This window comes from Amia ocellicauda, chromosome 6 (assembly GCF_036373705.1).
Source record: "Amia ocellicauda isolate fAmiCal2 chromosome 6, fAmiCal2.hap1, whole genome shotgun sequence".
Classification (NCBI taxonomy): domain Eukaryota; kingdom Metazoa; phylum Chordata; class Actinopteri; order Amiiformes; family Amiidae; genus Amia; species Amia ocellicauda.
In genome coordinates this window covers 30,032,837-30,177,015 of record NC_089855.1, presented here as the reverse complement: position 1 = coordinate 30,177,015, position 144,179 = coordinate 30,032,837, and the positions used below count along the sequence as shown (strand labels likewise).

The 144,179-nt window shown below is 39.4% G+C and overlaps 5 protein-coding genes across 10 annotated transcripts in view; 1 reads left to right on the top strand and 4 right to left on the bottom strand.

Moving 5' to 3' along the window:
* Nucleotides 1–36,532: 36,532 nt before the first annotated feature.
* Nucleotides 36,533–71,271, bottom strand: mao (monoamine oxidase). Its single transcript, XM_066706830.1, has 15 exons — nt 71,116–71,271; nt 56,730–56,824; nt 54,502–54,639; nt 45,496–45,600; nt 44,926–45,017; nt 44,602–44,743; nt 41,771–41,920; nt 40,804–40,963; nt 40,522–40,618; nt 40,212–40,265; nt 39,549–39,606; nt 39,076–39,173; nt 38,834–38,945; nt 38,677–38,739; nt 36,533–37,656 (listed from the first exon to the last, which is right to left on the bottom strand). Exons 1-15 carry the CDS (start codon nt 71,162–71,164, stop codon nt 37,501–37,503), a joined length of 1,569 nt encoding a protein of 522 aa, XP_066562927.1. The 5' UTR covers nt 71,165–71,271; the 3' UTR covers nt 36,533–37,500.
* Nucleotides 71,272–75,134: 3,863 nt separating this feature from the next.
* ndp (norrin cystine knot growth factor NDP) lies at nt 75,135–86,282 on the bottom strand. The gene is made up of 3 exons (XM_066706829.1): nt 86,084–86,282; nt 80,096–80,457; nt 75,135–77,309 (listed from the first exon to the last, which is right to left on the bottom strand). The coding sequence occupies exons 2-3, from the start codon at nt 80,285–80,287 to the stop codon at nt 77,085–77,087; spliced, it is 417 nt and encodes a 138-aa protein (XP_066562926.1). The 5' UTR covers nt 80,288–80,457; nt 86,084–86,282; the 3' UTR covers nt 75,135–77,084.
* Nucleotides 86,283–93,408: 7,126 nt separating this feature from the next.
* efhc2 (EF-hand domain (C-terminal) containing 2) lies at nt 93,409–113,509 on the bottom strand. Of its 2 annotated transcripts, none has more exons than XM_066706828.1 (15): nt 113,396–113,509; nt 112,281–112,469; nt 111,845–111,995; nt 110,649–110,872; nt 109,845–110,096; nt 109,493–109,600; nt 108,313–108,451; nt 106,735–106,900; nt 103,674–103,816; nt 103,023–103,219; nt 101,910–102,043; nt 97,843–98,040; nt 95,740–95,832; nt 95,152–95,254; nt 93,409–93,631 (listed from the first exon to the last, which is right to left on the bottom strand). In XM_066706828.1, the coding sequence occupies exons 1-15, from the start codon at nt 113,435–113,437 to the stop codon at nt 93,536–93,538; spliced, it is 2,235 nt and encodes a 744-aa protein (XP_066562925.1). In that variant the 5' UTR covers nt 113,438–113,509; the 3' UTR covers nt 93,409–93,535. The 2 variants fall into 2 exon arrangements, with proteins under 2 accessions (XP_066562925.1, XP_066562924.1); XM_066706827.1 differs by having other exon boundaries at nt 93,540–94,299.
* Nucleotides 113,510–114,963: 1,454 nt separating this feature from the next.
* Nucleotides 114,964–121,348, bottom strand: fundc1 (FUN14 domain containing 1). 2 transcript variants are annotated; one of them, XM_066706826.1, is made up of 5 exons: nt 121,279–121,348; nt 119,532–119,685; nt 118,888–118,963; nt 117,630–117,758; nt 114,964–115,578 (listed from the first exon to the last, which is right to left on the bottom strand). In XM_066706826.1, the coding sequence occupies exons 1-5, from the start codon at nt 121,295–121,297 to the stop codon at nt 115,501–115,503; spliced, it is 456 nt and encodes a 151-aa protein (XP_066562923.1). In that variant the 5' UTR covers nt 121,298–121,348; the 3' UTR covers nt 114,964–115,500. The 2 variants fall into 2 exon arrangements, with proteins under 2 accessions (XP_066562923.1, XP_066562922.1); XM_066706825.1 differs by lacking the exon at nt 121,279–121,348 and having other exon boundaries at nt 119,532–119,971.
* A 10,951-nt stretch (nt 121,349–132,299) lies between these two features.
* The window catches only part of kdm6a (lysine (K)-specific demethylase 6A), a 107,235-nt gene continuing 95,355 nt past the window's right edge, over nt 132,300–144,179 (top strand). For all 4 annotated transcript variants that reach the window (XM_066706823.1, XM_066706821.1, XM_066706822.1 and 1 more), the window contains exons 1-2: nt 132,300–132,800; nt 132,940–133,003. In XM_066706823.1, coding sequence (XP_066562920.1) covers nt 132,631–132,800; nt 132,940–133,003 — 234 coding nt within the window. In that variant the 5' untranslated portion in view covers nt 132,300–132,630. The remainder of the gene's footprint in view (nt 132,801–132,939; nt 133,004–144,179) is intronic.

Genomic DNA, 144,179 nt, shown 5'->3' with positions numbered 1-144,179 from the left:
AAAATATCACATCAGTGAAGGATTAATTTATAACACGGATACTATTACACTGAAAGGAGCAGCTTTGACATAGAGATGTGTGTGGAAAATTAGCGCCTAACATTTGGACTTCAGGGAGTCAACCATTACACCTGTCCAGCTCTCTCCTCCCAGGTGCTCCACCGACCGATGCACTGTTCAGTCAAACATTTTTCTTCCTTGCACAGCGAGTGGCTGAGTCTGGCATGCAAGCATTACAGATGACATTATTTATGGAGACTGGATGCAATTCGAGTTGGTTTTCCAGTCGACATAAATCACGTTGGTGCTCAAAGGGCAGCTCCTAGAGCAGAGGGGCTGGAAAAAGCAAGGAAGCTTTCGAATTGATCCCTTCAGCTGCTGGGCTTCTCAGGGTGATTTGACGGGATGATCTGCCACAGGTGGGGGAGATCAGAGGTTAAGTTTGTGTTTAAAAGAAATCAATTAATGCATGAATATATATATTTTTTTTTTCTCAGGCGTGTCATTTATCATTCATGTATACAGCAGATCAAGGACATATCACAGACACTGCAGACAGAAGGGCAGCACTGTAGACAACTGACATCCCAGATTGCTTTGCCTTTCCAAATTTCTCACTAATCAGCCGTCTACAGTCTTTGGGCTTACAAGATGGTTGCAACTCAATTGTCCAAGGAAACTAATAGATTTTGCTGACATTACATTTTTTTTCCCATCTCTTCTCTTGTGTTTTTATGACATAAGAATCGCCTCCATGCCATTTAATATTGCGCGTATGCAAACACAAGGGAACTCCAAGCTGAGACACCAAAATAAATCAATCATTGTGAGTTATGCTATTAATTAATAGTGTTCCAAACCCGTCTGATGCTCCTTCATCATATGCCCGCCTTCCCCGGCACTCCGTCCTTGTCAGCGTGGTAACATTTGCTTAATGAGCCGCAGTGTTTATAACTCTAAATACACAGGCAAATATAAAATTATCAGGAAGTGTAAGACTCCTTAATTAGGCTCTGTGGCCCTTTGCTATTTTTCTGTGTCATGAAGGGGCAGTCCGCTTGGACCTTTATTGCTTTGGTGAGCTGGGTAAAGCAGTGCATGGAACAAATGGGAAGAAAACATATCTGGATAGAGCGAGTCTATTATCCGTCAGCTGCATTGCTGTTCTGTAGACTAGTTGGGTGACAATTTGAGGACTACGTTATGCTTAACTTGCCATACAGAACTGGGCAGAGACAGGTCCACACTATTTTAAGACCTAATGACAATACCAAGGAGAAACACTGTGCTATACTTATAGTGTAATATACTGTAACATCAGCAGGCCAGCACTACATCTCACAGAAGCCCTGGAAGGCTGATTCATGCTATAGAAGCACCTGACAGCAGGACTCCCCATAAAAGCAGGATACAGGTCTATGTTGTGGAGATTAGGAGTGGGGTGAAGCAGCTGGAAGGTGGAGGAGAGAAATCAAACAAACAAATGAGAGAATTAACCTGGTAACGAACTTTTGGCTTATGGACTGTGACTATTCTTATGGATTTGCGATCCGCGGACCTGTTTGCTGTTATCTTAATTTTGTAGTTTTGCTTAGTAATTTAGAGAGAGATCTGTTTTCACATAGAGCTTTGTTTTGTCTTTCTTTTTTCTTTCACTCGAGAACTGTAATAATAAACCTGCACTCACTGTACTACTCCCCGATCCTGTTTCAATTTCCGGAGGCCCCATCTATTACAAGAGCCCGGGATCATGGCAACCCCACACAGTGTTACAGTAGTAAACATGCAAGACAGTTACTTGTTGCAATTTATGTTGCTGCATGCTAAGAGACATTAGAAACGTGCATACATGTTCCCTTAAGTTGCCTTTTGTGCTGTCCCAAACCCTCCGGAAATGTCCTAAAATCTGACAGACCTGATTGATTTGGATTCAGGCTGCCCATCTCTATACCAGATACAGATGTGACATTTCTAAAACAGTATACCACATATACAACATCCATTAAACACCTGTCTTTGTGTTACAACTAAACAAATTTAGTCCACATAGAGAATTAAACACTTCAGCAACAAATGTATAACAATGTTCCATTAATCAGAAATGTTAGTATGGGGCTTATTTACACTTTCTGCAGCCAAGCCTCATTCCAATGTACTGAGAGTTTTACAAACGATGAAGAAATTAAATTATATTTGACCTAAATTAAACATTACGTTAAATTACGAGTCCAGTCAGTGACTTAATTTACTCAGGTTTATAACTACACCTATAATTACTTGATAATGCTTTATTAGGTTGTAATTAAGCATCTAAAGACTGTTTATTTACTACTATTCATATAGCCTAATTATAAAGCGTCACTCACTGTTCTAGGACACTCAGTGTAGCTATGTATTGCCTTTACTGCAGAAATCTACATGCTGCTACAGGAGCTACCTGCAGAGCCTGAAATGTTTGGGCCCCTCTTCCTGAAAATAATGAATGAACCTACCAATACAGACAGAGGAATGTAAATGCTTGGTCCAGAGTGACATAGTGCCTTTGAGCAATAGGATGTTGTATACATTTGCACTGGGCAGCTGGCAAAAAGACAAATAGGTTTAAAAAAAAATCAATGTGGTGAATAAAGGTGGAATCCTATTATGTAATGGGAAGTGGCAATTAAACATGTCTAAATCCTCTTTAGAAACGCTTTAAACCAGTGTATTGATTTAATGTAGAACTCTCTTTCGGCTCAATAGGGGAAGGATTCCGATTGAAGGCCCGGAGAACAATGTGGGCACGCGCTCCTGTGGGGCCTGTGCTTGAAGCAGGATGTATTGCCTAATCATTATCCCTATTGACGCTCTTAGTGAAATGCGGGGCTTTGTCCTCTTTGAATGAATGCTGTCCCTGGATTGTGAGTTCTCCTTAAATAAGGCAGATGTGGACTAACAGCCATTCATCAGCTTCTGCTAGACTGAGAGGGAGTACACCATATTGTAAAAGTAAGGGCAACCCATCCATCAGCGATGACAGAGTGCCTGCATGTGACAGAGGGCCGAGTCACAAAACCCTTTGACCAGTCTTTCTTCACTTTAGAGGAACAAGACAAACCTTGTCTTGAATCAACTTTGACCAGAAACAGACAGAATAATGAAACTGCAGACATGTGCCTTAGCTTTTAATGGCAGTTGCAAAGTTAAATTCAAACCATCACAAACCCTAACTGATCCCGCTTGTTCCTGGGGGAATCCCACTCAAAGTTTGCATTGGAGGCAGTGATCACAAGCATTCCTTCTGAGTAGAGGCCTTTTGCTGGCATTTTTTTAAATAACAATAACAATATTACTCGTTTTTATCTATTCAAATCCTCTTGCCAGGAAAGAATTTTACAGCCCAGAAAAACTGCTTTCTTGAGACATCACAATGTCTTTTCCTTTCAGAGTTCAAAGAATCATAATGCAGATTTGCTGCCTAAACTATTCAATTTGCAAGGAAACGCTTCCAGTTTAACTGCAGTTTGGGAGTAACTATGTTACACTTACGGCTAACAATCTTCTTTTAAACAGTATTGATATTCTAAATATCAATAAAATTTTGCAAGGGCGAGTGTGGTAAAACATTAGCTCCCTCTCAGGTCACTAGCATCCAGCACACGTTTTTACCGGAGCTCTGCAATAATGCATTGGGCCTTTTGGCGAGAAGTCTTTCTTTCATTCCTTTGGCAATTGACTAACAATTTGAGTCATGCTTTAGTACTTTTTATATGACCAAATACTAAGTACAAAAAGGCCATTCTTTATTAATGAACCACAATATATGTATTTTGTTGTTGGATATGTAGATCCATAAAGGACCATAAACTTGGTATTCCGCAATAAATACAATGTATTTTCAATGTGCTGATAATTTGGCCTCGCCTTTATTGTGGGGGCAATCCATGCATCCTTTAGTCAATAATCTAACAATATCCAGCAATATAGTAGTAAGGATCTCTGAGACCATTCCTCTAGCTCTGACTTCTTTGTGTGGTAACGGTTTGAGTCCTTGTATTCTCTTAATCACCCCAGGATGGTAAAAAAATGTATAACCTTTTTAGACACTTAATTATTCTGTCCACATGTCACAAGCCACAAACCCCCCACATGAAAATTCTTAAAGCATTTATCTCCACACTCAGTTTGCCACACCTCTCAGGGTCAGAACTGTAAACACTAAAACCTCATGTTACAGGATCAAAAGTAAACACGCAGAGAAGTTTATTTTTCTGCATTGTGACGAATGCAGGTGACACGATAACACGTTTCAATGGGTTTATGTACCGGGGATCCTGTCTTATAAAGAATTGTGTTTAACAGAGACCCATATTAATAAAATGTTATCACAACACAATAGATATACTGTATATTGGCTAAGGTGGTGCAATTGGTGGCAGCAATTGAATTTATCTGGTTGTGAATAAAAGCTCTAATCAAGATATGCAGGTAAAAATAGGGGAGTCTTTTTGTTTGTTTATTCTTGGTATTTGTAATTCAGAGTTCAATGTAAATTGGATTATACATGACCATGACTTCAACCTGCAGCCGTAGGTGCAGAAAATAACAGTTTTAATTATGTGAGTGCTACTCCTCAATTTTAGCTATTTTTTCCCCCATAGGCTTTTGGCTATGTTAAATCTTATTAAATCGATAAACATGATAAAACTTCGAAGTTACATTTGCTGCCTGGGAGGTAGCAAATGTTTTGTGCAGTTGTTCCCTTGTCACTGGCAGTTTGCAACCCCACTAATCCTCAAAGTCATGTACAGTGGGGGAAAAAAGTATTTGATCCCCTGCTGATTTTGTACGTTTGCCCACTGACAAAGAAATGATCAGTCTATAATTTTAATGGTAGGTGTATTTTAACAGTGAGAGACAGAATAACAACAAACAAATCCAGAAAAATGCATTTCAAAAAAGTTATACATTGATTTGCATGTTAATGAGGGAAATAAGTATTTGACCCCTTCGACTTAGTACTTGGTGGCAAAACCCTTGTTGGCAATCACAGAGGTCAGACGTTTCTTGTAGTTGGCCACCAGGTTTGCACACATCTCAGGAGGGATTTTGTCCCACTCCTCTTTGCAGATCCTCTCCAAGTCATTAAGGTTTCGAGGCTGACGTTTGGCAACTCGAACCTTCAGCTCCCTCCACAGATTTTCTATGGGATTAAGGTCTGGAGACTGGCTAGGCCACTCCAGGACCTTAATGTGCTTCTTCTTGAGCCACTCCTGTGTTGCCTTGGCTGGCAAACTTCAGACGGGCCTGTACATGTGCTTTCTTGAGCAGGGGGACCTTGCGGGCGCTGCAGGATTTCAGTCCTTCACAGCGTAGTGTGTTACCAATTGTTTTCTTGGTGACTATGGTCCCAGCTGCCTTGAGATCATTAACAAGATCCTCCCATGTAGTTCTGGGCTGATTCCTCACCGTTCTCATGATCATTGAAACTCCATGAGGTGAGATCTTGCATGGAGCCCCAGACCGAGGAAGACTGGCAGTTATTTTGTGTTTCTTCCATTTGCGAACCAACTGTTGTCACCTTCTCACCAAGCTGCTTGGCGATGGTCTTGTAGCCCATTCCAGCCTTGTGTAGGTCTACAATCTTGTCCCTGACATCCTTGGACAGCTCTTTGGTCTTGGCCATGGTGGAGAGTTTGGAATCTGATTGATTGATTGCTTCTGTGGACAGGTGTCTTTTATACAGGTAACGAGCTGAGATTAGAAGCACTAATCTCAGCTCGTTACCTGTATAAAAGACACCTGGGAGCCAGAAATCTTGCTGATTGATAGGGGATCAAATACTTATTTCCCTCATTAACATGCAAATCAATTTATAACTTTTTTGAAATGCGTTTTTCTGGATTTTTTTGCTGTTATTCCGTCTCTTTTTTATAAAAATACACCTTACCTTAAAATTATAGACTGATCATTTCTTTGTCAGTGGGAAAACGTACAAAATCAGTGGGGATCAAATACTTTTTTCCCTCACTGTAGAGTATATTGTTTTGAACCTCTGTAGCCTTGTCTTGTATGATAAGCCAATTTATTATTCAGAGACATCGCTCCAAAATAAATATGTCACAAATTCAATGGTTTATAATCACTGTTAACTTTTTAACTTATACATTGGCTTGCTCTTATCTTACCCACCACTTGTGCATCTCTCAAATGTGGCGTTTTTGCTCTTCATGTCCTAGAAGTGTCACCTGCCTGAAAGCTGTAGCAAGAGTCACCAAGGCTTTGCTAAAGTACTTTTTTCCTCAGATCTATCAGTTACCTCATTTACTACTCAACTTCCGGTATTTCATCCAATGCATCGCCATCTGTAAAAGGCAACAGAGTGGAAACCATTTAACTCCACTACAGCTACTGGCTTTCCTCAATTTCACCTCAGAAACTGCATTTGGATTAAAACCTGTGAGAGGGCAGGTAGGCAGACAGGTATATTGTAAATGGGATAAAAGTGGGAGACCTAAGGAAATAAAGGGTGTTCCAGACTTCTCGTTATGTGTGATCACAAGCAGTAATTAAGTAAGGGGGGGCTGTCATCCAGTGGCTTTCTGACCTCCATTTGCGCCTTTGTGGCTGAACAGCCAACGGATACTCAATCTCCAAACATGCAGCTCATAAACCTTCCAATTGAATTTTCTGCTCCAGAGCCGAGACATTTAGCATGAAATTGCTAAAAGATTTGCAGATTGAAATTTAAGTCACACTGCAGCGTAGGCCTCGGCTTGGCTGGGAGGGACAGAGAGGGACCAGGAAGCAAAACACTAGGAGGAATGCTCCAATGCATTATAAATCAAATAGGCTTCTGACGAATTGGGAAACAAATCGACAGCGTCAGTTGTCATATTGGAGTCGGATCCGGAACCCCAGAGCACCTCGGCCTTTAGAAAACTGCCAAGGTGAGACAGGGAGAAGGAGAAATTTCACTGCTGTGTGTGTTCTGGGGAATTGCTCAGTTGAATTTATGTTCTTAATAGAGGACAGTATAACAGGACCTGCAACAATCAGGCCAGACACTTCCAGGCTGATGGCTCTGAGGAGCAGGTGCGCAACTGATTGTGTTCTTATCCTTTTTTAAATAGCTTTTCCCACTGCTGGCTGGTAAACTGAGAAAACAGAGTGGCTGAGCTATCAAAACCCAGACATGTTTTAAAACATATTAACACTGTGCTCATCTGAAATGATTGATGGATATTAGAACATATATACTCAGCAAAAAAGAAACGTCCTCTCACTTTCAATTGCTTTTATTTTACATGTGTAAATATTTGTATGAACATAAAAAGATTCAACTAAGGCATAAACTGAACAAGTTTCACAGACATGTGACTAACAGAAATGGAATAATGTGTCCTTGACAAAGGGGGGTCAAAATCAAAAGTAGCAGTCAGTATCTGGTGTGGCCACCAGCTGCGTTAAGTACTGCAGTGCATCTCCTCATGGACTGCTCCAGATTTGCCAGTTCTTGCTTGCTCTTCCACCAAGGCACTTGCAAGTTCCCAGACATTTCTGGGGGGAATGGTCCTAGCCCTCACCCTCCGATCACGTCCCAGACGTGCTCAGTGGGATTGAGATCCGGGCTCTTCGCTGGCCATGGCAGAACACTGTCATTCCTGTCTTGCAGGAAATCACGTCCAGCGAAGGTGGGTTTGTGCCCATAGGCGACGTTGTTGCCGGTGATGTCTGGTAAGGACCTGCCTTACAACAGGCCTACAAGCCCTCAGTCCAGCCTCTCTCAACCTATTGCGGACAGTCAGAGCACTGATGGAGGGATTGTGCGTTCCTGGTGTAACTCGGTGGTTGTTGCATCCTGTACCTGTCCCGCAGGTGTGAAATTTGGATGTACCGATCCTGGGCGGGTGTTGTCACACATGATCTGCCACTGCGAGGATGATCAGCTGTCCTGTCTCCCTGTAGCGCTGTCTTAGGCATCTCACAGTATGAATGTATTGCCCTGGCCACATCTGCAGTCCTCATGCCCCCTTGCTGCATGCCTAAGACACGTTCACGCAGATGAGCAGGGACCCTGGGCATCTTTCTTTTGGTGTTTTTCAGAGTCAGTAGAACTTTTTTATAACTGTGACCTTAATTGCCTACCATCTGTAAGCTGTTAGTGTCTTAACGCCCGTTCCACAGGTGCATGTTCATTAATTGGTTCATTGAACAAGCGTGGAAAACATTGTTTAAACCCTTTACAATAAAGATCTGTAAAGCTATTTGGATTTTGTCAAAATTATCTTTGAAATACAGTGTCCTGAAAAAGGGACGTTTCTTTTCTTGCTGAGTATATATTTACGTATTTAACAAATGCCTGATTCATTTTTAGAATAATTTATATTATACTAATGTATATAATTTATTTATTTAATTAGGCCTATATGTTACTCTGCATTAACAAAATTCTGTAACCCTTCTCCTCCTCTGTGTAGTAAGTATTTGGTGTATTGATACATGTATGGTCCTCCCCAAGCAAGAAGCCAATGCATCCTGTATAACTGTGACACAAGCTTATTTCTTGCCTCATTTCACTTTTCACTAACACATGTCATGAACTCCCAACACTTCATGCATCACTGTTTCTGGGACTGACACAGCAAGGAAACATTGACATGTTTTGCTGCATATAGCTAGCATTGATCAATCAATCAACCAATCAAATTAAATTAAAATCAAAGCACTTGCATATACCTTAAACATCTGTCCTGTATAACTGTCTTTAGCTGACATTTATACAGTCACTGACTCAGCTACAGATATTAGTAAGGAATTTGACAGTTTGTTAAATAAATAGAAAAAGCTCAGATTAGAAAAAAAAAAAATCTGTTGTGATATTTACTTCAAAATAATTAACAACAACAATGACACCTGCAGAACTATTTTGTGTTTTGCGGTGTCTTTCATTCTATCTGAATTGTTAGTAAAAAAAAAAGTAGTATTATTGTTTTATATTTTTGTGAGAATTGTATAGCTTAGGCTGAGTTTGTTCTGACATACTGAGATATCCATCAGTATTGCCCTATAGTTTTACAAAAGAACAGCTGCATGAATGTAATAAGGCATATTCCATCACATTAAAACTATATTGGCCAAACTGGGCGAGATACAATGGAGACACCATTCACACAACCTATTAACTTACATATCCATGCACACCGGATAGCTAGGTATTAACCAAGAGGGTCAGAGCACACAACGGTACAAACATTTGCAGATGAGCATCACAATTCAATATATACATATATATATTTTTTTTTTTTACACAATGTAATTTAATGTACAATTAAGTTGTTTATGCCATTGTAAAACCACAGTAAACTGTAGCAATGTAAAGTTCAAAGTAAGTTCATAGTAAAGGAGTATGGGAAAAAGTGATACACACCATGGACTAGTAAGGGAAATGTGGGGTATAATCATGGGGAAACTGCTAGCATTTTCATAAGGAACCAGAGCTGCAGGAGCCTGGTTTTGTATTAAATTGGTTTGAGTTTGAATAATTCTCTGGGAATCAACCAACAGAGATTGAAAGAAACTTGATTCACATCACACTCATTTATTCTCACCCACCTGTGAAGTTATATACTAGTGATTGCACTGGACAACAAACCACAAAACAAGGGGAGCCCATATAGAAAACATATGCAAGGCACACAAATCACAGTTGTTATGACAGGATTCTCAGAGGAAGAGTGAAAAGGCACATGAGGGAACGATATATAGGGCTATATAAATTGTTCAATGAAAGATCTAAAAACAAAATGAAATAACTCAGACATGAAAGATAAACAGTCTAAAGTAAATTGAATGCAAAAAAACTATTCCAAAACAATGTAAGTCTCTGAACAGAGGGGAAACCAATCTGTTCTCAAAATCCAGACACCAAAGCTAGACAACAGTGTATTAATCTCTGAATAACAAAGAATAAACAAACAAAAAAACTCCTGAGACAGTCAAAAGAAATGAGGCAAGAAAAATCTCAATTAAGAAAAACTGAAGAATCCAGAAAAAAGTGAATAAACCAGAGATATCACCTGATTAACTGAGCAGGTTGAGTTGTGTGGATAATGGTGGCTGCAAGGTAGAGCAAAGCAAAAAAAAAAAAAAAAAAGCAAAAATTTTAAATCACTCACAAACAAACTTTTTCCACACTTGAAGACATTTTTTACACAGTCCCTCCTGTGGCCCTCTTCCTGTTTAAAAGGGTCAGTCACTACCTAGTTTCTTAAGTTTCATAATGCTTACTGCCTGGGCAGCCTCTAAATCTGTTAAAAGTAGATACATTGATTTAGTGTTGTAGTTTTAAAAGTCTACTAACCATTCCTTTCACTTAATAATACTGTATTATCTGTTAGTTTGCATTATTGTCTTGTGGTGCTGAACTTTTCATTATAAGGAAATATAGAAATAGCTTTATGACTTTGCCTCTAGTCGTCTAGGTGCCATGCAGCGATCAACCCGTGCCAAACACTAATATAGAAATGGAGTGGTTAGCATTAATACTGATGTCTGTATGATATACTACTCAGTAGGCCTTCATCACAACTAATGTATGCAAGGTCAATATGGTCAATGGTTAATAGCATACATTTGAAAGAATATACATTTTCTTTAATACACCCAACACCCATCCTAGAATTTGTAAATTGAAACTGCCCATTAGATTGCCGTTCCATGCATTTTGCACTTTGCGTTTCACTCCTACTCAGCAGCTCTGCTTAGAAACCCTTGATGTGCACTGCTGGGGACTTCTTCTCCTCGACTGGATTCGGTAGCAGAATTCGTATGCCTGCTGTGAATCAATAACTCTTGTATTCAGCTCTTGTGCAGGATAAAGCATGGGGTGATGATCTCATATGGGACACTCACCAAAACACCTCAAGTCTTCTATTATTTAAAACATAAAGACAATTTTGGATGAGCTCAGGTTGCCTTTGCTCAACACTCTTCTCTTAAGACATTTAAAACACTATTTGAATTCACAGTTAAACAACAGGGAAGATCATTTCAGTCATCTTTCTAACACTTTAAAGCACATTAAGGGCTAATGCATATCAACGCGGACACTAACATTCCAACGACATGACTTTTTGAGACAATCCAGTTGCCGATAAGGAAAGACCCAAATGTTCCCAAAACAGCACGATATATGCAACGTGGTTTTTGCTTCTACTGTGACCTTAACCTGATTAAAAAATAAAACTGAAGAAGAAAAAGGTTTCAGATCATTCAAATACATTTACATTAAAATCCCCACTGCCTTAATCTTTCAATATCTTTTCTTTGCTTTTCTTTCCTTTTTCTCCAGTTGTTTAAATTAAATCTGTGGAGAAAAAGTAATGCAGGGCTTTGAAAAAATAATTTTGTCTTCCCTCGCTTTAATTAATTTAACAATGTGAGGAACAGGTGTTGGCCTTTTTTATTTTGTTCTGTCTCATGGCATGGTAGTCTAAGCCAGTCTGTTGATAAGGAGTCTCTTTGGTCTTTTTAAGCTGAATCAGGAATAATTTTTTTTCTACATACCTCTTTTTAATTAAACAAGTGTGATCTTTAACTGCGATTGTGTGGTACTTTTGGCTTTATGAATGCAAATCTGAACTTTGGAACAGATGATAAAGAATGATACACCTCAGGACATCTGATTTCTTGCCCTGGAACTTCTCTGTAGTTAACAGTCAGATCATGCAAACTAATTTGACACTAGCTTGACGCAGGATGTCATTTCTAATGCGCAGTACTGGTAATTATCAGCAAAATCAAGAATTTCTGATGTCTCATTTTCTTGTGTAGACATTCACAATCATGTTCTAGGCAAGTACATAAATAAGAGCAAGACTGATTATTAAACGAGAGTTTCATGGAGCTCAGACTATCTGTCAGGACCTCCAGGAGTCCCTAGACCCCAGACTAGGATGCACTGAGCTCCCATTATTTTGACAAGCTCAATTCACAGAATCCCAGTAAGCGCTGACTGCTGGAGGTTCTAGCAATATAATGTTCCTTCCAGGTAATAAGTGTTCATCAGCCAGTATCTGTTTACAAGCAATCAATTGACATTTTGACTTCTTTCAGAATCAAGATCACCATATGCTTTCCAGAGCTTTTCTTCCCTGAGCAATTAAAGTTAACATTCATTTTGTTTTTCCTTTTTTTATTTTATTACACAGTTGTAGCAAAGCAAGAAGAAGAACATTGACAGCATCATAAATAAATTGGTGTTATTGAGAGCTGGATCAATAAGCCGACAAGCCCAGCACTGCAGAGTGAATGGTGTTACAGTCCGACTACGACATTTCTTTCCTTTATTCAGATTGACACCACATGGTTTCAGACTGAAACTAACATACTAAAAAATAAATCATAAACTCATAAAACAGACATTATAATATATATATGGTAGGGACTGCAAAGGTGTTAAACTACGTGCATAGACAGAGGTCCTGTTTATGTACCGGGGCTGACAGTCAATGGCTGAGAGTTTCATTATGTGGCAAAGGTCATAATTAAGGTCTAAACTGAAGATTTCAGGACAAACTTTTCACTCTTAAGATGCGCAGTTTTACTAGCCACTTAGATTTTTTACAAGCCATTTTTCCCCCAATTCAAACATATAAAAGAAAACGCATTAGCATATTCTGAATTGTTTCAATACATGAGTTTTATTATTAATACATGTATGTTTTTAACAACGGAATCTACAAACTATGTGCTAGGTGTCTTTGTACTAGGCAAATTATTGATTGTGAAAGATTTATAATCGTGTTGATTGCGAGTGGCTGGTGTTAATTTCCCAACCTGTGGAGGAATAAGATGAAGAAGAGATTGCGATAATGAAGTCAGAGGACAGTATAGGCAGTGCAAGCGCGCAGCATTTGCACTTCGTGAAGGACATGAAGCCTGTTTCAACACTGATCTGTGCCATGGCAGATTAGCACAGTGAGATGCGGTGTTGCTTAATTAAATACTGAATATACTGGGGCAGTGGTGCTCAGTCCACTTTTTTCTTTGTACTGAATGCATGCTCTTCTCTGCATACTGTGTGAAAAAGTAAGTAAGCGCCTTACTTGGATTTTGTACTACAAAAGTAGTAATTTTACTGTTTTAAAAATAAAGAACATTTACCTTAGTTTAATAATCATTTGTACTGTGTGTATTTAAACATTGGTAAGTATTTTTGTTGTTGTTTGTGTGTGCTTATTTTTGTATGCGTGTGCTTTATGTCCTGTTTTGATCTGGACCCACCTCCCGGCCGATCAGCGATTATACAGTTTAATAAGGTATAAACTCTGATGGGTGTGGAGAAGGGATATATATTCATTATATGAATTATAGGCTATATGGATCAACTTCCTTTCCTAATATGAAGGAGACATTGGATTCAAACCCCATAGGCAACTTCGAAAAACAGTTAATAATAATAATAATAATAATAATAATAATAATAATAATAATAATAATATAAACTACTTAAGTTGCCTGTTCACTGTCCCTCCCCCCAAAATGTCACAGCTCCCTGTATTTTTCTAGATTTCAAATTTGCCCTTTCTGAGATCTCTTAATTTTCGTGTTTTTACACATAATCCAATTTACAGGGTTACTTTTGAGGTGAAGGAGGCCAGTACTGCAGATTTCATGAAGATTTAACTGCAATACAATGCCAGCTAAGCCCGGTCTCTTGCATTGCATTTTTCATTCCCATACAACGTTTCGACATGTGTATACTGTAAAAGAAGGAATTGTAAGCCTCCTTAATAGGTTTTGAGAATGTTTTTTTTTTTTTCCTTTTTTTTTCTGTGTACATCTGCAGAAACTGGTTGTGTTTCTCAATTTACATTTGGGAAGATAGAAGCTGAGAATTGTTTTGCCAAACCGATATGGTACACAGCCAAACTTTGCACAGTAATCAGCTTTTATGTCAATTTAATTCAGCTGGACGTCTTTTGAAGTGTGGGACACTGATGGGTTTTAAGAGACCTGAGTGAGCTAAGCAATTAAATTAGATGGGGGAAAAAAACTGAACTTTAGTTTCAAAGCTGTAAGGCCTAAAAACAGGCGGGGGGTTGTGGGGGGGGCTCACTGCTTATTGACTCTCTGTTGTCATGGTTACAGGGTAGTCTGCTGCAGGCCAATAGCAGGAGTGTTTGAGAAAGGAGCATCAACATGCAGCCGTGGAGATTTCAGCAGTAGGTTCAGAGGATTCAGACATTGACTTAATCGCTACAGAACACTAGCCGGTTCTTAATCTGTTTATCTTCAAAGGATAATGTTTTCATCAGATTTAAACTCTGCTACAATAGGAAGTCATATGCAGAGAGATAGAAATGAGTCTGGGGTCATATCCGCAGGTCATAGCTCTCTTTAGGGCATGATTTAGAATATAGCACCTGGGTCCTACTAATTAAGTAGAACCTTATGATAATCATAATTCCCACTTGACAACTCTGTAGCTCAAACACAATCAGCCCACCTTAACATCAGTTCAAAAAAAAAAAATGTACATGTTGCATTTTAAATACTTACTTTGTAATTCAATGTATTTACAATAATTATCTCTGCACTTATTCAGAATATCCCCTCGGGAGTTTAGCGTTCATACAACCAGCCAATCATAAAGTGCCACCTAAGTTTGAAAAACCTCTTTATCACAGAATTGACCATCATTAAGGTATCGATCCTTATTTGTATGGCAGTCAAATATTAGCCTTTGCATGCTGTGAGAAACTGTTTAACTATGAGATGCTTTGTCAGTTTGAAAGAGCAGACCTCCCATGAATGTGCCAGGCCACCAGGAGAACTTTAGCTTGATTCCAGTAAGGGACATACTTGAAGAAGAAAAAAAATGCAGCCTTTGCTTTCATTCTCCAATGAGTATTTGTTTGTATTTTTTCCCCTCCACTTAGCATTCACATACAGTGGGGGAAAAAAGTATTTGATCCCCTGCTGATTTTGTACGTTTGCCCACTGACAAAGAAATTATCAGTCTATAATTTTAATGGTAGGTGTATTTTAACAGTGAGAGACAGAATAACAACAACAAAATCCAGAAAAACGCATTTCAAAAAAGTTATAAATTGATTTGCATGCTAATGAGGGAAATAAGTATTTGACCCCTTCGACTTAGTACTTGGTGGCAAAACCCTTGTTGGCAATCACAGAGGTCAGACGTTTCTTGTAGTTGGCCACCAGGTTTGCACACATCTCAGGAGGGATTTTGTCCCACTCCTCTTTGCAGATCCTCTCCAAGTCATTAAGGTTTTCTAGCCACTCCTTTGTTGCCTTGGTTGTGTGTTTTGGGTCATTGTCATGCTGGAATACCATCCACGACCCATTTTCAATGCCCTGGCTGAGGGAAGGAGGTTCTCACCCAAGATTTGACGGTACATGGCCCCGTCCATCGTCCCTTTGATGCGGTGCAGTTGTCCTGTCCCCTTAGCAGAAAAACACCCCCAAAGCATAATGTTTCCACCTCCATGTTTGACGGTGGGGATGGTGTTCTTGGGGTCATTCCTCCTCCTCCAAACACGGCGAGATGAGTTGATGCCAAAGAGCTCAATTTTGGTCTCATCTGACCACAACACTTTCACCCAGTTCTCCTCTGAATCATTCAGATGTTCATTGGCAAACTTCAGACGGGCCTGTACATGTGCTTTCTTGAGCAGGGGGGCCTTGCGGGCGCTGCAGGATTTCAGTCCTTCACGGCGTAGTGTGTTACCAATTGTTTTCTTGGTGACTATGGTCCCAGCTGCCTTGAGATCATTAACAAGATCCTCCCGTGTAGTTCTGGGCTGATTCCTCACCGTTCTCATGATCATTGAAACTCCACGAGGTGAGATCTTGCATGGAGCCCCAGACCGAGGGAGACTGACAGTTATTTTGTGTTTCTTCCATTTGCGAATAATTGCACCAACTGTTGTCACCTTCTCACCAAGCTGCTTGGCGATGGTCTTGTAGCCCATTCCAGCCTTGTGTAGGTCTACAATCTTGTCCCTGACATCCTTGGACAGCTCTTTGGTCTTGGCCATGGTGGAGAGTTTGGAATCTGATTGATTGATTGCTTCTGTGGACAGGTGTCTTTTATACAGGTAACGAGCTGAGATTAGGAGCACTCCCTTTAAGAGAGTTCTCCTAATCTCAGCTCGTTACCTGTATAAAAGACACCTGGGAGCCAGAAATCTTGCTGATTGATAGGGGATCAAATACTTATTTCCCTCATTAACATGCAAATCAATTTATAACTTTTTTGAAATGCATTTTTCTGGATTTTTTTGCTGTTAATCTGTCTCTCAGTGTTAAAATACACCTACCATTAAAATTATAGACTGATCTTTTTTTTTCAGTGGGCAAACGTACAAAATCAACAGGGGATCAAATACTTTTTTCCCTCACTGTATGATAACCAGCTTCATTACTCAAACTGTTTGCCATTTAAAAAAATAAATCTTTAATTCTAGCAAGGATGAGCCGATCTGAAAACCTGGGCTGTGACACTTTCCTAGTTGATAAATCATTTGGGCAGTCCCAGCTGAGCAATGACGGGACTGCCGAGTAACCTGGCACATTAAGTCTAAAAGAAAAACAACACACAAGCATTCGTTTCTTGCAGGTTGTCTTGCTCAGGCACCCATCAGCCATGCAGTTAAACCTCCCAGCAAAAGCGATCCTTCACTAAACTGACAGACACATTTAGCCATTTTGATACATGTGCTGCTGGCTTCAACCTACAACTGGGAGCACAGTTTCCTCTCATGTATCCAAAGCATCCCAGCACTTTCATGTCTGAACATAAACATAGGCATGAACCCCTTTTTCCTTTCATTATCGTTCTCCAAACTGGTCATGAAATGGAATATGTACAAGACTAGACTACAGAAGATGAACTGCTGTTATTTTTGAAATGCAAATATTCAGCAGAGTAACAGGTCCCACTTAATTTGATGTTGCATGTGTACCTATAAATACTCTTAGATTAACACAAACACACACACACACGCACACGCACACACACACACACACACACATAGACAAGTTTGTTTGTTTTTCTCTTAAAAGGAAATATTTCCATTTGAAAGATCACTTAAAAAGATGACTGGTCCACTAAGCTAAGATGACAGGCACTCCTTTAGGAGAAGTCGAACTTAAGAGACAGTATGCTTTGCCTCTATAAAAAGGATTTCCTGAGACTCTCAAGGGGCTGTTTCGAATCTTGTTTTCCTGAGACATGTCTTTGCAACATAACGTCATGGGCAGTAGACTTAAAGCGAGGTATCCCCATGACGGCACATTAACGTGTGCGACACAGTGCTGGGATTAACAGGGAGAAATTGTGCTGCGATTCTGATGTTATGTAAGCAACCAAGAGCCGAGCTGGAGAGCAAAACAGATAAGAATTAGGTCCCAAAGATAAGCATTGTGAAGCCCTGCGGTTTTGTCTTTAGGTATAACAGCACAGGGAAATAAGAGGTTAGAAAGTCATAGTCTACAAGCACACATACTCCAGACTGCACCTCACTACATAAAACAATGTATTATTTATCGGTTTTCTGCACCGTACCCTTTACCATTTTTATTTCCATCAAATCCAGCTATGAGTGTAATGGGCTGAAGTCAAGCAACAAAAACATCAGTTTTATGCTGACTGATATTTCATTTGTCTGACGCCTTTGTTCAAGGCGGCTCACAATCAAAGGGGAATTACGAAATGCTTGGGAAGCAATTAAGCCATGTATTAATGGCAAGTACCCAGTCATGTCATTTTTAATTGATTTGATGTGCTTGCTTTGCATCACATGAACAGTTAAAGTCTACAGGAGATCTGCAACAACAGTAAAAGCACAGATATACCTCTTTAAAACATGGTTTCCCTTCCATTGCCAGATCAGAGGTATTCTGTGGTTGTGTTAAAGTAATCCAAACACTATCTGCTAGGATTCAATCAGAAAAATATATTTGATTTAACAGTTGTATTACCTTGTGGTCCCAAAGCAAACAGGCTATCTCATGTCCAAGCCCTAAAACAGACACATCCCTGTTATCCACCCCTTATCAGTCTTCATTCTTTAAACTCCCTCCTGATTAAACAAACTTTAATTCATTAAATTAATTAAATTGGCTTAAAAAATGAAAAGCCTAATTTCACCATCCAATTACTGTAAAACAAATGTCCCCAAAGGGACTTAAGCAGGGCACCAGAGCCATGCATCTCCAGTGCCCGACACGGGGGAGGACTACCTACTGTGGAAGCACCAGTCCAAATTCCACATCTTGAAGATCACATCACCTAATAGATTACAGCATGTTGACGAACATCAGAGAAAATTACATAGTAGAGAAGACGTTAATTCCCAGAAGGAGGGAACAAATATTGGAAATGACAGAAGATACACTGTGGCAAATGGTAACTGTTTATGGCCATTACATCCTATTACTCTGTCAGGATAAGACATATAGTAGCTCACAAAATAAAACAGATTATTATACCATCTCATTCAAAACCCTGCCAGAGAATTTGCTGCCCTTTTAGATACCCTGAAATAGAGGTACAGGCAGGAAGGAGAGTTCTGAGTGTTCTTGGGAGCCATTCCCAGGACAGTTATCGCATATGGGGATGTGAAGGTTGGCTTTCTGAAATAAATTGGGAAATGAGGCGGTAGGGGCAGCCATAAGACTCTGTCTCTCTTGGGGGGACAAAAGATAATAAGACGGATATTAGCAAAACACCAAGATGGCCTCCCTTGACGAACTCAGAAGCACTTGATTTTAAGCACGAATAATAGCTGTGTAATCCTCATTTTAAAGCCAGTCTTTGTGGTAAAAATATCTGCATTGCACAAAGCCATGTCACTGAAGCCCTCACACACGCAAACCACAGGAGTGCGGCCTTTACATGTTAGACATTTCAAGTTGGATATGCAACGGTAAATGGTGTGTGTCCTATTGTTCCAGCCGCATAAGTTGTCTTAATTTCAGAATACTGCCTGCCCAATCATTATGGTCATAGATTCGCTGGACACATGTGGACACATGGACACATGTCCTGGTCTATAACCAGAGGAGTCAAAAGAGAAGAAATAGAAGACAGTTTGTCAATGACATGGCAAAGAGACACCAAGGTTACAGGCAGGTAAAAAAACTGTACAATGTTGCTGGTCCAAGTTAATTTGCCCACAAACATTATCAAAACTCTAGATGTGTTGAACTAGTCCTGTATGGTTAATTGTATTATGCTGCATTGATACCAACATTTTCAGACCACTGCCTATAGATATTTCATATGTTTCAGATTCATTGTAAATTGTAAGTTTCTTTTCCTCAAACCACAATGAGATATCTTGGGAACACACATGCCTTCTTTATATAGACATAACTAATCTTATTTGACATTGTAAATTGTGGCATAAATATATTTAAAACAAATGGTAATCATGCTTTTTCAGGTTATTTCATTCTTAGCTTGCTTAGGTGTTGGGAAAAAAAGCCTAATCTGCAGTTCCCTGGATTCCTCCGGAGCCAATTCATGTTTTTTGTTAGTAATAAAAAGAACAAGGAGGGTTCAAATTCTCAATTCCAAGATACATGGGATCCTGGCATTGTTAATCCTCTGATGCATTTCAAACAATAGAATCCTGGGAGTGTTTAGCCTCTAATGTAATAGGAACAATGGGATCCTGGGATTGGTAATCCTCTGACACAATTCAAACATGGGATCTCACAATCGAAGTGAGAAGTCCACAGTCAGGTGGGATCTAAGTGGGATGACTACTGCAAAATGGGTCAGATGTATCCAGCATTCGTGATCACACAGATAACTATCACAACATAACAACGTACATCCTGCTGGGTTCTTGTGAAGTGTTGCACCTTCCCATAAACATTTGATATAGATACCAGATTAAATAGTAATAGTAATAATAGTAGTAGGAATAGTAGTAATAATGATAAGTATTATAATTTGCAGATATAACAGATCAATTATCATATAGATATGTTTTTCCTGTTGAATTGCATGACTTTGAAGTACAGTCACCTGTCTATTGTGGAAATTGGAAGAGCAAAAGAGATGAATATGAACTGCACATATGTCAAACTGACTCAAGATACCGCTAATTCAATTTGAGATATCATGAATGTACTTCCTGTTCTATTTGAGATATCTCAAATTGCATCAAATAGTACAGGAAGTGAATTCAAGATATCTTGAAATAGACAGGAAGTCCATACAAAACATACAGCATTTTTACAGGAAGGCAATTTGAGATATCTCGAATATGGATCTATGGTCCCTGGAACACTTTGGGACAGGGCACTTTTTATATTGCAGGTTAAACTCGTGAGTAAATTAAGCATCACACCTTTGCTGAGGTTAAGACAGTTTTCTTACCATGTGCAGCTAAAAGGTAATATTGATTGTTCATTGTTCCTAGTGACGCTCAATCCTGAGTGTACATCTGATAAAAGATGCTGATTAGAATGGCATAGCAATTTGTCAATAATTACAAATTATTATTAATTAAAATAAGATAAATGGGGACTTCAGCATTTAAAAAATGGCAAAGAGCACTATATAAACAATACAAAAAGAACATATATTAATACAAGTATGTTACAAAGGTTTCAATTGGTATTATTACTGCTGTACAAGGTAATTAAGCAACAATACAGATTTTTTAGCAATGCTGGAAGGCTTAATTTAAATATTAATGTAAATTGAACAAACATCAACAAAACATGGCATGTGTCTCAAATTGACAAAGTTAATTGTAACCTTTTTTATTATTAAGTCCAGTTTCAGATATAACTAAAGAATAAAATATTAGTAATATAGTCATTTGGTTTCAATCAATACAGAATTCGATGACCTTGTCTATTAAACGTTTCCACTTTTGTGAAATCGGGAAGACAACTCAACAATAACATGGCTATCTTGGACACTACTGATGAGCAGACTTGTTATGAATAATTATATACTTTTAAAATGTGCTTTTGCTTTAGCTTAAAATCAGTTTAATCATTTAGGATGATAGGTCTAAATAAAACATGACTCTCACTTCTAGTCTGTAGTTATAGGTATAAGGGTGTTCTTCCAGACGCCAGCAGAATGAATTGGGGCAACGTCCTGATTTGAACCTCACACTGTAGATGTACAGAAAACATGACTTGCAGACAGACCAGACAATGACATCAGCTACCTTATGCATCTCTCTGTAAGCACTGCGCAACACCTTTTTTTTTTTTTAAGTGAGCATTTGCGTAAAAATGATAATCAGCTCAGACAATAAAAAACATCCCAGGTTCTGTACTTGATCATGTGATTTGTTTTACATTTTATACTTGAAGAACAATTTTAAGGTTTTATTCAGGACAATCGTGAAATATAGATGCCACAAGTATTGTAGTCTTCTATTTTTAGTGGAATATATGTTGAATTTGCAGTAAATCCTGTGCACCAGAGTAAAACCACTGTGGTCTTTAAGTTTATTATATTATTTACATGACACTATGAGTTCCAGTGGAAAATTGCTATTTTTCATTTCCTGCAAGTTGGTTCCCCTAGCACTTGTATCCAGCTATCCTTCAGATGTGGGTATGACTATCTCCATACAGGCTCCACTCATTAAAAATACGAAAGGTCAAATGTACACGTATTTCCAAAAGATAGCAAAGTCTTGAATTTGGACCTTTACCAGACTTCTATTTAAAATAACAAAATACAAGCCTGCTACAGAGTGGTGAAAAATGAATACATGCTTAGCTAGGGAGAATAAAGGAGTTGTCCATCCTATTAAAGGAATAATGCAAAGAACATCAAGTGCAGTGAAGACTGGAAGGGACAAATAAAGCGGTGTGATTGTGGGTGACATTTATAGATCGTTGCCTACAAAAGACTGTTAAGACAAATGTGGTGGAGTCCTTTTTCCGCCAGATGTCATTACAATCACATTATTGAGGAGAGAACAAGATAAATTTGTGGTTTACAGAGTCATTTCTCCAGTGTGCTACTGTTTGAATTCGCCTCATTGTCCTTCCCATCTGAGCATTTGTTCTCTTCCTCATTGCTGGCAGTCCAAGTTGCCATTGATTGTTCATGCTGCGAGCAACCTTGCGGCTTTACCGATTATTTGCTTCCTTAATGGGGGTCTGAAGTTCTTGTTTTGTTTTTAACATGTACTGCCTGGCTTTCACAGTCCCCCTTGTGTTTGTCTCTCATCCCCCATTCTGCCGAGACACACATCAGCATTTACAAGACCCTCCCCTTTCTGTTCTTCATCTTTAACCTTAAAGTACAATTTAAAGGGATATTAGGCTCGTCTCTCACGTCTTTTCATGGTGCTGTGGGTTCATTTGAACTTGGAGTCAGTTTTGGCAGCGAGGCAGTGCCAGGAGTGACTGTAAGCTAATGGGACTTGACAAATAAATAGCAAAATCGTATGTTCTGAGGCAGTGGGGCAATTCAGATCAATACCAAACTGGACTACAATGGCATCCCTGTTTTTTTTTTCTAGTTTTTTCTTGTCAAGATGGCTCCAGGCTCTTGATGAAGAATGGGGAGAAATGATTATGAACAGTAACTCTTCTTCACCTTCTCCTCCCTCCTTGACCCCCCTCGCCCTCCCCCTCCTCCTCCCTCATCTCTCACTGCTGATGATTTCGCCTACTTCTACTCCTCCAAGATTGCAGACATCCTTCAATACTCCACCCTCATCCCCCTTCACACCGAAAACCTCCCACCAACCAAGCTTCCTTTTCTTCATTCTCACCTCTCTCAGATGCTGAAGTTTCTGCTCTCCTCCTACGTCACAAACCCACAACATGCGACCTGGACCCTCTCCCTTTTCGTCTCTTCCAAGCAACCGCTCCTGATCTTCTCCCCTTCATCTCCTCCCTCCTCAACTCCTCACTCCTCTCTGGCTGTTTCCCCTCTGCATTTAAACAAGCTGCTGTCATCCCACTGCTCAAGAAACCAACCCTTGATGCCACCTCTCCTCAGAACTACCGCCCTGTCTCCCTACTTCCCTTCCTCTCCAAGACTCTTGAGCGGGCGGTCCACCGTCAGCTCTCGGACTTTCTGTCCCAACACTCACTCCTTGATCCTCTGCAATCCAGCTTCCGCACAGCTCACTACACTGAAACGGCTCTCCTGACGGTCACTGACTCCCTCAGCCACACTCGGGCAGCCTCCCTCTCCTCGGTCCTCTTCCTCCTTGACCTCTCTGCAGCATTTGACACTGTCGATCACTCCATCCTCCTCTCCTGCCTCGCTGACCTTGGGATCTCTGGGACTGCTCTCACCTGGTTCCTCCTCCTACCTCAGCGACCGGTCCTACCAAGTGACATGGCGAGGTTCCTCATCCACCCCCCAACCTCTCCTCACAGGTGTTCCCCAAGGCTCCGTCCTGGGCCCGCTCCTGTTCTCTCTCTACACTCGCTCCCTGGGCCCCCTCATCGCTTCCCATGGCTTCTCCTACCACTTCTACGCTGATGATGCCCAGATCTTCCCGTCTTTTCCCTCTTCTGACCCTCTCATCCCCTCACGCATCTCTTCCTGCCACTGTCTTGACCACACTGCACCAAGCTACCTTCAGTCACTCGTCTCTCCATACATCCCCTCCAGACCACTGCATTCCTGTCTTCCATTGATTGAGTTACTCAGAAACCAAACTAGCTATCCAGCTTCGAGACTTTATCCCAAACCCAACCCAATCAACCCTAACCCTTGCCATTGACTGAATAACAGCCTGATGTACTTCAAAACATACCATTGAAAGGGAAAAGCTGATCCAAATGTAACCTTAAGCCTCACTCACTCCTACTACCGACTCTGTGGTTCCCTAAACATAAACCATAACCTAGATGCAACTTTGCACATCATCCTAAGTGTAGTGTCAGGGGCTCAGCACTATTTTCAGCAGGATGCTGCCACCACTAGGGAGAAAAGCAGAAGCAAGGAACTGAAGCTTTCAACCTTGAACACACTCTAAAGCACCTATCCCACTATTCGGATCACTCAACACCGGATGTATCGTGCCCATCAGCTGCAAATCGATGTGCAAAAGAGACAAGGAGTGGAATCAGTTGTATTTCAATTGTTCTATATTTGTATGAATATAAAAGTATATGATGTAAATACGAATAAAAACATGTATTTTCATATATGTATGGCTAGTTTGAGATCACTAGGACTGCAAGTGGGACTCTGAGATACTGGGATATTATTTTGGAAAAGGTTTATATATATATATATATATATATATATATATATATATAATATAAAATGGTCATCCTTGAAACAGAAGTATGGTTACAATAACAATAAAAGCTCTAATGTCTGGTACAGCAGTGGGAGGCTATTGAGCGACTGTCAGGTTTGAGTCTGTGCTTGTTCGGGGAAGGCGACAGTCACGGTAATATTATAAGTCTTGTGCCAGAGAATTAATCACTTGAGGTGCAATTAATGTTGTGGGAAACAGTTTAAGGAGGTGCTTAAAGGGCAGAGGGACCCCTGCGTCTGCCGGTTTGAATTTCTGAGTGAGCTCTTACACAGGTGGTACGGTTTAGGGAAATAACTGATCTGGGGCTGGAATGAAAATCAGCAGGGAGGGGGGGTCATGCAGGGCCATTGCTTTACAAAACACATCTACTCAGATAAAATATGAACTAGAGATTTATTTATAATATATTCCCAGTGCAAGCTTTTATTTCTTCACAAGTGAACCCTGGACAATAATTTCCAAAATCAGAAAATCAACGCACATGTTGCTCCAAGCATTATTCATATCCTGTTAGAAAATGTGAATGTGTGTCCTTTTCGGCTGGCTAGACAAGGCCCCCCTGTGAATGTGAATGAAGTGTTGCAGCTGCAGCCGCATCCTCACCACCTTCACTGCCCGCTGCTTCAGGCTGCTTTCCTGCCACGAGGAATAATTATTATTCTGGGCGTGATGCATGGATGGACTTGTTTTATTTAGTTGCTTGTTCAAAGTTTCAAAGGTTTACGCATGTCTCCGCCTTGATGTTTCTCTTTCCTCATTCCTATTAATTCTGTGGATTCCAGTAAATTCCCTAATGAGTCAAACGCTGCTCTTCTTAGTATGGACGATTTGACAGCTTTTTTCCCCACATTTTCTATTTCTCTCTGTCTGTCTTTCTGTCTGTATCTCTCTTTCTCTCTAAAAATGTTCCACCTTCCATTCTCCATTGTTCAGTATCAACGGTCAGTTTGCGAATTGTTGACTTCTGGGACTTGCTGCACTTTCAATGGCCGCCCGGTGATTGTGCACACAAAATAAAAATGCTAACCCATACAACTGAGATGAAGCCCTAAATTCTGGGGAACATTTGAAAAGATTAGGTATGTGTAACATTTAATCATGACTGCAGAACCACCACCCCCCCATAAGCCAATTTTAAATATGTCATTTATACGGACATGAAAACATTTCATTCTGAGCAGTTAAGCAACTCTTTTGGTCAATTCATTATCAGGTCATCTAGAGCAAACACCTGAAATCCCCTCATCCCTAAAGGAGCAGAGTTAGGTTAATTGACCAAGTGGCATGCTTAACCGACCAATAACTACATGACTTCCCAGTCTTTCTAAATTGCTTATTTAGAGTGACCTATAAAACGAACTGGATTGGACAACACTGATTCAGACAATTGTTACAATTCCACTTGAAATTCATTGTGATATGATATAATAAAGCTGTAAAAATGTATACATAAAGCGGTAATTGAGCAGAATAATATTAATATTTTGTTTTGCTGCCTCATTTCTTTTAGATTCGTAAGAGGCCTGATATTATGACTGAATTCACATGTAGAAAAATGAAGTTGGTGAGCTTTTTCAACAATCAGAGACTCAAGAAAAATCATGCAAAGGCAGTGGAAGGACCTGAAACTCTGGGTTCATATCCACACTTACTTACACACACACACACACACACACACACACACAGCTGAAAGCAGCCTTTTTTATACCCAGGTTTTCAGGCAATATATTGTCTGTGGATCAATATGGATGTGGGTTCCATTAACCCATCATCATAACTCCCCACAATGTTGCCTTCCAGAAAAAAACATAATTGAATTCTAGGCTAAGTAACGGGCAAGAAACGGCAGTTCCTGATTTGTTAAGTTTAGAAACAGTGGGAACCACCAGAGGCTGCGGGCTGCTCTGAATCTTCTCCTGTGCGAAGACAGTCATCAGCCCTGGGCTGAGTGCTATTGCTGATTGAACGATACTGGTGTATTAGCAGCTAAAGTCCCATTGAGTGGAATCGTTCCTTATGCTCAATCTATGCCAGACAGAGAAAACATTGCTTTACATTTTTGATCAGCCACAAACTAATCATCTCCCTGTACCGTCTGTTTCACGCTATCTAAATGTTGAAAAATGTAACAGTGTCAGACGAAGCTGTCAAATAAAAAAAACAAACAGGCTCTACATTATTCATTAGAGATTCGTATCTATTGAGTTCACACTTGTCCCAAATGCAGAGGTGTAGGCTAAGTGTTTTTTATTTAGCTGGTGTCTTATTCCTCTATCAGTATTTATCAAGTGCTGATATTCGGAATATAACAGCGTTATATTCCATATGGATGTCCCAAAGCTGTTATAATAACCTACCTGCAGTCTTTCTTCATTAGCTCACATCCTGAAAACTTGTATTTACAGTTAAGATAAGTTAATGTCAAGCACTTGTTTTGTTCCCTGATATAATTTCTCATGCACTTTGTTTTCATCTTGAGTCTGTATTTGGGGGATGGGGGTTGTGTGGGTGGTTTGGCACTCTGACTTCAACCAGAACAATTTCAGATACAATACAGCGTGTGTTTTGGTCTTGTATTCTCTGTGGCTTTGTGGATCACTATTGTTATGTCACCAGTTCAAATAAATGACCACACTCTTGGGGCTTTTTAGATTCTGCTTGAGAGGGTCACTCCAAAGGCACCCACACATCCCTCAACTGCAATAATAGCGTAAAATGGACAGCTTGAAATGGACTTCAGTCTTTCACAGTAGAAAAATATTGTTAATTTACAAAAATATGAAGAGGAGATTAGATTACAGATCCATTATCTAAACAATATAAGTATTAATTTAATTCCATCCTATTTATTTTTAAAGTAAAAGGGTATTCAAAGTAACCAATGGTCAAACATGATCAATTTGATTCCACTGTTCCTGAAAAAAACTGAACATACTGAACAGAAATGGATCCTCTCTAAATTCAGGTCTCTGCTCTTCTCCTGCTGTACATTTATCTGTATCTGACTCTCCCACTACCTTCTCCTCTGTTACTCCCCAGTGGTGGAACCAGCTGCCAAAAAGCGACATCTAACCACTGTACTTATTCACACTGTACCTGTAGACTTGTCAATGTATCAAACTGCTATTCATTGCTACAGGGGGGGTTGCATTACACAAAGAGACATCAGTCAAATAAATTTAAAAAGTACACAGAGGAGGAAAATGAAAAGGGAGAGAAGGAAAAGGAGGATGCTGAAACTAACCATTGCATACCTACAATCTCAAAGGAGAAACCACTTACACAGGTGCAATTGCAGTACATCTTGCCTATGCTGTTGTCATGCTGTGCTACAACAGCACCATCAGTAGATACATTTGTAAATTACTTTGGTAGCAGTGATTCTGTTCATTACAGAACCACGTCCAGTTGCCTAATAGCATTGCCTGGAGAAAATGCATCTGTGGAATGTCTTAGTCCACATTTGACAACATACATCACAATCATACATCAGAAAGAAAGGATGAATCCTGATTCTTCCTGGGTTATAATATTATAATAATTCTAGTCAATAGGTCAGGCTTCTCTCAGTATTGACGAGAATAAAAATAAACATTCTTAGTCCTCTAAGTCCTTGGTTACCTGTATTCATAAACATTTTGTTTTTAAAGAAGAGGCTGAACAATTACAGTGTCAAAAAACTATTTGTTTTTGCAAAACATGAACTGATGCTTAAATGATTCCATGCTTACAAATAGCAGCACCCAGAGGTACATTGTAAGACGTTTCCATAGTGAAGGGTGAGAGTTGGGAATGTCCACAGTATGCTCCAGATATTATTTTACCAGTGGATGCATTATAACTAATGATTTGACAAATTACAAGAGTTCCCCTGCTAGCTGCTGCATATAAAACAGTGCAAAACATGTAATATGTACAGATAATTTCTTCCTTCTTACACCTTTGCCAGAGTACAGACCTGCACTCTTCAAAGCAAAAACGTTTTTTCCCATTTCCTGTCAGCCAATTTACATATTATTCCGAGTGCATTACAATGGGGTTTAGGAGTACGCTGTTGGGCTCTGGAGAAGTAAATGAAATCATACGTAGTTCTTTTATTACAGGGACTTTGATGGAAACTATAAAGAGACAATTGGATTATAGGCTGCTAGGTGCTAGGCTTTAAAACCGATGATTTATGTGTCCAAAGGCACGTTTGGAACACAGCCCAGAGGAAAGGACTGACTTCCTCTGCCTCCCGTTTTCTGCCCGGCATGTGTGAGGAGGAATCACTGACAGCTTCAAAGATGCAGTCACTGAAACATCTATACTGTAGTGTGGAAATAAATGCACTGCTGCTGATGAGGGAAGCATCTAGTACAGCTGTTTGCATGGCTGCACTGATTTCAGAGAGATGACCGGAACTGCGTGAAACATATCAGCCAAAGCATTAATCAGTCATTACCAACAGTGTACTCTTTCATGATGACCTATGGGAATCAACACCTAAAATGAGTGTGAAACACTCAGCCTCAAAAGAGTATAAGGTTATAACTTTATTAGATACACTTCATTTAATTTTATTTGCAGTATAATTCAAATGTGTTGTCTCCAGTGAATCTCCTCATGGAAGACAACAGCAACACTGTATTCAATCTGGTGCCGAACATAGGCGCGGGAAGACGTTTTGAGCAGGGGGTGACGCAGGAAAGCAAAATCATGACGTTACTGACATTTTTATCAGCTGCTTTAACAATTTGTTTATGTATTTTGCAGGGAGGAGCTTCAGAATAGATGGTGTTATAATCCACAATACATCTTACCACATTCACGAATCATGGTCACATAATGACGAGAAAACTGATGAATCACTACTACTTCACAAACTTGTTGTGAGGAGAGGATTAGTTAGTTGACCCAAAATGCCCTTTTGTAACATGGAATAAACAAAAACACATGCACATCTCAGCACAAAAACAAAGTTTATTTCGCTTCTATATAATACACAACACATTTTTGTTGTTATCGATGTTGTTGATGCTCTCCTCACAAAGATTTAGTCTTTTTAGTAGAATGGTAGAAAAGTCAGATTTTTGCTACTACCCGTTTACCATTTCGCACAACTGTTTGTGAATCGAGGACTACTTTTGCTCTTGCGAACTCGCTAGCAAGCACGGCACTGATTAGCTGTTCTTATACCAAATAGGCTACTATTGTCTTCCCTCTACAAATCACAATCAACTATTAATCTGCCTGCCCCTTTCCCTGCCATTTCAACCAATTACACCAGTCTCAGGGTTAGCAATTGATTTTTAAAAATCGTATACTGTACACTCACCTAAAGGATTATTAGGAACACCATACTAATACTGTGTTTGACCCCCTTTCGCCTTCAGAACTGCCTTAATTCTACGTGGCATTGATTCAACAAGGTGCTGAAAGCATTCTTTAGAAATGTTGGCCCATATTGATAGGATAGCATCTTGCAGTTGATGGAGATTTGTGGGATGCACATCCAGGGCATGAAGCTCCCGTTCCACCACATCCCAAAGATGCTCTATTGGGTTGAGATCTGGTGACTGTGGGGGCCAGTTTAGTACAGTGAACTCATTGCCATGTTCAAGAAACCAATTTGAAATGATTCAACCTTTTTGACATGGTGCATTATCCTGCTGGAAGTAGCCATCAGAGGATGGGTACATGGTGGTCATAAAGGGATGGACATGGTCAGAAACAATGCTCAGGTAGGCCGTGGCATTTAAACTATGCCCAATTGGCACTAAGGGGCCTAAAGTGTGCCAAGAAAACATCCCCCACACCATTACACCACCACCACCAGCCTGCACAGTGGTAACAAGGCATGATGGATCCATGTTCTCATTCTGTTTACGCCAAAGTCTGACTCTACCATCTGAATGTCTCAACAGAAATCGAGACTCATCAGACCAGGCAACATTTTTCCAGTCTTCAACTGTCCAATTTTGGTGAGCTTGTGCAACTTGTAGCCTCTTTCTCCTATTTGTAGTGGAGATGAGTGGTACCCGGTGGGGTCTTCTGCTGTTGTAGCCCATCTGCCTCAAGGTTGTACGTGTTGTGGCTTCACAAATGCTTTGCTGCATACCTCGGTTGTAACGAGTGGTTATTTCAGTCAAAGTTGCTCTTCTATCAGCTTGAATCAGTCGGCGCATTCTCCTCTGACCTCTAGCATCAACAAGGCATTTTCGCCCACAGGACTGCCGCATACTGGATGTTTTTCCCTTTTCACACCATTCTTTGTAAACCCTAGAAATGGTTGTGCGTGAAAATCCCAGTAACTGAGCAGATTGTGAAATACTCAGACCGGCCCGTCTGGCACCAACAACCATGCCACGCTCAAAATTGCTTAAATCACCTTTCTTTCCCATTCAGACATTCAGTTTGGAGTTCAGGAGATTGACCAGGACCACACCCCTAAATGCATTGAAGCAACTGCCATGTGATTGGTTGGTTAGATAATTGCATTAATGAGAAATTGAACAGGTGTTCCTAATAATCCTTTAGGTGAGTGTATATTGCAGAACCTCATCTCTGGGTTAAGCCCTGTAGGGGGTGCTGAGACTTTTATTCAGCCTATGTCCTGGCACACAGGTTAATTTCTAAGTTTGACATGCACTTGTTGGCTCACTGATTTTTGTAACTGATATATCTCAGAGAATTCAAGTGATGCCCACAGTGTATTCTGTCCAATTGTATTTGCTTTATATATAAATGACTGTCAGAGTAAATCTATATAATAAATAAACTTGAGAACATTGTGCAGCTGTGTCACAAGATTGCTAGTGTCTCTTTCCATAATCTTTCAATTTATATCAAATGAGAGTCACTCGGAAGGCACAGGTTATTTTATCAGTCCCCCAGCATCCTCTCCATGGAAAGTTTCAGCTGCTCCCATCAGGGGAACTCATAGGTTCAGGTATTAATTTATCCCTTCAGCTATTGTGTTTATGAATAAGCTCAGCGGGGTTACCTGTATCGATTGACTGTGAATTGTGGCCAATTCTGATCCAGTTGTGCTTTATGATTTATGATGATCATGTGGATAATGATGTTATATTTGTTATTTATTGGTTTGTATTTGTTGTATTGTCCTAGTATGTGATTGGAAGTGGTTTATCTTGTTTTTTAAAGGTGTTTTAATGTTCTAAATGTTTTTTGTTTATTGTCTGCAAAACAAACTGCATTAAAGACTTATTCTATTCTATTCTATTCTAACTGTGATCCCAGATGAAGAGATGGGATACTTCAGCAACAACACATTGTAATAATGCAATAACATAAAATATAGGGGCTCCTCCCTTTCCTTGTGATGTTAATAGTCCATACTCTGTATAGTAAGATATTGTTGGTCTGTTTTTTTGTGTTAGAATGCATTGTACAAAATAATTTTACCACTGAGTTTGACTCCTCAATAAACTGATATGACAGAACAAATCCCAGAGTTCATAATAGGGCATGAAGCATTTCCAGTATGTGGCAATATAATACAAATGACGTTTATAGACAGTTTAGTTGTGGGCTTGAGGTGCATAATTTCAACAGAACAAATATGCAATTTGGGAACTGTGCATTTGAAATAATAAAAAAAAAAAGTTAATAAATAATAATAACATGCAGCTTGAGAAAAATACCTCTTTTGGGTAGTTGGGGCATCCAGTCTGAATAACTCTTGAATGACAGTGGCAGTGTGACATTACTGCTGAAGAATCAAGTTCAAGCCAGTATGTTCACGTCTATTGTCAAAGCAAACTGCAGCACTGTATCGCCCTCTTGTGTTGAAAGTGTCAGTGATTGAGTTCCATTCTCATTAAAAAATCAATACTGCAGAAATAACTCCCTCAAGGAGAAGCACAGAGTCACCCAACATTTAATAAAATGTATTTCGTATTACTTTTGCTCATAAATGTTACTGAAGGTAATTTCTTAATAAAGTGTGTCGCTTAATGAGAACCTCCACAGCACTTATTGTGCAATAAGTCACAGTGCAATCAAGCTAGATCAATAGTCCCACAAGGCTTGTAACCATCAGCTGAAGCTCAGAACACATATCAGGGAATGTGTGCAAATCTGAACTTTGCTGACTAAAGTTGAATTGAAACACTAACAAAGTTACCCTATGGGACAAGAGGTATATTAGATTTCTAAATTCAGTGTAAGAAAATGACTAAAATTTAAAACTGGCAGGGAAATGGCAGAGAATGTTTTCTCCCCCACCATCGTTCGATGCCCTTTTGTTTCACACAAGCATCTCTGGATGCTGAATGGTCTCCTATTCTGCATACCGAAGAGTTCCCCTTACACAGGCCATTATAACATTCAGCACAGTGAAACTGGTAGACTTTCAGAAGACTTGTAGTGGAGAATGAACAAAAAGCCCAGATAAAACATCTGCATAACTCCACATAAACAAAAGCATTGCTGTGCATGATAGAGTAAGAAAGAAGGGACAGCGACTCCCTGTCAGATGAATATCACCATATTCCAGATGCTGGAATACACCTTCAATGTCATAAGAGAGCACAAAGCACTTTTATGCAGATACTGCATTGATTGAAAAACTGCAATTGGAGTTCTCTCAGCTCCTACTAATCAATTTCTCAGGTGGTCAATTTGATGCATCACTGGCCACTAGTGGCCACTGTGGGGTCCTGTGTTGCAACATAGCTTCTGGTATCTTAATTGGCCTGTTCAGTCATTGGATGAGTTACATACTCCTCTACAGGCTTCAAATGATGTCTCAGGAAGAGTACATTTAATATTATTTGTTTTGAGTTTTAAACCATGAACTGTGAAATATCTTTAAATAATGTTATAGGGTCTTATTAATACATTAACTGGGTAAATTAAGTAATTAATTGAATGGGTGGGAAGGGTAGCAAAAGGGAAAGTTTGTTAAAAGGGTATTTTAAAGTATCAAATGTGTGCAGAAACTGGAGATATAGACATTAAGAACGCAATGTAAAATAACAAAGCTCGATCCACACTTCTTAAAGCAATTATTGCTGTATGATGCGGTGTCATCCAAACATTGCAGATAATGCTACAGTCCAATCTTTGTACACAGCATATCTTGAGACATCACAGACTAGGCTATTGTGTGGAGCTCGGTTTCATACCGAGCAAGGGCGTAGAAGCTTTTTGAAAACTTTTGTGTTTGAGATAACAATGAGAGTAGAAATGCAGGGGGTGATTTTCACATTTTTATTACCAGCATTGTAATCAAATGATAGAAAAAGCACAAAGAATACAGCCACAGTTCTAGTGCCCAGCCTAAGACATTATACCAATGCACATTTACAGCCGCTATGTGGTCTGATATCTTTGTAGTGTTTCACAAAAACGAAATTACCAGTATTTAAAAAAACAAGCCAAGCACAACCTGCACAAATCTGTGCCATAGGTTAGCTGTGCAACAGTACAGAGCCCATCATGGAACAGACGTCACAACTACACAAAGCTTAAGAGCAAAACAACACAGTATCACATCAGTGCAGTGTTGTCTTCATTAGCGTGGCTTTCAAAACAATTCAGTCGACAATTTTGTTGACTTCCCAACATACTAAAGGGGCTAAACACTGTCACATTAAAATTGGGGCCAGATACAACGTCTTTGAATGTGTAGTTTACAGGAATATAGCTACAGCTCATGCAGTAACAACAGAGATGCAACTGCACTATAAAGTCACGTGGCACTGTTAACTTTCCCATCTGAACACAAAGATGCTTTGCGATAAGACAAAAAACAGGATAAAACAAAGTCCACCAGGAAAAATAAAAGGGCAAGAACAACAGATTCAAACTTGCCAAAATAAAATGTGGATCAGTTTTTAATCTATGGCTGTAAAAAAAAAAAAAAAAAATCACAAACTATTCAGTGCGAGTAAACCACACATCAGTTCAAATGTCTATGCTAGCTTTGGGCGACTGCCATGAGGCCAGACTGCGGCCCATTGCTCTGAGATTCCAATGCAAAGGAACAGTCTCATCAAATAATGCCAAATGCTTCTTTAACACGGTGGCTTTAAATATGTAAACCTCCTAGTTTAACCACTTGAATAACCTAGTGAATGTGCAGAAACATAGGCACTGCCTGGGAATGGCGGAACCAAGTTCTGGGGATCACAAATCTGCCAATGACAGAAAGAGGTGGCAGCAGCAGAGAGAAAAGCGTACGGTTTCAGTTTCCCTCCTTGCTATGTGGAATCAACCCATCCGACTGCCACTGCAATCTGGACATGAAGAGTGTTGCAAGCAGGGATCCACAACCTACAGCTTACAGTCTCCCTTTGCAGTGCTGTGCAGCAACTCAAGCATAAGAAGATCACATACGCCTTTGCTGAAGAAACGTAGCTGCTTCTGTCATAAGACAACCACTCCCTTTGTAAAGTCTTGGCCCTGAAACTCAGACATATCTTGTCTGGTCATTCGAGCCCTGGTCAGCTCAAATCAAAACAATTTTTTAAAGTCAAACTGCTAAGACTGCCCAAAAGAAAAGACCAAGGTTTTGTGAATAAAACCTAAAATGCTGCAGAGGAGCAGCCACCGATTCAAAACTGTGATTGGCAGATTGTGAGGACCAGCGCTGCATCCTGGACCAAAAGGATTACTGCTTGAGCTGTTTGGGAGCTTTACCTAGACAGGTATAAGCCATGTATTGATGCCAAAAGGTACAAAAAATACAAAGGTAGGCAAGATCGGGTGGGTGGGATCACAATCACATAGGCACTTGAGAAATAAAAACATTTATCAGTAAGGCACAAGGTCAACCACAGACTACACTCACAACATATCTTTGGAACAGTGACGAATATATGTTTTGTAACACATTGAATCTGTATTCTTCTTTTTTAATGTCTTTGTTTCTGCTTTAGCAACAGTAATAGCCAGGCCTGCCTAAGCAGTTTTTTTTTTTTTTTAAACACAACTTTATATTACCAAACCAAAGAATAATAATACAAAACGCTGGTTTATCCACCTCGCTTCTTTTCATTGTGTATGACATTTTGTTAAACGTGAACTTTGCTACTATTTTAATAGCCAGCATAATGTAAACCTGTCTCTTGTATAATAATATGGGCTTCTAGTGAATTTAGGGTCTTACTACTAAATAACGCAAGTATAGTGAGACTGATTTATGACTAAATCTGTTGTAGATGAGATCCAAGAATCATGTGTAACAAAATGGAATATGATGCATGACTTTTAGTTTGTTTATTTGATCAATCTATGGTAAACAATTGTCAGCCCTAATAGAAAAACAATGAAGAAACTGTAACCTGTAAATGTTGCTAAATTAATAAAATTGCTAGACAAAATCTCAGACTTCAGCTAAAAAGTATCCTTTGCAAAACTGCAGTCTTGTAGCAAAACATTGTTTATCTAGGATTTCAACTGTTACATTATATATATATATATATATATATATATATATATATATATATATATATATATATATATATAGATATAGATATATAGATATAGATATATAGATATATAGATATATAGATATATATAGAGATATATGTGTGTGTGTGTGTGAGTGTGTGTAGGCTATGAATATACATTCTTTCTTTGGAAAGAAGAAAATTATGAACAAACATAAACATGCGTATATGATATATAGATACACACACATATATACAAATCCATATGTATTCATACCCTTGTTAAAGTGTTGACTCATGATTTAGAAAGAAAATGCAGGTTTACACTCAGTATTTTTAAATACAAATTAATTAATATTCACAATAAAATATTCACACAGTTGAACATAATTCATACCCCGGAAATATATATATTTTCCTTCGGCTTTGAAGATATCAATGAAGTGATTCCTTTAAAAATGTAATAAAGGTTATCGGCATCAGCTTTGATTGTTAAATCAAATTCAGATCACATTGTCGGATTGTGTGGGCTAATCTTACACAACATTTTCAGCAAATTTTTTTCTCCTAATGACAAAAAATAAATAAAATCTAAATAAGGGTCAGATTAGATCTGACTCTTCATGCAATGATAGTCTTTTTATTGTTTATATCAGAAAAAAAAAAAAAGAATAATTACAATAGGCTGAGCAAAAATATTCACGAAGAACACATCCCTTCTACGTTTTGGTTTCATGAGAAAACTTAATGATATCTACTTTAATAATTCTTATTCAATTATTCAAATACAATCTTGCCCAAGGTTATATCCATCACTGAAATAAGAATGAGAGAAGCTGTGTGTCTGATAAATACATTCATTGTGGTTTAATTAATTATACAAGGTGGCTCTAGAACAAGGTAGCACAGAAAATTACCTTTGAAATTCTAAGCAGAGGTGACATAAAAGGCTTTGCTTTGTGCTCGTATACATCATTCTGAGATTAAATATATTAAAAAACCTTTACTGATTCAGTTGTGTGAGTATGGACTTTATATCTATGGCAATCTTGCTGCTCAGAGAACCCATTGGAATTCTGATCCACACACATGTTTCCTTTGAAATCAATGCCCACTATTGTAGTAGCCAGCAATGGTCAATGAAAGGATGTCAAGTAGGCAGCATGGGTGCCCTTAAGGATTTCACAGTATCATACAAGAATGATTCCTTTGTTATAATCCTAAACATTGTGTCTTGTGGTGATACGAGATATATTTATTTTCAATGACATTTCAAACGTTAGGATAAAACATTAAAAAGATGCCGAGGATGATGCAGAATTTATACAATCATTGAATATTTCACAGGAAGGTCAGGGAATGTGGTCTTTTGATTTGTTCATTCTTGTGTGTGTGAAAATCCTTGTTGGGAAAGCAAAACAAACAACCAGTTGAGCCGGTCACTGTCTACAGCTTCAACACGTTAGATGTCATTTTTTTTAAAGGACTCTATATAGAAAAAGCTGTTTCAACACATATAATCATTGTGAAGTAAACGATAAACTATTACAACTTTACAAAGTGACTCAGCACCAGATTTTGCAGGTTAAAAGTCTTTAAAATACCAAACCATCTAGGCCTTCTTCTAGTGTCACGTATTTAAGACAAAAACAACTTTGTGAAATCATAAAATGAGAATTTCCCTCCCTTTTTCGCAACTTATCCTAGACTCTTGATTAGACAGATTTGGGGAATACAGGGTTGGGGGGATAATTCCTGGAAAAGGCCTATGATAAAGACATTTGTAAATTTTTTAAGACTCCCATAGTGGCTTAGCTCCTGACAAGAAGGCCTCTCTTACAGGCCATAAGACCTGCAGCAGTGGCAGCAGTCAAGACCGTTGACAGGCCAATGAACTTCAGGAAACCCGGGACAGAGGGCATGTTCCTTTCCCAAAATGTTGTCTTAAAGGGAAGTGCCGGGACATCCTGAAAAGTTAAAAAACAAAAAACAAAAAAAAAACAATTGAATTCTTCTTTCAGGGAAACGTAATCTACAAGGTTTATGGAGGAGATGTCTGTGGGGCTCAAAACAGAAAACACATCCGTTTTCATTGTTTTTCTTTTTTTACAATTGTTTTTAATAAAAAAAAATTAAAAAAAAAGACCGAATCGGTAGCAACAGGAAGATCATTATGAAGACATGAGCTACTGATTTCACACAAATGGAAACACTAACACAAAAACTGGAATATTTATCAAATGTGTGTACATTGTAGAATTGATTTGTTTCCACGAACGCATCAACAAATCAACCAGGCTCCTTCACAATCACACAAACATTGGAACGAGTCAGAACCTGCAACAGTGGGGCCACCAAACTGGCAGCACAACTGTAAAAGATCTTTGACAAATCTTTTCTATACATGTTCCAACAACATCACCTTCAAGTTTACAATTTCCACGTTTGCAGGAATAACCATTGGTCAAATGTCATGACCGTTCTCTTAAACAGTAAATGTGTGTCTTTCAGGATGAAGGTAAATGGTGATTAGTGTGTTACAGCACCACATGGTGTTCTGGAATAAGTTAACAGGTTGTGTGAGCAAAGTTAAGTGGTTCTGCTCAAGATAACATCTGTTCATACTACTTATTAACTTATTAAAAATCACACTTAAGGATTGGACACAAATATCTTTACAGTGAAAAAAATGTTTATTTTAGTTAAAAATGTAAAATGTATCTACGTCTAAAAATGTTTAGGTTCAGGATCCACTGTAACTGACCGACAGTACTCAATCTGTTCCTTTAAATCCTACGAAAATCACAGCACTAGCATTTCAGTGCCCTGAAATGTTGTTCATAATGGAAGAATTTTTAAATACTGATAATTCTATGCATGAGGTGAAATGTACATACAAGATCCGTTATGATTTCACAAAGATTTTGTGTTATTGTATATTTGTTCCACTTTTTGTTTGGCTTAAACACACTACCCCTCAGGCTTACCACAGACTTGGGTTCCGGCTTCCAGATTTCACTTTTTGAGATCTTCCCCATCGCATGGAGAATCTGAAAGAGATCAAATCCAACAAATGAGACTATAGAGAATATTCATGAGGTAGCAGAAACCGTGATAAAACACAGTAAGCGACAGCGGCCTCACCTCCCTGGCGGCTCTCTCGCCAGCCTGCACAGCTCCTTCCATGTACCCACTCCACTCGGTGGCCGTCTCTGTGCCAGCAAAGTACAGCTTACCCACAGGCTCCCTTAAAACCCTGCAGGACAGACAGCACGAGGCCTGAGACAGGGCACCTGCACTGATGTTCAATTGGCTCAAAAAAAGTTTAAATGGGACAAAAGGTATCTTCAAACACTTGCAGGCCCTGTTGGAGAAGTACTACTCACTTGCCGAACTGAGTGAGGATCCCGGGGGGGAAGTAAGCCGTGTAGCAGCCGCCAGAGTATTCCTCCTCGCACCAGTTTTTCTCCTCGTAATGGACAGGCTGGGGAACAAGGGCACAAGAATGTGCATGATCAGTAAACCCATCACCCTCTTTTGAAATGACAGAATTTTTTTTTACTAGAATTCCAATACAGATTCCGAAAATCCTGACACAAAATGAACTGCCTCAAGCAAATACCCTACAGAAGATGTTATGGCTGTTGAGCTTTGATTAGGAGTGCTTTCATTGCCTGTACAATTCAGGGGGAAGTCATTTTGTTTTCAAATGGAAACACATACAATATCAATGAGCTGCACACACAAAGCTCATCTTATTTATCTATTTATTCTGCTGTAGTGGAAGCAGTAGTAGATTTTTCATGCAGTAGAGCAGTCTTCAGGCCTGCGCTGCAGTACTGTAACCCAAGGCACTTACATACAAAGCTTCTTCACTGCCAAGCACTCTGGAATAAATCTCACATATCCTCTTCTTCCTGAAAAACAGATTGCATTACATTGTTTATTTTTTTTTATTAAGGGGTCAGAGTCCTCTCATGCATCTCCCCAACTCTGAATTTAGACCATAATGTGATGGATATTTATGCACAGTTTGGTGAAAAACAACTCCACGTTAGGAAGATGCAACCAAGATTTCACAAAAAGCCACAATAGCCACAAGTCAGGCTCAATGACAAAGCTGAAATCATCTCTAAATTTATCTGCAGGTCTGTTTAAGAAGAGACTGAATTAATGAATGCAGTCTAATTGTATTTTGGGAGTATTAGTACAAATCCATCTGAACAGCACTCAGTGACCCGTGTACGGACTTATGAATGAAAAACGTATGTGAAGCATTTTTCAATTCTACAGGGTGTTTCCGCAGTAATACCCCTTTTTGCTATATTAATCACATCATTGGATTGAATTGAACTATGTGATCGCCTAAACTGGGGGTTCCCTTGACCCCTGGGAGCTGAAAAAAGTTAAAATGATTATGTATTCTGTGGCCTTTCATTTACAGAACCAAATCCCAAATGTGCTTATGCTCTTTTGGCATTATCATCGATGTCTATGGCAAGGAAAATTAAACTGATTTTACCTTTCTTCTTTGGTCAGTCCTGCTAGTCTCCTGGCCTTACGTGCAAGGATGAACCTGCAACCCAGCAAAAACTGCATTAAAGAACCTTACAATTGATTTTGAATTTAATGTAAAAAAACTCTAAACAGTAAAGAGTGATTAACTGTCCACAGTATGAACGGATTAAAATGCTTATCCCAATTTCATGTACGCTCCTATCTTTCCGGGACTGCCGTTTCCATTATATGCCATTACAATTACTGCACACTGTGGTCTAAATCCCAGCCCAAGAGGGGCTCCTGGCCTTCACTACAAAGTGTCTGTTATGTACCCCATGATAGCAGGCACACTTCCATCGGGTTTGGTGTCATCTAGTGTCAAGCCGATGGGGGCTTCTTCCTCTTCAATAACCATACTGCCACAGTAACCTGGAGCACAGGGCAAAGAGAGGCTTGTGAGGGTCTGCAGGACATATCAGAGGCTGCCTTCAATCTCAAACTGGTATGCAGTGTAAAAGTGTATTTTATTCTTCATATGGATGTCTACATAGGGCTTCCTTTTGTTTATTTAAGTAGCGAAGAAAGGCCCACGCACTGGAGTGGACAGTACCCACCCTTCTTCCTCCAGAAGTTCTCCCTGTAGTAGACCATGCACTTGATGACGGAGCCCGTGGGCACGCGATGGATGAGCTGGTTCCTCAGCGGAGGCAGAGGAGGGTTGAAGTGGATCTTCAGATTCAGCGCTGGAGCTGTGGCAACGATGACATATTTGGCCTAAAATTCAAGAGAACATGTTTTGTTTAAGGCCACATGCACCATCGATTTTGTTTTGGGTTTTGTTTGTTTAACATGACCTTGCTTTAAATTTTCTCGTTATTCATTGCCATCCTGCCAGTTTAACAGGGCACAAAGAGAAAATGAGTGAGACAAAACCAGCACTAGCAGGCCTACAAAAGCAGCAGGAATCTCATGTAGATGGCAGATATCTACAGCATAGGAGGTTAAACATTTTGGGGACTGCGGACTCTTCATGTACTGTATGTCAGGAGATGCTCATTTTAGCACAACACGGCTCTATAAAAGATCATATCCTAAATTAATCGCTGCAGTCTTCCAACAGGATCTGCCAGATTGCTCTCTCGGGGGGAGCACTTTTCAAACCATTGCTTTCAAGGGGTTTAAAACTGACATCACAGCACAAATGCCACAAATGGTGATATTTATAATACAATATCAAACCTAGTGTTGGAGGATACTGATAGAAGAAAAAATAAATGTGTACAAATGTGAGCGAAACACATGGAGTGAAAGAGCACTTCAACATGATTTGGTTTGCCAGGGATTTCCAGGAAGCCTTGGAAATACCTCTAACCCTGGATTGGAAACCACGGTCTTTGAATCATTAACTGAAGAAAAAAAAAAACTAAACAAAAAAAACATATTTGCACAGTTAAACAAATTACTTCATATAGGTGAAGTGAAGTTCATACCTGTACAACTGGGACAGATTTCAGAACAGACTGTCAAAATCAAAACCAGCCTGTCAAAATCAGGGCATGCAGAGCCTCGGCTCTCTCTTACCTCATACTTCTCATGGTCGAGGGTCTCCACCACCACGCCGTCCCCGCTCTGGTCGATGTGGCATACCGGCTTCTCTAGTTTCACCCGGTCTCCCAGCAGATTCATCAGACGGTCGCTGATCTGCCCTGAGCCACCCAAGAACTTCCGCTCCTGTCAGGACAGAGGGAGAGCTGGAGCTCATAGACAGAACCACCACGAGTTTCTGCTCATATAGCACCTGCCTGTAAATGCATCCAGTAATCAAAGGGTTACCAAATAATAAAACAAAATGTGTTTTGAAATATATCGTCTCATGCATATGTAGCTTCAGTGTATTCTGTACTCTTCCTCTGTGAGAACGGAGATATTCGTCTTTCACAAGGATGTCATTACAACTGTGAGTCAGGAGAGGGTGCCAGTTTCTTACAAAATCTCGATCACACATTGAGAAAACATGTATTGACACATGCATTCACACATAGAAACTGCATTATTCAATTCTCTATCAGTTCTTCAGGTTCCAACTGGTTACTTCCAAATTAAAAACTAAATTAATTTACATGCTGTTGAAAATCAGGTACTGGAGTAAAAACCTTTCATAGAACAAACTGTCCCCATGGCAGTACATCATTAGTGTAATTTCCATAATCAGTTACCAAGGCAACAAGGCACAATTATTTAATTGTTAAAGTAACATTCCCCCAGAGCTCAACTACCTATTACTGCTATCATTGTGGATATTCTTAAAAACATTAAACATTACAGTAGTGGCCAGGGTTTCCTTGGCAACAAGATACGATCGACATCACTGTAATTTACATTCATTGTGGCGTTACACAGATGTTGGTACATAATACGAAAAGCAAAGGAGGAGATATTTTTGCACATAAAGTATGCAATTCTACAAACATTTTTATATAGCAGTTGTTTGAAATATTGCAGCTACTGCCGTACCTCTCATCTTTCTTGAATATTAAATTAAGCTTTCAACTTGCATTCCATGAACTACATTCATGTGAGGGGGCAACAGATCCATGGCAGGAAGAGGATTGTTACTGAGGAAGTAAAGGGAAATAGGTTGCGATTCTCTGTCAGTAGACGGAGAGTATAGTATTGTACATGTACCTGTAAGAGCAGTCCAAGAGCCTTTAATTTGTTTTTATTGTACTTGTTCTGACTCTGCCATCCTAGATTAGTTAGACAGCAAATATTTTGACTATATCCCTCTGCTATATTAAGATTGTATAATAATAAAGAATAAATAAATATAAATTGTCTTAAGCAGGATTAACGCGCTATAGTAGCTGGTGCAGCAACGGGGATGCTCTTTATAGGACACATGCTGATATTGTTGGTGAGGGGGTCGGCCCTGCGCTGTACATGGTGTACACGGTTTTTGACGCTGCAGATATGGCATTTCGCTGTAAATGGCATTTGCGGTTATGGTCTGTCCTGAAATAGGATCCGCGGCGATGTCGTTGCAGTCCTTGTTTCACAGGAATGTCATACCTTGCCTAGAACTCTTTAATTAGAGCCTTGTTACTCACTGTTTAAAAATAATATTGCCAGTGTCAGTTTGCTTGGGGTTAGCTCACATAGCCGTCTACAGTCTTCCTACATTGTGGTCCAAGTGTCAGCTTAGAAAGCCTGGTATGCAGGTGGATATTAATGAGTCTTCCTCAAATTCATACTTGTTCAAGCAGTTTCAGGAATGAACATAGCACTGTGAAGAAATGCTCTCTAATGGTTCTCGCAAAGATTACATTTTAATTGGGGGAATTAAACTGTGCTTTGAAGAACAAGCATTGTCAAGCACTTATAAACGGTCTGTGAGACGGTCAGTGCTGTGGAAAGAGAAAAAACATTCCCAAGACATGCACAACGCACTTAGGCAAGCATTTCCTGTGTAAAACTCTTCCCTAAACAACTTGTTAAAATGATTTAAACTTTGGGCGAGCACAGGCCACTCCATCTGGATGAGAAACTGCAGTGACGCAGAGCGTGAAACAAAACAATCCTCTAATTACCAAGATCTCGTTGGGCTCTGTATTCAAGCACATTTGCATTGCAGATGGTTGCTCAAGACTTTAATATAAACACTGTTCTGCATCTGTGTTTTATTCCCAAGTCCTGTAGAGAGACATTTCAGCTGGCAGAAAACTTTTCCTGTTCATTTAGTAGATGGCTAAGTGCCATTCTCCTGACCAGACCTTTACAAATCCTAGAGACAGAGCTTTTGTTTTTGGAATGGGCTCACAGTAAATATACATTTTCCGTTAGAATGATAAACCATTTTTAATTGTGCGCATGTTTCCTGACTGACGAATCATCATGTACAGTCTTAAATTGCTAAGGTTTGCTCACAGGAACAGTGCTGGCTAATGTAATGTAATACTCACATTGTTTCACCAGATTGTTCACAAACCAAATTTGTATTGTCATACGTCGAAATAAAATACCCAAATTATCTTTAAAAGTTTAAAGGTGCAAATCTATTTGGGAGGGGGGAAAAATGCAGGCAGTTTGCTTTCTTTGAAAAAGTTAAGAAAATCTGAAATGGCTTGGTTGTGGCTCTAGTTTTCCATATATAGCTGCTGACTAAATTGATGTAATTGCGGCAGTGCTGCAACAAAGGCAGTGTTTTAACAAGGCCAAAATACCAAAGAATTTAAGAAAATGTTCAACGGGATTGCCCCTGCAGATTCTACATCCACGTGTTTGAAGGTGTCCTTGAATGTTGATGGTTTCTGGGCTTCTTTCAAGCACTATTCAATTCTATCAGTGAAAGCCCACAGAAGGTCCGCGTCCTATTCCCTGTCCCTCCCTCTGCCCTCCCCCTGTGCCCACTTTACCTGCCCCCCGTTGGTGGTGGAGAATATCCTCATGGTCCCTCCGCACTGCTTGACGTACCACAGGAACCACAGGGCCGAAACTTCATGAGGCTCAGAGGTGACGTTGACGTTCACAAAAAGGTTGGCGAACTGTCGGGAAACCCTGCACCGAAGACATGGAGGTTGGGAAGGAAGCAGGAAATCATTACTTAACCGAGTATGCAAGCTCCCTCTTACATTGGAAACATTTTCCCTTCGGTCACTGAAGCTTGACATATCATTGAATCTGGCTACAATAGAGAGGTCCTAATGACAGCAGAGTGGTAGTGAATGAAGGAACAGTACCGTGTCCAGCATAGCTTGTCAAAGAGATCCTTCATGGTCATTTTGTCCCACTCCTCAGCGTGTGGTGCTCTCCATGGCGCCTCCTGTGGGATCTACACCAAGCAAAGTCTATCAGTCTATTAGACCTTAAATGTCCTATGCATACCCAGGCATAGATTTAAAAACATAAAGCATGACTAGGTTCTACTGTGTATGAAAATCCTGTGCTATTTGTTGCTTTTGTTGGCTTGTGTCTACCTCTAACCACACTATTCTAATTGCTGGAGGAGGAATTGGCATCAAAGGGAAAAAACTAACTAATTGGCTGTAGGACTCAGGAGCTGGAGCTCAGTGTCAGTGCTGTAATCTAATTCAAGCTCACTGGCTCAGACATAGTTTTGCAAATTTATAAAAATCACCCAAAACTGAGCTCCAGAACGTGCACAAAAAGATCTTAATTATTTTACAACATCCAATAGGTACAAAATATAAAGTTTCAAGGACACATAACCATAAGACACTAAAGTGTATGCAGGTGGAGTGGGACCTGCATCTCATGGGACACCGGTGACGCAGAGGAAGGTAGAGTACCTCTCGGCCCATTTCATCCATCTTCCTCCACAGGTTGTTGTAGTCCATCAGGGCAATGGGGTTCCACATGGGTGGGAAGGGCCCCTTGAATGGATGAGATTTTCCCTGAAGAAAAAGAGAAACAGAAACATTGAAATCAACCAATCACACTAACCAACCACAGCATGCTCTCATGGAGACTCTCCCTCCCTACACATTTTCCCAACACTGATGGGCACTATGGCCTGGTTTCAAATGAGAACAGGCCTGTTTACCTTGGCTCTCTCTCGCGCCCTGGATGCTGATAAATGGGGCAGCGTTCACTGTGCCGATGCACTTTCATATTGCTGCCTCCACAGCTGGCAACAGAGATCACATCATTTGTTCATCCTTATTTTTATCTCTCCCACAAAGCAGATGGTAAGTTCAACACAAGTATACCAGTTCTAGTAACGTGGCTGGCCAGTGCATTCTTAGGCACCGCACCATTTATATCTGGAGACTATCTTTTATAGCAAGCTGCAGGCTTCTCAGCATATTTACATTGTGGTTTTATAGCAGCACCACTGACAACTCCTGGCACTTTTGTGTGCATGTTGATCAAGGGTGTGGGGTTGGATAGAGAAAAAAGGTTAAAAGTCAGTCAGCAGTGTTGATGTGTGATTCAATGTGGCATTTTAAGGAGTTTTTTTTATCTTCTACAGTGAAGAGAAGGCAGCAAAATAGCATAGTCATTTTCAGCTACCTCTTAAATAAATTACCAAGCTCTTTCAATGTATCCCAGAAAAAAGGCAGGCAAAGGTGGCTGGGGGGGAATGAAGAAGGGTGAGGCTATCCAGTAGCAAAGAGGCTTGTTTAAATTGGGTCTGTAGAGAACAGAAAGTGTATTCATTCTGGAATTGAAAAGCATGGCTTTGTACTCCCCCCGAGTGTACCTATCCAGCTGAATTTACACAGTAAAACATGGGCGACTTGGCGGCTCTGTTTTGAGCATCTTCAGTGGCTCTTTCTAAATCAGCCAAAATGCTGTGGGACTCTTCCGAGATTTTGTTTGCAGAGGCACTTTTTCGACATGATACATGCTCACTGTTAATACTAGAGAAAAAAATAGGTCACTCTGAGGTTTCTACTGTGGCAGCATCTGTACTTTCAGTAAAATGTAGTTAACGGAGTAAAGAATTTCTGTTTAGGAATAGGAGCTTCATAAAACAGAACAAGTTAATTTTGTTTAATATATATATATATATATATATATATATATATATTTTTTTTTTGTATGCATTTATATCTTGTATCTCACTCTCCCTCCCCCTGTATATAATATTTCTGTGATGCGATTCTGTAATGTTTCCATAAAATCTGTACACCTGACCTATGAAGAAATATCAGGTTTAATTTTGGCCAGGCCTCTGGCATGTAAGTGTGTCCCTCACTTTTTTGGCGACAACATAGGAGGCTGTGCGTTCACTATACTAGATTGTACATAGCCATTTGCACCCAATGCTAATTCGCCAAGTTGTGAAACACAAATCAATGCGATTTTCAAAAGGTGTGTAGTAGGAAGGAACTAGAACTCAAAATAAAAGGAAATGGTTTGGTAACATAAATCAGCTTTAAAAATCAGTCTGTGGCCAATATCTTAGGGTCTTTTGAAAACTGTCTTAATTTAACATCGGTGTATAATTGAAAAAAATACTGATAAAAAATAAAAATACCCCAGTTCTGCAAGTCATTCACTCTCCCAAGCATTCTCTTTTTGCAACTTTAAATTGTTTATTTTAAGCTTGAATGCCACTTAACACCCAGCGATTGATTTAAAAAAAATATATATAACAATATTTTCTACAATGTTATGTCATTCTGATTACCATACAAGCAGATAGCGAATGCTGAAAGCTCCATGTACAGAGAAGAAAAACTGGGTTTACATAATAAAACAAGAAAACAAACAATCATCACCTATACTGATTGATTTAGCCATTCACAAGGTTAAATAAAGTGAATGTAGGCAGCAGCCAGCATGATCTACAAAGTGATGTTTAAAGGATTGTGGAGAAGTGAGGTCCTGTGGTGAAATGCAGAAGTTTATACATGGAAAAAACAGTCGCAACCAAAAAATGTGATCATATAAAATGTGGAATGGAAATATTACACAAGCTCACATAAAAAAAGCAAAAAAAGATGACTGGGTTAAACATTTCTATGGTTTAGAGACTTTTACATCTCAGTTATGTATCGACCCATGTTTATTATACCAATTTAACCTGAAGGTTTATAGAAATTGGTTTCAAAAGTACCAGAGAAAATACTGGCGAGATATTTATGACACCATATTCTGTACTCCGATTGCAAGGGAGATCTCAGTCTAATGCATTTATAGCACATTAAAATACCACCATCAATTATAGTTCTTAAGTTACCACAGCAGAAACTAAATATGAACTCGACAGCTGGTGGTGATGTTTCAAATGCTTTGTGTGTAAAGTAGATAAGTGGGTGCTAAAAGAAAAATAACTTTGAGGTGTCATCGTTTTGGCATACCGTTTTTGAGTTCAATAGCATTGCTATGGTTCAACATTGGGAACTGTCAGCGCTCACCCTTTTTTACAGTGTTTGCGCATTGGTAATAGAGGACAAAAAAAGACATTTATGAGTAAAAAAAGAATTGGGGGGGGTTAATAAATATGACTCGACAGTGTGATAAGAAGCACCTTGACACTGTTTTTTCTGTAAAAATACTTGGTTAATATTTCACTGCAGGACAAAGATCATCTTGCAATCCAAGTGAGAATGATAATGCATACATTCAAGGTTAACCACAAATACACACTATCTTCTGATCTAAATAACAGTCCACAACATCAGCCATTTTAGTTCTTTGGCAAGGGTTTAGGATTTTCAACCAGAACAGTTTAATTCTGTAACTGCATTGAATGGTACCAGTGTCGTACAGTTCAACTGTGGAGAAGTATGCATGACATAATGATGAAACGATACATCTCTAAATACATCCTAGTAGCTGAGAAAGCCACAACCAAAGTGTTCTTTTCATGTTTGTTTGTTTGTTTGAGCAACTTCATGTGAGTTTGCACATGGTGAGTATCATACAAACCCCTAAGTGTGGTACAACACAGACAATGCTGGGACGTTGCACTAATTATTACCTCAACACTGTGGCAAAGAGTCAGGCCCAGACCTAGAGCCCCTGTACAGCGCCTGAGTTTCAGGACAGGCTGCCATCTACTGCTCAAGAAGATTCAAGCCATGCCATGAACAGGAAGCAGTCGGAAGTATGCTGGCAGTTATTGTTCGACTGGATGGGAGGATCTCATCTCATCAGCCTTCATATTACTTCATTTAACATAAAAGGTGGATCCTTAGCAGTATTTGAGAAGTACTAAATCACTAACAAACTACAGGTCCTGCACAAGGTACCAGGCCCCCAACTGTTGTAGAAATCTGAATGGTCTTTTTATTTTTTATTTTATTTTTTATTCAAATCAATACAGGTTTCCCTGGTAATGTTTAATCAGTTGTGGATCCCCTGGTGTCTCAATCAGGCCAGCACACATCAGACCACATTAGCAAGGCTGTCAAATCATCTGGTTTAACTTTTGTTTGTGTGCGAAGACAAGCGAAGGAGGAGAAAGTTCTTGCGTAACTCCTGAATGCACTTAGGGAGGCAGATAAATGGTTTTGTGTAAAGAGCCATTAAACTTTAGCCTGTCATATAATATGGAGTAAATCTGTAAGAAGCAGCAGAAATGGCTAGCCAGGCAGGATTTATTCTGAATCCTTAATAACAGCAACGCACCCCAATGCAAGGCTAATATCATACAAGCAGTTATGACCATAGCTTTTTTCATTACAGATTAACCCTTGGATTTCTCCAAGTGCTTTTCAAGGCTGCTTCAGGAATCTACAAACTTGATTAACAGATTTACATTGGAGAATTTACATTTCTGCAATGGCAGGCTTCATATGGGAAGTTCTTAATTTTTTTTCTTCACAAACAAATGATATAATGAGATTCAAATTTGGTAATAATAAATGATAATAATAATAAAATACAATTTTATTTTTCTCAAAGCGCTTTACAAGAAAAAAACACATTGAAATACGAAAAAAAAAAAAAGGAAAACATACAATCAGAATCATTTAAAAAGATTTAAAAATACTAAAAGATTCAGCATGTCTAACCTCAGAAGGGAGAGAGTTCCACAATTTTGGAGCAAAAGAAGAGAAAGCCCTGTCACCTATAGAACGTAGACAAGTAAACAGATTCAGAGGAGCAGAGATCACACATTGGAGTGTAGTGGGTTAAAAGTTCAGACAAATATTGAGGGGCCCAACCATGCAAAGCCTTATAGGTAAGCATGAGAATTTTAAAGTCAACATGAAACTTGACAGGGAGCCAGTGCAAGGAGTGATGTGATCACTTGTCCTGGTCCTAGTCAAGATTCTAGCAGCAGAGTTTTGCACAAACTGCAACTTATTGAAGGTAGATTTAGATACCCCAACAAGTAAAGCATTACAATAGTCAATATGAGAAAATACAAAAGTACGGATTAGTTTTTCAGCCACCAAGAAAGATAACATGGGGTGCAGTCTTGCAATATTTCTGAGATGGAAGAATGATGTTTTAATCGTATTCCTGACATGAGGATCAAATGTTAAATTTGCATCAAATATCACCCCCAAATGCTTCAATTTTGCTTGAAAAACTGACTTCAAAAAGCTCAAAAATTCCACACCCCCCTCAAAATAAAATCGATAAACCTTTAAAAACAATAAAAAAAAAACGGGAGAGAGGAGTGGCAGCCAAACACGGCAGCGTTCCCTTGGTTGGTGACTTTGGTTTTCCAATCATAATTAACTCCTTGCAGATTGATTGTGCAGTCCATGGGTAATACTGGCGTGGAAGTCCCATTATAGGGCATAATATGGTAATGTCAGTTTTTCATTCTGACTCTGAAAGTTATATTTCCACTTGAACAGCACATACCATTGCAGTAGGAGTTGCCAAAACGGTACAGTAACCCTGGAAATGGTGACATAAATAGGAACAGCCTCTTCACCCTCCATTAACGAATCCACTGGACTATTCAAATTATTATGAACAGAGTTAGCCAATGCCATTCCAATCAAGCCTTTACCAAAATTGGCCATTTACAGGAATGCCTAATGTATCTGGAAAACACCAATGGCTGCCCGGAGAAAGAAAACACATTTAAACTCAATTTAATACTCAATTTAACCAATGCGGTATAGGTGACTGAGAACGGACATTTTTTTTATAGCAGGACTAGGAGAAAAGAAAGAAAGGAATGAACACTATTGGAAATCAACGTGGGGAAAATAAATTCTGTGCAGACCTCAAAAGAGACTTCAGTGCAAGGCAGCCAGGTCTGTGCAAGGTGAATCGTGTCTTTGAATGCATCAGGGAATTCAGATGCTCACAGATTAGCACATTGTGCAGCAACAGGTCTGCGAGGTTCCCATGACAACCTCAGTCAAGTGAGTGCAGTGGGGAAGGCCACGCTTAAGCTGTGCCATACACCTTCACCAGAAGACCCTGGGGAGAGGGGACGGGAGGCGATGGCTTCTGAGGAGCAACAGCACAATCCTGAATCTCAATTTTCAGGCATTCAGAGAAGGTACAGTTAACAGCTGGGAATTGGCAGGAAATAGGTTTGCCGGTATTGAAAACTGGGTCTGCCTCTTTAGGATTAACAGGACAGGGAAAGCCGATTATGTGGAGCTAGCTTGGATGTTAACTCCAATTACTCCACACCTAATAATGCTCTGGGTAACCGTTACACCCTCTAATTCCTGCACTTAACCCATCCTTTTGTTTGGACGTCCCTCCTGTAGATTTTCAGTTGTTTCAGAAAGTCTACACAGTTTTTCCTGATCATTAATGAGTTTCTTTAGAGGCAAAAAATAAATTAAAAAAATCACCTGAAAATGCTATAATTTAGTTCGTATTTCTATATCTAATTACTGCTGTGGTCTGAGGTCACAAATAACACATTCTATGAATTGCTTATGGTTGTGTAAGAGAATAATGATGGATTTAATAAAGGATTGCAAAAATGTCCATGTCATAAAATGTATTGGCAGTGGTTACCCGCAAATTAAAGGTATACAAAATTTAAATGGTTGAGACCAAGTCGGATACAGAGCTTGAATTGTACATCAGCTTCATACAGAGCCCTGCCACACTGAAATGAACACAGATAAAACAAATGCAAGTACAATACAGTGCAGACAATCACAGAGGCTCAGACAGAAAGCTGAGGTCTATAATACAGATGTGGCAGCGCTGTAGCAGTACTGCACAAATCCTCTTTCCAGGCTGGGGCTGCTCATTATTACAGAGCTGGAATTGTCTGATTTAACATGATACAGAATAATAAAAACACTGATTCATGTGGTTCTCCTTCACAAGTTTCAGGTAAAAAAAAGTTTCAAATGATGTGTACTGCTCATTCGAAAGTACATTTTAATTAAGTCATTTACAAACAGCCGAACCATTGTGGCAATCTCTCCAGATTTCACTACACAAAGAAGACTCTTCGGGAGGGGAGGACGACAGAGGAACTAATATGCTGAGGAACCCCCCCCCCCCTTCCCCCAATTTTTTCTTTTTTTAGAAATTCTGAGAACAAACTGAATAGCCTTATCACAATTGGTATTAAACGCCTTTTGATTAGGGTCATTGTCATAGCAACCACCAGAAAAGCCAGTTGGGAAAGAGCAGTGGGGCGGGGGAGTTGTTGTTCAAGATGGGCAAGCGGAGTGAATCTGAAACCACTGAATAAAACTGCAGAGCTCTTCTGGGCATTAACACACTACATTGTGAGAAAGCTGGAAAATGCAGATCCATGTTCTGCACGTATTTTTAATAACGGACACGTCTAACTGGTTTATGCACAATTGTACCTGGAAAATATGTCACGGTGAACAAAAACTGCGATAAGCAATGAAAGTAAAACTGGAAACTTTCTAGATCCATTTATAGATCCCAGGTCCGTTTAAGAACAAGTCTACCTCAAGGGTTTGCAGCAGCAGCATTCATTTTTAAGACCGCGGACAAGAGACGCCATTTATGGAAAATTCTCATCGCCCACTGTCAGTCTTTTCTTTGTTGGGGCCAGTGGATTTAAGGCCATTTATGTTGCTTTTAATAGGCATTTTCTATTATTTTCTCTATCCATTTATAACCTAAATCCTAATTATTTAGCTGTGTCGGTCCTATTCTCTCTCAACTAATCTGTATACGCCCATGGGCACATGCTGCCAAAACCCAAAAAGCAGCTGCTAACTGAAATAATGCACTGACACAGACACAAAACATTCGAAGGGGGCCTGCGATGAAACCTGCCAGGACCTCGACACAAGATGCTGTCTCTCCGTTGATGGAAATAAAGGGACACCATGCAGACACCATGCAGTGAGAAAGGAATGGTATACAGAGAGAAGGGATATCCCAGTGTATGATTCACTCTTGTAACCTCCTGTATCCTTAAGATGAGTCAGAGGGGAAGTTCACCACCACTGCAACTCAAAAGCTGGGATTCAGTCTGAGGATGTCATTGCTTTTTACCACTTCACACTGACATTCAACCAAATTAAAAACAATGCTTGGTAATAAGACATAAAAAATTATAAAAAGAAAACACCCCGTAGAACAAGCTACATAGACAAAAAAATAGCTAATGCCATGATCTGAAATTACGGTCTCCCCGTTGCCCAAATCAGAAGAGAAAATATTAAAGCTGATGACACGTCGCCCCAAATTCGATATGAGTGCAGAGGGAGATGGGAGGTTGTTTGCTCCTTGCCTCCTCCTCTCCCCCCACTGAGCATTAAGAGCAGGAGAAACTGCATTACTGGGTTCCCCCAGGCGGAGATGAGCATCTTGCAGGCACAGAATGCTTGGCTAATTCACAAAGAAAAGTGCAGCACTCGACCAATGTCAATTTAAGGCAGGATGCTCATCCCCTGAGAAGAGAGGACTTGTGTGTCTATTAGGGAGCACATTAGGACACAAACTGATGCTCTTATAAAGGCATGAAGTCACACAGTGGGGTCTCTTTCTGACCTCAGTGTGTTCAAGGACTCGATATCTTTGCAGCCATACCTTGTTCAAAGTCAAACCAAGTCAAACTGAAAATAATTACTGTACCGTCATTTCTTACCGTACCTATAGAAAAAGCTTTTGAACTATCATAGCATAACCGCATACTTCAATTCATACCTCACAGAAAAAAAAGATTAGTACAAAAACAAATTAGTTTGTCACTTTAATATTAATGCATTTTGCATTCATGGAAAATATTCTTGAAGCAGAAATGACAGCAGTACATTATATTTACTTCGATCTTCAAGTTGCTCTATATTCTAGATGAATTTAGACTGAAGGATGAGATTATTGAAATGTAATTAAAAATGCAAATTGTCAAATTAGCTAATTACATATATGAGCATTAAACTCATTGGCTATTTGACAATCTCAATCTAGAATATAGAGAAACTTGAAGATCGAAGCAGATCTTGTGTCTATTGGGAGTGTGCGGTTGCAGACCCTTCCGTACATAGAGAGATGAAAGACTCTCTGATGCTCAGACCTAATGCTGCTGGTTTTTAATTTGAAACTTAAGATGCTGCAGTAATTCTCTAATGTGTTTGTTTTATTTGTTAAGGCCTGCTCGCAAGCTTCAGTAACATATATGGTTAGTTTTGCCAGAATCCAAACATACCTCTGTGAACCTCTAACTGTGTTAGAACATTACCATACTATAAAATATATTTTATCATACTTGGGCCAAAAGAATTCCATACCGTACCCTAATTTTGCAGCATACTGTAGGGTATTACCACTCTTGAAGAAGACAAACAACTGTGTATTTATAAATTAACATATAATTGCAGTTATCGCATGGCACAGTGAAGGCATGATGATCCCATAGGAAACCACAGTCCTGTGGTAAAAATACTGGGGTATACTTGCAGATCTCTCACCTTCACGTAGTGCACCAGGTTCTCCTTCTCATTCACTTTGTACGTTTCAACACCCATTTCCTTGGCAATCCGAAAGATGCGGTTCTGCGTCGGGCCCACATACGCACCGCCAAGGTCCACATACTTACAGTGCTTGTTCTGGTTTGACAAAGACAACAAACAGCTGGTCAGAGAATTAGCACAAGAACACAATATCAATTACAGTTTCACTGTCCCTGAACATCTTATTGTACAAATCCAATAACCAAACACAAGACCCTAGGTAGAATCAGCATTCAACAAAACACCAAAAAGATATACAGTGAGGGGAAAAAAGTATTTGATCCCCTGCTGATTTTGTACGTTTGCCCACTGACAAAGAAATGATCAGTCTATAATTTTAATGGTAGGTGTATTTTAACAGTGAGAGACAGAATAACAACAAAAAAATCCAGAAAAACGCATTTAAAAAAAGTTATACATTGATTTGCATGTTAATGAGGGAAATAAGTATTTGACCCCTTCGACTTAGTACTTGGTGGCAAAACCCTTGTTGGCAATCACAGAGGTCAGACGTTTCTTGTAGTTGGCCACCAGATTTGCACACATCTCAGGAGGGATTTTGTCCCACTCCTCTTTGCAGATCCTCTCCAAGTCATTAAGGTTTCCAGGCTGACGTTTGGCAACTCGAACCTTCAGCTCCCTCCACAGATTTTCTATGGGATTAAGGTCTGGAGACTGGCTAGGCCACTCCAGGACCTTAATGTGCTTCTTCTTGAGCCACTCCTTTGTTGCCTTGGCTGTGTGTTTTGGGTCATTGTCATGCTGGAATACCCATCCACGACCCATTTTCAATGCCCTGGCTGAGGGAAGGAGGTTCTCACCCAAGATTTGACGGTACATGGCCCCGTCCATCGTCCCTTTGATGCGGTGCAGTTGTCCTGTCCCCTTAGCAGAAAAACACCCCCAAAGCATAATGTTTCCACCTCCATGTTTGACGGTGGGGATGGTGTTCTTGGGGTCATTCCTCCTACTCCAAACACGGCGAGTTGATGAGGCTGCCTTGAGATCATTAACAAGATCCTCCCGTGTAGTTCTGGGCTGATTCCTCACCGTTCTCATGATCATTGAAACTCCACGAGGTGAGATCTTGCATGGAGCCCCAGACCGAGGGAGACTGACAGTTATTTTGTGTTTCTTCCAATTGCGAATAATTGCACCAACTGTTGTCACCTTCTCACCAAGCTGCTTGGCGATGGTCTTGTAGCCCATTCCAGCCTTGTGTAGGTCTACAATCTTGTCCCTGACATCCTTGGACAGCTCCTTGGTCTTGGCCATGGTGGAGAGTTTGGAATCTGATTGATTGATTGCTTCTGTGGACAGGTGTCTTTTATACAGGTAACGAGCTGAGATTAGGAGCACTCCCTTTAAGAGAGTGCTCCTAATCTCAGCTCGTTACCTGTATAAAAGACACCTGGGAGCCAGAAATCTTGTTGATTGATAGGGGATCAAATACTTATTTCCCTCATTAACATGCAAATCAATGTATAGCTTTTTTGAAATGCGTTTTTCTGGATTGTTTTGTTGTTATTCTGTCTCTCACTGTTAAAATACACCTACCATTAAAATTATAGACTGATCATTTCTTTGTCAGTGGGCAAACGTACAAAATCAGCAGGGGATCAAATACTTTTTTCCCTCACTGTAGGTGATAACGATAACCATTAAAGTAAATTCTAAATAATACTGTTTAAAAAAAAATGGTGACTTCATCTGTAACAGAGAAAATTAAGACCTTTTGGGGAATTAAAGTTTCTCTAAAAGTGTTGTAAATTGTGTTAAATGTCCACTGCAGTTTTGCATTCTACCCTACCCACTCCTGAAGTCTCCCACACAATTAGTTTCCCAGAAATAATTACTTCTAAGGACTCTGGAATCCAAAGTGTTACCCTTTACATTTCCTGTAATGCCTCCATTAAAAAAAGGCACCATCATACTGAGAGTACCACTGTTGTTTAAGGAAGGAACACACCCAGTGTTTCAAAATGAAAGGAAATGCTCCAACTCTCTTATTATGGACTAGGGACTGGTAAATTGATTCCTGAAAGACGTCCTTAACATCTGAATTTAATTCCAGGGTTTGCTTCATGTAGGAACAGGCAGGAAATTGTGTGAATAAGGCACAGTGAATGTGAATGAGGTTGAGGCGACTGCATGGGAAGGCTCTTATCCACAGTCGGGTGTCTTACCTGCACAGTGAAGGTCCTTCCTCCCACTCGGTCCCGCGCTTCCAGCACCAGGGGGTTCAGGTTTGACTCCACGAGCAACTTTGCAGCCGTCAGACCTGCAAGTGGGACACAAGCAGCCGTCAAAACATGCAGATTTCAACTGGGATTATTTTGCAGGTATACAAATGCAGATTTTGCATTTAATACCTCTCTACCAGCCTTGATTACCTAATAATCTCCAAACAAGCCCCCCCATGTTTCCACTTCTACATTAGTCACATTCATATATTATCATTCAGACAAGGGGATTATGGACATTTGCATTTAAATGAGCAGTAAGGAATTTGCAATCAGGTAATAATCTATCATGGCTGCAATATTTGACACGCAGAGATAAAGTCAATATAGATTTTAACTGGTTTGTTTTGCGAGTTTAAGAGGCAGCTAGTGATAGTTTTCTAAATGACCAAAAACTGGCAGCCTTAAATGTACTTAATCAAGAGTCAACCAGTGAAATACAAGACATACGTTTGTCCCCAAGAGAAAGCTTATATTGTGTGCTTTTATGTCAAATGCAGATATGACAAATCTGTAGTGATTGTATTGTTTATTTGTTGTGTGCAGTGATGTGCTGATGTACAAATCTGAAAAAAAGGAATTAAAAATGCATACAATGGATTTTCTTTTTTTTGTTTTTTTCTGTGTCAATTGCACAATCACAAAAAGGGAACCACACAGACTCCTCCTCATAATGTTAACTCAATGGTGACGTCTGAAAAGGCATTGGTTTAATATAGGCCAACCACACAGAATATCTTCCTTAGGTAGCAGGATATGAAAGCCTTTAGCTCAGCAGAAAGTCAACAGTTAAGATACAACAAAAGATACAGGCAAAAGACAATTGATTTCAATTTGAAGAGAAAACCCAGATTAAAATAATGTCCTACTTCCCTGGTTTAGGACTGATCAGTGCACTTACTCATAGCTGTGGGTGTTACATTAAGTAGTGTGTTAATGGCATAAAACCAGAAAAAAAAATTGTTAAGCCTACAGAATATTATATAATAAAAGGAGATTAAAAGTCATGTTAGAACATTTAACAACAACTTGAAAAAACAGGAAAAACACCTGCCCAGATTTAGTGATGTTTGAAGTCCAATTTTATGTGGTTTTAAAACTGCAGTACTGCATGGGGGATATTATTTTGGTGCATTGCTATTTCACAGATTGATCAGCACAACGAGGAGCAAATGAGTCTGATTGCAGACACATTTATCAAGTGGGCAGGTGTATCTGGAGCCAAGGTCCAAGGTATGAACAATTAAAAGGAGTGTCCAGGGAAATCAAGATACACAAGCTGGATAGAGCTGCTAGTCTTGTTGAGACACAAACGTTATTCCCTATAAAAAGACTGCAATTCTGAAGCCCAAAATTCAGACTCACTCTGCTAAACCCACGTCTCTGCTGTGTCTCTGCTCTGCTGCTGCTGTGTCCTAATAAAGAACCACTGATTAACAAAATCAAATTGGACTCCTATTTCCTTACAGTACCAAGATTATGGACATCAGGGCTGTGCAATATTTTTCCCAAATCACATCCAATTGATAAGATTGAAAGTATGATAAGAGTAGTTTGTCTTGGCTATCCCCCAGCTGAAACCCTTTTCCTGGGAAATAGAAACTATAAGGTCATATAATTTGCATTTTCCTGTTACTGAATTCTATTGTTCTGCCGGTCTCACTGGATGTATTTCTGTAAATGATATATTAGTTTCTATAGGAAACCACTGAATGAGTCAGTCACAGAGCCCACTGGACAAAAAATGTAAATGAGAGAATATACAACAAATTCTAACGTAATGGCGGTTGAGTCCTGTTGTATTAAAATATGAACCCATGACTCAGACATAATACAAGGTGAACAATATAGCACATTCTAGTAGTTAGGCTTTTTCTGGTATGCTAGGCCCAGAGCAGAGGAGACGTGGGAAAATGGAGGGTTCCACTGTTTGGGGTTGCCCAATATAGCATGACAGGGAAGTGCAATAAAGTTCCAGAATACAATGATCCCAAGTTGAAACCTTCTTGGTTTTGTGCCCGCTGCAATTGCGATTTTTAGGAACGCTTATCACCAGCTATTTGTTAAGGTATTCATGCTGGGCTTGAGATGAGAGCAATAAGGACAGCACTACATTGCTCCAGGCAAGCACTGTCCTAGCTCTAATCCAATCACACATTGCGTTTCACACATTAAGCACTATTACAGTGATTGAGCTACAGACATTTTCCTGATTAGCAGGCTACGCACTGCATCACTGAAGAAAAGGGGAACAGAGCCTGAAGGGAGGAGTCAGCTTTGTGTACAGAACAGTCATGCGGGGAAATTCTGCATGTTAGCTAATAATAAATTAACTGTAAGAAATGATGGAGGCCGTGGTGTGAGCAGTAAAAATTGGCCAATGACTCTATGCTCAAGTCATTCAAGAGCTAAGCTCACTGCCTGGCTTTACATTACACAAAGCCTCTCATGAGTGTTCCAGTGTTTTCTTTGCCAGGTTTAACATTTTACCAATCAATTCAACTCTGTGAGTAATAAATACACAATGTCCTAGTACAGAGAGGGAACATAAATAAGTCGTGTGTAGAGTCAGAAGGGACTTGTGTGCAAGCGAATTAGTAATTACTACTGCCAACTACACTGTTGGTCATTTCCCATGGTCATTTCTCGAATCTACTGTGGTTTACATCTACATTGTTAATTAACTTGAACTTTTTTCTTTCACTACTTCTTCCGATGACACAAACCAGATAGCTTGTCTTAATAGGCCTTCATGTGTATGAGGACTGTGTGTAACTACATTGGCATGCCATTAATACAATGATGGTTTTATCCCCCTTTGGTGTGGAAGATGACCACGAGAACATGGTAGAACCTTTGAAACGCCTAGTGAGATCATGGTCAATCTGATTTATAGGAAAGCGCCTCAGCTAAAGACTGAAATAACCAATAAATACTTTGTTCTTAAGGGCAGCTAACGGATCAGTAATTCTGGGTTCTGAATGGGATCTGGTGCCAAGTGTGGACTCAACAGGAAAATACTGAAACTAAACAGAGGTATGGGGAGAGCATGCGTCTTGCACTGGTTACTACAATTCAACTGCCATCACTGAGTCCAGCACACATTCTCATACATTACACCTTACTAGAGTCTGCAGTGGGCCACGGACGCATAGAGTCATAAAAGCTTTATGTTACAGCAAAAGTGGCGTTAATATGATTTTCACAGCCAGGGCCTTAATGACTGTCGGAAGCTGTATCTAGTTAGACTTGGAGGGGGAGGAGGGCACTAGACAATAGTGTGTATGTTTTCATCAATTTCTTGAAATACAATACAGTGTTAGTATCTCAGCACATGAGAAGCCCTGTAGAATAGTTTTGAAAACCCATTTTTATCAATGAAGGAGATATCTACAATTTATAATCCACTATCTTTGACTTGAGCAGATTATGTATGAGCGGTCAAAAAGCTTATTGATGTTCAGTGCTGAAGCTGCATTGTGCATCTTTGTTCGGTCTCTCCGGGGGAGGGGTGGGGAGGGTCTAATTCACAGGGTTTAGAAAATCCAAGTGCAGGCTTGATTAAAGCTCCTTTCTTCTCAAAAGGTCAAAGCCAATATACTAACAAATATAAATCAAATGAGACTCTTATTACCCGTTGTAGGCGTGCACCCTAAAGGAAACATATTTGGTACCAATTTTATATACACAACCTCTTGCTTTGAACTCACAATCTAATAGATTGCCTTCTTCGTGCAGAGGCAAATAAAGGATCTGTAATGATACAAAATAAAGGTAATTTGAAATGCATGCATCTCAGAATATATCCTTTTTTTGTTTGATCTTTCTCAAGAGTAAAATTCTACCTGCTAGCACAGACTAACAACAGGTTATTGATCCTAAGCACATGAAACAAAAATAACCTCAAAAACAAAAAGTGAAAGAAAGAAAACCAATTTTCAATGCCTTTGCTCAGTGAGATGCATGTATCAAATACTATAGGTTAGACCAAATCAGAACTTTGTCCCACCTGCAAATCACAAACTATGAAGTTGTACCACATCGTGTTTTGTTTTATGAATAGTATAACATTGCTTCCAAAAATGAATTGAAACACAATAGGGTAGAAATTTGTCCTTTTTGATTTGCAGGTCGGTCAGAGTTTTGATTGATTTGGTCTAGCCCTATGTTTAACAGGTTTGCATGACTGTAATAGCAAGAGTTAAGGATCAACAAATCAATGATATTCAACATTTTAACCAGGTAAACAATGCACACAGCACGATTTCAATAAAATACACCCTTTCAAAATGTATGTCTATTATAGCATCTGCTGTGATTTACCTGACCACACAGACATTTGACAAAGCCAACATTCAGGTCTCAAACTGGTCCGAAGAACCGTGCATTGTAAAGAGTGACATTTTAATCCTACTGATGGAAATGCTAGCAACGCTACATCAGATGTGTCTATGGCCTGCAGATAAGGTCCCAGCAGCAGGTATAAGGAAAGTCTTAAAACTGGTATCTTTCCTTCGTGAACTTTAAACTTGGATTCCGATTCTGCCTTTGAAGATTCAAACTTTGCAAACATTTTGAAGACAAAAGAAGACACTTCTGTGAGAGAAGACAGAGCTGTGGATAACTATTAAGGGGAAAAAAAATACACTAAACAGCTGCTGCTACTGTGTGTTTATAAGACTTCATCTCTTTGTCAACTGGAGATGTTTGGCAGGAAATAAACTATGTAAATCTCGACAGTATTATGTGCACTCGTCAGAACGAAATGGTTAGTCAATAAAACACCGACAGCTGACGTCTTAACAAATTGTGTTCCGCCTTTAAAGGATTTGTCCGGGTAAACCAGGGAAAACCAGCCCTGAAGTACCTCAATTCCTCATCCTGGAAAGGTCAGTGTTATTTTGAACAACAATAATAAAATTCAAGATCAAACAGCTACCCTGAGAGCATATTTTCAAAAAATATATAATCATCACACTATTTCTACTTCCATCTTTTCTATCCAGCTCTTGCATTTCACAAAATATCTGCAGGCTTATGGTGACCTAATTATTATTCAAAAAATAATAATTCCTTGCATATAAAATACTTGGCGTTCTGCTTCTCCTTTGGTATCATTTTCCTTTGAAAATCATGATCCATGAGAAATAAACCCTGACTGAAAGATTCACCACACTCCTAAAAATCACTCTGTGATTCGTAACAGCTGGATACAGTAATTAGCAGTCAATGACTCATTTATTATTATTTGTTTATTATTCTACTATTTACTCAAGAGTTATGGTATTTGCAATGTGTTCAATTACACTCTTTCACATAATCTACGGAGTACATGGTGTCAAAGTAATGAACATAATAGTTGATGAAACACTTTCTACTTTTGCCTCTATGAAGCCAAACAAGCGCATTGCCAGCTGCCACATCAGAATATTCAGAGACAGTGGCAGTTTCCATGGCAACCGCAAATTTAAAGATGCAGCTACTTGACAGTACTGAATAGCAACAACAAAAAACTGCCATCAAATTGCTATGCTTCACTTATCTACACTTCATGAAATAAACATCAAATATAACCTCTGCTTAAACCCCAACAATATGGGGAAGGGAGAATTTCACCACAAACTTGAAAAACCCATAACATCCTCACCTTCTTTCTGTAATGCTTAACTCCTACAATCAAAACAGGACCAAAACAAAAATAAGTGAAGTTACATATTTTGGATGGTGTTTTACTGCACTTGTAAAGGGGCAAATTCTTAACTAATTTTTAATTCTTAAATTCTTAATTCTTATTTATTTCCTATAACTGCAGCACTACTTACTTCACACTGCAAAGAATCTCTGAAACAACATCTGTCCCCCAGAGTATAACATGTATTTATCACCAGAGACTGATATTTCTTCCTGTTTTGCAGCTAGAACATAAAATACTGAAAAGGAAGGAGGAGGAGGGTATTTGGCTGTCTGGTGTTAGCTATTTATGTCAGTACTGCTGTAAAAGTCTCAGTTTAGCTAGATTAATTCAGATGCAATGAAACTCAAATGAAAAAAAACCTTGCCTTTCTTGGAACAATGCCAAATGGCACCATAAACAGCTTTTTTATGTAATAGGTTTAAAGGTGGCTCTATTAAGAGTAGTTACAATCTTTTTTTCTTTTTTTGGCGGTTGTTCTCACAAGGAATCTTCAGCACGTAAGCACTGACTACACGCGTTATCTGCAAAAGGCTTGAGCTCTGGGTCACGAGCGGTCACTCACAGAGATTGCATTCCCTTGAGATTGCATTGCTCCCCCCATGAATAGCAGCTTCTGCACATGTGAAGTCAGCCAAGCAGCTCCTCATATCGTTGGACGTGTCTTTCTGATGCAGAACAATGGCTGAGAGTCAAACAGGGGTCCTTAGACATAGGCTAGGGGTTCCTTAAAAACCTGCAAACATTGTACCCCAAACCGGGCACACACTGAACTCACTCAGTAATTACTTTTCTTCCCATATACTATACGAAAATGTCTTTTAGTCTTTCAAGTGAGGTGCAAAACTCGATTTACTGACACCTTGTGGACATCAAACATTGTATTGTACAATTTATAAGATCTAAATTAATCCTGAATAAATTCCAAATTCCCCCCTCTGGTATTAATATTATTAACTTGATTAAGGCCCTGTTGGCCTGCATACAGGTTTGGAAGGCTACATTATTAATATCATAACTAGAATATTTTGATTAGATGTGATGTCAGTTTAACCATGAGGGTTAACCTTGAAAATCATATGAAAAGGCCACACCATATACGCACATTAAAAAGAAAGCCCTGAAGGAATAACACCCTAATACAGATGCAGATAAAGAGGCTGTGAAACAAAGATGTTGGGAATGTGGACACTTACTGCGTTCAATTCAGCCGTTTAGATTTAGGAACCATGGATTATTTAAATAAACTGTCAGCATAGATTATATTATAAAGTATAACTGATTCTAAAGTATTACCAAGCTGTATAGCTCTCCAAGAAAGCAAAGACAACTCCTTTTATTTTGAGGGAACCAAATATTAAAATACCGATAATGAGAATTACTGAGAATTAGTAAAAGCTTGGATATTTTTGTTATCTGGAGATTTTGGTTTAGTTTCAAATGGATTCCTGAGCAGAATATTCAACCTAAGACTGAAACCTTTTCCCATATTGCCTTTGACCCTTTCCTTGAAAACAAGGATGAGAGCAAATGTTTTATTACATTACAAACCCTGGCAATAACCCGTTATGAGGCGATCATCTCTTGCTGTGCTAATAAAGGCCAGAAATCACATTAACATCTCTGGGATGAGAAATGGGAACTGACATCAGGCACCTTTACCTCTCCCCCAAACGCCCTGCAGACATGTCTTGTGTTTAAATGTTAAACTGTCCGGCTGTGCCAGAGCCCACTGACTGAGCCTCTCGGGGCCTCTACACAGGTGACACCAAAGACACAGACAAAGAAAACACAAAGTGAAGTGTGTGACAGTATTCCTTAAATGGACTACTTTACTAGCAGAATTAATGGGAATTGCAGAGCACATGCAACATCATAGACAAGGAATCTAGGAGCTGGTGGCTATCAAAGTTGCTGTTTTCCCTGGTTTCTCTCCATCACTCCCCCATTATGCGTTACATGTGGGGAGTTCTCTTTTGAAAACACCATCTATTATACCACGTCAGGGTGTAAGGTTGAGACCCCAACCTTAGATCTGCTCAAATTAGACTCTGAAGGCAGAGTGCTTAGAGGACAGAATACATATTTGCCCAGCATTGTCATTCTGTCTTACCATAGTGCAGCAACCGTATCAGTTTATCAAAGATTTAAAGTTCATTTTACGAGTTAATCTCTTGCAATATAGGAGCAATTTATAAAATTTGTCAAGCCTCCCCGTGTCCTAGGCTGATGTGGGCAGAGAGATATCAGGCTACTGCACACATTTTCCCTAGGACATTCAAATGATGGGATCATAAAACTTACTGAATGAAATAGTAATGGTGCTAAACAACCCTGCACAGTAACCTGCCATATAGGTTGTAATTTGCAGCATAAAAAGTTTTAGTTGTAGAAAAAGAAAAACACTGTTATCCATTGGCAACGACCTGAATAGAAAGAATAAAATGAGTTCCCCCTCGTTTAGCTCGCTGCCTTTCGACAGCATAAATAATTAAACTTTTACATGTCAGTTGAGAATCTTTTTCAATGTGTTTTTATGTATTCTGTAGATGAACCTGGTTTGTCTTCATATTTTGTAAACCCAACCTTGTGTGTATTGTATCTGTGTTTGTGTGTATTTTATTGGAACACTACCACAAAGTTCACAAAAGCTAATTCAATCCTTAACAACATATTTTGGTCAGCTGTTGTTTTTTTGCCTTCAGCTGTATAAAAGCAAAATAAAATAAACAACTTCAACAACTGTCACGTCTCTCTAATGAACAAAGACAAACGCAGTCCTCTTTTCAGCTCTCCTCCGCTGGCAGGACACAAGCTGTGACCTTCTCACAAGAAGAGATTTGAAACCAAGGGCATAAAAGCAGTGCTACATGTAAAAGAGATAAATAATGAACATGCAATATTCTGTTCGTTGCAGGCAGCCATAGCGGGAAAGATACAGCTGGGTTCTTTTATTTTTAATATGAATGGCAGGGTTTATCCGGCCTAGATACAGAAATATTTCCAGAGACAAAAAAGGTTTTGAAAGAAAAAATAATAAAAATCACAAGATGCAGTCAATGGCAATATTTGTCTCTCTCAGATGTTTGATCAGCTGGTAAGATACAAGGTGACTTCACACAGTATCACAGCAGATTTAATGCAGAGAACATGAAGCATATGTAAGCACACTCTGAGCTCTTTATATTTAGTAATATAAATACTGTGAATATTAAGCTGAGAATCATTCTGGCTCCCTGCCAGTAAGTTGTTAAAATTCATGTTTCTGTTTCACATTAATTGGTTGTGAGGAATATCATTTTCAGCAGTGCTATTATAACAGTACTGGTAATTAAATTGTTGTAACAATTAAACAAGCACATTTGTAAGCTGTTGGGTTTTTAATTCTCTACCACGGTTTTCTTGTTTTGTTTTTTTCCCTCCAATCATTTGTTGAAAAGACATAGGAAAATGGTTTTAAATACTGAATCAATTGCTCCTGAACCTAAAACTACAAAATACAGGACCTATGAAAACAGCAGCACATTTTTAACAGTTTCTCCGGTTAGTTTAATCGTGTTTTGGGCCTGCTTTGAGTAGTATATTTCCCTATTGTGCCTCCGTTGTTTCTTAAAGCGGTCATTTTGCCAATTAGATGTTTAAATAAAATATTTCTTAACCACCAAGAAGCTAATCTCTGACCCACTGAGTACAGATGCCTGCCATGGAGTACTGTAAAACTAGACTCAACTTTCTCTTAAAATGTTAAAAATAACAACTCAAGGGCCAGGAGCTTCAAGTAACTGCAGGCTCCACTCCATGAACTTGCTCGTTTTCCAAGCCTGACTCGGAGCCAGATGCTGAATTCCAAACTAACACCGTTGCAAAGCATGGGAGCTCACAAGGAAACGTGGCCGGAATGCTGTATAGGAGAATTTATATAAATGCCATCTAAAAATAAAACGTTTCAAACTCTAATCAATTATATAACAAATATTACTTTGCTAGTCTCAGTTTTATGGATACAGGAATGGTACACATGTAGACATCTGGCCCATTTTGTAAAAAAAAGTCATACAGCAATTTACAAGAGAATCAAGGCTAGTGCAAGTGGGGTTTGAGTGAATGGGATTCTCACAACAGCACTGATTGACAGGGGAAGGTTGACGATTTCACAGTCGACGCAATAAGTAAACGTTTGTGCTTTTATAAAGTAATACTAATTTAAAGTATAAACATTAAAACAATCATTATAAAAACATAGACCTCTCAAGCCCTTTTAGAACTAGGGGGTGGAACAGTAATTGCACCTGTAAAGAATGGCTACTGATCCTGCTTGAGGCACTGCAATGATTTACAGTGTGATCCCTAGTGCACATCCATTACACGGACAGCTCAGACTCCGAGCCCCACAATTACATCATTTGTTACAGGTCCCACTGCCATAGCTGGACTATAAATCTGCATTACAGACGTCATCACTAACCAGCCAAGACTTAGAAAGGTGAAGACCCTTTTTAAACGGAAATTAGCAGGACTGCACAACAATAAATTGAATGCATTAGACTTGTAACGGGATCTATCAAAACAGATTTCCAAGGAATTCATTATTTGAACACCTTTAATTAAGGCTTTCTCTCTTGAATGTGCTTCTTATTAAATGAATGCAAAATCCATTTAGAAGAATCTGATTAGTATGCTTTGACACAAATTCAAATCCTCATAGGGTTTAAAAAAGAAGGATGACTTAAACATATCTTTTTAGGGGACTGACAGAAGACAGATTGGTGCAATATAATCTGAATGTTGTTCGGCACCACTTCACAACTCTCTGTCCAGTAAATGTATTGAGCCCACAAAACAGGAGCCCCCGAGGAACTCGCCATGGCAACACAGCAGGCCGAGGGATTACCGTCGTATTTGCAATGCCCGCTTGTTATTTGCAAGGCACTAAATTAAAAAAATAAAACGTCAGCCCTGGTTACCACTTTTTAGAAAGAAAAGATTCCCAACCAAGACTGGGAGGATTTCAGACAACAATTGCATTTGCAGAGCCCTGGAGATATCGCTTAACGATTCTCTCCAGAGCAACATTTTTCTCTACTCACGATTACATTCCCTCATAAATATCAGCTTTCCCTGACTTCCTTTTAAAAAAGGCCACCTGGACTTAAAAATAATCTGGCTAGTATTCGTTTCAACCCTGTCACAGGTGCTATGTTCTTCTGAGAATTCAAAGTTGTGGGTGACTCTTGGTGGCAGATAATTTTAATCAATTTCTTCAGAACTAGAGTAATGGAATAGTGCCAAGACTTAACAGAGAGATTAAAAATCCTCTTCATAAACGATTGCTTTTTTTCACAACCTACACATCAAAAGAGAAGTGACCTGTAAAATAACCTTCCAAGGGACCGCTGGAGAATAAAATATGGAGTTTGTTTGTATGTAATGTATTTTAAAAGTAGTTTAACAATCTTACAACTTAAAAATGAAAGGCAAAGGTCTCTTCTTAAGTGATGTAAAAAATTCAGAACAGCTACCCTGATAAGTTTTCTTTAGTTCTGCAAAAATGTGACCTTGCAACATTATCGTTTCCTCTTTGAAAAACTACCAACATGTTAAAGTAAAATTACCACTTGACCCGGCCTCTACACCACCTGCACCTCTTTTTCATGTCCTCTGTCAAGCTATACACTTCTTTGCTACAATGCGGGCAACAGAAACACTTTATAGCCTAACTCATAGACATGAGGGATAGAGGGAGCTAATGCATGCAACACACAGAAATTCCCACAGTATAAGTCTGCACTGTGACCTCTGATCTCTGCATTGCAGCCAATTGGAGGCAGACTTTAATCAGACGTTAATCTGTTAAAAACTAAAATTGCATATGTAAGGATTTGTGTTTATTTGAAGGGGGGTGCAGTAGATATGTATTTTTAGAACTCTTATATTTCACTGTAACTTTTATGCCTAATGCACCCTTTTGCACATACCGGGGATTAACGCTATTATGTTTGCACTTGTTAGCTCATTGCACCTGGGTATGTGGATTGCATTTCATCCTGATTGCACTTACTGCACTTTGTAAAGCTTTGAGAATGGTCCTTGTAAAAACTATAAATTGCACTGGGTAATGGCTTCTGCTAAGACATAATTAAAGGCCACATTATTAAAGCAATGGCTGGCTCCCCTTTCTCCACATTAACCCAGCACACAGGTATAGGGAATGTGAATTTGTCTTCTCTGCCGAGCACGTTTCCTCCAAGCGTTTGTATGCTTCTGTGTCAAAGCATGTACCATCTTCAAAGCACTGCAATCAAGGCATGAGTGACCCCCTCAATAATTTTCAGAGCACTCCGTTTGTCAGAATGCTCTATTAAAATGCTATTAGTGCGGCGCTACACAATATAAAAGATGGAGCTAAGCAAATGTATTTTCCTTTCAGTATTTCACAACCATTTTGATACTGCCAGTGGGATTTCTAGATTACATTCATAAACAAAGGGTGGTGTCCACTTTAGCTTTTAGCTTTCAGGTTATTATGCTGTAAATAGTTTATACCATCATAAATTTGCTTGTTGCTTATCTGGAAATATGCAATTAAGCCATAAATTACAGTTTAAGATGCAGATCAGAGAGTGGCCTTTCCTTTCAGAAGCCAACATTTCTTTTGTAGTAAGGATATAAAAATGATTGGGTACCAGGCTCTCTTTTATTACTGGACATTGTGAAATGCATTTTTTTTTTTTTTTAATCTTAGTGAATTGGTGTTAGAAAAGCAGCCCTCTTACTGGAGAGGGTAACAGGCACAACAGCTTTGTGACTGGAGAAACTCGTTGTCTTGTGTCCATTTATCACAAAGTCCAAAATCCAAAGCACATCAGAAATACACCTCCAAAACACATGAGGCCAAACTACATAACATAACTATGCCATGCAAGTGTGCCTTAGTTCCATAGAAGCAAGCTATTTTTTGGGAAGGTTCCAGATCTATGCAACGTTCGTTTCTAAAATATCGACTCAAAAAATAAAGTGGTTATCTTTCTGTTAAAACTCTGACAGCCAGAGGACTGTCAGCCTGAAGGGGCTAATGAGAGCAGAACAAGTGCAGCCCCACCAGAGAGATGGTGTGAAAAGAGGTAAACTGAATCTCACCTCCACACAAAAATGGCAGGGGGCTATAGAGAAAGAGATCAGTTCAGCCAATAATGAGTGGAGTCAGACAGCTTAAGAGCAGACGGGGAATGGAAAATACTGAAGATATAGCGTCTCTCCAGGACTGGAGCTGGGCACCACTGCTGCAGATGAGAAGAGACTAATGACTTAAGACTGCCCATCTCCTTCTGCAGGCTGTAGGCCCTTCTGTTGTCAAATGATGACAGACACGGTCCCTTTACCTGCCCTCACCCATTTAAATCAAATATTCTTAAATAAGATTCCACGTTTTCACATGTTTCAGCACATTGGTTAGTTTTGATATGTGGTGCAGTCATTTTCCTTCTCTATCCACCCCATCAGTGCAGATTCCAGTGCTCTCCACACCGCCCACCCAGCATCAGCACCAATACTTGCAAACTACTCAACACCCGTCCCTCCAATTTCTCACTCAGTTTACTATGGAATTACCCAAACTCTTAGAACTAATGTGTTCAATTTAACAAAAAACAATTGTTAAAATTCCCCAATGCGTGACATAATAATTCTTTACACAAGCCTGTGTGGGCAAAACACATTATTGTAAATTGCAACAAAAAGTTGTCCTTTGAACACACACAGAATGTGTCGAATGGAACACATGAGTTCTAAGAGTGTGTATTAAAAAGGAAGACTTGCATATTCAATATTAATATTACACATTTCACCAAATATAGATAACGAACATATATTGAAAGGGCTGTTTTTTTTTTTTGTGTAATATACAAACCCATTTGCAGCCAACACGCTTCTCATGGGCCCCTTCACACTAGAGCTTTACAAATACCTCGCTGCAGAAGCCAATGCACATACATAAACATGTAGAAACACGTCTCAACCTTTTTCTCTGCGGGGTTGTTTTTGGCAGGTGCAAAAAAAAAAACACACTTCCATCTATTTTAAACACGGCCTCCCTGTCGAAACTGAGCAGGTCCGTGCATTGCATTCACAGAACTGAAAACCAAAAGCAGGTCAGCACGACTGAGATGCGACTCAATCGAAAGCAATGAAACACGTGTGGCAGCGGACGGCTCAAGCGCAATGTCTGTACGACTCAACACGTACCATCCTGCAGCTCATGAAACTCAGCTTGGGCAGCGAGGACCCCCGTATCTAAACGTGCAACTTCGCCATGCTCAATGACACAACTCCTGCTATCTAAACGTGCAACTTCGCCATGCTCAATGACACAACTCCTGCTAAACCGGAGCACATCAACACGACGCGGCAGTTGGCAGGACGTCACTAGTCCCTCGGGGGCTGCAGTGTAAACCGACAGCTAGTATAAGTCCGCATTATGGTATGAACACCCAGCGCCAGCGGTTTGAGGTGCCCCTGCTTGGGGGGCTGCTACTCCTCCGATGAATCCACAGTTTCCTGCCCCCCTGCCTGCACGGCTGGCGTTATTAGTCTGCAGGGAAACGAAGTTGTGTAGGTGGTTTTTTTTTTCATGGCACTAACCTGAGAGGCCTCCCCCGATGACAATGACGTCGTATTTGTTGGATGTCATGGTGGCTTTTTCTTTACTTTTGTGTGGTGTCCCCCCCCCGCAGCAGCTGCTGTCTGTCTCTGTCTCGCCGGCTCCAGTGAGTCCCACTCGCACAGCACCGGCGCTGGGATCCGTATTTAAAGCGCAGAGCCAGACACCCCCGCCGGGGAGCTCCGCCTCCGAGCTGCGCTGCCTCTCCACTTGGCTTTGGTTCGCCGCTCTGCGCAGATCTGCGGAATCCCCCGATCCCATTGGTGCAGAGGCGCAGACTATGCGGGAATCTGCGCTGCACGGACGCGACCCCTCTGGTCGTTGGCTTGCTCCTCCTCAGCCCTTCCGAGTTGCGATCTGTTTTGATGAGACATGCCCGTCTTCTGAAAAGCCTTATATTTAAGCTCCTTTTAAGGCTAACTTGACGAAGTGAGTAAAGAATAATGCAATACTGGGCTAAACAGCATTAGCTTGTGATTGCAGTTTTTGTTTGGTTGGTTGTTTCAGGTCATGCTCATCCTTTTTAAAGCAAGAAGAAAAATGCATAGGTGAATGAAGGACATTTAATGGTTGCAACAGGTGTCCCATACTAAAGTGTGACTAATATTTGTATTCACTCCACAATGAGTATTGTAGCCTAGACTGCCTTTTAGAGTCTCTCTCTGCTTTAACCACCAGGCATATTTGTATTTATTTATTTTGAATTACAATGTGCATTATCTAAAAACATCTACCATCTTAACATTAACATCTTGTTTAATTATAAATGAGCTCTGAGATTACAAGGAAAAGGTTACAACCATAAATACATACTAGCACTTACTCGTACTGGTTTACACCGTTACTGAATTTAAAGACTTGTTGAGTCAAAGAAAATGCGGCCTATCGGCAACACAGCTACATAAAACTTAAAGCCAACCTTTGAAATCATAATCCGAGCAGTGCAATAGTTCACCTGCAGGAGACAGAGAGGGGGAATTATTGGATGTACAATAGCAAGATTAAGCAAGGTCTTCAGAACGAGAAGTCCAAATGTCTCCAGGTCAGGAGCAGGTAAAGATCTAAGAGGCCTGTAAAACATATTGGATAGTATCCCTTGTTAAGCTATAATTGCATTTAATATTTGTATTTCTATAGCTTGTGGACCCTTTAGTGTTTTTATATTTTTTTGTATTTAGAAATCTAACAGCAAATGTGAAACCAGGAATTTGCACAAGAAAGAAACAAGCAAACAACCACAAAAAAAGCCTGTCTCTTTATACAATACCCATGTCTATAATGTTGTTTAGAAGTCTGTCTTGGGAGCAGACAATGCATTTTCATTCTAAGGTCATTGCTCTCTGTAATGAATTTGATTTCTAAAGGAATATTGATGAGATGGAAACCCTGGGATTTGAGATTTCCATTATGTATTGATTTAATTAAGATATTCTGTGGGTCGGTTGTAATGTTGTAAAACCTACAATTACCCCATCCAGGAGGAACTTCTTTAAGAATAAATCACATGTACAGTATGTATGAATAAATAAATTAAATATTCTGCCATACTGTAGTTAAATCTATATGGCTATAAAAGCATTGGCAGCTCTTTTGCTTTGGACGTGGACATCTGGATAAACACTGGATCTGGATTGCTATAGATGAAGTCTTCCCTCTGGTGGATGGAGAGGGGAGAAAACCAAAATCAGAAGTGAATGTCTGGACTTCATTAAAATCCACAGAATTGACTAAAATGCATGACTTTATATTATACTGTGTTGTTTTTAATCTTTATTGAATTTAGTGCTGATTCATTTATTTAATTTACATACCATATTTATATTCAGTCAAACCAATGTCTGGCCTGGTCTGGCACAAGGGCTTGTGGGATATGAAAATTGTCTAAAACATTTTCTATCTAGACTCTTAAGTTTGAATCTATTTTCATTTTAAAAAGTTTCTATTCAATGTAAATGTATTGTCTTGTCTTTGGAATAATTTATTCCAGTAACATGTCCAGAAGGGGGTAAAATTATGTGAAATAGACTGCTTTTATGAAATCTTCATGTGGAAATTCGCATAAAGTTATGTTTAGGTTACTTTTCTGAGAATGATGAGCATGTGAACTTGTGTGTTTGGACCATGTGTAACTGATTTCTATACAAACCACTGAGTAATAGGCTGCAACCTCGCCTTTCACAGAAATTCAACACTTTGAATGCTTGAACTGTTACACATTTAAACCAGCCAAAGAATCCAGAAATTCATAAAGTCATAAGCAACTTTCAGAATAAATCAGTTTTAAAACAAATTACTACTTACAATTTAGTGAAAAGCTTACAGTATATTTATATACTTATGTATAGTGTGTCAAAAATGATAGATTTCATAAAATATTTGGCACCCCTGTTTAAGATGCAACAGCTGACCATGTTATTTCTTAATATATTTTTACTAAGTTATATTTTACTGACTTTTCAGATATATATACAAATGTGAGTAGGCTTCTCTTAATCAGAGTAAAGATATATGTAGAAATGAGTGTGCAGTATGGGAGTCAATATGAACTCCTGCTCAGAAAGTGGTGTATAGCATCTATACTGGTAATGGGCATATTGTAGATAATCCAAATCCAATGTTGATCTCATTTAGCAAAGTAAGCTACTAAAGGCCAAGTTAGCAAATCTTTGTCCTTTGCACATTAGGGATAGCCCTGCATTTGAACCAATAAGAAGACATCTACCCAGGGGATATAGTGTCCTGTTTTTTTGTAACAAAGTCTCTGCAACATGAAGCTTTGATTAATTAATGCCAGAGAGAAGTCTGTTTTATGGAATATCCAACTATAATATAAACCTACATAATCTGAGCACCGAAGCAAATCATGATTATTTTAAGTTAGTAAATGTATAATGTGTAATGTCATTTTCAGCACAAAATCTATATTATATTATATTTTTTAGGTTGGTGGAGGAAGGTGTCTCTTTATTGGTATCAGGCCTCAGCAAAAATAAATAGTTTCCTTTGAACCAGTTGCCTAGGTGAGGGTTTGTGGTTGTGCTTTAAACATCCTGACAGGTGTGGCATGTCAAGAAGCTGATTAAACAGCATGATCATTATACAGGTGCACCTTGTGCTGGGGACAATAAAAGGCCACTGTAAAATGTGCAGTTTTGTCACAAAACACAATGCCACAGATGTCTCAACTTTTGAGGGAGTGTATAATTAGCATGCTGACTTGCAGGAACGTCCACCAGAATTGTTGCCAGAGAATCGAATGTTAATTTCTCTACCATAAGCCACCTCAAACATTGTTTTAGAAAATGAGGCACATAAGTGCAACCGGCTTCAGAACCGCAGACCATGTGTAACCACGCCAGCCCAGGACCTCCACATCCAGCTTCTTCACCTGCGGGATCATCTCAGACCAGCCACCTGGACAGCTGAAGAATCTGTGGGTTTGCACTGAAGAATTTCTGCAGACTGTCAGAGACCATCTCAGGGAAGCTCATCTGCGGCTTGTCGTCCTCAGCAGGGTCTTGACCCGACTGCATCTCTGGTGGACATTCCTGCAGTCAGCAGGCCAACTGCACACTCCCTCAAAACGTGAGACTTGAAATCCATAGATTAGGGCCCAATGAATTTATGTCAATTGACTGATTTCCTTATATGAACTGTAACTCAGTAAAATCGTTGAAATTGTTGCATGTTGCATGTATATTCTTGCTCAGTATGAATCACAATAATTCCAGCAATGGCTGTCCCAAAATTTGAGGTTCAGGGAACAGGGGAGGAAAGGAATGTCAGATGAGAGATTAAATTTAAATTGTTGTGCAGGAGTGCCACCTTGTGAACAACAATGTGAGCTGCATGTTAAATCAGCCCTAGATCAGAGGAGGTACATTTTAAACAGTTTGGCCATCAGAAGGAGTTTCTCCCCGAGACAGATAAGCACTTTTTACACTTTTGTTTCATTTGCTTCCTAAATTAAATACTGCTATTATTACACTTCTAGGCGATATTCCTTTAATCATATTTTATTGAATGATTATGAGAAGATACTTTTTCACCTTGCAGATCATTCATCAGTGAACGACTTCATAGATACAGAAAAACAAATGTGATTGGTAGTTACCAAGGAGCACAGCCAGCCTGGCCCAGTAGGATACAGGTAACAGAAAAGAGGGGAAATGTGGGGCAGGGGGAGCTCAGGATAGGAAAAGGATATGGAATATGGTGTGGTGCAAGGATTCGTCCATCTTAGAAAATGTACAATAGAAATAAACTCCTCAGTCCTAATCACCCCATTTGATTTATGCACCCAAAGAAGAGTGTTAATCGCTGGCATCAGACTCTGGAAAGGCCACAGTGTCTTTGTCTTTTCTATACAGTCAGTTACTTTACTGCTCCGATCACATGATGGATAATGGATGGATTTATCAACCTTCTTGGGGCTCCAGGATGTTTTGTGAGTATAGTATGTTGAATGGAATGCTATTCGAAGCATCACATTCTGGACTGGGGGGGTATTTTCAGAAAAGAAACAAGGAGGACAAGACCCCAGTCCAAGAGAGGCCAAACTGAAATGGCACAGCACAGGGACAAGATTGACAAGGCATGCATTCAGCACAATGTAATTACATGACCTCCTCCTGTTCCACTAATGATCATAAAGATCGCTCCCTCCCATACCCCATACATATGTCATTAACCACATCTGGAAAACTGCTGATCCTACTCCCGAACATGAGGTTTACATTGCCCCAATATGTATCCCAAGCCCTGAGGATTTGGAATAATCAGGGAAACTCTAGCCTGCGTGCAATCATACCGAGAGTGCCTGTCTAACAGACCTATCAGCAGCTCGAATCAGAGGTTCTGTTTAAAAAAAAAACCAAGGGCTGTATTTTTCCAGGTCATGTATATTTTCAGGAAACATATATACACTATATTTATTTTCCTGGAGGGCAACAAATGTTTTCATACTGTGCTCGGTAATTCAGCAATTCGATTTGTTTTCAGCTATGGTTTGCTCCTGATCCATGGGTGCTTATAGCCTAATTTGGAAAAGTCCCCATTATGACCCTTTACTGGAGATCTCCGTATGAAACGCTGAGGTTTTCCCATCTGCCTTTGTAGTCCTTTGTTACATAATTTGAACCTACACCAGAACGTGACACTACCTTCCGCTGTCACGTTCCTCTATCAAGTGTCATATGATCAATTCTGTTGTCCCTTATCACGTCACCTACCAGCTAAACGATTGCACTAACTCCCATTGAAAAGGGACAATATGACAGGAGACAACAGATAACAGGGCGTGCTCGACTGCATTGCCGAAACGATGCACTCATGCTTCACGAAGAAGGCAAGAATGTTTTTGAGATTGATGTTGTTTCTTTTTCCTTTTTTTTTTACAACCACTTGCGGCAGAGAGATGGGATCATAACACTGAAAAGATTTGCTGTGTACAAACGACTGCAAATCCCCAAAACAAGTCTTATCAAAGTTAATGTACCTTAACAATCAGAATTGGACCATTTCAAGCCAGCTATCAACAAGCTGACTGCAGTTAGATTTTTTGAACCGATAACATAATACCTAGTTGGATGGAGCTCAAAAGCTGACAGGCGAATACATTTCTTTGTCTCTCAGCCCACTGCTTTCGCATTTTGTTCAGCAACAGAAGACCATTTAACAGGTTTTTAAAAAGAAGTCTTTGTAAACACTGCTGGCTTAAGTCCGGTCCATTCATGTACTGCCACCCAAATAATGTCTTCCTCGATTACAAATCCAAATGGGAGATATCCGTATAAAAGAAAAAAAGTTCTCTGTATACAGACTGTTATTAAAATGGAATTAAGCTACTGACAGTGGACCATACACCCACAATATGCTGGTAGTCAACAAAAGTTTGCTTTTTCTGGAATCTTCCCGCTGGCCGTATTGCCTTCTTGCGCTGGACCCTGAATTAGCTGCACTCCTCGCAGTTGCAGGCCAGAATGTAGCGGTACGTGGCGGTGACGCGTGTCCCACCCGAGCAACGCAGACGCACTGCTTTCAGTTTGGAGGTGTGAGGCCGGCAGCAGAAGCAGGTACTCTTGAAGGGCTGCTTGAGGATGGAGCTGAAGGAAATGAGAGGGTCCGAGCGTGACGTGTGGCTGCAGTGACCCTCGCAGCGCGCCAGCAGCACCATCTAGAGAGCCAACAGGGAGAGGACAGTTTAGAGCGCTTTGCGGAAAGTCAACACCGCTGTTTTTGAGACAAAGACTGAGTTGTGTGTGTCTGTTTGTCACTTGTGCATTCTTAATTTTGTCTGAATTCATTTTGGCGTAACTTCCTTGGTGTCTTTAATGGCTGTCATGCTATGCTGAGGGGTTATTATCTAGGGATTTCAATACAATACAGATAATATGGTGGTCATGGTCAGGAGCAAGTGTATGAATGGTTCAAACGTTATTACAAGGGCAATCAGTAATTCCATCAATAAGCCTATACAGCAGTCGTTCTCAGCCCTGGTCCCCTGTCTCTGCTGGTTTTCATTCCATTCTGAACTCTTAATTGAACCCCTCATTGTTTTACGACCACATTTTCAATTGTTTTCAGCTCATTTGGTAACTGTTCATTTAAGTGGCTGACAACTGGGTTGGAATGAAAACCAGCTGACAAAGGCGTTCCCCCAGGACCAGGGTTGAAAATCTTGAAGGACAATTGGGGGGTGGGGAAGCTATTCTAACATGTTCTTAAAGCAGTCAAGAAAAGTGGTTGACAATGCCCTAAAAGTATTTTTAAAATGATGAACTGAATATGTGGTGACATTAAATTAAAGCAGTCTTTTACAGAAGAACAAACATAACCTTCTGTGCTCAGCTGCAGTCCATCAGGCTTTTATTTATTTTAGAGAGTTATTTTGTTTGCTCAGTTTGGAGAAAGATAACCAGGATAAAACAAAACACAAAACACAAACACAAAATGCATCCACCGACCTCCCTGGAGTAGGGCTTCAAGGCATTCAAGACTGAAAACAGGAGACACTTCTTCACACAGAGAGTTGTCACAATCTGGAACAAACTCCCCAGCGATGTGGTTGAAGCCGACACTTTGGGACCATTCAAAAATAGACTGGACGTGATCCTTGGATCACTTAGTTATTAATGGACACCAAACGAGCACAATGGGTGGAATGGCCTCCTCTTGTTTGTAAACTTTCTTAAGTATGGTAAATGTACTTCAATAAGAAACGGGACCACCTTCCTGTTTTGTCCTCCTCATTGTCAACCCTCTATCGCTTTAGTGATAAGTAGTTGGCCTCCTGCTGCTTTCTCATCACCTAACTCCGTGCCTCACCTCCCATCTGGGGGCTTTCGTAAAAAACTCAGACGGAGAACAGGGGAGCTGTCAGCAAGTGATGCCACAGCACCATGCTATTGGCTGTTTATAGAGCACCATTGACGTCACTGAGCACACCAGCCACTGGGAATATTTTTCCCTTCCACAATAAGCACTGTAGTAAAGCTGGGGTAAAGCTGGGTTATTATGGCATGGAAACACATTCACATGGCACAGTGACAACAGCTGGGTAGCAGATGTAGCTGGGGGGCTTTATTTTTAGGATACAGAGCCATCGCCCAGGTGGAAATCCATGCAGACACATTCCCTTCACAAGTTTTGTGAAATAACACCATCAGCATGGTTTTCTGAACGGGAAAAAGACAAAGCTGGGCCACTTAATAAACTCTAGTCTGAAAGTATATCACGTATCCACTTTCTGCACCTTTACAAATATAATTGAAGTAGTTTGACTCCATAAATCAGGCTTTAAAAATCTACTTGGCAGCCAACTTCTTCCCTTACCTTTTGAAAAGCTATATATAGCATCGGGCCTTTGACTTTCATAGTCATGTGAATTGGGAAATAAGCCAATACCTTTTAGTAATCTCCTTTTTATGTACTCCCATATGTGCGTTAATCAGGACTATTCTCAGATGTTAGACGTCTTGTTTTGTTTGATTTTGTTTGTGTGTTTGTTTAGTCTCACAGATGATTATACTCGTAAAAACGGGCTTTAGTTATGAAAACAAAGTGCATGCCAACCACAGCATGCTGCCACAATAATACAAGCTAACACACACAGAGGCGTATCTAGTAACAGGTCTCGAGCATCAAGCAGGAGACATATTTATACCAAGGGCAGGGAAGGGCTGTAGCAAAACTAGACAAGCCTATTATTTTGCAAGGCTTCTTCTTCATGTACAAGTTGACAAGGAGGGGAAAATTGAAGCGCATCACTGTGAGTCACTGTTATTGCACGGTGTGGCGGAGCTGCAGGTAATGTAGCAGATAACACATAGATAGGCGTGGCTCTTTATAAGGCTAGCTATGCATATAACTGTTCAGAAATAATTTTACAAATAGATCTTTAACCTAGGCTGCCAGGTTGCATATTAACAATGACCAAGTAAATATATATACAATCATCTTTAGCTTGTCCAAGGTATAATATGGTCATTCACAATTTAAAAGGAACCCTAGCATAGTGGTTGTTTGGTTAGGTTGTGTCCACTATTATCAGAGATAGGGGTCTAAAGATATGAGAACTTTATGAGTTCATAAAGGTTATATTTTGCTTTTAAGTCCTTGATTAGTTTTCCACTGGGAAAATTAGTTTAGCCTAACAGAAGCTTTAAGGTAAATTTAATTGGGAATCTTTCAGCATGGCGGAGGCCAACAGATACAGGGTTGCAGTCAACTCTCATGCTGGGAAGAAGAGGTGACTCATTCTAGTTAAAAAGGAGGGAGGGGGAAGAAGATCTGTATCAGTATCGTTGAGAAGGCAGAGAGCAGAAAACAAACCTGGATCCTGAAGTGTGTTGTTAAAAGTTAAAAGGCGCTGTGTCACGCCTTCCCCCACCACCTCCCTCTGCAGGCTTTTGTTCCTGGGTAAAATATTTTCATTTTCATTTCCTGTTTGCTGTTTCTTACCTTAGAGTTGCACTTATAAAAAGGGTGCCCGATGGTTTCCACAAAGTGGTGCCTCATGCATCTGGTCGGGTCAGTTTCGCTCAGATTCCCGTTTTCCGTTTTTCCCTCCGCGCCTCGGAACATGGCCAGCAGGGGGCATATGATACAGAAAAATACAATCCCAGGAATGCCAAGGGGGCCGCTGTTTTTCATTCTCGCCCCTGTTGGTGAATCTGCCCAGAGCACCCCCAACACACACAGCCCCTGTTACAGAGGACTAAGCTGCAGTCCCCACTGAACTCCAGAGCTCAGCGCGTTGACCCAGAATGTGCTTGCAGTCCGCAGGGTACGTGTCTCCATCTCGCCCTCTGTGGCTCGTCCAGCTATGGAACACCAGAGTTATAACAAGTTAGTGAAAGAGGAAAATAAAGTCCCAGAAAAAGTTCCCCAATTTCACAAACCTACATTTCATATCTACATTGTCACAATATACAAAACAATGTTTTATCTGTTGGTGGAATGTGGTTTGTTGTGATTATAATAGTGAACAGTACATGAGTTATATTATATTGTTGTAGACCTTGAAACACCTTGCATTAAGGCATTTGCCAAATCATTATAGATGAATTCAAAGAAAATGAAGATGAAGAAGAAAGATTTTGATTGGTGGCAGTAGTAGTATTTTATGTATTAATTCGTTCTTTCTTGTTCTTTCATTTTCGTTCTTTCTTTCTTTCTCTTGCTTTCCTTCTTTCTTTTTCTGGTAAATGACTTTGTCCAAAGCAACCACAGTTAGCTACATGGACATGATCTGAATTGCTAAAGTTATTTTAAAAAGACTTTGCAAGCTCAAGTGCAGTAATGAGAAAGTCTGAATCTTTCCAGGTCTTGTGAAGAGCACACTGCGAGTGCCAATGCCCAGAGACGGATGTCTGCATTCCTGCCAGTCAAGAGAAAAGACTATTTTGTTGTCTTTTAAGAAACAAGTGGGATGTAGGATGATAGGCAAGTTGGCAATGCTTTCTAGTGTTATTTTAGTAATCCCACAGCACACATTATATATTTTTAAGACATGTAATACATTCGTAAACAGCCGGGAGCGAAATACTTCCCCAGGAATTAATATTTAGGCAAAGGAAAGTGCTCTCAGAACAAGTTCCCTCATGACAGCATATCAACTGGACGCCAGCATATATGTTGTTCTTTTCATAAGAAAGGCTACTTTATTGTGCTTCTGACAATGGAATACGTGTTATGAAAAACTGTCACATGTAGTAATGAAATGCGCTGAAACGCCATTGCTAACATCTGTATGGAGTGTGCTGAAAAATGGCCAGTGCAAATAAGTCTTGCTAGACTGAATGTAACTTAAACCTAGTCTTGGGAGCCTACCACATAAGATTTGGAGGAATATCACTTCTAAAAAAAAAAAAAGAATATAAAAACTCCATTGTAAACCTTTGCTTAATAATTCTGTTTTCTTTTCTTCTGTTTCTTCATATGAAGACCAACTATTTAACTAAATTTAAAATACAGTGCATTAAAGTACAAGGGAGATATTGTCTTTATAAAAATAAATTCAGGTAATTTTTTTAACCATTTGAGATGTGGATTTAGAGAGAACGATATATCCAAGGTGCCGCAAGACATCAAAAGACAAAACACAAATCTTGAGAAGACGGAACTTAGTTTTATTACTTTGATGATTAATTGTTTTAAAAAATAATATTTAAGTGTCCCAAATAACAGGATAGCTAAGAATGATTAGAATGAACATCAGTTTAGTTTATGAGTAGTCTTGACGCAGAAATGATATGTACACCAAAACAGTCAAAACACTCACAACACAGACATGGGAGTATTTGGAGTCTGGGATCAGTACAGACATTCAAATATATTAGGCTTGAATATATATACCCTCATCTGTATTACATGAATGATTTTTAAAATTATATTAATACAACAAACTTGGACCTCATCCTCTCCTAATCCCAGCTGCTCTACATACTTTATTTTCTTGCACATCTTCTGATCTCTCTCTCTCTCTCTCTCTCTCTCTCTCTCTCTCCTCCTCCTCCTTCTTTGCCAAGAACCTTAAAGTTGTCCTTGATCTCTTCCTCTCCTGCTCCCAGTACATCTCGGCCTTGTTTGAAGTTACATCTACCAGATCTGTGCTCAGTTCCCCGCCCACATTCTGTCTAGATCTCAGCACTGCAGCTCTCCCTTGGCTGGCCTTCCTGCAGCAGAAATTCACTCTCTCAAACCAGTTTACCCAAAAGCCATGTCTATTCTGTGGACAGTTCACTAGCTATCTCCAATTTAAAGTTCTTGTTCTTGCCTATCTTCAATCTCTTGTGCCTAATGCATAAACAATAATAGCAATTAAAGCTGTTGTAGATAGCAGGAGCTTCAGAAGAAATAACTTAAAAAGGTTGATAGACACACACACACACACACACACACACACACACACACACACACATATAATTACAAATGGATGACATGACAGTCCAATTATGAGTGAAAGCTGAGCTACCTAAGTCACCCATAAATTCCAGAGTTAGGACTTAGTAGGTTAACTCTCACTTATGATTCCCTGTCGAGCTCCACTCCAGCGAGTCAAAGTCTCCGTTACAGATTGAGAGTTTCCTACACCTGCTACAGACAGAGATTTATAGAGCAATTGTTAGTCTGGGTATGTCCCCAAGAAGCAGCTGTATCTCCATATTTCATCACCCTATCCAAAGTACACAGAATGTGAGATATTTACACGTTATTGATTTGAAATGTGGTCAGTTTTTGCTCCTTCTGGTGGTTTAGTAAAACAATCTACTGACCATAACCATGTGTTTGAAATCTATACATAAGTCTAACCTTCCACTGTAATACAAGATAAAGATGAAACTATGTGTAGTAATAATAGTAATAATAATAATAATAATAATCCATCTTTAATAATGAGGGGCACAATTCATCTGTAAAGATCCAACAATAAGAGGAATTTTTCATTTTTGGGCAGCATATCATCATGTTTCAAAGCTTTTTGTATTCCTGGATTCTGGCCCCCAGCACCTCAGCTGAACCAACAGTCACTCACAATTACCCCTCTTGTCCACAGGAGGGGCGCTTAGTGTGGGGCCCCCGAGCTGCTGGAATACTTTTCTGAAATGATCCGTCCCCAGACACCGAGAACCAGAGTGGAAACAGAGTCCCACTGGCTTTTTGATCGCACTGGAGCCGAGTCACAGACAATAACAGAGCTGGAGGGGGAGTGACGCGAAGGCCTGGGTAATTCCTACGATTCGCGGGCTGGAACCTCGCACCGCTGCGGCGTGCAGACCTCCATTAACATTCATCAAATCACGCCTGTTGAGTGCGCTATCAGGACAGCGCGCGGGCGGCACCGTTAGCCTGCTTTATGGCACGTGTGTGTTTGCTCGGTGAGCTGGAACAAACAAGCGCTGGGGAGCCTTCCAAGCCCTCTGACCTCAGGATCCTACCCCTTTTCCCCGGCCAGAGGGGGAGACACTGCCATCCAATCGTACCCTTTTCCACCATACTCATTTTCCAATCTATCCTGTCTCTAACTGGCTTCTCCTTGGGTGAAAACACTGACAGAAACATCACAGAAGCAGGGGTGTTTGTGTTTTGCCCCATTGCTGTCCAGTTCCCAGTGTTGTTTACAGTGAAATTCATTGAACATTTACCAACATGTTAAATTTATTGCCGTCTCCTGAGGAAAAAAAAACATATTGAAATGGTAAATCTCTCAGCAGTCTAATTTAAGAGTCCCTGAAGGCAGTTTCAGGGTTTCTTTTCCATTCTTGGAATTCTAAAAAGTGTGATAAAATGAAGATGCTGGAAAATATGTCTAGGTCGGTCACTTTGAAAAAGATGGTTGCTTTCACAATGGTTTGAATCTGAATTGTCCCGAGGTCAAAATAATAATGCTTTCGGTGGCCTTGTGTAAGTGTTGACACGGTGTAAAACAGGGGAGGTGTCAGCAGTTATATATGGGATTGCAATAAAAGCCAGGTTGGGTTACAGTGAATTCGAAAGCATTTGACCTGACATTCTTCGTGTTCCGATTGCTATCTTGAAGCACATTCAACGGCACTCAAGCCAATGATAGCTCGTCTCCCATGTGTTGCCAAAAATCTTCCTTAGGAAAGTAATTGTTACCAGGCAACCTGACAGAATGCGTAACAGCCTTCCATTTATATGTCAAACAATTACAGTTAGCAATAAGGCCTCAAAATTCAAGCTGACATTGTGTTGAATACAGTGGTTATGCCGTATCATATTGAAAGAGAGCCAAATTAGAATCATTTGAAGGCCCCCTCGAGAAATTGCTGGAAGGGCTAAATCCCCCCCCGCCCCCCTCATCCCAGCACTTCCTGGAGCCTCTGCCCAGTCTCTGCCCAGTCCTGCTTTGCCCAATCAATTAGATCCACCGCCGAGTGTCTCTTTCCAGCCCCCCGAGCTTGGCCTATGGGTTATGTCATTGTTTCTCCTCATTTAGTCCCCTATTGTTTCACAGGCTTTTAATAACCAAAGGGCAGATTCCTCCTGGAGCCACACGTCACCTCGCAGACCCGTAAGTGGCATGTGAATCCCCCTGCTCTGTGCCCTACCCTCATCCGACGCCACACTCCTTTGACTGCTGCTCCGCGGAGTTAAGCTGAGGACTAAATATATCCAGAGCAATAAAGCCAAGACAAACACAGCAGATTTCTAACACACGTTGTGGCCAATGGCAGCTGGCGACCCGGCGCAACGCTAAGCTAATGTTGGCTTTCCAATTTAGGCTTCTCAGAAATAAGACCGTGCCACCCCTCTCGGCACAATCTGAAGGTCTTTTGTGTTCACTTTGCCTGGAGCTTTCCCTGCCGCCCTGCACTTTTCCGTTTCAGACCGGGAACGGAGTTCAGCTGGTGTCATTCCATCCTATTCACTTTCCCTTCGTATTTTTCCTGCTTGCACTTCAGCCTTTGCAAGTGCATCTTTCCCTCCTCACCAACCTCAGCTGTTTTCATTCAAAATTGTATATATGCACATATAAATATAAAATAAATATGATATATGCATTGCTTACCACTATGAATAGAACTGTAGCATGTACAGTATGCCACGTTTAAAGAGGCACCTCCTAAATCTATAGGTGACAAGGGCATGTGGCTACAATCCCGATTCTCTACTCAGGACTTTACTACAACAGAGAACTGTTTATAATGCATCATTGTAATATATTGTCTATCGCCTGTTGTATTCTCAATGAGTCAAGGCAGCATATATGCATTAATCCCTTTGGTGACACAATGATTATATATTAGTTTGCATTTCTGGACGACAATGTTGTGACTCTGAATGCTTTTTATTATATACTATATAACCAAACAGAGTTAGCTGTTATTTCTTCTGCCATTACATCTCATTATCAGAGCTATTAAAGTTGTTTGTGGTAAAGCAACTCATTTTTATCTGTTTTCGAAAGAGACAGGCAAGCAACTTCCAGAGTTGAGCCGACCACAGAAAATAATTAAAACCATAACTATCTGCACTCACTGATCAAATGTGCCCCAAAGCTCTTTCCTTCTTATTATACAATTCCCTGGAAATCGAAGAAATTGTAATGTTTCATTGAACAAAACATGTTTAGCAATATCTGTAGGTGTCAAACAATGACCTTTCTTGTCAGAACAAGCAGATTTCGATTAATGTATATTGCTTTAAATGTTCAAATAGTGCACAAGCCACTGTTTCTGTTATCAATGATCTCACAGTGCAGGGGCATCTTTTTAAAAAAACATTAGCTTACTTCGCAATAGTAATTAATTTAAAAATCACGGATCACATACATCACATACAAGTCAAGACAGATAATGTAATTCACAAGAGAAGACCACAAATATCCACAAATGAATACAACAATCGATAAACTGAACATGTGCAAACAGAAGATGGATCAGCAGACTCCAAGTAGCACTATTACGTTTGTAATTGACTTACCTCTTGCTTGACTGTGACAGGGGACAATCCAACTACAGCACCAATACCCAGAACTGAGCTAGTGTTCTTCAAACATCAGATGCCTTTATGTCTCTCTCTCTCTCTCTCTCTCTCTCTCTCTCTCTCTCTCTCTCTCTCTCTCTCTCTCTCTCTCTCTCTCTCTCTCTCTCTCTCTCTTTCTCTGTCTCTCTGTCTCTCTATCTCCTTTGCACTCTGATTCTGCCTCAGCTTACCTCTCTTCCTCCCTCCCACACTCTCCTCTCTCCCTCCCCTTTTCTCCTGTCGGTCACATGGCCTTTGCCTCTTTTATAGTGGAAACAACTACATCAAAAACCAAACAATGACCAAATAAAATGAACAAGTGAGGAGAAAGTTAAAGCTCAAAAGTGTGGGACAGTCACAAGAGCGTGTCAAATGGGTAAGGTGACACACCAGTCATATATCACCTAGGACAGGCACGCATATACCCGCCACACACAAACACACACACACAGATGCGACTTGGATGAAAACACACAGCCACAAAATCCACAGTGCAGCTTGAGGTTCTGTTATCTGAGAACCAAAAGCCAGACCCTGTTTTTGATTGAGATCAAGGTTATAAAACTGTAACTAAAATGAGTTTATTTAGCAACAACTGGCACTCCTGCTACATTTTTCACACAATAGCTCAGTACAGCATAGACCACACGAGCTGCTGAGAACAGTCAGCCTGGTTATTATTAAAATGATATATTTTCTCATGCTAAAGTCCCTGTGCAATTTGAAAACTTATATATATTATACGTTTGTAATTGACTTACCTCTTGCTTGACTGTGACAGGGGACAATCCAACTACAGCACCAATACCCAGAACTGAGCTAGTGTTCTTCAAACATCAGATGCCTTTATGTCTCTCTCTCTCTCTCTCTCTCTCTCTCTCTCTCTCTCTCTCTCTCTCTCTCTCTCTCTCTCTCTCTCTCTCTCTCTCTCTCTCTCTCTCTCTTTCTCTGTCTCTCTGTCTCTCTATCTCCTTTGCACTCTGATTCTGCCTCAGCTTACCTCTCTTCCTCCCTCCCACACTCTCCTCTCTCCCTCCCCTTTTCTCCTGTCGGTCACATGGCCTTTGCCTCTTTTATAGTGGAAACAACTACATCAAAAACCAAACAATGACCAAATAAAATGAACAAGTGAGGAGAAAGTTAAAGCTCAAAAGTGTGGGACAGTCACAAGAGCGTGTCAAATGGGTAAGGTGACACACCAGTCATATATCACCTAGGACAGGCACGCATATACCCGCCACACACAAACACACACACACAGATGCGACTTGGATGAAAACACACAGCCACAAAATCCACAGTGCAGCTTGAGGTTCTGTTATCTGAGAACCAAAAGCCAGACCCTGTTTTTGATTGAGATCAAGGTTATAAAACTGTAACTAAAATGAGTTTATTTAGCAACAACTGGCACTCCTGCTACATTTTTCACACAATAGCTCAGTACAGCATAGACCACACGAGCTGCTGAGAACAGTCAGCCTGGTTATTATTAAAATGATATATTTTCTCATGCTAAAGTCCCTGTGCAATTTGAAAACTTATATATATTATACGTTTGTAATTGACTTACCTCTTGCTTGACTGTGACAGGGGACAATCCAACTACAGCACCAATACCCAGAACTGAGCTAGTGTTCTTCAAACATCAGATGCCTTTATGTCTCTCTCTCTCTCTCTCTCTCTTTCTCTTTCTCTCTCTCTCTCTCTCTCTCTCTCTCTCTCTCTCTATATATATATATATATATATATATATATATATACAGCTCTGGAAAAAATTAAGAGACCACTGCAAAATTATCAGTTTCTCTGGTTTTAGGTATGTGTTTGAACATTTTTGTTTTATTCTATAAACTACTGACATTTCTCGCAAATTCCAAATAAAAATATGAATGGAAAGGAATGGCTGCCAAACATGTGGAGATGCTGATTGAAGAATAAATTGCAGTGGTCTCTTAATTTTTTCCCAGAGCTGTATATATATATATATATATATATATATATATATATATATATATATATATATATATATATATATATATGATCAGCAGCAGCCTAGATGTTGTCACTTGTTTTGCTTGTACAGAATCTCTTTTCCAGGTCATACAAGCTTAAGTTTAAGGTTATTCCATCTTCCCATCTTTTGTAGGGTCTTCTGTCTTTTTAAGTCTCTTTTGTCCATCTGTTCTTTTTGCAATGTGTCTAGTTCATTTCTGCCCACCAAGATCACCTGTTTTGTAGCATACTGTACCTTGATTACTACTATCATTGTATCTCATTAACCCCTCTGTTGAGTAACATATTACTTTGTGATATTGTACTCTGTAACATTTCAGTATTTCATTTTTCTTTTTAAATGTGTTTCACCCTGGACAGAGGCATCCGTCAAATAAAAGACTGTTAACAATATTATACATTGATTGAGGAGCTTTTCAAAAAAGTTTTCGATTGTTGCTATTTTTTATCAGAGGGAAGACACGAAAGACGAAGCTAGGAGGGAATTCATTTTTCTTTTTTTCTTTTCTCTCTCAAAATCTCTGAGTGTCATTCACTTTAACTTGGTATGAAGCAGATCAATATTGAATTACTGAAAATATTGGCACCACTGTACAGAACGCAATCATCTAATTGAGGCATGGCTCGCGTCCAAGATTCTCCCCGTTCAGGCAACAGAAAGAATGATGTGAAAACTTATCCTATCATCAGATTCTTCCGTCTTCAGAAGATCGGTCTTTAATGTGCAAAAAAATACATTCCTGCCAGTGTCTCAACAAAGGACTGGAAGAAAAATGAAAATGCATGTTACAACAAGGGAAAAGAAAGTGATTTCAAATGAATTATTTGCAACATAACCGAGCAACAATGCATGCTCTGTGGTAACGTTCAGAAATGATGTGCTTTTATGCCTAAATTATAATTGTGTATAGATATATGGAGGAAGACTAATTCTCTGAGGTCCTCTTGTCTAAATGTTTGCCGTGCTTGGAGTGGGGGGGTGAATGACATTTGGAACAGGCCGCCAGACTCAAGTGGGGTCGAAAGTTGAAGCCACGGTTGCATGAAAGAGCAGTCCATTCTTCGGGAAGACCTCTCATCTCAGCCTCCTCCGCGATCAATTCCCTGAATTGTGAACCCAGCGTAATGGAAGTCTGCAAACAATATACTGCGGTGGGGATGTCCTTGGCTTTCATTCAAAACAAAGACAGTGTGTTCTCGCCACGGCGGCTTTTAATGAGATGTTTTCGAAGAGCAATGTCACATTAACATCAGCACCCCCAAACAGTAGGACTGTAACTTCTGCCCTAAGGGATGCATCAGACAGGTCTTTATAAGAACAGAAGAACAGAGAGGGAAGATTGTTCCTGATACCTACAACTCTTGGTGTAAAGACATCCCTCCAATGTTCTGTCCCTAACATTTGTGCGCTTAATTTTCACTTGTGATCTCAGGGTCTCTAAAACTGAGCTACATCATAATACGAACATTAGAACCTTCTATCTTCTTCACAAATGACATTTCATTCTCTCCTCTCCTCTTTTCTTGACCTTGACCTCCATCTCTTGGACCCCTTCTATATGGTTTGGTAATTAAGACCATGAGACCCTGCTATAGGAACCTAGATCTTGTTTGGCCTGAGGGGGATACTGGAGAAGGAGGAATGGAATGAAGGGAAAAAGAGAAATTGAGTTCAGGGCAAAGAGACAGAGGTGACAAGTGAGAAGAGACAAGATCCAGAGACCAAAAAAGCTGAACCTTTACAGTGTACCTTAACTAATTTCACTGCTGGCTTGTGGGAGCGTTGAAGCACAGCACATTAGTGTAGATGTTCATACTCCACACACATCCCTCCTGTTTCCAGTGTGCAGAGTCACGGGAGCAGAATAAGATTTACGGCATGGATTTAATTCCTCAGTGTAGTAGTTTTCCTTACGGAGATTTGTTTGAACGCCATTTGTTTGCAAGTACCTGACATTTTGACGCAATCACTTATTAACCTCTAGCCTGCCCCTGGGAGACCCATTGACGTGATTGAAAAGGGAGAAGCGGTGATGTGAAACTTCACAGGGAAACAAGAGACACAGAACTCAAAAATTTAAGAAAAACTTTGGAGGTAGGAGGAGATCAATGTCTGCGTATGTTGAAATCTGTGACTTCAAAAAAAAATACCCCAAGCTTGAATTCACAGATGTTATACTGTTTTTTTGAATGTTAGCCCTTGATTCATTTTAAAGGACGGCAAGTGACTGTCCATTTCTTCAATAAATAATGATTAATAATCATGACTACTCATCGTAACGTAAATTTCAAATCCCAAAGCCTCCTTGTTATACAATTGAAGAACATTAAGGGATCTGGTAAATTGGCAGTGTACACAATCTACAGACATAGTGTGACAGATTGTTTTCAGATCCCAATTGAAGATTAATGGGGGATAATAAAGGAAGTTTAATGCATAGCCTCGCATGGGGGTATGAAAACAGGTTTACCACAACCTTCCTTTGGAATAACAATCTGTTTTCAAAAGAGTCTTTTATTGGCACAATCTCGTTTACAACCAATACAGAATGTCTTTTCTCTCATTTCACCGTGGAAAACAAGCCAAAGGCAACAGTCTGTTGAGTATTGTACCAGATCTGGCAGCCCATACTCAGGAAAGAAACAATGGAGAACAAATGTTCCTACCAAATGATCTTAAAAATGGGAATAAATGGCTCATATTTGGGACAGACGTCTTATTGAAATCTTAGCACATTTTCAGAGTAAGGGCCATTATATTCTCGGTAAATAGGCCCCGCTTCCATGGCAACAGTGAAAGAAGAAACTCGGAAGCCCGTAAACGGTTCCCCATGTGCGGCCTGCGCTGCGGCTGACCTCATAAAATACAAATCTGAAAGGTGGAAGCACACGACAACCTGGAAAGGTCGGGGATCGCCTCTGTCACCTTCCATCAAATCAGCATCCATAAAAACTTCAACAATTAACAAACATCTTCCTTCCTTCAGCAAACAGAACTCCAAAATTGTGATGAAGTATACATTGGGAGGAGCTTTTAAAATGTGTGTTTCATTCTTACCTTAAAACAAACTGTATTGCTGTGCATGAATTCACATGCGTGTCACATCCACACACTTTTTATCTAGCACTTTGATCTCTAAATGGCTTCAGTTGTAAACTTGTTCACTGGTGTTCTGTGTAAACCCATATTCCTGTATGGGTATGTCTTTTAAACTGTATTTTACATATTTGGAAATATGTATACATAACAAACATAACATTGTGTTGCCAATCAGAATTCCAAATAAACTCCAACTAATTTGAAAATACATGACTGAAAACAAAAACAAAAACGAAAAATAAATAAATGTTTGTACACAGGTTTAACAAATTGCCATATCCAAAATTTTACTCTTGGATTTTCACCTTTCAACTCCTGAAATGACTGAAAATAGAACGCCAGTTATGTTCTGGACCAAAAAAGCTTTTCAAATTACCCCATCATTTTCTTAATCACGTCGAGCTGAAATGAAAGAGATTTATACTCTTGACTCTTCGTGCTCATTTCTGGATCAAGCGAGGATGCAAATCATTTTCACTCTTAACTGCTGTGGCGAGGGTCTGGTTTAGCCCCAAGGAAAACACTGGCCATCGGGACAAGTGTTACCTTACATTTCACACAAGAATAAACAAAAGGTTTCCCTATTAAGAGACTGGCTTTATTTATTTAAAAATGGCCTGAAAATCAATTCTCGCCTATGCAAGTGCGGTCTAACGCAAATTACTGCATGTATGGTTTATAAAACTCGGTGGAAATTGTTTGTGGTGTCACCTTATTTTCATGAAAGAATGGGAAGGTTGTGCAGGGTGGCGCCAGTCGAAGAGTTCTGAATCTTTACCATGTATATTTAAGTGTTTACAGAACTGTAAAACTTAAAACAAAGCGTCCAAATGGTTTCATTCTGCCATCTCAGGGCAGCACATGTTTGAGAGCCTAGCCTCAGCCTGCCAGGGGTTTAAGATTCCTCCATTTAACTGGACTGTACATTCCTGAACCTGGTGCTAGATAAAAGCATCCAAGGTCACATTTTATATGGCCCTGGTAGCAATTTTATTAGATTTTATTTTCCTTTTGAAAAAGCATTTAGTTATCTTCGGGCCAAAGCCTTCATCTGTAGGTTCTTAAAGTCCAATAAAATCAGTACCTTTGATGCTGAATGACTCAAAATACCTTGAGGTTAAAAGACATATGTAGATAGAGTTTTTGGGATTTTTCTGTACTCGTCCAAACGGAATCAAAACAGCAGAAACTGTATGTTTTCTTCAGATTTATCCTGTTACCTTTAGCATGTATTGATCCATTAATATGTACACATTAGACATGTATGTGTGGAATGAATATAATGTATATCCAGAATATCATGGTCCCCACCCTGCAATGTTCAGGTGTCAAGGGTCCTGTCAGCCAGGGATGCTTTCTTTAAGAAGCAGTCCGTGGGTTTAAGTTGAACTTTTACCAAACACGGAGTGCGGTACACTTTGGCAAAGGGGCTTTGATGAGTCGGCCCTATCGTCTCTGCACCCCTCCTGTTGGAAGACATAAAAGGCCACGAATGCTCTCCAGCTCGCCGCGGGAAGTGCACCAGAAGCTGAGACTGGAGTGACTAATATTTTAGAAAGTGTGAAAGCTAAGAATGAAAACTTGATAATGCCCACGTGAGGTAATGTGCTCTTTCTGTCTCCGTAAGGGATTGGGGGTTGATTACAGGGGTCTGATTACACCATTCTCAACCTGCAGATGAGGGCTGCTTTTTTTAAACCATATTAGTGGACAAACCTTTCAGTCTTATGCTGAAACAGGCCCCTGTTAGAATAATACAAAGTGAATTGTAGTGAGACACATTAAGCATACGCTTGCTGTTTGAATACCAGGACTGATAGGCTTGGATACGAGCGAGTCTTCATTTTGGCCTAGAGTGGAATGCTTTGGGCTTTGAATTTAAGATGTGGATCCTGACCCTGGCTCATCTAACTTTAAAGGCCTGTCTGCTTTTTCTGCGATAAGTTCTTCTTACACACAGTGGAATATATTATGACCAGTACTTTGTGATAATTAGTATCATCTGTTTCACAATATTCATTAAAAAAAAGACCTTCAATTTATTTGTGATTTTTTTTTAAATGAAAGTCAACTTAGCATGGGGTCAGTTGTATTCACACACTATGGTACTTTTGTATTAATAATCCATTGTGTATAGAGAGAACAAGATAAAACGAACACAAAGAGAAGATTAAGTGATTCTATTCATCTTTATTTGGGGATTTAGGGACACTCATAGCTTGAAGACACAGAAAAGCAAGTTCACAAGCGTACATCTAAAATGTTAACAGCAGGAGACAGTCCTTTGACAGACTCCTTTAATCCTGTTTGCCAAAGACATCTTCAACTAAGATGGGATAGCTGATACCTTTCACTGCCGGGCCTGTGGGTTCTTCGCTCCAGTCTACGTCATACTGAAAACAACAAGCATGGGGACATGGATTAAGGAGGGGAAGGCATGTGAAATACAGCCAGCTGAGGATGAATGGCAGATCCTCGCAGTGTCTTTCTGCACATGGAGCTCATATGTCAGCCTTTTTTCTAGTGTACTCACCTAATACTAAATACCTGCAAAGCCTTTTCAGGTGGCAGTTCAATAACAATACGACAAATTCAAATACCATGGCCTGTACGTGGCAGCTGCTAGGGGAGACACTGTTGTTGACATGCAGGCTCGCGCATAACATTCACTGTGACATCAGTTTCCAGGGATACTAGTCTGGTTTAATCTCAAAACGACAAGAAGCCACGAGGTGTAAAGTTGGTGGTAAAGTTACAGACTACGGTATCCTGAAAGGACGAAAGAGCTAGTGCAGTGTGAAACAAGCATGTGTGAGCATTTCTAGAGAGGAACGGGCTATACACAGCAACCAGAAAGCACTCTGTGAATGGCCCCTGGGTCCCTTCCATCAGAGGCAGCGGACAGAGCAGAAGCGGACGAGTGCCCAGACAGAACGGAGCGACAGCTGGCAACAGCAGCTCAGTGTTGTTCAGCGCGTCCCCAGAGCTTCTCCATAAAGGCATTGTAGTTCACGGTCGAGAGGCCGAGAGGTTTAAATGTAATTTGCAGGGCCGAGAAAGGCTGGAGGATGGTAACGCACAGCACAGGAAGAAGAAAGAGAAGAGAAGGAAAAAGAGATAAAATGTTAGCATTTCCATAAAAGGGACAGCCTTGAAACGGATCATTCACCTCATAATAAAGCGAAGCACGGTGACTTCAAAGTCAGGGATATTGTTGCTTCTGCCATAGATGTCTATGTTTTCTCTGTGTTATACATGGCCCATAGCTCTTTATGCACTGGATCTAGACCAAGCAGTGAAGGTCAAGCCACACCCATTCCCACAGGTTGCTGGGGGCACCACTGACACTACACAACTTGTTGTATTTGAAGTGTGCGCTTATGGAGCAGAGATGTAGCTCAAAGACAGCTCTTTCCTAAAGGAGAAAATAAATATGCTTCCGACTGAGACAAAATCAGAGAGCTTGAGGAATGTCATAACCCTGGTCACCACTCTTGGTTACACACATCTCATTAGTCTTAAGAACAGTGCGTTTCAGTGGATGGAGGGAAGGCAATAAGAATCATGTTTTACCATCCTTGATAAATCTGTCAAAGTGTCCTGTCTCAAAGTCCATATCTGACTATTATTATTATTTTCTCTTTGGTCTGAGAACTGAGGTATTGGTGCAAAATATTGGTTTTAATTTGCTTGTTTGAAACGCCAACATGTAAGTAAGATTCCCCTAGACTGGGTGGAGTATTTAACCCCGACTTCCACATTCAGGAACCTGTCTTTTGATGTAGCGGCTTCGGCAGTTCAAATCTAAAGTCTGACCCTATACACCACATAGGCCACCCATTATGTCTGAGGCCCACAGTTGTTCCTTCCCCCCTGCTTTCTCCACATTCACTCACTCAGAGCTCTGACTCACCTTGTTGGGAGACTGAGAGAGAGGGGTTGGTGCTGGATTGTCTCTCCAGTTTATCGCTGACAGGAAAGCACCGTAATCTACTTCTTCTTTATCGTTTGCAAACCTAAACATATTGTAGAAATTATGCAATTAAGATGGATGACAAGAGGAGTAGTTATAATATAATGATATAATAATGATCATTTAATGATAATTGAAAATAAAATAAAATAAAAATCATCATCTGTATTGCCATTCATCCAAAATACCCATGTGCTGAGCAATATAGGTATGGACCTCTCTCCTTGTGTATACTTCAATTGAAATTTCGAGTTTGTTAATTATTCATTTTTATTCTAACTATGTGCAATGCGTGTCATTGCATATATTGTCATTTAAAACATTACAACATCAACCGCTTATTTTATTAAGTTACATTTAGTATTAGGCTGAAGCTCGAGGCACATTAATTAATTTCTTTGTTGACATTATATGATAAAAGGTGCCTATGCCTTGTGGAACCATACAAAGCAAAACTACTAACAGAGAAATGCAACATCAAAAGACAAAACTGGGATTAATTTGAATTATTTTCTCTTTTAGTCTTACTTTGCTAGGGTGGCTCTCAGAAGATCATCAGCCAATGGAAGTTTGAAGGCCTTGCAAATAGTCCTGGATTTCTGAGCAGACAACAGTCCAGTCCTAAAAACAGGTGATGGAAATGACACAGATCACAGACTGACAAAGCTCAATTTAATTCCCAATTCCATCAAGCTACATGACTATCAACATATTCTTCCTTACTGAGTGACTGTATACTGTGGCTATCAATAGCTAATCAATTCTACTGAATACCAAATATCCAGAGAAAAGTAAGGCATTGCCCCCCAGGTAATAATATAAAAGATAATTACTATACTTTAAGTGAAGTTATTTAAATTTAAAATTATATCAGTCTGAAGTCAACCATTTATTTACTTTTCATTTCCTAGTTTGAACAATCTAGAGATGTGCAATGTCTTCTTTGTTTGGAAGAAATAGTTATGATGTATACATTAAAAATCTCAAAAAGATGCATGGCTAATAAGAAAAAGTGGCAATATACATAGTGACCGTAAATCCAATCAGAGGCTGGTGTAAATATTAATGATTTATTAGCAAAGCATGTTTAGATCACTTAGCTGTAATAGCAAGCAACCTTTACACTGAGGGTTGCTGGTTCAAGTTATATTCCTTTTTGTTTAATTACTGAATTAAACACAATGTCAAAAGAAAAAAATACAGGACCACTTTGCATTTCCTGCATTTTCATCAATGGTCATGAAAAGGAGAAGAAAACATTGATAAAATGTGCTTCAAATATAAAAACTGTCATTAATAAGACAAAATCAAATTTAGATTATCCCCCCCTCAGTTACTGAGCACCGTCACAACTGAAATGTCTGCTTTTATGGGGACTAACACACAAGCAATGATGCAATATGAAAAACTTCCAAAATAAAGAGGAATGTGGTGGTGTCTGAATAATTGTTGAGGGCGCTCTATGAGGTGTGAGAAACAGGATTATTTTAAGTATTGTTTCATCATTTGCAAAGGGTGTCAATAGCATGCATCTCTATTGAGATGGCGGTGTCAACAGAATTGGTGTCTGCCAACACAATGGTGTCTTCTTTATCTTCCTAAAATAAACTGGAATGTGCAGGAACAGACTGACCACGTCAGCTCCTTAGTCGGCCACAAGTCTTCATATGAACACAAAAGAGAAGCTACAGAAAAAGTCATTATTACTGCCCTATAGCTGGCACCTTAGACACAGATAGTGTTTCCAGAGGTAGGATGCCTTTAACTGTATGTTTTGTCATATTATTTGTAATGTAGTTCCAAATTAAAATAAAATATAAAATGTTAAATCTCTTAGATCAGAACACAATATTAGTTAATGTACATGTGACCAAGTGTAAAGCACAGTTGACCTTATAACCTAAACCTAAACTAAACTAAATCACCGTTGTGCATTGTGTATTTCTAATCAACACAACATTTTGGTCTGAACAGCTAGTGGAGGGAGTGTTTTGATTGTGCCATGTAAGGAGAAAAGAAAAACTATTACCTTTTTTGGGGGGGTGGGGGATAATTTCTTAATTAATGTGATTATTTAAGAACTGGTTGACATCTACGATAACCATTTAAAATGTGTCAACTGCCTACAATAGAAAACGTTAATTGATCCAAATCATCATTAACTTGCATCCCATCCCATTAATACACTTCTATATTTAGAATCAATAATGCTCCTGTCACAGGAGATATAGCTACTGTGAATATTTCATTAACTGTAGAGAGAGTAGCTAGGAAATAAAATCTCTCAACAAAATCATGTTTTGTCTTGGTTGCAAACAGACCCGAGGCGACTGTAAAAGACATAGTGCTGTTCTGTACAGCTAAACATGACCTTATTCATTTCCCGTCCTGGGGTTCTTGCCTGGCTGTAGGAATCATCTGTTTTTAATGCTACACTTAAACCACTGTAACTAATAGGCGAATGACTATCTGGCTACACAGAGTCTGGTGTGGTTTGACTGTTTGCAGATTGATGGCAATTTTATTTGGTCTCCGAAACGAGATGCTGGCCTCAGAGATGGTGAAAGTTGAAAAAGGTTAAAGGGAGCTTCAATGGAGGAGTGTTCCTGAGGCCAGGGGACGCGGCGGTACCTGTCTTGGTCATCGTGCACGAAGGAGTCGACCATTTGCTGGAAGCTTTCAAACTGCTTCTTCCTCAGCTGCTCCTGGGCCAGGGACAGCAGGTAGCCCAGATCCGACCCAGGTGTCTCTGGGGAACCATAGTGGCGCCCAACCACCATGATCTCATGCTCAGACAGCTGGTCACCTGCAACCTCAGCCAGCAGGTTCCTAAAGAGAAACAGCACAATACCTATAACATATAATGGAATACAAAGCAATAACATACATACACCTAGGGCGGGTTGTACTAACGTGATCCGATCTCAATTGTGTTGTACAAAACAGATCAGGGCTCAATCTAAGCTCAGATCCGAGATCAAAAATGATCCTGCTTTTGAGTAGGATCAGAGCTTGATCAGACTTTTTAAAATGAAGGAACTGTATACTTCATTTAGTTCGCCGGCATCAAACACGCAGACCGAAGGTATTTAAAGACAGGCAAAGCCTTTAGAGGCTTTTCAGGAGGAAGATGTATGAAAGCAGTATAGATTAACAGCATGAAGCATATTTAACCTCACAGACATAATTGATCCTGTTTTAGGACCTACATCAAAGTGCAGTCATACCTTACCAAAACATCTGAAGCTGCGTTTAGCGTTGAGATATTTTGCAACCGGCAGATTTCAGCAAATAGTAGGTAACATCGATGTAGACATGTCTGGTTAAGCACAGATAAACACAAATGTGACTTACATTATTTACAAAGATTTGCACTTTCAAATAAGCAATATAATGTTGAACCATGCATTCTGCTTTTGTGTCTTTATGGTGGGAGGTGTAGTTTGTTTGTGATTAGGGTTGTATTTATTTACATTGTAAAAAATTATGTAAAAGCTCTTATTTCTCCAGCACCCCTGTTGCAAACTACTGTAGCAACTCCACGGCTGTGCAACGCTTTGAGAAGCGCCGCTACGAAAGACATTTCTTAAAACTCACTTTTTAAAAAAAGCTTTTAAGGATCTCTCTTACTCTTAGTTGCAAGTTTTTTTTAAATACTCTTGAGTTGCTACTGCTGTGTTGCCTGTTTCATGTTGTCTGTTTTGACTGTTTGACTTGTAGCGCTATTGGGTATGAGAAAAGCGCGTTACAAATAAAATTAATTATTATTATATAATTTTTGTAGTTAAAGAAATACACACCAGTGCAAGAAACTAGGAAAGGTTTTGTACTTTGTGAGGTTTTAACGCATCCAATGCGCCCTGTCCTTGACAGACAGCTTTTCGAATGACGGACTATAAATGATCGTGATGGATCCAGTGGCAACGATAAGCACACTGACATTAACATGCATTGGGAAACATACTGATCAACTAACCTTATTTAATTAATAAACTCATCAGCAAGAGCGCAGTAAAGTTTTCTGAAAGGTTTATGATTGTCATTGTGTCATTAGAGTGGTAGATGTTCAAATAGCCGCACCAGAGACTGACGAGTTTCAATAGGAAAGTACTTAGTTACTGCTAAACGGATCAAAAAATTGGATCAGCGGAGCCGGATCACGATCTGCTTCATACAGCGCCTTTTCATGATCTGGATCCAGTGATCCCGGATCCGATCCTGTTTTCTGATCCTGTTAGTACAACCGACCCTAGAGTGGATTGAGTCAGGATTCACCTCTTGGCACTCCAAGAATCAGACATCCAACACCAGCTCAGACAAGTTGGTCATAAGCTGGGACTCTCTACCAGATTTTGGGAGTTAGTCACATCAAAAAATAAACACAAAACTTTGCTCAAAGTTCTAAAATTGAGTTTAAATCCCAGACCTTCCTTAAAGCATTTGTATTAAATCATGATATTTCAAAATACCAAAGAAAGGCAGATCAAACTTTAAAACAGATCGTACCCACAATCCTTTAAGATAATACAGCAATACAATTACAGCAGTCAGGACCGCTGCCGAATTGAAATAAGAGCCCCCCACAAATAATGCAGAGGTCCAGAAACTTGCTTGCCTGTGGTAAAAATGTAATCTTTCTACTGGAACATCTCTAAGGCCTGCATGATGCATGAGGCCAAGCCACCATATATCTGTGTTTAGACAGTTAGGTCCATAACAAGCAGGAACTAAAGACAGCTGCAGTACAGGCCTGGCAAAGCATCACCTAAAATTGGGGGGAACACATACAGTGAGGGAAAAAAGTATTTGATCCCCTGCTGATTTTGTACGTTTGCCCACTGACAAATAAATGATAATTTTAATGGTAGGTGTATTTTAAGTGAGAGACAGAATAACAACAACAAAATCCAGAAAAACGTATTTCAAAAAAGTTATACATTGATTTGCATGTTAATGAGGGAAATAAGTATTTGATCCCCTATCAATCAGCAAGATTTCTGGCTCCCAGGTGTCTTTTATACAGGTAACGAGCTGAGATTAGGAGCACTCTCTCAAAGGGAGTGCTCCTAATCTCAGCTCGTTACCTGTATAAAAGACACCTGTCCACAGAAGCAATCAATCAATCAGATTCCAAACTCTCCACCATGGCCAAGACCAAAGAGCTGTCCAAGGATGTCAGGGACAAGATTGTAGACCTACACAAGGCTGGAATGGGCTACAAGACCATCGTCAAGCAGCTTGGTGAGAAGGTGACAACAGTTGGTGCGATTATTCGCAAATGGAAGAAACACAAAATAACTGTCAGTCTCCCTCGGTCTGGGGCTCCATGCAAGATCTCACCTCGTGGAGTTTCAATGATCATGAGAACAGTGAGGAATCAGCCCAGAACTACACGGGAGGATTTTGTTAATGATCTCAAGGCAGCTGGTACCATAGTCACCAAGAAAACAATTGGTAACACACTACGCCGTGAAGGACTGAAATCCTGCAGCGCCCGCAAGGCCCCCCTGCTCAAGAAAGCACATGTACAGGCCCGTCTGAAGTTTGCCAATGAACATCTGAATGATTCAGAGGAGAACTGGGTGAAAGTGGTCTCAGATGAGACCAAAATCAAGCTCTTTAGCATTAACTCAACTCGCCGTGTTTGGAGGAAGAGGAATGACCCCAAGAACACCATCCCCACCGTCAAACATGGAGGTGGAAACATTATGCTTTGGGGGTGTTTTTCTGCTAAGGGGACAGGACAACTGCACCGCATCAAAGGGACGATGGACGGGGCCATGTACCGTCAAATCTTGGGTGAGAACCTTCTTCCCTCAGCTAGGGCATTGAAAATGGGTTGTGGATGGGTATTCCAGCATGACAATGACCCAAAACACACAGCCAAGGCAACAAAGGAGTGGCTCAAGAAGAAGCACATTAAGGTCCTGGAGTGGCCTAGCCAGTCTCCAGACCTTAATCCCATAGAAAATCTGTGGAGGGAGCTGAAGGTTCGAGTTGCCAAACGTCAGCCTGGAAACCTTAATGACTTGGAGAGGATCTGCAAAGAGGAGTGGGACAAAATTCCTCCTGAGATGTGTGCAAACCTGGTGGCCAACTACAAGAAACGTCTGACCTCTGTGATTGCCAGCAAGGGTTTTGCCACCAAGTACTAAGTCGAAGGGGTCAAATACTTATTTCCCTCATTAACATGCAAATCAATTTATAACTTTTTTGAAATGCGTTTTTCTGGATTTTTTTGCTGTTATTCTGTCTCTCACTGTTAAAATACACCTACCATTAAAATTATAGACTGATCATTTCTTTGTCAGTGGGCAAACATACAAAATCAGCAGGGGATCAAATACTTTTTCCCCCACTGTATACAAATTGGTGTAATTCCTACACCGTTCACCCAATTTGGATGTAACGACCTTTAAATTAAAGATGAAAGTCTACACTTAAAGAACATCTTGATTGTTTTTCACATCCATTGTGGTGGAGTATAGACCCAAAATGATGACAACTGTGTCACTGTCCAAATATTTATGGACCTAACTGTACATCTGCTCCAGTTTCATGCTTAGTAATATGTCACATACATAGTACCTCTGTGTCAAAGCTGGTGATTTCAATACTATATGATTCTGTTAAAAATTAAGCATTAGCTAAGGCATTTAAATTCTTCCACAAATGTTCTCAGCTTGATCGCCTCATACCTGAATGGTTCATACGCAATCACACCAGTGTTCCCTGGGTCATTCATCCTGAAGGCCTGCTTGATCTCCTTCATTCTGGACTCGCATAAGGATTTTAGCTTGCTAACAATGGTCCCAATGTTTGCCTTGGGGAACTGGATGGAAACAAGAAAGCAGAGCATGCATAAGTAGATCTATGACCCATATAAACATTAAGAACAGTGTCTTGATCTGGAGATTTTAAGCAGATGCACAACATGAGTGAATTGAATGACCTTTATAATGGCTTTTTCTTAACACACTCACCATACTGGATGGTGGCAGTTTCAAATATTCCTAAACCCACTAATTCCAGTAACTTGTTATATGTTACCCAATATTAAGATTCAGATTGTTCTTGTTTGGATTGTTTCCGTTTGTCTGACTATTTTAATGTTGATGCACCAGAATCAGGAAACCATTTCTCTCCTAGGTAATCTTTCATCTTTTTGAAGATCCCCATGAACCGATTCTATTTTAATTATCCACCGCTCTCACCGATAAAATATGCAATTTTAATTTAGCACCCGATACAATCTATTATGTGTAACCAAGCAACAGCCACAAAACATCAGCGAACTGTGGAGACGCCTGCCTGCGCTCCAACACAATTTGAGCCTGCTTTTGAAAACACTGGAAAACGTTCAAAGTCAAATCGCACAACTATTTTCATCTGAGCTCAGTGCTCAAGCATGAGACTGAGAAGAGGCCACCACAAGCTCTTTTTTGAAAGAGACAGAATTGCCCCATGATAGGTGAACAACTACAAATGCTATAGCAAAGGTTTGTTTTACCCCCTGGAATACATATTTCTTAATTGATTTTGCCCTCCAAATCCACAAACAATACTGTACGTTTCTGTACTTTCTCCCAAAATGTGGTAGTGAAGCAACAGAAAGGACTCTTTAAAAAGATCACCACAAAGTTTACATGCAATGTTTGCACTCCAGACTCTTATGCAGTTCTCACAGCCCACACTTCTGGATGCTCGTGATAGAAAAGACTGGGAATTTGGCCCAACAAAGGAGAATTGGGATAGATTCAAGCGAGAGGAAGAACAGAAATTGGAGAGGACAGAGAAGTCTTGTGAGGTACCTCCTCCGCATGCTGCTCCATGTAGTGAAAGGCATATTCATCAGCATCCACCAGCTGGAACTCCTGTGTGTTGAAGATCACTCTGGCTCCCACATACAGGTCCTGCGCCTTGAAGTACTGCGACAGATCGCTCTGAAACTGCTCCTGCCCCGGCTTCTTAATCCTTCCCCTTTCCAGAAACTTGCCCCCAACCATGCCTGCAAGACAGTCGGTGAGCTCAGCAACACTCAACATTCAGAAACAGGGCTGCAATGAAACAGGTCTAAACCTTGTCATTAACCTTGTGCAAATTAATGAAGAATAATACAAAATCTGGAAGGGACAGCATTTCCATTTATTCTTGGTAAAAAGTAATTCAGAAATTAGTGTCATCATTGTTGCATGAAAAGGTATTTTTGAACAGTTTATATGTCAAGCAGTTGAACAAATATTCTTGGAAGATAAGCCTTTCTGATTGTCACACTGTGGCATTGCTGTTGAGTCTCTGAGTATTAATTGTTCAGTGATCCAACTACATATATATACAACAACAAATATACATATACATCTTCAACTAGATCTTCCAAGCTTCCGGATACAAATTAATCCATGCCTAATGAGAAATATATCATTAGCTCAAATAACCAATAAGATCGGTGAATCTATTCTCACCTGAGTTCCTCTGGGGGGGTTCGAAAACAGAAATGGTGTCATCACAAAGGAAAAAGGAGATGATGAACTTCCTCTCGCTGTCAATGGGATTGTCGGTGACCATTTTGGCAACAAATCGCAGCACATTACTCTCCAGGCCTTGTCTGCAGAAGACATGAGAAAATGTCATACTTCACTTGGGACAACATGGGAGAAACACAAAGGCTTTCTAGCAAGATGAATGAGTGTGTGAGAATGTTAGTGTGTGGCTGTGTAGGTAATTATCCCTCTTTCGCTTTTGTTTTCTTTTATCTCATCTAGAGAACATTTTGCTACAGTGAGGGAAAAAGTATTTGATCCCCTGCTGATTTTGTACGTTTGCCCACTGACAAAGAACGATCAGTCTATAATTTTAATGGTAGGTGTATTTTAACAGTGAGAGACAGAATAACAATAAAAAAAATCCAGAAAAACGCATTTCAAAAAAGTTATAAATTGATTTGCATGTTAATGAGGGAAATAAGTATTTGATCCCCTATCAATCAGCAAGATTTCTGGCTCCCAGGTGTCTTTTATACAGGTAACGAGCTGAGATTAGGGGCAGTCTCTTAAAGGGAGTGCTCCTAATCTCAGCTCGTTACCTGTATAAAAGACACCTGTCCACAGAAGCAATCAATCAATCAGATTCCAAACTCTCCACCATGGCCAAGACCAAAGAGCTGTCCAAGGATGTCAGGGACAAGATTGTAGACCTACACAAGGCTGGAATGGGCTACAAGACCATCACCAAGCAGATGGTGAGAAGGTGACAACAGTTGGTGCGATTATTCGCAAATGGAAGAAACACAAAATAACTGTCAGTCTCCCTCGGTCTGGGGCTCCATGCAAGATCTCACCTCGTGGAGTTTCAATGATCATGAGAACGGTAAAGAATCAGCACTGAACTACACGGGAGGATCTTTGTTAATGATCTCAAGGCAGCTGGGAACATAGTCACCAAGAAAACAATTGGTAACACACTACGCCGTGAAGGACTGAAATCCTGCAGCGCCCGCAAGGCCCCCCTGCTCAAGAAAGCACATGTACAGGCCCGTCTGAAGTTTGCCAATGAACATCTGAATGATTCAGAGGAGAACTGGGTGAAAGTGTTGTGGTCAGATGAGACCAAAATCAAGCTCTTTGGCATCAACTCAACTCGCCGTGTTTGGAGGAGGAGGAATGACCCCAAGAACACCATCCCCACCGTCAAACATGGAGGTGGAAACATTATGCTTTGGGGGTGTTTTTCTGCTAAGGGGACAGGACAACTGCACCGCATCAAAGGGACGATGGAAACGTCTGACCTCTGTGATTGCCAACAAGGGTTTTGCCACCAAGTACTAAGTCGAAGGGGTCAAATACTTATTTCCCTCATTAACATGCAAATCAATTTTTTTGTTGTTATTCTGTCTCTCACTGTTAAAATACACCTACAGTGAGGGAAAAAAGTATTTGATCCCCTGCTGATTTTGTACGTTTGCCCACTGACAAAGAAATGATCAGTCTATAATTTTAATGGTAGGTGTATTTTAACAGTGAGAGACAGAATAACAGCAAAAAAATCCAGAAAAACGCATTTCAAAAAAGCTATACATTGATTTGCATGTTAATGAGGGAAATAAGTATTTGATCCCCTATCAATCAGCAAGATTTCTGGCTCCCAGGTGTCTTTTATACAGGTAACGAGCTGAGATTAGGAGCACTCTCTCAAAGGGAGTGCTCCTAATCTCAGCTCGTTACCTGTATAAAAGACACCTGTCCACAGAATCAATCAATCAATCAGATTCCAAACTCTCCACCATGGCCAAGACCAAAGAGCTGTCCAAGGTTGTCAGGGACAAGATTGTAGACCTACACAAGGCTGGAATGGGCTACAAGACCATCGTCAAGCAGCTTGGTGAGAAGGTGACAACAGTTGGTGCGATAATTCGCAAATGGAAGAAACACAAAATAACTGTCAGTCTCCCTCGGTCTGGGGCTCCATGCAAGATCTCACCTCGTGGAGTTTCAATGATCATGAGAACGGTGAGGAATCAGCCCAGAACTACACGGGAGGATCTTGTTAATGATCTCAAGGCAGCTGGGACCATTGTCACCAAGAAAACAATTGGTAACACACTACGCCGTTAAGGACTGAAATCCTGCAGCGCCCGCAAGGTCCCCCTGCTCAAGAAAGCACATGTACAGGCCCGTCTGAAGTTTGCCAATGAACATCTGAATGATTCAGAGGAGAACTGGGTGAAAGTGTTGTGGTCAGATGAGACCAAAATCGAGCTCTTTGGCATCATCTCAACTCGCCTTGTTTGGAGGAGGAGGAATGACCCCAAGAACACCATCCCCACCGTCAAACATGGAGGTGGAAACATTATGCTTTGGGGGTGTTTTTCTGCTAAGGGGACAGGACAAATGCACCAAATCAAAGGGACGATGGACGGGGCCATGTACCGTCAAATCTTGGGTGAGAACCTCCTTCCCTCAGCCAGGGCATTGAAAATGGGTCGTGGATGGGTATTCCAGCATGACAATGACCCAAAACACACAGCCAAGGCAACAAAGGAGTGGCTCAAGAAGAAGCACATTAAGGTCCTGGAGTGGCCTAGCCAGTCTCCAGACCTTAATCCCATAGAAAATCTGTGGAGGGAGCTGAAGGTTCGAGTTGCCAAACGTCAGCCTCGAAACCTTAATGACTTGGAGAGGATCTGCAAAGAGGAGTGGGACAAAATCCCTCCTGAGATGTGTGCAAACCTGGTGGCCAACTACAAGAAACGTCTGACCTCTGTGATTGCCAACAAGGGTTTTGCCACCAAGTACTAAGTCGAAGGGGTCAAATACTTATTTCCCTCATTAACATGCAAATCAATTTATAACTTTTTTGAAATGCATTTTTCTGGATTTTTTTGTTGTTATTCTGTCTCTCACTGTTAAAATACACCTACCATTAAAATGATAGACTGATCATTTCTTTGTCAGTAGGCAAACGTACAAAATCAGCAGGGGATCAAATACTTTTTTCCCTCACTGTATGTCTTATGGGCTCTTCTACCTGTCTTTCTCCAGCTGCTTCCTGAAGTCCTTCTGCAGGGGCTTGGGCAGCAGGCCCTGGCAGGAACAGAGTGAGTCCTCCTCAGAGCCGAAGCCACTGTAAGGCGGGACCTGCCTCGTTCTCTTAGGAACGGGAGGGGCTTTGTACTTCACTGGTGTAAAGTCCTCTGTAAACCCCAGAGAAGGAGAGGAGTTATTTATTCCTGTCACTGCAGACAATAACCCTTAACCTTAGGAATCAGATAAGTGCTCAATCAGATGCGTTTGTCACACAGCTCCATTTAGAACAGCTGTAACTAATGCGTAGGGTCTTCAATCAGCATAAAACAGCATGAGGTAAAGACAGACCAATCCATGCAGACTGGTATTGTGTTACTGTTGGCGCTGGGTTCTGGACTGTTTCATCCAAGTAGCCAAAGATAAAGGAGAGTGAATATGTTTGCTTATGTAGCATGTTCAGAAACTAATTTGCCAAGGTTGTAACTCAGTCACAGTTCATTAGTCACTAAGCCACGCCCCCATATACTTGTTAACCAATTAAAAGCTGCACCACTATAACATACAGCTGTAACAGTTAATTACAGTGTGTTACTGATGTAACTAAATTCCAGAGCAAACTTAGTGTCTAGGATTAATCAAAGGAAAGATTTCTCTAAAATGTTCAATTAATGGACAGAATATTACAGTCAGGGAAAAAATTTGGTCAGTCCTTTGCAAATAATACATTTTACAAACTCAAATCCCTAACAAACAAAAAACTAAGTACAATTTTGAAGTCTGATTTGGAAAAATAGTAGTATATTTTCAGTCCCAGGTGGTGGGCACTGCTGAGCAACATACCCTTGAGCAACATACTTTGCCTAGATTGCTCCAGTAAAAACCCAGCTGTATAAATGGGAAATTGTATGTAAAATAAAATAATGTGATACAATTATATTTCACTCTGGATATGGGTGTCTGACAAGAAATACAATAATTAAAAATTAAAAAAAATAATAATATATATATATATATATATATATATATATATTATCTCCTAACAAAAATATTACAAAAAGTCATCAAAATAAATCCCTTACAAGTGTTTATGAAATTAATCGAAAAAATGTATCATTCCATTCAAAATCCACTTTCAACAGTTTAAAAATAAAATGTGATCAAAAAAAATTTGTTCTGCCATGGCTACCTGAATGTGTTAAAAACAATGTTGCCTTACTGACATCTAGTGGACAATCTGTGAAATACATACTCCTATTCAATACTCAAGCTAAAGGCTGAAGCATTACATTAAGTTTTTAACTGAAAATGTAGCAAGAAACTCATAATTCCACTTTGTGGCCAATACACATGATTTTCAACAAAGTATCTAGGGCTCGTGGATCTCTCTAATACTTGTTCATTTCATAGTTCTTCTTTTTTGAATTCTGTTTTTAATCAGTTAATATATGAATGAACAAATATGTATTGTTGGCCTGCTCATCCACAATCTCCTTTTCCTCTACTGTTTTCTCCAGTTGATTGTTTCCTATGTCTGGTCCTTGTTTTCTTTCCAAGTGACTAAAAAAGAATTTGGACTCACCGATGCCGTATTTAGTGCGGTAATACTCCTTGGTGAAGCCGTCACAGTCACAGATGACCACTTTCCGCCCCCACACGTTAATGACCGCTCCTATGGTCAGGTCACAGTCCTTGTAGAACTCTTCATAAACAGCGCCGGTCTGTGAATCACAGGAAGAACATAAAGACCTTTGATCATTAATCTACTAAATGGGCCTTGAGAAATTCAGAGATCAATCAGCAAGGCCTGGAGAAAACGGCATTTTAAAACAGCCACTTTAATAGGATTGATTTAAAGAATAATCAGGTAATCAGCGATTTATCAAATGTTTCTCTGCGATGAGGGACAGTTATGTTCACTATACAGTCCATGAGTAAAATGTGCAATGAACCACAGGCTACTTACTGTCTTCGGCAGATCACATGACAAACCCTGTCAATGCATTTTCAAATATATCTCAGGTGTTTTGAAATTACAAGGTTTGTTGTCAGTTTCAGTCCATCTGACTTTGCAGTGTCTAGATTTGATCTCCTGCTAGGACTTGATGAAGAATTTACTGATTGAATGTTGAAATATTTATTGATTGGAAACCAGTATTAGATACCCATGGACGTGTCACAAAAACGTCTGTACTGTGAAATGCATTTGCCACTTCTTGGAACAGATCCACAATTTGTTTCTGAATCAAGAGATTCAATCAATTTTGTAGTTCAGCTTCATTCATTCTAGAGTGATCATAACTGGTACTCATTTTCAGGTGACGTCAGCCAGTAGCTGAAAACTTAATTATTATTTAGATCTGTTTAATTTGTGTGGGTTGATCCCACAACTGTTTTTGACAGAATTTTGCAAGGGCTCAATCAATAAAATCAGGGTTGCACTGTGTTATGGCTTTCCATTATATGGACAGATCATGCAAAACACAGAGCCCTAGTTATAGCTACAAAGTATGTAATGTAAAGAGAAATGTAATTGGCTTCTAAAGTACTGGGGGGAACCAAGATCAAGTTAAAAACTCAGTAAAGATTAGCTGAGGCCAAGAGCAAACCATATCAAATTAAAGCCATAAGAAAGCAACAGAGAGAGATCTCAAGAAACCTTTCTATTCAGATTACATTTTCAAAATCATACAAAGCTTGTTATTTGCTCTAACTGCTGCTGTATTAATAAAACATGAATAGGTCAGCTGAAGTTCACTTACTTTCCGGCTATCCAGAATGTAGCGGCCCCCCTGTCCCATCGGTCCAAACACATTGAGCACGGTGCGGTCCGTTGTCTCACCAGGCTGGCGCTTGGTGGAGGGTGCATGCTGTGACACAAAAGCAAAAACAAAAACAGACAAAAATTCATAATGCATTAGCTTATATCAACTGAAGCTGGGGAGGAAGCTAATATTGCTGTAGGGAAGCCTGAAGCTACAGGGGAAAGCAAAGCACAACCAGGCAAAAAGAAAAGAGCCCCACTATAACCATCTGACCACAGCAGAAAGAAGAAGTGGGTAGCAATGAAAGCACTGGACTATAACTACATCACCAGCTCAAAGAGGCATGCACCTTGGGCAGTTTGCTGCGGTGGAGGAATTTGGGCGCAGCATCCCGCCCAGCATTAGCAGAAAGGACCTCCAGGATCTCAATGGTGTCGTCAGCCAGGAAGTAGTGCAGCACGAGCTTGTGACCGTCACCAAACATGGCCTCCGAGTCATCCCAGTGGCAGAAGAAGCGCAGGACCTCCCGGTCATGGTCCATGAACTGCTTCATTATGTCAGCGCGCTCGTATGGGCGCAGGGGCTTCATGCTTTCCTCCATCTGTACAGACACACAGGGGCATGGAAAAGCACATATGGGATAGGAGTATTTTATTGCTCAGCTATTCCCGATTTCAGTATCTAAATAATTAGCATCACTTCATTTAGTAGTGCAAGATCACAAAACTCCTTCTCATCTATACAGAGCAATAAAATGTACAGAAACCAAAGAGGCTGTGAATGCGGGGAAAAACTAAAATACAAGGCACATTTTCAGTGAAATAGGATAAAAAGACCAATTTAGCTTGTAAACTGAATTTGCTCCACACTATTTGACAGCAAAATATCAAAAGTCAAAATGTCAAATCTAGCAAGAGACAACATAAGATATAAAAAGTCTATTTGTTTCACTGAATTCGTTTTTATTTTTCCATTTATTTTGTTAATGTGGACTAATAGGAGAAAACATTTCAATCTGACATATGACAGTGCAACAAATTAAAAACGACAAAACTACTTCAGTCTGCTGTTCTGAATCTGAAATCACATAGCCCAAAAAATATGTTTTAGCATAAAGCAAAATCATTTTCCAGACTGCCTGTGTCTCACTCACCTTACTGCGTAGGATGCTGTAGGGATCTTCTGGGGTGGGTGCAGGAGACTTCAGTCGCATCCCCAATTTCCTCAGGAAATTCCGGGTGAACAGGTCGCAGTCGGTGATGGAGAAGATGCGGGAGTACAGCGCCATCTGCTGGTTGATGTTGAAGTGATAGACGGTGTAGTACTGGTCCTCGTTGGGCGGAGGGAGAGGGATGCGGTGGCGCCGAAGCAGAGTCCCTTTTTAATTACAAATAACCAGCTAAGAAACCCAAAAGTCGCTGCATTTATGTCGTTAACGGCGGAGACAGGTGATGGGGCGTGAAGACAGACACGCAAATTGTAGATATTGTTAGCATATTAACCCAAACAAATATCCCGTCACATTCATGGTGCATAGCTAATATTAATCTTAATGTAATTCATTATTTTAATAGTACATCAAAACATCGTTTTACTACTGATCGACATCTGGATTATTATATAACAGTATTTATGAAAGGGAGTTGTACAAGAAATGTTTTCAGTGCATTACAAAACAAATTAATAAGCTATACGTCCTTGTATATGTATGTAGCTGAAACAATCACAAAACACAGTAGTGGGGGGGAGCTTTAGATTGAAGCTATTGATTGAATGATACAAGTGCGGCATTTAAAGTTCATATTCATACAAAAAAAAAGGACAGAGGTATAAACTTTAAAACTTATCCAGCTGCGTGCAGCAAACGATGCGCATTTCAAGTGCGGGGCCGGGAGTGAGTGCGCAGGCGCCCCCGGCCGCAGGCTGTCCCGCTGAGACTCTTCCTGCTCCCTGCGTCCAGCGCACACTGCGTGACGTCAGCAAGACGTCATATATTAAGTGTACACTTACTCAAGACAGCAGGTCTGCGCTGCGCCACCAATGGGATTGATGGAAGTCTGCAGATCTGTGCACAACTGCGGAAATGTGCGCTACACGAACGCGACCGCAGGAACGGTTTGCGACGCAGAGACGCTTTAAATAGGTTTTATAGCTACACTTCGTCAGGGAGGGACTGCTTATGATCTGGAATAAATAGCTGATTTGACTTACTAATAATGATTTCAATTAAGTGGTTAAGCCCTGAGGTGGCATGAAAAGCAAAATAATCCTGAGTACTCCCAACACTGGAATTGCTCACCCATGCCACAGAATGTTTTATAACCTTTTCCTTTGCTTTACAGTTGTTACCTTGTGGAATCCCACTGTTTTTAACCTCTGGTTCCACCACTTTTATGGTGTCATCCTCCAGGTAGAAGTAGATCTTGCACTCCCTGATTCTGTATGGCTCCTCTGGCTTCTCATGCACATCCTCCTGGAAGTAGGCGTCAAAGCACAGCACCTGCAGAGCATCAAAAGCATCACGCTGCTTAAACATTTAAAAAAAATACACTGGGTTTGTTTCCTAAATTGTGCAAAAACTAAAAATCTAACCAGTCACAATGGGCTTACTGAGTTAATGATACAAAGCTGTTTACATTGGAACCCGATTATTATTTCGTATGGTATTGAATCCCCATAGAAAGTCTGCCTGTTAGCCCAACACAAAGTGCTTTCAGAATGATGCTGTAAATTCCCAGCTGTGTCTTTGCACAATATCAGAGGAGTACATGAATTAAGGCCATACCTGTTTGTCAAAGGCGACATAGGCGGGGCTGGCACTGCCCTCTCCCTTGGGATACACTGAGAAATCGGGGCGAAGACTCTGACCCAGCAGCAGCTCCCCCCCTATGCCAGGCTTCTTGGCACCCACCAACATTGGTACGCCATTGGAATAATCAAAGTGCTGGGACTTGTGGAACTTCTCCTTTCCCAGCTAATAGGAAAAACAACAACCAAAAGTAGTTACAAAGTTGACTTGTTTTGTATGTCTTTTTGGAGACCCTGGATCATTTTTCATAAGTGGTTCTTTGTATGTTAAAGGCCTGCAGATTACATTACAGGTATTGTTATTTATGTATGTATGTATTTATTTATTTATTTGTTTGTTTATTATTTGTACAGAATTCCATTCTTCCTGTAAATTGTGTCACAAGTTGCGCATATTATTGTGTCTCCCAGTCCCTTCCAAAACAAATAACTAAATAAATAAAACAGTTTGTTGAGGAAGAGAGGACATTGCCTTTTTTCTTTTCCAATTTGTTCCTTTGGCATAAAGAGTGTAATTGGATACTTAAATGACAAATAATGCAGAAAGTATTTAAAATGTGCACATGGCATTCATGCAGGGTCTAGAAAAGCTTGCCAATGCCAAGAATCACGTACCATTAGGCTATCTTAGTTAGATTGTGTCTACCGATGATTGTGTAAGGTGTTTATTGTGCAAGGAGACAAGACGTAAACTAAAACAAATAATTACATACATGGATGGGTTACCATAGTACAGCATTATTGTCATATATTATTTTCACAATTTCCATTTGTCGGTGTTTTCAGAAGAAGCTCAACCATCCTCGACGCTCGTTTCTTTATGTAACTTGTAATCTGTAACAGCTTGAGCTATGGTTTTAAATGGACATTCACTTATAATATCAAAATGTAACCTATGATTAACAATTATCGTCCCAACTTACAATTACAGACAGTCAAGAAGAAGATGAGCAGTTCTCTTACCGATTGCCTGTTCAAGTTTATGCAGACTTGGACACAAGACGGTGCGGAAACACAATGTAACGGGTGCTCTAGAGACACAGTACGAGCAGTATATGCTTGTTTTGTGTTTATTTTAATACCAAAACTTACATTTCTGTTGAAGGAGTTCCCCGGCAGCAGAGGCAGCGCCATGCGGGCAGCAGTTTGCCTGGAACTTTGCGGGTAAGCTGGTCGCTATGGAGAGTGCGCTGTTTGACTTCACGTTCCTATGGAGAGTGCGCTGTTGCTCGGTTACAGCACCAAAACGTCGCAATACACGTAGATCGCCTTCGGTGAAAGAAACTATCAGCTACAAAGACGCGCACAACCCGATACTTTCACCTGTTTATTTGCATCTTTTGTATCTTTTTTTGTGAGATCAGTCTACAAAGGTTTTCCTGTCACACACGCACACAATCGTCCATGTTTCTGCAGGAATGTGTAGGAGTTTTTTTTTTTTCTGTGGCAAAACCCTTAACGGTTTTATTTAATCATTGACTTTTATAGTAATCGTGCAAGATTTTGTTTTTCAATTCAAAACGAAAATTTTCCTTATCTAATATTGAATTACATGAATGGGTGTTTAAATTGTAGTGTAACAGTTTGACTATTAATATGAGTTACTGCTGGCTGGTGGGCGTGGATTGTCGGACTTTAATTCATAACATATCCACTAGTATCACCATGACCTCAGACATGCGCCTGTGATATCATCACATTGTCAAGCTGTGTACTAATGTTGTATTGTTGTTAAAAACCAGTGCAGTACAAAATAACTATCAACTTTGTCTAATTTTAGTCAAAAATAATAATTGTATTGAAGTATTATGATTTGCAATCTAACATCCCAAGAAATAAAAATAATAGGTTATATTATGATTACTATACTGATTAGATGTATTGTCTTATTTAAAATGACTAAATGAGTGATTCAAGTGGTTTGTAATCTACCAGGAACAAAAATGTTCTTGCAGAAATATAGTTTTGTAGGGCAGAGACAACGATGTTATTCAAGGAACATTATTTTACTTAATGTTAAGTAATGCATGTTTGGGTCGTGAGTATTTTGCAAAACATGATTTAAAATAATCAAATTTTGATTACTGTATCCCATTGGCAGATAAATAATGTCAGAATTTAATAGCTTTCTGTATTATGTACTTCCTCATGATTTATTTTAGCGTGACAGCCCGACACAAACGTGTTACATTTCCTGTCTGAAACCCTTTGAGAGCAGTCTATTCTGCAAGCCATGACTTAGACATAAGCTTAGACATGACACTCTAATTTCCAAATGATGTTTCCTCTTCTAAATAACATATGAGTACATTGAAGAATTGTTAATTAATTTTAAATAATGTATTTGTTATATGTCAAGTTCTCCAATTTGGCATGTAGATCTCCAGACTTGTTATGCTGGTGTTCATCAGATGTTCAATACTGCACTCACTTTCCAAACTTCTTTGTAGACGTCTGTGAGAATCTTTAGAGTAATAACCCTCAGGCTCATTCATATTTAATCCACATTCTGTTAAATCTCTCTTAAGTATATTATCTCCAAGTCAAGGATGCTTAAGTTGAGCTTTTGTTTTAAAGACTAAAATCTCCATTCATGATATCGTGTATGCATAGGGTTGTGGTACATTTCTACAGAACAAAATAGAAACAATGCGCAAACAAATCATTAAAAAAAAAAACATTTTATTTTTAATAATTATACCAGCACAGAAATAAATACAACAATATAACTTCACCTCTTCTATCATATATTGCATTGTTAAATCATGAAATAGAGGCACACAATAAATGACATAACAAAAAATAAAGATTCTGTACATTCCCGGGATAATTTAGACCTGTAAATGGACACCCCGAGAAGTAGTGTGTGACACAGTTAAAATTATAATTCCAGAATGACTCAATGTAATTTGTACATCTAGATCTCATCAATGACGGTGCAAAGAAAAGCGCAATGGAAGGTGAAACATAAAGCCCAGCCTATGTACAGTACCTAACAATATGTTTTACTTTATAGTGAGAGGCGGTTTGGTAGGCACGGCAAAAGGGGAGCATCTCAGCATGCCGTTATTTGTATGTTGTGCATCCCCTCTTCCTCCAATCTTAACCCGTTCCTTCAGAGAAGAACAAGAGGAAAATCCTCACAGTTAATATCCACTGCTCTTCTGGTCGGCATGACGGCAGGCCATCGATGTTGTCTACGATGCCAGGCCAAGCAAGAAACCGCCCACAAACCCGCTGGAAAGCACTATGTTCTTCTTGACGAATTCTGTCGACTGTGAAAGCAAATGGGGGTGGGGAGAAAAGAAAATGAATCTTGTCATAAGAGATAAAAGATTTAATTGTTGCTGGCTTGTTCTTTTAACATGGCGGGGAACAGGCATTACCAAGGCAGCAGGGTGTGAATTAGGACGATGTGTTTCTCATTTAATTTGAGGAAGGAGCTGACAGTGAAATATCATAACCTTACTGACTCTCCTGCTGTGACTTTATATTGAGATATTATCTTTATTTCAAGACCTGAGCAAATATGTACAAAGTAAAAAATATTAAAATAATAATAATCACTTAATTATTAAAATGTGTAGATTTCTCCCCTATTTTAATGAAAGTTATTCAGATAACACTATTCTGCTACAGATATCCTTTGAGAGCTTGTTTATGCTGTACAACATGGAACTCTGAGCCTCTTATTAATTTATTAAAGTTTGTAGGCAGCAATTATTATCCATCTTCAGCAGGAAGCCATCCATGATGATGACCATCCATGTACAAATGGGTAAGGGAAAAAAAGAACAATCGTAAGATTTTAATTGTTATTATTATTATTATTATTATTATTATTGCAATATTAAAGCAGCCTTGATCAATAGATTTGTATGCAACACAACATCATGCCTAAAATGGAGCAGACTCAAACACAGCAGTGTCTGTTAGCCTGGTCTCATATTCTACAGGGCTGGGGGCATATGCTGATGCAGAGGGCCAATGGAAGTATTTGGGGAAATTGTGTGTGGGGGGGCTGTTTTTTTATTTGTCTTTCCATAGAGGGCACTGTTGCCTGATTTTTCATCAATCTTTTCACTATGTAGGGAAGACCTGCTATATCCTGCATATTCTTTTTAAACATGAAATATTACAGAAAACAAATCTAATACATTACAGAAAATTAGCAACTATCAGCAAGTATTCATTTTGTGACTGAAAATGCCAAATTATAATCTCAATCATCTTGCTTTTCACACGTGCAACATTACTTAAGACATTTTTTGAGTTCTGGTGAGTTTCTGTGTAAGTGAGATATTAATCACTTACACAAATACTTTAATTAGTCTTCCTTACACTTGCTCAGTGTTTTGTTTTATTTTTGGTGTAATTTCCCAACAATACCTCAGGGCATATTCCATACATATGATTATCAGGCAAAAAGCTGTTTAGTAGGAAAGCCTTTTTGTCACCTTAATTAAATATTTTGTATTATTGTACAAATTATACAAGAATGGAAAAAAGTAATAATATATTGGTGTACAAATCATTTCTGTCCAATACCCACACAGACTTGTCACATAAAACTGCTTAGTTTTGTTCAGCAAATAATTTACAGAAGATGACAGCTAAAGGAAATATTTGTTAATTTAATTGAAAACACTGATTCCTAACATGATACTCTTCAATACTGATCACACCACCATTTTTTTAAATCTCCACCCAAAGCTGTAGGTTTCCACTGGCATTAGGATGACTATAATGTTACTGATCTTGGATCACAGTGTACTTTTTTTTTTCCCCTCTGACCTTGAGACTCTCCGGTCCCTTGTCTTGGCATCAGTGCTAAGCGTGGCTTTGATTTCTAGAACATTACCAAGGTTAACATTTACCACATCCAGTCAAAAGGATGCATTACAACCTCATACTCATACAGTTGTAGTCAAGAGTATCTTTACAGTTTTCTCTAGACTGAATCAGTGGTAAACACAAGCTATATAATTCATAAATAAGCATTGCTTAATTAACAATATTTATTCAACTAAATTAATAAGAAAATACTCTGTGTGTGGTTTTCCCTTTGTATACTTCCACCCTTGCCTATCTTTTCCCTCTTGAAGTGTTGTACTAGCACATAGTTTTTCTCTCCATAACCCCTTTATAACTCCAGCCTTGTCAACTGCCAGTTTTAATGCCTGTCACAGGTATAACAAGGACATTAATGCACACACATCAACACAAACTGTAAACCGCAGGTGTAGAAGTGTTGTGGGGGGCGTGGACAGTCCAACTATGTTTAATCATTTTAGTGTGTAAAAGGCAAACACCACCAATTCCTTACCTCTTCAATGAATGTGTTGATCTCAGGGGCTGCTTTGTTTGCCTTCTTCTTGAGGTGCTTTTTGGCTTTGTTAACATCTTTTTCAACTTTCTTCCAGTCAACTTGTACATACCCACTGTGGTTGGCAATCTGAAAGCAGGGTATATTGTATAAGTACTGAGTGTTAAGTATTATCCTTCTGACCTCTTTGGAAAATAGAGGAAGCTGGCAAAATGGCCAAACTAGTTGGTCAGTTACTTGATTCTTTTAATTTCCCCAAGTATGCGAGCTAACAAAATATACATTGTTAGTTTTTTATAGCCAATGAAATAGCAACTGAAGCAAAACAATGTTAGCTTCACTATCCTGAATGAAAATGAATAAACTCTGCCTGCACTTTGTGAGGACTGTCATTATCTGACTGAAGTACAAAAGCAATGATAAGAGGAACCAATTCAATTGCTGGCAAATAATACACATGCATCTCTTAACTGGTCTTTGATTTCTTTGGAGCATCACTGCAAGTATTACAAGAAAAGTGTTTTATTTTTAAAGTCAACATTATACAATGGTCTTTTGCACACTGTAAAGTAGGAACAGATTTTAAATGATTTATTTCCAGTTCCAGCATTTCAAAGACACTCGTCAGGTTAAACCAGAAAAAAGAAACAAAGCCTACAGTAATCTTAATAACTTTACTCAGACTGGAATCAAATAAAAATGTTTGACAAATTATAAGCTATTAGTTGATGGTGGGTTGTGTTTTTTTTTTGTAGCCTCTGCTAAAAAGAAATGGCGGCACAGATTTTGAATTTGCAATTAACAGATGGGTCAAAGGTTTGTTTTAATGTTTTGTTGGATGGGCATTGTTCCTGCATGTTTATCCAGACAGTATTCTTAGCAAGCTCAGCAAAAAAATACAGCCAAACTGAAATGCTCAGGCACAAACATACACTAGTGTGCAGATTCCTCCAGATCTTTTAATCTATTGAGCTTTGCAGAGAGAGAAACACACACACACGCACCTGCACACAAATATCCATCTTACAAAAAATGAATTGAAAGCAAAAATAAGTTCAACCTTATTGCTTAGTAAGGTAAAAGCCTGCAAAAGCAGCTTCTTCCAAAATAGAAAAGCCTACCCTATATTACTGTACAATTTCCCCATATCTGTGATTGCATCTATTGAGAGAAGCTAATGCCACACTTCCAAAGAGTCCTGTGCACTTCACCTCTCGCTTTAACATTTTGGTAAATGCTTTTGCAAGACATGGTGTACCTGTAGTAAAAGGAATCCGCCACCGATAGCTGTTGCTGCAATCTTCCCCACCCTCTGAAACAGGTACCCAGCACACCTGGCCAAAGAGAGCAACACAGTTCACTTTAATGAATAAATTAAGCTAAACAGAAAGAAACTGCTTTGCACTCGACTGTTCAGGCTAGGATACATTACCTGGAGTTTCATTAAGTCCTCCTGAAACCCTTTGCTTTCTAGATTCTAGATATGGATACCCTGTATCTCTTGTGCCACTAAACCACTATGATTTTGTTTCCAAGACTGAAAATACAAAATAGGTAACTGGGGGAAAATTAGGTCTTTAATTAGGTATTTTTGCAGCAGAAGCCAAAAAAAAAAAAAAAAAAAAAACTTTCCAATTTGATTTCAGGTTCACCAAACCCAGGCATCAGCTGGTGTGAAATTGCATGGCACCGCTTGGGGAGTCCCCTTCACAGTCACGTATGAATAGTCCTGATTCAGACCACAGGTGTGTGAACTCTAGGGTCTAATCTGGGCTTCATCTGCTAAGCCGCTCGGGAGCCCAGGACAGTTAATTTCCAACATGAAACCTGACTCTAAAACAGGCCTTTGGGAATATTTATCCCCAGTCTAGGCTCACCCAGTACCAATCATAGCTTTCTTACCAGCCAGTCACTCCTCCCATCATAATCTGAGTGGCGACCGAGTACTTCTCCGCAATAGGTCCAGAATTCTGCCCAAACACGCGGCTCCACCACTGATGACGCCGGGCATAATCTGTTAGGTCCACAACCTCATACGAGTCATCGTCACTCTCTTCTTTATTTGGAGTGAAAAAGTACACATATGAGTTTTGTTTCTTTGATGGCGGTTCCAATAAGGACAACATTTACATGGCAAGACCCTTCAGGCTGAACCTCTATGTCTTTGGACATCAAAAGATAATGTAAAGCATCCTAACAATTATCCAACTTGAAAACTAAAACTGAAAACTTCACTATAGATGTTTAGCAGAAAACAAGAAAAGTTAAAAAAACAAAAAAAACAACAACAACAAACAGTTCTGCTGTATAAAGAATGAATCAAATTCTCTTTTGGGTGTTTAAACAATAAATATAACCTACATAGAAATACAAAGACTAGGGTGACCAAAGAGATATCTTTTAAAGGCTACTTCTCTGTACTGATGAAAGTAGAACCCTTTCCAATCTAGAAACTGATTTCCACCACAGCAGGGTTTCAATTTCAAAGGGCGTTCTGCAGCATCTCTTAAGGTGAACGCTGAGATTGAAAGGAGGGAAAGTGGATGAAACCCATTTTAACTTCAGTCACCTTAAAGTTAAGATTCAAATTGAACTGGGTCACACATCTACAATGATGCCTTTCAGGTTGACTTGGAACTCAGTTTAATTAATAAACACAAAAGACAGCCTGGAATATCTTACATTTCTCCACATTATCTCCCCTGCCCACATGAATAAATAGATATATAAATCAGGTTTCATTATTGTAATTTACATAAACACCACCAACAGTAAAGTATTAATATATATACTTCCAAGAACCTGGAGTTCATTTTATGAATTCATTTATTCAATGCCTTTAAATGTGTTATTAATTTTTTTAATGTTAGACTTCCATTTGGGAGTGTTTAGTAGCCTATTTATTTAAGATGGATGTGATTAATCCTGTTGGGCCACATAATTAATTAAACTGCATTTAAAGTCCCAAAAACAAACAACATCATTTGAAATTTGAAGAGAAACATCCCAGTGTCATGCATCTGCTGAAAGATAATGTGTGCAGTAGTAACATCCTGTAAGATATATATATATATATATATATATATATATATATGCATTTGGATTATGCTGTATGTATGTTTGTGTGTGTATGTATACATAGATACCGTATGTGCGCAAGCAAAAGGACAGGAATCAATATCTTTACCAATACACCTCCATCTTTGCTAGTTTGTCTATACTGCAATAATGTAAATTACACAAATACAATGGACACGTTCAAACCCTATCGTAGTTTTTAATACATTCTTATGTCAGTCACATTGAAAGCATATACGTATGGACCATGATAAGTCATGTGTAAGTTAAATAATAAGATGCAGAAAATAGATATGTTGTCCAAACGTTGCTGACAACTAAATGATTTATGAGGCATCTATTTTTTTGATGTGATTGACATTCAAAACAAAAATACTTTTGGTACCCACAGCTGTACCAGTGACTGTCATTTCTTGACGTACCATTGGCTAAACTGGCACAACACTGTCTACATCATATAGAACTATATATTTTTAATCATGCCGACTATCCCAGGAGAATACCGGACCACTGCTTGTGGTTTGGTTTCTTTTCTAACCCCCCAAAAAACAAAAACATGTCCACAACCAACCTTCTCTGCGATCCGCCATTTTGCAGTTAAACTATTCAGGATGTTGATAGACGCAAGGTCTCGCTCGCCCCGCCCACTCAAGAACTGTCAATAGTTCTTAAAGAGACATGACATCATTAGCGCACAGCGCTTCAGTGCGTCACTGGCTAATTAACTTATAAAGCTGCGACAGAGTATAAAATAATAGCTACTTGAGTTGACCTGAGTAAGACCAAATTCATGTTTAACAGCTTTGTTAAATCTAACAAAATTGAAGTAGATTAACGGATACTTGAAAAAGTCAAAAGGTATGTTTAGCCTGGACAACCAATCAGCGCAGATGGAAAGCTTATGGGTGAAATCAAAAGAAGATTGGAAATGGGATGAATTATTTGGAAGAAACAGCACTCTGCTGAAAAGAAATCCACGTGTTTGCTTGAAGAGAAAAGTATTTGATAAAGGCATACTGCCAGCGTTCAGTTATGGCTCTGAAACCTGTTCATTAAATGCAAAAATGATATAGAATCTGACGACACAAATAAGCATGGGAAGATTAATGCTTGAATAACAAGAAGAGATAGAAAAATAAATGATTGAATCCAAGAACAAACAAAAAATATGACAGAGTGAAAATGATCAAAATGGCAATGGCTGGACACATTACAAGAACACATTACTATTACTACTACTACTACTACTACTACTATTTCTTTCTTAGCAGACGCCCTAATCTTATGTTTTGACTAACAAAACTTAAGATCATTATACAAGTGCAATACAGTCTAGAATTACAGATCAAAGCATAGTACAATTTACAAGTTCACAATTACGTAAGTGCATAAGAAAATATACAATTAATACAAGTCCTACATCCTAGATTTGTGAGCTAATAATTGCAGACAAGATGTGAAGTCATAGTTAATAGCTCAAAGGAAGGGGACATAGGGGTAAATAATATAAACAACATGAGTACTAGCAATGTAAAAGCAAGTTGTATGACGAAAAGTAGATATAAAGTGCAATTTAACAGGAAAGCTGACCCCACAGGGGAAAAACTGTAAAATTACAAGTAAAGTCTGAATAGGCGTGTCTTGAGTAATCGAAGGTGGTCAGGGACTCTGCTGTCCTGATTTCAGTGGGAAAGTTACAAAAACAGTTCACAGATGGACAAAATAAGTTATCAAATGGATCCCAAGAGATTAAATAAAATGAGAAGAAGACCACATAAGAGAAAATGAAATAATACATTTAAAAGTTGTGACATGGAAAAGGGAAACTTTAGATTGAAGCAAGTGGAAACATCTTGCCTCCACCCAGCAGTAGATCAATTTAGGCTGATGATGATGGTATAGGGTTGGGGTTAGGATTATGATTATTATTTGGGTTAGTGTCAGCAAGAAGCAGAATTTGCCTAAACTGTAAGATTATGGATAGGTAGGGTTTTCTAAAATCTTCTTCCTTTGTCTTGAAATCCAGAAAACTGCTACATGGAGACTGTGGGAAATCTCCAGAAAGGTTAAAATGGCAACAATAACCAATGATGTGCAAACTATGCTCAAATTGTATAGCTGAACTTTTCCTTAACCCTCCTGTCAGCCTCAAATTTACTAACATCTTTTATCCTTGGGGTCAATTTGACCCCAGCAATTTAAACCTCTAGAATATGATTTTTACCCAAGTTTATGTGTCAGGTACTTTATGTTTCTTTGTTGACTACCTTTAAATAAAATAGTAGCCCTTTAAATAAAACATAACCCCCCACCCACCCCCCTCTTATACATCCAGAATACCTATTGCGTGACTATGGAAAAATATACAAATCACCATAAAATCTCAATGATTGACCTAAAATTGGAAAGAAAGATCTTTTTGGTGTTTTAATGGCTTTATATTATTTCTAAGTACAGATTTTTGTTATTTATAACATTTGGAAAGAACAACAATTTCTGTTATCAAGAATAGTAGCATGTATTTATGTTCAGGGTCAATTTGATGCAAAGCTGGACTATGCGTCACATGCTGCCCATATTTTGATACCGTATTTGGCTGGTTTGCTTGGTATGTATTGTCTGAAGGGACAGCGGCCACGAAATGCAACCAGACCTTCATCCACAGTGACGTGGGGGCCTGGATTGTAAAGAAAGGGTAATTTCTGGACCCACTTGTCCCATACATCCCGTATTGCTGCGAGTTTGTCACGCTCTTTTCGGCCCTGCCTTGTTTGTCTGTCATCAAAGCGTATGACACAGGAGAAAACATGAAATGTCTTTAGAGACATGGTGGCTGGAAATATTGCCCTTCCAGTGTCAGCACTCCAAAGGCTTGCTGCTGCTTCTCCTTTTGACTTGTACAATGCTGCCAAAATGAGCAACCCAATGTAGGCATGCAAGTGGGTCACATCCAAGTCTTTCTAACTGTCCCCATACATGCACCTCCCCTCTAAGTTTGTCATCTCAAGTATATCCTTTTCGATTGATGGTGTTAAAAAGAGCTCAGATGCTGATTTTATGTCTTGGACATGGCTGACAGCGTATCTGGTGGGGCCTGGAACCATTCTGATAACATTAGCAGTACTAAGTCTACCCTGTCGTTCAAGTGAGAAAAGGGACCATAATAACTTTCAATTTTTGTAAGGTAATGTGTCTGCTGGTGGTTGAGAGACAACAGGAGGGTCAACACTAAGAGTCTCAATCTCATCAGAGGAGGATGCCTCATAATCATGGTCCTCCTCAACACTATCCTCTGTCTCAGACACATTCTCCTTTATGTCACTTTCACTGTCAAAGAGTTGTGAAAAAACCTCATTGACAGAAAACCTTTGCTTAGAGGTCATTTTCAATTGAGAGAGCGCATAAAGAGAGAGCCCACAGAGCACCAAGAGAAATGGTTTGGAAGGCTGCTGTGCAAGCTTTTATGTTTGCTCCTCCCCTATGTTTGGTGAACTATCAATGTCCTCGTGGGAATTATGTTTTTCCCCCCCATGTCATGTGAAATATCAGTGGTTCTCGCAATACTACAGGTATGGTAATGTTAGATTAGGGCCCTAATGCACAGGGAAGTTTTTTGAAGATTATAAAATTGCATGTTATAGTCACCTCAATTTCATCTAAAACAAAACAAATGTGTGTAAAATGTTGATATTTCTTATATGTTTTATACAGCTAAAACAGCCTGAGGTCAAACTGACCCCAAAGAACACTGATGCTACAAAATGTGTACAGGACATTGAAAACATATCATCATGTTAATTTTATGTTTACCCAGTTGTCTCCATTAAATTAGGAAAAGTCATTAAATAAGCAAAGAAAATGATGTCAATCATGTATTTAAAGACGTTAAACATTGAATGGGGTCAAATTGACCCCAAAGATAATAGGAGGGTTAAACAAGTACAAATTCAAATGCAATTATGTCATTAGGAAGATGTTGTCCATGTTATTTATTGAACAGCTGTTACACACCACACAGGGCCAAAATTGTGATCAGAGTTGCTGCTGTAGATAATCAAACTATGCATGTTGCAGTTTTTTTTTTTTTTTTTTTTTATGACAGTTTTCAAAACCCTTCGAAGTCATCTATTTTTTGTTACAACTGAACTCTGAATTACCAAGGCTAGGGGATGCTTTAAATGAGGCACTTTGTCCTTTACTATTATTCATTTTTATTGCCATTCCTTTCACAATGTTCCTTGCTTTAGCTGTATATGTGATTTAATGATCAATTATTATATTTAGCACAACACAACGTAACACAATTGATTGTCTGTTGACAACTTGATTTATAAAGTGTTGCTCCCCAACAGATAACTTTAAATAGGGTTAATAATGGGCAGGGATCACGTTATACATAGAATTATAACATTATCTGTACTGTACAGACTCAGTTCCATTAGAGGAATTAAAAGAGTCTGGCATGCAGCCACCTATGAAAGTGAAGAGACAACAGTACGTTGTGTGAGAGTATGTTAAAGAAGCTGTACTACATGAACAGGATCTTTTGAAGATGCCAGCTAGCAATTTCAATTGTACAACAGGACTGAGTCCCAGACACATATCTACTTTACTTCAATATCTTGGATAACTTTGAATGTGAAGTATGTGCAAGGAAGATCCTGTTGGCGTGAACAGACAGTTAGAACTATTTTTATGGTGTGTGTGGTGTGTAGAAGTACTTATGAGCTACATATGAGTTGACGCAAAATACACTTGACTCTGTCAATGGACTAAGATGAATTGTATTTTGTGAAGGATCTGCTGTAGATACAGACAGATACTTTGAACTAATCCAGGAGTGTCCTTCCTACATTTATGTTATAAGATTAGGTGTAATTAGCACAAATTGTTTTAAATCACTTTGAATTATATATCACATTGGTAGAATATATGCTATCCTCACATGGTTTTGAGCACTTACTTGAAAAACATTTAAAAATTAAACAGTCGTAGCATTCAGCAGTTTCAGCACCAACGCACAGAAGCAAATCAGAAAAAAACAGTCTAAATATCTGACTTATTTCTCTGCTAAATTGTAATTGACAGTGTTATGCAGGTCACCTCAGGTCACACTAAGTACAGCAGTGGGCTGTTGAGAATTCTACATCTCACACAGAAGCAAAACATGCATGTATAGTCTCTGCCATACGTTTCACTTTGTAAACTGATCATTAAACCACAGCCTTTCAAAATAAATCTCTAAACAGTAAACCTTTTTATGGTGATGATGATGGGAGACTACACACCTATTCAGGGACAATGGGTGGGTAATGGAGGTCAAAATCTACATTTACTGGGGTGGGAGAACATTCCTGGAGATGTGATTTTGATTGATTAGGTGGTCAGATCTGTAATCTCCTGGTCTAATAGGCAATCTGACATAGGAATTTCTGCAAAGCAGGAGCATAGTGTCATAAATAAAGGTGAGGACCCTTAGTGACCCTTTGAAATTAGGCAAGAAACAGTGGACAAGACTTGCAGGTCAACGTAGTACTGCATTATAATCTATACGGGTCAAAGGGCAGAGCTCACAAAACTCCATTCTCCTAATTATGATCAGGTCAATCTGGTTCAGAACGAGATTTAATTAATCTAAACATAATTTTGTTTTCAAAAGGAAAGTCTGTGGTCTAGGCCATGAAATGGAATTTTGGTAATCAAGGACATGAGAAAAATAAATATAAACTACACAAACCTATTTTTCCAATAACCCTGAACTGTTTTTGTTTGAAATATACAGATATGGAAGTCTTTGTGTAGAACATGAAAATGTCCACCACTAACAGATCAATATGCATTTGTTGAGTGGAACATCTATTATAGGATACAGAAAACACAGAATATAAGATAAACATGGACAATTGTGGATAACCTGCTCTGTTATCTGAATCACAGGTGCTAATTCCATATCACACAGAAGAGTTTCACTCTCAAAGACATTACACAGCACAGCTCCTCCATAACTGAGGAGTGCCAGGTAAGCCATTACTATGTAGTCTACAAATGTAGCAGTAATTAGTTCTTTATAGTAGCCAAACATCAAAACAAAACATAGAATCGCCATGGCCACAAAGGCAACGAGTTTCCTGTGTATATTTCCATATATATATATATATATATATATATATACTCATTGATGCACATGGGGAGAGAAGGCTGGCCTGTGTGGTCTGACTCAACAGACGAGATACTGTAGCTCAAAGTGAATGCTGGTTCTGATAGAAAGGTGTCAGAACACACAGTGCATCGCAGTTTGTTGCGTATGGGGCTGCGTAGCCGCAGACCAGTCAGGGTGCCCATGCTGACCCCTGTCCACTGCCGAAAGTGCCTACAATGGGCACGTGAGCATCAGAACTGGACCACGGAGCAATGGAAGAAGGTGGCCTGGTCTGATGAATCACAAGTTCAAGTTGTTGACTTGGCCTCCAAATTCCCCAGATCTCAATCCAATCGAGCATCTGTAGGATGTGCTGGAAAAACAAGTCCGATCCATGGAGGACCCACCTCACAACTTACAGGACTTAAAGGATCTGCTGTTAACGTCTTGGTGCCAGATACCACAGCACACCTTCAGAGGTCTAGTGGAGTCCATGCCTCGATGGGTCAGGGCTGTTTTGGCGGCAAAAGGGGGAGCTACACAATATTAGGTAGGTGGTCATAATGTTATGGCTGATCTGTGTATATATATATATATATATATATATATATATATATATATATATATATATATATATAATCTTTTTATTCTCATCATCATCAGCACCAGCCTTTATTGAACCCCTGTTGGATGAGGGCCTGCCAAAGATGTTTCCGCTTGTTTTGATGTAAGCGTCTCTTTTCCAGGTCATACCTGAAAATTGTCTTCTTTCATCTTCACATCTTTTATGTGGTCTTCTTCTAGGTATTTTTCCATCTCTTGGGATCCATTCCATAGAGTCTTTGTCCATCTTTGATCTGTTCTTCATGTAATGTGTCCGATCCATTGCCATTTTCAAGTTTTCACTCTTTCAACGATATCACATATTTTTATTTGTTATTGGATCTTTTTATATGTTTTTCTATCCCTTCTTTTAATTCAGGGATACAAATTCCCATGCGTCTTTGTGTTGTTTTCAGTTTCTGTATCATTGTTGGCTTTAGGGAGCCATAAGTGAGCATTGGTAGTAAGCATTAATCAAATACCTTTCACTTCAAGCAAATGGGTAGATTTCCTTTCAATATCTTCCCATTTCGTCCAAATGCACTCTTCTTGTGATCTCTTCCATAAGATCTCCATCTGTGCTGATTTATTGTCCAGGGTAAACACAACTTTTGACTTCTTCGAGTACCTTTTAATCTACTTCAATTTTCTTAGTTTAAACAAAGTTGTTTGGTCTTACAGAAGTTCATTTTGAGACCAGTTTTCCTTGCATCTGAGAGTTCTTGAATATGAAGCTTTAGGTCTTAAGTGTTTTATATATACTGTGTATACTTACATATATATATATTATGTAACATTCCCAACTACAAAACACAATGCAGAATAATGTAATGTAGAAATAACTGATACTAAATTACCTTAAAATAGGAGAATTCAGCTGCTAATAAAGATCATTAAGACCTTGTACAATATCCTCAGTATATTGGCATTGTCTGTGTCTGGCTTATGATGCTTAAATCTTTGATCTGCAGGATTCTCTGACTGTGAAGTGCAGTCTCAGTTCAGTTCTCACCCCCTGCCTAAAAAAGACCTAAAGTTGCTGCTACACCATGACTCCAGCAGTCTTTACAACTTCACAATTCAATTAAAAAGGCATCAGCTTGTGCAGTCTAATTAAAAGAACAAACAACTGTTATGTTTACTTGCTTTACAGACTTGCCTTATATCCTGTTTCATTGTAAATCAATCCTATTTAATAGCTTGCTTTCCCACAAATTAAGTGCATGTGTGTGCTACCTCATGGAAGATAATAAGTTCTTTTGCTGTGGCATGTATTTAATTTTGAAAAACAAATTCAGAGCTTTATGCCTGGCAGGGTTTGTGAGTATGTGTCTGTTTGTGCTCTATGCAGCTACATGTTTTAGAGTCTTACAGTTTTTTCCTCTCTAATTGCAGCCCAGAAAAGAGATGGTGCTCATATTCCATGTCATTCCCTCTCATGCTTTACAGCGCCGGCTGCAGTTACGGGTGACAGAAAGCCACTCATCTCCCGCACCGTGACACCTCTGACAGATTTACAGTTTGGCAGAGCTCTACCAATATAGGAAGTGGAACCCCTATCAATGAACAAAGTGACCCCTGCCTTGTGTGATTAAGACAATGAAACTCCGGCTGTAACGTACATCTTCCAAGCAGAACAATGTGGTGTGGTGACCTTCTTAGACAATAACAGTAGAATCCAGAAAGGAATTATTTGAAATAGTTGATAACAAGTTAAGATGCATTTCTTATTTGTGTACATGTTTATTTTTAGATATACTGTACAGAGTATGGTACTAGCTCAGCTTAAATTGTCCGGCGACAAATTCTGGTTCTCTTCCACTGAAAGAGAACTATTTCTCATACAGTGGGTGTTATGTCTCGATTAAGCTATGTGGTTCATTCCAGGAAGCTTAACAACACTGATACATGTTATCTGTCAATCCCCCCATAATTAAATAACTTTATCGAAGTGATCGGTTTACCTCAAAACACTTATGTACACATTGAGCTATTTCCCTTTCTAAAAAAAAAAACAATCTTAGTGACATAAGACTTTCTGTTTCAAGATGATTCTGAGTTACAGCTCAGCAGAGCTGCAAATATGTATATTTATCTCCAAGAAGACCTTGTCATGTCCTCAAGAAGGTCTTTTGCCAAGATTAGCACGTACTGGGCAGCGTTCAGCACCACGAGAGGCTCAAAAACAAGCCTGATGTTAGAATATTGTACCCGTATAGTAAATGATCAAAACCCTACCACTCTCCTTCACTGTGAGTATGATACCTTTCTGTTCAGTCTGCTTAACTTTTCTTAGCCCTCTCTCTCTATAGTTTTTCAGAATCCTAACCCTATTTCTCATTCACAAATAAAGGCACTGGCCTTTTGAAGAACCCTTATTTCCTGAATCTTTTATTTTAAAATTATAGAATTTCAGAAGATATGAATTAATAATAGAAAAGTTTGATTGCAATGCCTGGCTACCAGTTTGTGATTTTTCAGAACTTGTTCACCACAAACCAAAAACAAGAAGTTTGCCAACCCCTGTCACTGACATATAACTCTATAACCCTTCCATTGCGAATAGGTGACAGTGGGGTCAAATGCAATCAAGACAAAATGTCTGACATAATCTCCTCCTCATCACAACAGACCCAGGAGTGAAAGAAATATCACAGGCAAAGGGAGAGGTTGAACAATATAAAAAACTTTGATATAACAGCCTTTAATATATTTGTATGGGATTAATAGGTCAGTAATTTGTGATTATTAATCCTCTTCAGGCTGTTTAAATAGGCTCAAAAATGCTTTTGTCTGACCAAAGCCCCTTTGCCCCATTCTCAGTGGTCAACACTTTTCTTGCCTTTTGCCTATGCTGGTCCCTTGTTACAGTTGCTCTCAGACAACTTTTTGCCTTTATGTAAATCACTAACTGTTCAATCATACCAGGCAGGTCTGGATTCCTCCTGTCAGTTTTATAGCGATCTCTATGGATGTTGTTAGATTTCCAATTTCTTATAAAGAGTAGCATTAAATGCCTGACCATTGACCATTGCAAGATGTATTTGTGTATGATGTGCACTCTAATTTTAAAGCAGTCTTCACCTGTCTCTTTTGTTAGTCTTATATTCTTATATTTTCTCCCCTGTGGATGTTGTCTTTGATATTTATAAAGATTTTTAAACTCATATTAAGCAAATCAAAAAACCTACACAAAAAATAACCTTTGGCAGAATAGAGCATAAACCATGGGCATATCTATCTGTATTATAGGATGTGTGTGGCTTTGGGTAAAGGTGCCAGCCAAGTAAATCATTCACTAAATGTCACAATAAATCAAAATGTTTCCAGACCAACAGTAAAAAGAGTTGTTGTTTTATTAAGGGGGAGGGAGGTTAAATCGTTTTAGAATTCATTTCCTGATAAAGAAAAGAAGCTTATAGAGGCGATGGCAGGATATGAGACGAACATAATATGAAAAAACAAATCAGTCCCATATCTTACTTAGCAGTTGTAAAACCCAGTGTCACAACATCTTGCATTTCTTTCTTGGCCGAGAAAAAAGACTTATCATAAATTACTAATCATTCTTTATTACTCTAAAGTTAAACTATATCATGAAGGTTGCATTAAGATCCTCTCACACGTAAGCTGTGAATGTCTAAATTGTTCTTGTTGTAACCTCCACCAGTTTCAATCCACTTTTTAAAATCAATTTTCATGTCAGCAATGTATAGATACACAGAGGACCCCATTAGAAAAAAAGCAATACAATTAATTAAACTGCGAATTATGGAGATGCATGCACTATTCTTCTGGTTAAAAAGCAGCACAGTGATGGATACACCAAAACAAAAAAATCGGATTTACTTTAATATTACATGTCAATTGCAACTAATAAAGTTTGTCTACGTGGGGCATCACGTACTCCCTGTACATATAGAAACATCTTGGGGAGGCCTACGTCCAGCAGTGGATCGATATAGGCTGGAGGTGATGTGGAAAAGGAAAACTATATATCGAAGTAAGTGCGAACGTCTTGGGGAGGCCTTCATCCAGCAGCGGATCGATACAGGCTGATGATTATATACACACACTCACACAAACGCTATGTTTCAAGTCAGGGGGAAATAAAGCCACAGTAACGCATTTGAAAACTTTTATTCTGATCTCCAACCACTCAAGTTTGCCCTGGGTTTCATTACTGTATTGCAAACTGTAAATTGTAAAGCAGACATTGCAGATGGATCATTTGACCGGCTCGAATGTTCCCTGCAGCTGCATCACCCGGGAAAATGGGGCAGAGACGCCATATGATTGTGACGTTTTCATCAAATAGCCAAAACTGCGCACTCCAAACTGAATCGGAGTAAAGGAAATCGTTTAATACTTATTTATTTCATATCTGCAGCGCTTATTAACACGCCAACCGAAATGTCGCATATAGCCTTTCCACAGCCCTAGAACTGCTCTCAACTTCCCCAGCCGTTCCCCCCCCAAAAAATGGGGCACAGACATTGCAATTGGTAATTTATAAAGGCGCGCAATCTAACGTTACTGCTCCTCAAAGCCCGCCTTCCAATTGAAACCCTTCCAAACGGACAGCACGATTAACCAATGGGAGCGCCGAGAGGGCACTAACGTCGTCGTCATGGCGGGCAGCGGACCAATCGGAGCGAGCAGAGTCGAGTGTGTCTGTGTGTTTTTTTAGCTTCAACCCTGGATGTTAGTGTGACGCGCGCAGCTCCAGAGAAAGGAACCACAAGACAGCCGTAGACAAGACGCGTCACATGGGTGGAATCGCGGCCGCCCATTGGCTGCCGAGGGGGGAGAGGGCGTTCCGACGGCGGCGGCGTGGGTTCGCCTGTGTGACACAATTACAACAACTTTGAGCTGGTGGTTGGGGGGAAGTTTGTGATATTACCAAATAACACCCCGTTTTAAAACCCCGCATTAATAGCACTCCATGTAAAACACGCTCTCGGTTGCATACAGTATTTTGTATTAAACAATGTAAAAAGAAGACCATTTGGAGGGTTCTTATTTTTTTTTTTCCTTGAAAGGATTTACTATTCTTTTTTTTTTTTTTCTTTTTCTCCAAAATCTTTCAATCCTGGAAGAAAAGTTGCTTCTCCCCGTCCTGTTTTCGGTTGGCGCTTTGATTTCGGCGGAGGTTTTCGTCGGCTTCCCCGGTGCGTTTCCATGAAATCGTGCGGAGTGTCGCTCGCCGCTGCTGCCTGCGCTGCTGCTCGAAGTCTCGGCGCTGCTGGTGATGAGGAAAAGAAAATGGCGGCGGGAAAAGCGAGTGAAACCGAAGAGGACTTTCCGAGGCTGACAGCGCAGGAGAGGGACAGCCTGGCCGGGATCGACAGGTCAGAAACGGCGCTTTGCAGAAAATCGCTGCTTTTTCGCGGCGATGCGGGCCGTCTGTGCCCCTTTTTGTGCGTGTGTAAGCAAGTGTTTTGCACCCGAGTAACACGGAGCCGCCTGTGTTGTCTTCTCTGTTTGCAGCCGACTGTTTGGATTTCAGAGGCTTCATGAAGATGGCGCCAGAACGAAGGCCTTGCTGTTAAAGGTATTTCAAGAATAGGAGTCGAGCCGGTCCTTCCCTTAAACTCTCCTTCATGCATTTTGTACCTGGGAGGTGTAGTGTAGAGTGCACTGGAAGAATAAGGTGATTCTCCTGGCGTACGCACCCAGGCATTTTAAAAAAAAACGTGCATCTTGTTTCCTAATCCCATATTAATAACTGCTGCCATCGGGAGTAGGACTCTCTTTTGGGCATTTCATTTTTCCTGGAGGATGCACGTTTTATTCGTGGCTGCAACTATTAGAGCCCTGTGCATGGGTCAAGTTGTGCCATTTCACGTCACCCATTCGGGATAGATCTCGTTTAACATGCTGGTCTTGCCATCAAAATGGGTCACAATATTTAGCGACGGTGTTTGCTGATATTATAAGCATAGTTCGGGGAGCTTGGTGGGGTTGGTTGCATTCAGATTGCGTGCAACCAAGTGTCGATTTGCCCCCGATCTCCAGGGCTTTTAGGTTTCGATTATGTCTTATGTCTGGCAAATGTTATTCATTGTATCTTGCATTTATTTTTTGGTGTTTTTAACAGTTACGTCCGTGTGATATATTTACTTGGCGTCACACGCACCTAGCTGTAGCCGTCACCCAGACGCACTGCCCTCCGTGTATTGCCTGTCAAGAAATTAATCCATAAAAAAAGTTATTGACCGTGTTGTGGCCACACCAGGGATGTTGTTGTGTGAGGGGGGGGTTGTGGTGAAGTTGTTAGTTGTGTCCTGTTTTTAAACATAGTTAGTAATGGCTGCTCGGATCGGCCCAAGATGGCGGGACAGGGAGGAGAAAAGTGAGAGAGAGAGAGAGAGAGAGAGAGAGAGAGAGAGAGAGGTAGAGGAGGTAAATTATTAAATCTAACACGCCGTTTAAATTCGGAAACACGGCCGATTTGGTACTGTTTGCAGGGGTCTTAGAAATGGATCACATTTTCACTATCAAGTGCTGGTGGTGTCTATAGCTCCGTGTTGGTGTGTATTTCACCCTCCGTATGTGCACCTATCACATCATCAACCTGTGGCACATTGGACACCGAACAAAGGCTACTCTGGGGTCATTTGTGGACTTTTTCTCTTTTTCTTTGGAGTTTGATGAGTAATGCATGTGTATTTTGCATGCACATTTGAATAATTTTGTGTCTTTGTAGTGGGGACCTAGACAATATGGGCCTCTTATGAAATGCATAGGATGATGTTGGCATAAGACAGATCTACTGTGGATCGCACGACGAAGCCACATTTTTGTATGTATCGATTCACTTTATTGGTGACCGTCTACGATCAGCGACGTGTACACACGCCTGTTACTTGCGTGTGCGTCTGCAGATGTGTAGAGAGACAGAGGGAAACTATTGCCACGTTTTTTTAAATGAAATGAACCGTGTTTGGAGGTCGTGTATTGGTAACCTACATGTGGTTGTTGTAGTAAGGGGTACAGGCAAGTGCTCCTATTCTAGTTGTTTTAGGGTGTTGTATAAACAAAGGGTCTAGGTAAACATTGGAGCAAACAGAGGACTACATTAGTGTCTCAGCAACACGACCCTTTATTACATGGGTAAACTCCCATGTGTTTCTAACAAGAACGCAATTCAAAATGTCTTGCATGCACCCCCCCACTCCCCCCCATGTGGCGTTTTACTAAAATGTTTGTATTCAAATGAGGAATTATCTAACAAGGTCTTCAAAACGCATGCAGAAACCAGAGCCTGTGTCAGTAATCTAGTGGGGAAGGTGGATTATGGGAACACTCCTGTCTGTAGTGCAAATATAATAGTAAGCAGAACTAAATTATGTAGATGGACAAACAGCCTTTAGATGTAGCTGTGATAGATAGTGTCTTCTCTTATTGGGGGAAAGTCCATTCCATTTGTCAGTTGAGTGTGCTTGTCTGAATAAGATACCATCACATATGTGGTCATAGAAGTGTAGAAGAGGAGCTTATAGTGGAGGCTCTTGTGTTACATACAGTGTTCTGTTGGGTGGCCATGCTTGGAGAAGTGTTTAAACTGTTTTATGATAAACGGAAGGCACAATAGAAATATATTAACATGTTTTGTTGTTCCTCTTAAGCAAGTATTCAAATGTATGTTCCACTAACGAATGCCTATTTGTGTTTTAATTAAGTTTTATATTATGTAAGATAGTGTGTATGCAGATTTTAATCGCCAAACATGCATTGGTTGTCTGTAGCTAGCATGCATCAGCTAGCATGCATTTTTCTGAATCCTGAACACTTAATGGCATCTAATATGCAGATAACTTGTATCAAGAATAATAATTTTTAACAGTTCCTTAATACTTTTCCAATCAAAGGCTTTTTTTTTATAACTATTATTAATATGCCATATTGATTTCCAAAACTTCTTATCAGAGGATTTAATTTCAGTTTGTAGTAAGTGTGAACATTGTGCAGCTTTACCTCTAGCTGATGCGTGATAATTGAACCTTGTGTAATTCCTGATTCTTTTGAAAAGTAGCAGGCTTGTTTAATTTTACCACATCCTTATTTTCCAATATTGTGCAGAGCCTTAGGTTCATTCAGTTTATGGAAAGTGTATGTATGCATGTATACATTATCAAAAATACACATCTATCACATGGTCATTAGCATTGCCCAATACATTTTGCTTTGTAATGTATTCATGACTTTCTGTGGATATAAATATTCAGTGCTGCTCATGAGCTATCTCTTTGTACTCATCAAAATGTTTTAATAATTTGGAAGTTGTTTATAAGTAAAAATAAATATGTCCATATTGGACAGATCTTAGTTCCCTGCAGAAGTATTAGCAACTGAAAGTTTTCGTTAACAGGGTTGCTAATAAGCAGCATGCACTGTATTCGTAATGTTGTAAACCATCAAAACATAGTGAGGAGGATAGCTTATAGATGGTTGCTTTCTCAAGTTCGTTATGTAAACATTAATACGTTGTACCTGCAGTACTCCAGCTTATTTGTACTTCATTATGTATGTGATAGCTTTTCTCCTTTTGAGCCCAGTTCCAAGATGTGTCCCTTCTCAGAATTGTGCACTTACGTCTTGTAATACTGGTAACTATTTCACTTTGTTCCTATCTTTGAAAGACTGGTCACTCCTTATTGTCACAGTTAGTTTTTCTTGCTACACCAATTAGCATTATAAAACTGGCCATAAAATAATAGAAAGTCTACCAGGGCATCTTGCTTTTATTTTATTTTTCCACTTCCCCTAATCAGAAATTAATTCCCCAAATAAGCAAAGCTCTTAAATGGTGGGATTTGTTTTTCTTGCATAATTATATAACTGAATTGGAATGCATGGTTTTAAGATCCCCTGAGACTAAAACTTTGCAGCTAAATCAAAAAATGAGTTTATCCTATTAATCATTTGTGGGTGCACTTAACATGAAAAGGTCAAAATTGCATAAACATGGCTTAAGTAAGGCATTAAGTCTGCATTGCACAGTTATAGACAGTAACCATATGGTGCAGTTGTGAATATTCTTTGCTGTGAAAAAGGCTGAAGGTAGTCCTGTTTAAGGCAGAAATGTAGTTTAAGGAGATGACGGAAACTAGCCTGCCTTCATCATGCTGAAGCACATACCGACAGCCCTCTCTATAGCTTCGCGTTTGAACTCGTCACAGAGCCCTCTTAGCTTTGGTACATCGGACGCTGTCAAAGCAAGGTGTCATTGTTGCCTTGCTTTATGATGTATATCTGTATATGCACTGGTTTTCAAAATAACACTGCCATCAAGAGGTCTTACTAAAACACAGCTAATCAAGGAAAAATCAAATGCAACCATTTATTTCTGGGATAATATATGAACAGAATTTGAAAAGAGTTTATGAACAGGAAAATGCAAAACATGAGCTTTGCTGATATTTAATTGCAAAGTTTTGCCAGCAATTATTTCCCCATATTTGCTTATCACAGCTGCAGATATTAAAACACATTTTCACATGACCTAAACTGTTTTCCTGTCTGTTTTTTCCTCATTCAGTTTGAATAGTCTCCTACTCCCTATATATGCTCTTGCATTTTGTTTTCAGTGGTAATTGTGTATACACTATCACTTAATATGAACTTGCTGGGAGTCATGGCAATTTTTAGTGCAATATTACAAGTGACTGTTTTATGACAATATATATACCAGTAAAATAAACTATTTTCTATAGAAATGCATACTATTTTAAATAAGCCATGGTTTATATATTGCTATCCTTTGTTTAATTATGCAGCCTGTGTGTATGTATATATGACTCATGCATGTGTGTATGTTAATGAAACAACCTTTTCCAGGTTAGTCTTACCCAGGGAATATAGCTGTTAATTTCTAAAGTGGCACGTATAATAGCTTATCATATTGAGATATGTATCTGTTATGTATATTATTTAGACAGTTTTTGTCTTAAATGAGGTTGATGAAAATAAGGTGAATGTTTAGGTGTTTGGTGATGTAAAATGTGTTAAGGATGTTAGAAAATACTTTTGTGGCTTTTGTAATGTTTAATTTGTTTTTCAAATTATTTAGTATATCTACAGCCATACATCCTTATGGTCACTGAAGTTTTCCATTGTTTCCACACTAATATATAGGAAATGGTCCTAGGTCTGTATCCAGCACTTGTAGGCACCTGATGGTCATTCACCTTTACTCAGCCTCCCCCCATCTCTCTGTCTCAGGTGGTTAAGATTAATTCCAAGATGATTCCAAATTCCAATAATCCTTTGGTTTCATCTTAGTGCCTTTTGTCTCCCTGAATAGACTGTACTAGCCTTCTCGAAATTGTTGGCAAGGTGTCTGATTTGTGTTGAACTTAAGCAGCCGGCCCCGCCCACGTGAACACGTTTGAGATTTAATTCTACTTCATATGCTGGTACACAGTATGGAGAGAGACTTTAATACTGTCGGAATTGAACTCCCTTCATACTATTCCTCTGTTGTACAAAATCTAAAAAAGAGTCTTCAGCTTAGTGTGTTCCTGTTTTGAACGCGTTAAAAATTACATTGCCACCTTTCACAGTTTGCATGAAAGACAGCCATGGTAAAATCCTGTTTTGGACAAGAATTGTATTGTGTTGCATTTGTGGTGTTGGTAACCATGATTTGTGAGTTGTATTTGAATCATCTCTGTTCGAACTGTCTGAAATCCAGCCCTTTGTTTTTACATTGTGTCCTGGGATTGGTCATTTTCCTGAATAGATGGGTTCCAGCCAATTGCCTGCAGAGTTTGACCTCGGCGGTTGCTGAGATAATAAGCAATGCCTTCCTCTTTAGTAAAACTTTATGTAAACAATAACACTGTAAAAATAAGCATAGCATTAACATTGTGTAAGAAGCCTCTATCACTTACTAATTGTCTACATTTACTTTGTGTAATATGGGGGAAAAAGAGCATGTTTTATTAAGTGGCAACAAAGGTGAACAAAGTGTTTATTTATCATTGTATTTCACAGCATTATGTGTCGGATATAAAGGCCTAGTTGGAATCTGGTTGACGGGAAATAACCTGGGGAGGCAGATGTGTTGGTGCAGAATTCATTCTCTGGGTCATTGAGAGTCTGATGTAGATCCTCTCCACCTGCCTTTGCAATATGTGTTTTGCTCTTTTAAGATGTAATTTCCTTAATCTTGTTTATTTTTTAAATGTAAAGAGCTCAAAGGTGGTGTGCCAACAATTGCATATTTAAAAGAAGCAAATTGCCTTTAATACCACCAGTTTTAAGTTCAAGGTTGAGTTGTGACCTCTTTATTTAGCCAGTCGAGTATCCTGCAGAAAATGTGCTTCCAATGACCAGTTCATATACTGACATGCAGACACAAAATACATAGAAATTAAACTAACCAACACACAAACCCCAATATGTTTCTACATGTTTTAACACATTGGTTTTGAGACCGTTTCAGTATTTCTTGAACCAAAAATGACTCTTGTTGACTGCTAAGATTTGGAGGTTATACCTGTTTCTGTATAAGAGATTGAATTGCCCTTAATCATTTTTTCTCTTTCATGACTCCTTACAGCTTAGATGTTTTAAACCTCCCAGTTTAGACGGACAGAAATCTATGTGGCAGTTTTTTTTAATTCAAATTTCTTGACAGAAGTGGGTCACTGTAACACCAAGGCGTGATGAAGGCTTCATGGAGTTGTTCATCAGTTGTCCCCTAAATTTGCATTGGAAGCCACACATCTAGAATAGTTTTTCAAACCCATGTTCTATACCACCCTCCCCAAAACAAACTATTCAAACTATTTTTCACTGGTTATTGTGCCTTTGTCTGTGACATTTTAAGGCATCTCTTGTGTGAAATATCCCATTCTGAAAGTATTGTAAAATGTGTCTGTAATTAAGCAGTGAAGTTTGATCTATGTGTTCCCAGATGGGACAATTGGTACATCCCATAAGGTAACTAAAACAAAATGGAAGAGCATTTGTTTTTGTTTTGGGTTTTTTAATAGAGGGGAAAAATCTAGCGGTTTCTCTTCAGATTAAGATTCTAGTTACAAGTTCACGAAAGAAACGACAACAATGCATTTCAGTAGAATCGGAAAGATAAAGCAACATATCTGTCGTGATAAAAGCTTGGCTCTACTAGAAGAACGACAACATTCAGACTTCTCCAGCTAAGGCCATTTAAACAGGGCAGTGTTTGAAAAGCAAAGAAATGCTACAAAAAAAATTGAATATTTTGTTTTTCTATTTTAAGTGAATAAAATATATTCAGTTCAATTTTCTAATCTTTATCTAGTTCTACATTTCCAGACAGGTTTGTGTTTCTCACTGCAGGGATTATACGTATGAAAATGAATATGCCCCCCCCCCCCCCCCCACACACACACACACACACACACATTAGTTTAATAAGAGTTGAACACTCAACTTTAGTTCAGTAAGCAATAACATGCATTTTTTTATGCATCATTGTCATATGTTCTAACCAAAAATGGCCCTTGTGTTTTATGAGGTCTGTTAATACAAAGGTGGTGTGTATTAGTTTTTTGTAGCTGTGAAACATTTCTGAAAGCCTCAACCCCCCCCCCCCCCCCCCCCCCAGTCTCTGTCACTGTTACATGTTGTGCTCCTTAATTGGTGGAGACTCCTATGGAATTAAACCAATCCCCTTTCAGATGTCTAATTGCCTGTGCTATCCTAATAGAACCATAACAGTGTAGATGTGACATTACATAATTTGAGGGAGAATCTGTACACCATTTTGTTTGGAAATAAGTACAGAGTTTTTGTGCAACTACTAATCTACAGGCGTCTACAATTGCTTTCTCTTCTTGCACTTTGTGTAATCTAGCCGCAAATGCTGTTATGCTCCACATAACCTAAATAAAAGACTTCATGAACTAATATTTATTATGAATATCAATCCTTTTTGCAGAAACCATTTAGCTCGGACAGTTAGATCAATTTAAATAAAAGGACAGATTTTTATGTTACAGGTGTAGTAATTAGATTACACATTTTATCCTTAGAAATATAAAAATCAGATGAATGCTTAATTGTTTTATAGTGCTTGCTTGATTCATTATGCAGAAAAGTGATCGTGAACATACATACCCACATTTATTTGCTAAAAATGACATCCTTTTATCATTGTTTTTTTGTTTATGCATGACATTATTTTTTTGCGGTGAATTTTTTTTCAAAACCATGCAAGATTATTTCCCCCGCCTTCCTTCTTGTATAGTTTACTGAAATACATAGGTCTCACATTTTAAGGTGTGCAGGAGAAAGGTGATAAAAACAATCATGATTTGTAGGTGTATAAAAGCCTACAAGCTAATTCAATGGAATTTTTTTTTCCAAGAACATCTCCTGTAATATTAATTTGTCTAAGTGATGTTTAGCAAATACTAACAAATGGACTGCCCAAGGTATGGGACAGCTTTTGCTGCGATTGTGAGCATGTTTATTGGGTTTTGAGTTGGAAGATTGTTCCATTGATATTTTTTAATTGATTGAATACAATGACCTGGGTTTGGTTATTCCTAAGAAGTTTGCTTTGATTCTTTGTGGTGCACACTTAATAGGTTTTAACAGGCTTGAAATAGGGGTTTTGCCAATTGGAAGCCATGAATGAATAACTCTTGGACAATTTGGGTCTGATAAATGAGCTACTCAGGCCAAGTTGGAGCGATTGCTTTAAAATGAAGTGGCCTGTGACATTTGAATGCTAATTTAAAAACACATTTTCTGTTTTGCTTTTGACAGGGAAAAATGGTTACCTGAAGAGCAGGCAAGGACGTTCATAGAGAGTCAGGAAGACAGATGCAGTGATACCTCCAGCCCAGGAGCAGTCAGGCCAGACAGAGACATAGAACACAGTGAGCAGGGGAAGGCAGGCAAGCACAGGAATGAGACTGAGGTTGCAGTTCAGAGAGCAGGACGCCACTAGACAGAGCTGGTTCCTTGAATGTAATGGGGCTAATGCTAGTCTAATCGAATGATGCAGATTGTTTACATGCGGGGTTATAGATTAAAAACAAATCAGTCGCCCTGTAAACACTCAAGCAAGAACACAAAAGACCAGCAAGCAGGGAAATAAGTGTACTACTAGCCCAAGATAAGTGGGTAGGTACCTATGCGTCACCCCAGTGACATTCAAGAGCTAGCAGACTGTCGGAAGAGGCAGTGCATTTGTGTGTGTTCATTTCACTCTACACAAGTGACAGTTGTCCTATTAATCAAGATTAGTCGAGCAGTAAGAGAAGAATGTTAAAGAATTACTGGCAAGACATCTGACAAGAAAGATGTAATGAGACATTTATTGAAAATCACCAGCCACACAGACAAATATATTTTATGTCTTTGTATTTCAGGTTGTTCCTTGATATGTTCAAATTGTTGCAGAAATACATGACACTAAAATAGTTTTGAATGCTTTTACAGTTGCATCCACCCAACAATCTTCTGTCCATAGAAAGAAGGGATCTTTACATTTGATCCAAGTCCCACCAAGCAATTTTATTACTCCATTACAATTTTAAAAAAAAATTATCCTGTCTTTACCTGTGTAAAAGTACTTTGACCCTTGAGATGCAGTTCAAATGTGCTTTGGCACAAGAAAACAATAACAACTTGTATTACTTTTCTTACGTGCCCTGTATAACATTTTTCTTAGTCTGTGCTTAGCCATGTTTAAAATGCTCAAGAAAAATAAACCTAAGAGCATATGTAAGTAGAGCAGTCTGCTGGTTGTTCCCAGATGTAACATTTCAGTAGATCTGCCTTCCAGTTCCAGTTTTTGTTTAAACTTATTTTTTTTGTTCCTTTGGTCTTGCCATTAAATGGAAATGCGTTCCTGTTTTCTTGTCACCAGACTTCCTTTCTATTTGCTCAGGTGTCTTTTTATGCTTCTCATGATTGGGGAAACTATTGTGTACATTAGGAAATATAATTCTTGTTTGCAATGTGGCACAGTGCTTTGAAACAGATTACCATTCATGTTATTTGTTTAATTTCCTAATTGCTGATGCTGCAAAGGGTGAGAATTTTTTCCTGGGAGTGTAGAACATTCCCCCTCCCCTTTTGTATCCTCCAGAAACTGTTTGAATTTAGTAAAGAAAGAAGCATAATGAAGCTATCCATGTAATGAGGTTTACTACAACTACATTGTTTATATTGTAGTGCCCAGTCTGTATTTAATTTCAGGACTTATTCAGTTAGGTTAATATTAAAAGATTGTAATTATTTTCATTTAATTTTAACTTTTGAAGTGGTTTGCCAAAATAAAATGTACCATCTCTTATGGAGCCCCAACTGACTGGGCAGCTTCCTGATGTGCTTGTTATGCATTTTAGCTTGAAGACATTACTTTCCAATGGGCAGGTGGAGTGCTCCAGAAAAGATAAGCTTTGTTGCATTGCTGTATTTTAAGCATTTTTACCTCAACTTTAGTAAAGAGCTTCTGGTCAGTGCCAGTGGTCACTTCCCAGCAGTCAAGTAACCTTTAAGATAACTGATGAATGAACAGGAATATATATATTTTTTCTTCTCCCACTGATGCGTACAGGGGTTAAAGTACTAATCTGACAAAAAAATAAGTAGGCTATTACTTCTTAGTGTTGTATAAGTTGACCGATATGAACAAGAAATAATTGCAACGAAATTGGATGGCAGTCTAGCAACATCTTTCGGTTCTTGTCACGTTAATAACTTGCATAGTGATTCTGAAATGCGTGTTTTGCTGAAAATACATGTACTTTGCCTTCATGATCCTTAAATGTATGCTCCTGAATGAGGACAGAGATGTCTATAGAATTTATATGAAAATGACTGTCAGATATTTATGGATACTATAAATGTTTACATATGTGTCCATTGGTACGGACATTAATCTTGCATGGAAATAAAGTGGGGCATTTGTTTTTTCTTTCCATGTAGATATAAAGAATACACATTATATTCTAACAGCACACATTAGTTAAGCTGTTCACTAGGTTTACATCAAGTACCACTGAAGGCTGGCTTGCTTTTGGTCAGTAATACTGACACCCTGTGAAAAGGCTGAAAAACAAAACAATTACATCTTTAAATCGATAACCTTTCATTAGGCGAAGCTACCTATCTTTATACTTTTGTAAAATGAGAGAACCTCATTCCATGTAAAATATAGCCTATTTGGCTTGTTGGAGAACATGGGCACTCTATTTGCAGCCAGTGGAGACTGTTCAGTGTTTATTGGGGCCAACTACTGGTTTTGTGCAGAAGCCTTAGATCTCACCTGTAATTTTAATCACGAAACCTGTAATTTGATGCTCTTCGTCCTGACCATTCCCATTATTGCTTATTGATGTGCTAAAAAATTAAACTTGCAGTGCTGGCGAGGCAAACGATAAAGACATGGACTAGTAGTACTGTATGATTGGGTTTTGCCACCAGTATTTTAAAAGGTGGATTATTGTTGAGGGGGGAATGGAGCTCAATGTACTGGTACCCCAATGTTCAAGAGCCTAGTGCCCTTTTTTAATCAGTTTAAATGATCCCCGTGATGATAAATATTTCTCAGATGTTCACTACTAATGAACATACACATGAAAGATGTATGTAGTAAAATGAAAACGCCTTGAATTCTTGTTAATAAATTAAAAATAGCTGTAGTTTCTATGTTCAGGCTTAATGAAGACAATGTGCTAAATTCTCTGATCCTGGTGAGTGACATTGAAATACTGTGC

Coding starts and splice junctions, on each gene's coding strand:
- mao (XM_066706830.1), bottom strand. CDS start 71,164: ATGACATCCAACAAATACGACGTCATTGTCATCGGGGGAGGCCTCTCA. Junction 56,825..71,115: donor CATCGGGGGAGGCCTCTCAG/GTTAGTGCCATG, acceptor TCCCACTTGCAG/GTCTGACGGCTGCAAAGTTG. Junction 37,657..38,676: donor AGCCGGAACCCAAGTCTGTG/GTAAGCCTGAGG, acceptor TTAACTTTTCAG/GATGTCCCGGCACTTCCCTT.
- ndp (XM_066706829.1), bottom strand. CDS start 80,287: ATGAAAAACAGCGGCCCCCTTGGCATTCCTGGGATTGTATTTTTCTGT. Junction 77,310..80,095: donor TTTATAAGTGCAACTCTAAG/GTAAGAAACAGC, acceptor TTGGCTCTCTAG/ATGGTGCTGCTGGCGCGCTG.
- efhc2 (XM_066706827.1), bottom strand. CDS start 113,437: ATGGCGCTGCCTCTGCTGCCGGGGAACTCCTTCAACAGAAAT. Junction 112,470..113,395: donor GGAACTCCTTCAACAGAAAT/GTAAGTTTTGGT, acceptor TTTTCCTATTAG/CTGGGAAAGGAGAAGTTCCA. Junction 109,601..109,844: donor ACCGCAGCAAACTGCCCAAG/GTGCATGCCTCT, acceptor TTTGTGTCACAG/CATGCACCCTCCACCAAGCG.
- fundc1 (XM_066706825.1), bottom strand. CDS start 119,755: ATGTTGTCCTTATTGGAACCGCCATCAAAGAAACAAAACTCATATGTG. Junction 118,964..119,531: donor ATGGGAGGAGTGACTGGCTG/GTAAGAAAGCTA, acceptor CTCTTTGGCCAG/GTGTGCTGGGTACCTGTTTC. Junction 115,579..117,629: donor TCAACACATTCATTGAAGAG/GTAAGGAATTGG, acceptor TTGCTTTCACAG/TCGACAGAATTCGTCAAGAA.